This window comes from Canis lupus, chromosome 18 (assembly GCF_048164855.1).
Source record: "Canis lupus baileyi chromosome 18, mCanLup2.hap1, whole genome shotgun sequence".
NCBI classification, from domain to species: Eukaryota; Metazoa; Chordata; class Mammalia; order Carnivora; family Canidae; genus Canis; species Canis lupus.
Window position 1 is genome coordinate 45086577 of NC_132855.1, and position 144179 is coordinate 45230755.

General features: G+C 35.8%; 1 long non-coding RNA gene across 1 annotated transcript; it reads left to right on the forward strand.

Moving 5' to 3' along the window:
* The first annotated feature begins 34697 nt into the window (after positions 1-34697).
* LOC140609119 (uncharacterized) lies at positions 34698-89779 on the forward strand. Its single transcript, XR_012011075.1, has 3 exons — positions 34698-34822; positions 85383-85464; positions 87017-89779. It is a non-coding gene; the product is annotated as an uncharacterized lncRNA (long non-coding RNA).
* Positions 89780-144179: the final 54400 nt, after the last annotated feature.

The following is a 144179-nucleotide window of genomic DNA, read 5'->3' on the forward strand; positions in this document are numbered from 1 at the left end:
CTTCTCACTGTGTCCTCATGGGGGGCTTCTGTGGGTACATGTCTGTATCTATGATTTCTCATCTTATAAGGACACCAGGCAGGTTGGGTTAGGGCTAACTACATGCACATTTGAGCTTATTTCAACCCAATCACCTCTTTAGGCCTTATCTCTAAGTCACATTGTGAAGTTGTGGGGGTACCTCAGAACTTTAATATATGAATCTGGGGGGACACAATTCAGTCCAAAACAGGCAAGGAGTGGCATATATGCACATCCAGGATCTCTGTGGGAACTGGACAACAGATTTCCCCATATTTCCTCAGAGGCAACCTGCCTTTGCCCACACATGTGGACTGCAGTAGTTGTTTTAGATGGCGCATGTGAAGCTTTCATTTTGTTGGTACTTTCCTTGGTGCTCACCCAACAGAAGCAACCTCTGTCATTGCCTAAGACTTGGTTTTTATATAGTTTATCCCACGTATACATCTCCCCTTAGTCAACTTTAGGACCCGGGTAAGCCTATGAAAAGGAGACCTAATGGGAAGGGTAGAAGTCCTTTACACTTGTATTGAGGGGGGCTAATAAAACAGCTTGGTACCTGTGATATGGGACAATCATTAATGATACTCCAACTACAAGTATTCAGTATATTCCACTGATGAATATTTATACCAATAAGTATATAAATACTCTTGAAAAAAAAATACTCTTGGGCCTGCCTGTCCATGAAAATGTAAATATGTAGATTATGCCTAATTAAAGGAAGAAGAGAGTTAACTGTAGTCAACAAGGCACATAAGAGATTAGAAACACAATTAAGGATGTAGAAAGCAGGGAGTACTAACTCTTCCATTTATCAAAAGTGCAGTGTACAGGATATTGTCTATTCCCTGAAAAGATTACTTTGGTGTGTTTTTATAAGAGATGACTAGCAAAGCTTGCTTCTTAGGAGTTTTGGGGGTATAGAAATGGTTGCCTCATCCAGGCTTGAATGCAAAGCTAGGAACTATGGCCAAGGACAGTGCTGGGACTGCTTGGATGATGTCACTGTCAGACGGAAGTCAATAGTCAGGCTGTGTATATTGTGTTTGGCCAAGGCCTTCAAGTCTACATGTGGTAGGGATACGAGTATACATGGTCTGGACAGTGCTGCTGCTGTGAACTGTGGAGAAATCTCAGTAGTCACCAAAAGGGTGCTAAGTTGTCCCATTGGAGGAGTGGGGAGGGAAATACAATTGCAGGAACAGAAAGTATTCCTCATTCTGTATTCAATAAGTTGGCCACCTTTTCATATTGCTCCTGTGTTTCCTTGTTAGCCTAAAATAATTCCTAAAATTCTCATTGTTGGCTAGGAGATGGAAGCTTTTCAATTTATATTCAACTACTGACATTCACCGGTATGTTGTAGGGCCATTTGAAAAAGTTCAGATTCTCAACTAATAATATAGCCATGAAATTTGTTGACAAGGAAAAGACCGCATAGCTGTGTTGAGAGGCATCCACTTCTGGACTTACTCTTTATCACAGTATTTCTTAAAATATACAGAGTCACCTGGAGGCTTGTTAAGGATATAGCTTCCCTGACCCCACATCAGATTTACAGAATCAGAATCTTTGGATTTTGCATTTTTTTCAAACACTTGGAGTCATTCTTGGTACCCTACAATTTGAGAAGTGCTCTACACGTTATTCAAATTTACAACTGAGCAAAATTATGAGTTATGACAACTCATGAACCTTCTTGAGTTTGTTCTCAAGTAGATGCAGTTATGAATGTAGTATATGAAAATGCTGAGGTTCTAGTGATTATTATTTCTGAGAGCAAGAAAAGCAGCAGAGGAGACTTGGAGATGTCTTTTTTTGTTTGCCCATTTGCTCTCCATTCTCTTTCTCCTTCCTCTTATCAGTAAATAACAAACACGAACCATAGAAAGAATAGGAAAAAAGCAAAAGAATCTTAAAAACATTCATTTTTTAAAATAGAATGCCCTGAATATTGTGGGAACTTTATAGGACTTAAAAACATCTCAGGTGAACAGAGTTTTATTAATCATTACAATTTTTGGTTGGTGACACAGGATTATCACTAGTCTATGCCTACCCCACCTCTTGAAATTCACTACTAATGGAAGAACTAGAAACTTATCAATAGCTTACATTTACTTCTGTATTTCTCTCCTATTCCATGCCTGTAGATATGTATACCACCCTAAGTTTTATCTCCCTGGTTTTTTATTGAGAAGTATTTACCCCATATATTAGATGCCAAATAATATATCGTTAACCTTAAAACTCAGTGTTGTTTTCTGGGACATGTCATTTTCAACCTCCCTGTTATTCATTCATGTTGTTGCATGTAGACATAGTTTATTCTAATTCTTACTTTTTCAAAATAACACCTTATTATGATAAACATCTCTGTTTATTTATTTATTGATGGGTATTTTACAAATTTTACAGTATTTTCATGGTATGAGCACTGTGTCCATGCATATTAGTTCACATTTCTTTCCTAAAATTTGGTATAGCCTCAGAGAACCATTACTGAACTATAGCGTAGTATGGTTATACATACCTTTAAAAGGGAATGCCAAATTGTCCCTCAAAGTTGATATACCACTGGAAATGTAAAGAAATCACACTGACTTCCATCACCTCCAACATTTCATATTGCCAGATTTCTTTATTTTTTCAATCAAGTGGGTTAAAATGATATTTTATTATGTGTCTGATTTGCATTTTCTGAGTGACCAGTGTTGTTGAGGATTTCTTCTTATGCTTATTCTCAATAGGTGTTTCATTTTCTTTTTTTTTTTTTTTTTAAGATTTTATTTATTTATTCATGAGAGACGCACAGAGAGAGAGAGAGACAGAGACAGAGACAGAGACAGAGACACAGGCAGAGACACAGGCAGAGGGAGAAGCAGGCTCCATGCAGGGAGCCTGACGTGGGACTGGATCCCAGGTCTCCAGGATCATGCCCTGGGCCAAAGGCAGGCACCAAACCACTGCGCCACCCAGCCTGCCCAGGTGTTTCATTTTCTGTAAAACACCTGCTGGTATCTTGCCTGTTACATATTTCATATTCATTTTTCTTTATTGGTTTCTAGGGATTCTTTATATGTTTTAATACTAATCTTTTGTTACTTTTTACATGCTATTAATATTTTCTACATGTTTTAGATTGACTTTTCACTTATATTAAGGTATCTTTTTTCCCCTCTACGATTTGGGAATTTTCTCTCTTGTTGAAGCTCTTCTTCCATATCTCAAGGGCAGAAAGATGTAACTTATATATTTTTAAGTTTGAAAGTTTTGCTTTAAACACTGCTAGGAGCTGACTTTGATGTCTGGGGTGAGGTGAAGAGTTCTTTTTAGTTTTTTCATGTGGAGAACTAATTTTTTTTAGCTCCATTTCTTGCATTGTCCTTCCTTTCTCCTCTGGGTGACCATGTCACTTCTACCACCTGTCAAAGTTCCATATGTGGTATGGGCTTATTTCTGGATTCTGTTTTTTTCTCCTGGTCAGGTTTTCCTTCCTCATGTTAATATCATTTTGCCTCTCTAGTATAGCATTGTAATAAGTCTATATATCTGGTAGGACAAATCTCCTTTCTTCTCTTCTGAGGTGTAATTTTTGGCTCTTTGCTCTTCCATAGGCATTTTAGAACTATTTTGTTTTTCTAATTCTATAAAAGAATTCATTGGCATTTTGATTGGAGATGCATTACATTTATAAGTCAATTTGGGGAGAACTGATATTTTTGTGATATGAAGACTTCCTATCCATGAGCATAGAAGAGTTCTCCATTTATTTATGTCTACTTCAATGTTTTCCTTAATGTTTTATAACACATCATTTTAATTTATTTTATAATTTTTTTTTTGTTCTACCCTTTTAAAAAAGATTTTATTTGTTCATGAGAGACACAGAGAGAGATTGAGGCAGAGACATAGGCAGAGGGAGAAGCAGGCTTCCTGCAGGGAGCCCGATGTGGGACTTGATCTCGGGACTCCAGGATCACACCCTGAACTGAAGGCAGATGCTCAACTGCTGAGCCACCCAGGCATCCCATTGGTTCTACTTTAAATATTGTCTTAAACATTTTCTAATTCTTTGCTACATGAATCTGTTTCTCATAGGTGGTGATAATTTTGATTACTTGATTTATCCAGGCTGTAATTGTAATTTTCTATAGTTGCAAATAATAAACAATCTGTGAAGAGACATTAAGACCATGCACATATCCTACTCGTCATCAAGAGTTTGATATCAGACTCAAATTCAGCTTACTTTGTTCAAGGCTTGATGTGGAACTATATTATTGGGCCTGTGAAAACTTTGGGTAACTTTGCCCTTTCCAAATGTGCTGGCTCAATCTGGCTAGGTGCTACCCTGGCTCCCATCTACTCAGAATTCCAGCAGCTCTGGTATCAACTCTCCACCTTTACCAACTGCCCATAAGTATTTCATTCCATAGCCATGAGAAGTTCTTGTTAGGCTCTAGGCTTCTATATTTCACCATTCCTACTATTTGCTTTTTAAAGCTCAGGTCTGGATAGTCTGTCTATGTTTTGGTGGGGGAGAGTACCCATGCCTGAGGACCAGAGTGCCGTATAACTGAGGCTTGGTGGTAGCAGAACAGGAGGTTCAGTCTCTCAGAGCTTCTAGACTTTGGAAGCCAATGACTTCTGGTCTTATTAGAGTATAATTTCTCATATGATAGAAATATTTTTTCCCAGTATTAAGATAACTCAAACCTATGTGCTATCATATTTGAAGCACTCAGCATTTAAAAAAATAAAAAGCAAAATTTTAAGCTACTTACTTCTTCAGTTGACAGATCTAGTGTATTAGGGAAATCAAGATATTTCTAAAATATTAGAATGTTTTAAAACTGAGGTTAGCAATTACATTCCTTGAAAAGCCATGCAAGGCAGAAAATTGGGTTGTTAGATGATTTCTAGATTTAACCCAGGATGATAATACCAGATCCTTTTAAAAAGTTTTGAAATACCTGATATCATAACTTAAAATATGTTCTGAAGTGAATTGTTATTTTTTTCACAATTTTTCTTTACTTTTAGGAAAATTACTTTTTATGAGCACAATGAATAAAAGAAATAGAAAACAGTTTTAGAGGATTTTAAATTGTTGAACACATTAAGATAAATGCTAGAAATTTTCCCCTTTTCTTTTATTAAGGAGACAGCCATATTCCAATTTCTTTCACTTATTTTGTAATAGCACTCTCTGATTTGAAAGATTTCAAGTTGAAAATCTATAGGTAGTGAACAGAAAATACCATGGGGATGATTTGAATTGCTAGAGGTTGGCATTCTATCATGTGCAGAAACATATCATGGCAGTGAATGTCAATGCAGCTGCATGTTGTTTTCTTGGAGGGGGGATATTATTAAAAGGATTTGATTGGCTACATAAATTTAATGATGCACTAATTTTTAAAGTGCTTTTGATTCTTGAAACTCTTACATAACTTCAAGAGTTAAAAAACTCAACTTAATAGCAATAACTTTTGTACTTAAAAAAATTTTATTATTATTATTTTTTAAAGATTTTATTTATTTACATTTTTGAGAGAGAGAGAGTGAGCAGAGAGGCAGAGGAGGAGGGAGAAAATCCTAAGCAGACCCCCTGGTGAGCATGGAGCCAGACCTGGTCTTGGTCTCAGGACCCTGAGATCATGATCTGAGCCGAAGCCAAGTGACACATAATTGAATGAGCCACCCAGGCACCCCTAACTTTTGTACTTTAAAAACTATTTTGAGGGATCCCTGGGTGGCGCAGCGGTTTGGCGCCTGCCTTTGGCCCAGGGCGCGATCCTGGAGACCCGGGATCGAATCCCACGTCGGGCTCCCGGAGCATGGAGCCTGCTTCTCCCTCTGCCTATGTCTCTGCCTCTCTCTCTCTCTCTCTCTCTCTGTGACTATCATGAATAAATAAAAAAATTTAAAAAAAAATAAAAAATAAAAAAAAAATAAAAACTATTTTGAAATAGGACAAATGAGTCTGTACTCCACTTCCCCTCCTCCACATGGAGACAGAAGTAAAAATCCTATGGCTGCTAATCTTTTTTTCAAATCTGGATTTATTTTAACAATGTTGCCAGAACACATTTTGCAATTGTATTATTCGATTATCTTTTGGGAACTGTATTGTTTCCTAGGGACGCTGTGGCTAATTACTACAAACTTATGTCTTGAAATAACTTATGTCTTTCTCAGTTTTGGAGACCAGAAGTCTAAAACCAAGTTGTCCACAGGGCTGTTCTCCCTCTGAACACTCTAGAGGAGAATCTATTCCTTGATTCTTCCCACTTTTTGGTGATTCTTGCCTTGTGCTGGTATCACTTCAATCTCTGCCTCCATGATCGTGTTGGCTTTCTTTGTGGGGCTTCTTCTCTGTGTTTCTGAGTCAAAACTTCTGCCTTTCTCTTATAAGGATACATATCATTGCTTTTCAGAGACACCTGGAAATTCTGGAATAAGCTCCTTTTCTCCATATCATTAATTACAGCTTCTGCCATACAAGGAACTATTCACAGATTTTGGGGGCTAAGATGTAGACTTATCTTTTGGGGACCACAATTTTGCTGACTACATTTCATCCTCCTCAAATCATATTCATCCCATATGTAAAATACATTTTCTCTGTCCCAACATCTCCAAAAGTCTTAAAGCATTTCAGCATTAACTCTAAGTCCAAAAATCTCATCTAAACATGATTGCTTGGGCACCTGAGTGGCTCAGTCGGTTAAGCGTCTGACTCTTGATTTTTGGCTCAGGTCATGTTCTCAGGGTCGTGAGAAGACTCCTTGCATCAGACTCTGTGCTCAGTGGGGAGGGAGTCTGATAGTCTCTCTCACCCTCTGCCTCTCCCTCCACTCTCTCTCAAATAAATAAATCTTAAATAAACACAATTGCTAAAAATGTCCCAAATCTCATAATCTAAATCATCTGCTTAAGACATAGAGGAGACTCTAAGTATAAGCCACCTTGGAACAACATTTCCTTTCCAAATGTAGACCTGTGAAACAAGGTCTAGAAAACAAGTTATCTGCTTCCCAAATACAGTGGCGGGACAGACATAGCATATCAGCCACAGACATTCCCATTCCAAAAGAAAGACAATAAAAGAAATAAGAGTCACTGAGAGTTGACTAGGGTAGGCTAAATGTTGACCCCCCGAAGGTATGTTAATGCCCTAGTTTCCAGATCCTGTGATTATTGCCTTATTTAGTAATAGAACTGGTTTGACTAAGGACCTTGAAGAAAGGAACTGTCTGGATTACCTCAGTAGATTCTATCACATGTATTCCTATAAGAGAAAGGCGGAGCGACTTTCAGACAGGCAGGCACACAGAGGAGAAGACAAAGAGGAGAAGGCACTATGACCCCAGCAGTAGGGACTGAAGTGATGCAGATGCAAGACAAGAAATACCAAGGAATGTCTATAGCCTCCAGAAGCTTGGAGAGGCAAAGAACAATTCTCTCAGAAGAGGCATAATCCTGCTGGCATCTTGATTTGAGACCTCTGCACCATCCAGATCTGTGAGAGAATACATTTCTATTGTTTTAAGCTATCAAGTTGTAATTTATTACAGCAGCCCCAGGAAATGAATATAGGAGCATTTGAAGTTTTCTTGCTCAAGATTGAATTACTTCTCCTTTATGTAGTATAAATATTTTTGACCAATGAAATCTTCAGCATTAACATTCATTTCCAAATCATGCATCACTGACAGGCAATAATAAGTAAAATCACGATTGAAAAGGAAGCCATGACATCCGTGTGTTTTCTGCCCTTGTCAATGTGGGGGGAGAGGATGTTTGTTAGTTTGTTGAAAAAATTAAATAGTCACATACTATGGAAGTTCCACTAGGTGTCAAATTTTGCTTCCTTTGTTGTGTGTAGACAAATTTCAGGACAGAAAAAAAAATTAGCTCATATATTGTATCAGATAGGGCCTATAAGGAAAGCAGACAACAGCTATTTTCACAGAGGTAATTAATGTGAGGATGTAAACAAGTGGGCACTGGACAACCGAGGAGGGAAGGGGGAACAATGAGGCTGTGCAGAGGCAGTAAGTGAGGGGAGCAGCTGCCAGCCCTTGGGAACAGGGGGCAAAGGGGAGAGGCTATGGTGATTAGATCCGATAGGCTCAGAGGAGGGACTCTGTGGGTCCTGTCCTGGCATCTTTAAGGTGACACAGGTGGCTGGTCTTGGAGTGTGGAAAACGTAGAGACTGGAGTTGGCTGTTACTGCAGCCAGCTGCTGTAGCTGGGCTGACGTGGTAGCGTCTGTGACCCCGGCCCAAGAGGGAGGCGACACAGAGGGGCAGGCATCCTCCGCCTCCTCCAGCCCCGCATCCCTCGGCTCTGCTCCCGGGGCCTGGCAGGGGCTGAGAGGCGCAGCCGCGTGGGCAGCCGTGGGCAGCCGTGGGCAGACGTGTGCGGCCAGTGCCAGCCCCGGCCCGCGAGCTCGGGGGGGGGTGGGTAGGTTTGCAGGGAGCTGGGGAGCTTAAGAGCCGTCTCAGACGTGGGCACGTCATATAGAAATGGAGACTAATGAGGCGGCCTGTCATTTTAACTAAAAAAAAATAGTCTTGTTTTCTTTCCTAAGTTCTTAAGCATCATTTACTTCATTTGGAGCGAGTGAAAGGCAGGCTGCTGGCGCACGGGCGCTGCTTGTTAGTCCAGGGGAGGGTGGACGGTCTGGGACTGCTCCTGGGACTGGGTTGCGGGCCCCCCCGCGGAGGGAGAGCGGGAGCATTTCCAGAACTGAAGTGTCAGCTCTTCTGGGTCTCTCAGGGCCGATTGGTGGGGGCGGGGGTGTGTGAGGTGGATGGAGGGATGCTCTCGAGTTAGGGATGCGGTAGTGGCTGCATTAAAGGAAGATGCGTTTGCACAAAAGAAATAGCAGCTACGTTTAGTCTTGGGAACCATTTAGAACCGCTGCCAAGTGTTCCACTTAGTCTTAAAAATGGATGCAATTTGAGAAAATTATACTCCTGGCAAGCTATTTTACTGGAATCAGAGGGCAGTGTGATATTTTCCAGTTATGTTTCTCTTGAAAGGGGACTTCTTTTAGTAAGAAAAGGTTTGCCGTTGACATGTCTGAGGACCAATGCTGTCTTGCTGTCCCCCACCAGCCCTTACTGGTGCACAGAGGTCCAACATGCTATAGCTCCTCAGCATATGGTCTCAGAACATTCTTTTTGTGTGAATTGTGTTTCTTGACCTGGACGTTTGCCTCTTGCCCCAAGTACATTCAGTTAGGAAGGTGCAGGGCTGTGGCACCAACTCTTGAAAGGGGTGGAGGACTTACATGGAACCTCTGGCTCTTTTGTGACCTTTCAAGATACCTGGAGTGGCTTCCCAGTATCCACTGGGGTGCCCCAGAAGGTATGGATCTATGGCTATGTGTTAGCTACTCTTAGCATCATTTTCTCCAAAGGCTCTCTCTGCTGTTGTCTATTCGGCACTCTCCTGAGCATTGGTGCTTTCTGCCATAATTTTACCTTCTTCTCTCATATTTATGTTCTCACTATCTGAGAGAGTGAATTTTTTTTTTAAACATAAGTGTTCCAGAAGATGTATACTCATGATGCCCACATGAATACCCTGCTCCCCCTGCTTAGACTTTGCCACTCTTCTGTGGACCACCATGGCTATCCCTCCTGCAGACCTCTGGGGCAGGTGCCTACCTTGAAGTCTCAGAAAAGGAAGGGAGTGGCATGGAAGGGAAAGGAAGAATAGAAGGAGTAAGAAAAGTTGAATCAGGAAAATTTTAATACATATTCCCTGAAGCTTTTCTTTTAAAAAATGTAAAAGGCTGGGGCTAGAGTTGGGAGTAGGGAGACAGAGGAGAGCTCAGATGGAAAGAAAAAAAGTAGAGGAACAGGAGATAACAAAGGCCTCCAGTATATCGAGCAGAGAAAAGAAAGAATGAAAAGGATTCACTGCCAAGCCCCCCAGCCCCCACCCCCCCCCACGTCAACTGCACAACTGCAGACCATCCAGTGTGACATGTTCATCTATGGGCAAGTCCCTCTGAACAGACGGTTGAGGATTCAAATTTCAAATGGTTGCTCATGGTGCCAGGTGTTTCTCCCATGCTCCCCTGGTATGTTTGCTTTCTCTGTCTTCCTCCCTCATGCTCTGCTGATGCAATTGCCTCTGATACTCCCATAAGAAAACCGGAGTAATCACACTGGAACTTTTTAACAATCACATCACCAACTTGTCCACTCACCTGCATTATTTGTACCATGCTTTTGCTTTGCTGTTACACAGAGTGTCCACACTCCAACCAAAATCAAGCATACCAGCCCCTTTGTGCCCTGGATGACCCCATTTCTTTTTACCCTCTTAAATCCTTTGCTTCTATAGTTCTTCCACCTTCCTTTGATATTATCTATTCATTTTACTCAACTGGTTTATCCGCATCAGGATTCTAGCTTAAGAACAACACAAAACACTCCCTCCAAATGCCTCATAGAGGCAGTCTTATATTTCCACTTCTATCTAAGACATGCTCAGCTCAGGGATAAATAACACCGTGTCTTCTGCGACACAATGTGTTTGACGACATGCACGGTGTATTGCAAATAATGGTACTATTTATTGTGGAGATGTTGAAATTTGTGATTGATTTACTTCGACATTTGGAATGATTATTGGCCCTAGTAATGTTACTCATTCACTAGCATTCTGATACACTTTCTTTAGTGGGAAATAGATGAAATGAAAGCTTTTATGCTAAGAATAGGGAGTGTGCCCTGCGCAGGAGTAACTGTTATGATTGAAGAAAAATTCTCTCATGGCTTCCCTAAGCCAATTAATGGTATCTCCAGCTTTTCATTTGGCATAGAAAATTCTGTCTTGCACCCAGCAGATAGTTTCAGAATTTTCTTTTCTTTTAAGGTATTGATAAGCATTCCAAGAAGACTAATTCACTTTTTTAAAAAAGTGAGGTGACTGGGTGAATATTGCAAAAAGTTTGTTGGTTTTTTTTTTTTTTAATGAATCTTGCAACTTGCTTATTTAAAACAATATAGTGATCAAGAAAGACTTCGAGTCAGACTATGAACTGGAAAACAATAGTTGGAACTTAAACCAATTAAACTGTGATTTTCTTAGTTACAAATCATAGTAATTAAAAAGTAAGCAAACTAAGAGACAAAAATAAATCGGAAACCAGCTCTAAGTTTTCTTTTTTTTTTTTAAATTTTTATTTATTTATGATAGTCACAGAGAGAGAGAGAGAGAGAGAGAGGCAGAGGGAGAAGCAGGCTCCATGCACCGGGAGCCCGACGTGGGATTCGATCCCGGGTCTCCAGGATCGCGCCCTGGGCCAAAGGCAGGCGCCAAACCGCTGCGCCACCCAGGGATCCCAGCTCTAAGTTTTCTAAAGCAACTAGTGTAGACTATTGAAATATTCTATCCCGAACTAGGATTTCATTCAGTATGAGACCTAGGTTGGAGCCAGTGTCTTAATAGTGACACAAACTCATGGTGTTTAAAGTGCAAGATAAGCACAGGACAAGTTGAAGTTCCTGGATACATCACTTGTCTGTGAACTCCTTGAGAGCCAGGGATAAGACAGTGCTGGACAATTATTATATGCTCAATAAATACCTGTTAATTGACTCAAGAATCCAGTCTGTTATAGCTGGCTGAATTCACGATCACCTTTCAGCTATAAATAGTATGTGGAATTCATCAGGTAAGAATTAGGGTAACCTTCATGTACCTTTTAAATTTTTATTTCTTACTTAGCTTTAACCTCTCTTTATTCTGAACTCCACCCTTATTTATCCTTGAGGTAAAAACTTGGACATGTAATTCTCCTCACTGTATAGCATTATTATTTTATTTTATTTTATGTTTTTGAAATTTTTTTTCTCATTTTATTTTATTTTTTTAAAAGATTTTATTTATTTATTAATGAGAGACACAGAGGAAGAGAGAGAGAGGCAGAGACAGGCAGAGGGAGAAGCAGGCTCCATGCAGGGAGCTCGATGTGGGACTCGATCCCGGGTCTCCAGGATCAGGCCCTGGGCCGAAGGCAGGGGCTAAACCACTGAGCCACCCGGGCTGCCCTGTGTAGCATTATTATTAACAGGATTTACAACTTTAAATTTGAGCACCAATTTATAGATGAAGAAAGAATTGAGAGATGGCAATGCCAGAGTTATGAATGAGCCTCAATTGTCCTTATGTTCAGCAGCTTAGTTTGTTTGTTCAGCTTTTTAGAGAATCTTTATCTCATTCTGGGTTAAATGATCTGCTCTAAAGTGCTTCCATGGTCATTGACTTGCTGGGAACGATTTTTCAAGAAGAGAAGACTGAAGGTAAATGTTGATCACATGGAATTTGGTTCTCTCTTCTTGTTTTTAATTATCCTTGAGGTCACTGAGTACAGAGGAGCCTTGCCTTCTACTGATAAGACTTCTTATAACAGTTATGGATAAATTTTCTTCACAACAATTAATTCTCAGCTTCAGTACGAGTGCACATGCCAACAATATCTGTAAAGGAAGAGACTTCCCTACAGTGCTCAAGCTCTAAGCATTAACAAAGTATAAAAAGAAAAATTAAGTCACTTCACTGGCTAATACCCTTGATTTCTTCTTCCCCAAACTACTTGTATTTCTTCCCCAAACTACTTGTACTTGTACTATGAAGGCTATATCAGTAGGTTTGGAAATAGGCTGAGGTATTCTACTGAAGTGAGAAATGTACCTGTACCACACTGGCTTCTGGTCAAGGAATGAAATACACTGATGAAGAGTGTCACTCTGTAAACATGGACCATGGAGTTCTGGGGGTGGTTTATATCAGCTTGTCAGCATTGTTTATTAATAACAGTGAGTCTTGATGATTCCTGCCTGGTCTCAGTGAGACCCAGAAAGGTCTTCACTCTTGAGGCTAATTATGTCGTAGAATTATGCCTGTGTGAACAGCAAGGTTATACGGTATGTTGGCAAACTGAATTTAAATAAAGTATAAAAAATATAAAATAAAACCAAAAACAATCCAGCTGAAACTCTCTTTTAGGCTTTTTGATTCCAAAGTGTTTGTGCACATATTGGTGGTTCCTGATCTGAGGGAGAAAGTGCACCCTTACGAAGGAGCCCACCTCTCCTTTGGCTGAGATGCATATCCTTACTTAATACTATTGCTACATTGTGTCTTAAAAAAATCCCTGGCATTGTACATTTATTAAAAGAATATCACAATTTTGTAGACAATTAGACTGGCTCTACTTTATTTTTTAAATGTTTGACTCCTAATATCTCTTTTTAAGATAAATATTTTATGTTTTTAGAGCACTTTTAGATTCCCAGCAAAATTAAGAGGTAAGTACAGATATGTCTCATATACTGCAGTCCCCACCCACGCATAGCCTTTCCACTATCAACGATGATCACCAGAGTGGTACATTTGTTACAACTGGTGAACCTACAATTGACACATCAGGATCACCCAAAGTCCATGGTTTACCTTAGGGTTCGTTTTGGTGGTGTATATTCTGTGGGTTTGACAAATGCATAATGACATGTATCTACCATTATGGTATTATACAGGGTATTTTCACTGCCCTAACAGATCCTCTATGCTCTGCCTATTCATCTCTTCCTGGCAATATTTGATCTTTTTACTGTCTCCGCAGTTTTGCTTTTTCCAGAATGCCACCTAGTTGTAATTATACAGTATATAGCTTTTCCAGATTGGCTTTGTTCATGTAATAATAGGCATTTAAGTTTCCTCTGTGTCTTTTTATGGGCTGATAGTTCATTTCTTTTTGGTGCTGGGTAATACTCCATTTTCTTTGTGTACTGCAGTTTATCCATTCACCTACTGAAAGACATCTTGGTTGCTTCCAAGTTTTGGCAATTATGAACAAAGCTGCCATAAACATCTGTGTGCAAATTTTTATGTGGACATAAGTTAACTAATTTGGGTAACTACCATGAGCATGATAACTAGATTATATGGTAAAAATATGGTTAGTTTTGTAAGAAACTGCCAACCTGTCTTCCAAAGTTGCTATGCCATTTTGCATTCCCACCAGCAATGAATGAGAATTCTTATTGTTCTACATCCTTGTCAGCATTTGGTGTTGTCAGTGTTCCAGATTTTGGCCATTCTAATAGATGTATAATGGTATCTCATTGTTTTAATTTGCATTTCCCTGAAAACATGTGATGTGGAGCATCTATTAAATCCTTTTGCAAAAAAACCCCCGAAACAACATTACATTTTTAAGCATTGTCTTTTTTTTTTTTAGCGTTGTCATTTTGAATCCTGTGAGTCTTCTTTAGCCACGAAATCCTGTTTAATGGTCACTATGAAAGCAATACTGCTGGCAGGTTTGTTTTTTTTTTTTTTTTTTTGTATCCTGGCAGAACATATTTGTATATCATTAAAAATTTTTGACAAATTACAATTATACCGTCAATAATGTTTGATACTTTACTGTTTAAAAAATCATGTGAATATGCATATTTTTCATTTTAAACTAAACTAGAAGATGCAACAAAAATGCAGATATCTTTGGGTTAAATTTGTAAAAATCTTACAACTGTATGTAAAAAATATTTTTTTTTTACATGAGCTTTAAAGTTTGCAATGAAGCAAATTTTTTTTTTTCAAAAGTACATGTTCCTTTGAAATCCATTCTCCAAAGTTATATTTACCTTGATTTATTACCCAAGGCTTTGTTTAGGTCCTGAGCAATTGTTCAGATGAGGTCTTGAGCAATTGCTCGTTTGTTCTGTTTTTAACAGACCACATATATAGTTACATGGTTGGCTGCATTTCATGACTCCCTGTTAGACTAAACATTTTTTTTTTTAGATTTATTTATTTGAGAGAGAAAGAGAGAGAGCAGGGGGAAGGAGCAGAGGGAGAGGGAGAGAGAAACTTAAGCAGATTCCACACTCAGCGCAGAGCCCCACACTGGGCTTGGTGGGGGCCTCCACATGGGGCTCCATCTCCAGACCCCAAGACCATGATCTGGAGATCATGACCTGAGCCAAAAGCAAGAGTCAGATGCCTAACCAATGGCATCACCCAGCACCCCTAGACTAAACACCTTTAAATAGCTATTTTACTTTGTCAGGAACCAAGGTTATTTGCTCTGGGCAGTGAGGTCTGAGATTGGGATAGTACATCCTAGACCTGAAAGAATGTACAGTATTTGAATGATATGATGGATAAGTGGTGGGTCAGGAAACTGAAAATCAACTTCCATAGGGCCTCCATTACTATATAGTGTGGTGGCGGGCAATAGAAGTTCATATGGTTAAGGTCTTTCACTATTCGAGTGCAATCATATTTCACAATAAAGTATCAGATCTGCTTGCTCATATTTCCAAAAGACTCTTGCATAGTGTTGTTACTTTGGATTTAACAAACCTAGGATTTATTAATGAATAGCTTTTTAGAATCAAATCTGTAGAAAGTAGAGGAGCATGAGGGCAGTGTGTATGAGCACATGTGTGTTTATCCCCTAGAAGGTGTGATCTCACTCACACACCTGCTATTGTCTATGAAAGCAGGCTTACTCAATTTTTCTCATCAAATTTTCTCATTTTTAATGTTTTGTGTCAGATTAGCTTTTGAGCTTTGAATATTAGAATGTATTCATGGTTTAGTTGGCTTCCTACAGCACTTCCATCCTGTGGATCAATGAAATTCTTTCTTCTTATGTGTATAATAAGATCTCTTACCTTTAACAATCCTTTTAAAATGTCTCTCTGATATGTCATCTGGGCTATTTAATAGTGTCTATTGTACTGTCATATGCATGAACATGGATTCAGGAAGAGTGTCAGCCTCACAGAAGCATGAAGTCAAGACCCCCTGAAGAGCTTCACAATATCATTAGAAGCTGGAGGGGCAATGAGGGCCTTAGGGCAAATTTGGGAGTTGTCTAGCATTCATCAATAGTGTATAGGGGGGAATATCAAAGCCTGATAGAGGGAATGACGATTTTGTTCTGTTCAGTCTTTCTTCACTACGACTGCACTGAACTTCCACTTGAACATCTGCCATCATGGTTACTTCTCACTCTGCTGAGAAGACAGTTTGTGAAACACAAGTGAGGGTGTTTTCCTTCCTTCCTTCCTTCCTTCCTTCCTTCCTTCCTTCCTTCCTTCCTTCCTTCCCTCCCTCCCTCCTTCCTTCCTTTTTTAAAAAAAGATTTTATTTTTTAAAATATTTCTTTATTTCAGAGCGAGAGTGAGAGGAGAGTGAGAGAGAGAGAGTGAGAGAGAGAGAAGAGGAGAGGAGAGGAGGGGAGGGAGGGAGGGAGGGAGGGAGAGAACTGAGTGGGAAGCACAATGTGAGGACTCAATCTCCCGACTGGGAGATCATGACCTGAGCTGAAACTGAGTCAGGTGCTCCACCAACTGAGCCACCCAGGCACCCTTCCCTTCTGTCCTTTAGCTACTGTCAGCCGCAATTCTTTGAGGAAGCTGACACAGATAGGAAATGGAAGAATGCATTGAAAACAGAGAAGTAGAAATCAATCAGTAGAAAACAATCAGTAGAAATCATGCTTATTTAGGTAACCAGAAAATGTCCAGACCGTTCAGGAAAATCGTGCTTTTCCTTTAGGTCAACAGAACCCAGTTGGAAAGAAATTTAAGCAATTCTCTTACCATAATCATTAATATCTGGCTTTGAGTTAGCTGAAATTCTTCCAAAAGTTTAAGTGAGAATATCTAAAATCAAGAGAACTTTTAAGAGAAAGGATATGAAAAACTGATATGAAATATAACAGTCTGTCTGTGTTATAGCACATTGCATGGGGTAAGACAAATAGGAAAATAATCATTTGGAAATTTATTAAGAAGTCTATGGAGTGCATTTTTGTTTAGTGTTTGACTTTTTCTCTATCACAATACAGCACAGAATAGAGCTCATATAGCCTAGATCCCTGATATGAAGTACATGATATAAAATTTAAATTATCTCCATTTCTCACACACACACAGTCACTGTCACCAATGTTAAGGATACCAAAACAAAAACAAAATGAAATTAAGCAAAACCTCCAGAAATATGCAAAACATTTTATGTGTGAATGACTGATATTGAAGGCACTCTGTCTTCAATGTGTTTCAGGGTAATAAAAAGTAACTTCTTTTGTACCTATCATATGTTAGGGACTAGGCTATGTGTTTTACTTACATTTCTTATTATTTAATTCTTATAATTGACCATATCAATCGGTTATTTTATCCCTTGTTTTACTCTTGTGAAAAACCTGACATATTTAGAAATTTAGAGATAGGATCAGAAGCAACTACATTCTGTCATCCTACCTCATTTCCATCCTTCTCTCTCTTCTTAAAAAAAAAAAAAAAGGTTTATTTTTATCACATAACAAAAAGTCCTGAGGCAGGCAGTGGCAGATGTTGGTTCAGCTGCTCAGTGAGTGAGGGTAATGTCTTTGCAAACCTCTTGGCCTTTCCTTCATGGTCCTCAATCTGGTTACAGCAGTTTGAGTTCTCACTTCCTGTATTCAAGGGAGAATGGGAAGGAATGGGCCACAGAATGCAATGTACCTTCTTGTAAGGACGCATAAAGTTTTAACATAGCTACTACTATTGAATTCGTGCTTACTCAAAAAAAAAACTTAAAAAATTCATAAAGCATAGCATCATGCAAGAAGGTACATACCATGGTTGTACAACTCATAATTAGGACAAAATGAACACCTCAAACAAGAAAGAGAATACCATTAGCGTTCCAGAGCTCTCCACCCTGCATTCTCCTTGATCACTACCATTTCCACTTCCCCAGAAGGGACCATCCTGACTTTTATATAATCCATTTTAGTGCTTTTCTTTATTATTGTATCCCCTAAATATGCAGTAAATACTGTGGTTTTAATTTTGTGAACTTTTAAAATTTAAAATTTTAAAATTTTGTGAATTTTAAATTTTGTGAATTTTTAAAACCAAATGAAACAATTCTATATTTATTATTTTCAGTCTTTTTTCTTTCAATATTTTATTTTTTGTGTGCATTGATTTAGTCCCTGTAAATATTGTTTATTTTCATTCCTGTATAATAGTCCACTATATTAATATGCTTCAATTTATCTCCTATGTTGTTGATGAATATTTAAATTGCTTTATGTTTTTGACTAATGTTAACAATACTCTAGTGAACATTCTTATTGTTTCTTTTTGGACGTGACTACATTTCCAGTGGATATTTACAATCATATTGAAACTGACTCATTTCCATTGGCTCACAGGAGCTGACTGTGCTTACTTTTCCCAAAATTTCAGTTCAGGAGCATTTTGTTGGTAGCTTGGAATCAGCCATGGGAGGAGTGTTTCCTCCATAGAAATCGGCAAATACACAAATAAGAAAAATCCTACCTCCCCCCCCCCACCCACCAGAGAGCTAGATAGTAAACATTTCCTAGCACAGCCTCACTGGGTATTTATTTAGGAGTGGATTTTCCTTGTCAAAGGTTGTGCATATCCTTCACTTTCAGTTTATGAAGACAAACTATTTTCAAAGAAGTTGTACCAGTTTATATTCCCATCAGCAATACATATAAGAATGCATATTTTTCTATAACCTTGCAACCTTTTAATTTTACACATTCTAATGAGTGTATAGTTGCATTTCTCTGTGTTTTTAACTTGCATCTTTCTGGTGACTAGTAAGTTTAGAGGTCAGTTGATACATTCCTGTGAAGTGTTTGTTCAAATCTCTTTAGCCACTTTCATTTGGTTATCTGGCTTGAGAAATTGATGTATAGGAATTTTTTATATATTCTGGATATGAGTCCTCTCTTGGATTTACATGTTGCATATATTTTCTGCTCTGAGTTTGCCTTTTTACTCCAATAATGGTATCGTTTCACGGATGGAAGTTTTAAATTTTAAATTAGTCCAATTTATCATCCCTTTCCCTTACGGTTAATGCTCTTTTCTATTTTTTTAAAGAAGTCCTTCCCTACTTTGAGGTCACAATGATATTCTCTTATATTATTATTTAGGAGCTATATTGTTGCCTTTTACACTAGATATACAGTTTACTTGAAATTCCTTTTGTTTGTTTGCTTTGTATTTAAAGTGTCAAATTTTTCCATATGTATTTACAATTATATCAGCATCATTAATTGAAAAATTCTTCTTTTCTCACTTTTAAAAAAAAGATCAACCTTTGTTGTAAGTCAGTTATTTATATATGTATGTATGAGTTTTTGGACTATCCGTTTAATTGATGTTTTAATGATCTTTTTTTAAAAAAATATTTTATTTATTTAGTCATGAGAGACATAGAGAGAGAGAGAGAGAGGCAGAGACACAAACAGAGGGAGTAGGAGGCTCTCCTCACAGGGAGCCCAATGTGGGACTCGATCCTGGGACCAGGATCATGCCCTGAGCCAAAGGCAGACACTCAACTGCTGAGCCTCCCAGGCGTCCTTGATCTGTCTTTCCTTGAGGCAGTGCTAGAATGTCTTAATTAGTGTTACTAAATAATAAGTCTTAAAATCCAGTAAGCAAATCTTGTCATTATGTTCTTCCTCAAGAATGTTTTGGCTGCTCTTGGCCCTTTACATTGTGAAAAATTAATAAACGAAAACTTCATTAAAATGGAATTGGAAGGTCAGGAGGGGGAGTTTATAGAGGGAGCCATATCACTCAATGTCAATTACAGGAAGAATTATAAATTATGGATCCCAATGAAGAATAGTCAAAAGGAAAGAATCACCAATTACAGACCCCAACAGGAAAAGATGTCATTGCATCTCCTACAGAAAATAGACTATACTGGCAACTCAAGCAATCGGAAGCCATCATTACTCTGAACAGTTGTTTTTTTCCAATGACTTTTATTCAAAACAAACTTTCCAAACTTCTTTCTTCTTTTCCATAAGGTAATGTTCTTCTCCTTTGTTTTTTGGACTTGTCCACGGTTTTGTCATAGCTTGCATGTCCAGAATTGCAATTTCTCTGCTATTTCTGAATACACCCATTTTAACTGGAAAAATAACTTTTATTTTTCAGGTTAACAACATTTATACAGAAAAGTTTGGAATCCACTTGGACATTGTCAAATGTCAAGTTTTAACCTCTCTCTTCTTTCTCTCTGTATCTCACACACACTCACTCTTTCTCTCTCTCTCTCTCTCTCACACACACACACACACACACACACACATCCTTCCTTACACACCTCACACTTTTTAGTTTGGGATTGAGATTTTAGAGGATCTGTAGATTAGTTTTGGGAGGTCTGATATTTTCATATTTAGTCTTTCTGTCTATAAATCTAGCATATCTTCAATTTATGAGTATTTAATTTCTTTTCAATATGTGATATACATATCTATGTAGAGACATTTGTTTTACTTCCAGGAAATATGTACTTTTTTGATGCTATTGGAAATAGCATCTTTTAAAAATATATTATTTTCTAACAGTTGGTGAAATATTAAGATGCAAATTATTTTTTTCTTGCCTCATCACAATGTGCAATAACTCTTACTTACAGAACTTTTTAGCTTTTTCTATTTTCTCCTTGAGTTTATTATTTTAAGATAGTTGCATAATTTATTGATTTTTCTTCTTTTCTAATGTATGCATTTGCCAACATGGATTCTTTGTGAGCATTGATTTAGCTACATCCTACAGGTTTTATTTACAATGGCTTTATTATGATTTGGTAAAATATATTTTTGCTTTTCACTGTAATTTTTTCCTTGACCCAATAATTATTTGGATATACATTTCTTAATTTTCAAACATGTTGGTATTTTTCAGTTACCTTTTTGTTCTTGCTTTCTAGCTCAATGACATGTGGTCAGAGAACATATTTGTCATTTAAATACTTCTAAATTTGTTCAATTTTTGTAAATATTGCTGTGTGCTTGAAAAGAATATATATTCTTATTTGATGCAGTGTTTAATTTCTTGTAAGCTTATTCAACAAAGTTTTGGAAGAATCTTATTAAAATCTACTGTAGTTTTAAAGTATCTTTTCTTTAAAAGTTTAAATTTACATCTTTAAAGGCTCTGTTGAATTTTGTATCTTTCTGGTAAGTGAAACCTTTTATGGTTTGGGAACTGTTCTTCTTTATCTCTATGTTTTCCATTTCCTTTGGGGATTTCTTTTTGCCATAAAGTTTACTCTGTCTAATATAAATTTATCTCTAAAAGTTTTCTCTTGTCTAGTGATTGAAGGCATATAGTTTTAATTTTTTGACTATTAATGTTTTTGTATCCTTATATTTTAGATGTGTCTCTGTTACACTGCACAACTTTGAGTTTTGTTTCTATCTCATCTGCTCTGACAATTTATTATTTTTTAAATAGGAATAGTCATCCCATTGACAATGTAATTACTGACTTGATTTTTTTTTAAATCTATTGACCTCACTAAAAGTTTGATATTATCCATACTGTTCAAAATTCTTTTCCCTGTTCTTTCACTGTTTTGATTGGTTAAATATTTTTATTGCTTCATTTATTTCCCTCTATTGTTTTGGAAATTCAATTCTCTTTTGCTATTCTTTTAGTGGTTTTCTGAGAAATTACACTGGCACTGCTTCATTATTAACAATTGATATTAACTGGGATTTTTTTTTCTCTTCCTAGAAAATTCATTCAGCCTATAGAATATCTTTTAGGATTTCCTATGTCTGGCCAAAAAAGTCCTTAGTGGTTTTTTTCTCCCATCTGAAAATATCTGTTTTGTTTTCATTCTTATGAGATAGTTTTACTAGATACAGAACTCTGAGTTGGCAGGTTTTTAAAAAGCACTTTAAACATATTGTTCTGTTTCTGTGGCCATTATTTCTGATGATAATTTAGTAGGCATATGAATGATTGTTCCCATGTATACTATGTATCATTTTATCTGACTCTTTTAAAGATTTTTCTCTGCATTTTTGATTTAAAAAAATGTGACTATGTTTTGCCTAGGTGTGATTTTCTTTGCATTTTTCTTCTTCTTCTTTGCCACTGACTTTGGGAAATTTTTAGTCATTATATCTTTAAATGTTTTTTCTGCTTTATTCTCTTATACCTTTGTTTTTTCTTTTGGGTTTTCCGCTTCCTATGTTAGGATTTTTGTTAGTTTCCCACAGATTCCCCAAAGGGTTCTGTTTATTGTTAAAAAGACTTTTTTGTTTGTTTTGTTTTTGTTCTTCAGATTATAGAATCTCCATTGATCTATCTTTAAGTTAATTGACTCTTCCTTAGGTTATCTCCCACAGAATGTGTATTAAACCTATCAGTAAACTTTCAATTTAATATATCATATTTGGTGGGTCTATATTGTCTATTTGATTTCTTTTTCATACCTTTTGTTTTTCTGCTGAGATTTTTCAAAAAGATTCATTTATTTATTTTAGAGGAGAGAGAGAGCATGAGAGGGAGGGACAGGAGAGAGAGAGAAATCCAAGCAAACTGCACTGAGTGTGGAGCCCAATGTGGGGCTTGATCTCAGGACTGTGAGACCATGACCTGAGCTGAGACCAAGAGTCAGATGCTTAAGTGACTGAGGCACCCAGGCATCCCTCTGCTGAGATTTTAATGTCTTTTTATTCATTATGAGCATATTTTTCTTTACATTATTGGGCATAATATAATCTCTGATTTAAAATCATTTAAAAATAATTCCAACATTTCATCATCTCATGGCTTTTTTTTCTTGCCTTTTCCATTGCGAATAAGTCCCATATTTTCCCCATTTCCTTTTATTCTGGATGTTGTAATTGATTGTATTATATTGTATTATATTGATTGTATAGTAGTTTCTCTTTATTTTGTTGTTTCCCTAAAGATTATTGACTTTATTTAACAAGGCAGTTAAGTTGGAAAACTGGCTCCTTAGCTGTAGGCAGCAGTTTATAGAACAACTCATTTTCTTTATTCTTAGATGAACTTTTTGAAGTCTGCTCTGCATTGGTGTGGTGCAGGGGTCAACTAGAGACTTGATCAGTGTTTTTATATAAAAATTATGTCTAATTTTTTTCTTGCTTTCTTCTTTCTGGGATTTCTCTCCTCCCTTTAGAGTGGCTATAGTTACCCTAAATTCTTTCATTCAGTAATCCAGGAGGCTACAGGTTACACATAGACTGTTAGCTGTCCTCCAAGTCATAGTTAGAGCTCTGCCTTAGGACTAAAAGCTATAAAATAAGAAAACTCACCCATTGTTATTCCCTATTTCAGATGTCTTTCCTTACAGCTTCTGCCTATTTTTTTCCCTTTGTTGCTTTTAGATATCTCCTTTTTTGTTTTGTTCAGTGTTCATAATTGCTTTTGGCTGGCGGGTTGATCCAGTTCGAGCTAATCATCCAATACTAGAATTAGAACACAGCAGAGAGATATTTAAACTCTGTTTCTAATAATTCCAGTACCTTGATTACCTTGCCTATTTTTATTGTATTTTTAAGTAATTAAAAAAATCTCTGTGTCTTTTTGATCATTCTAATTTTTGATTATGTGCAAGATATTCTATTTGCAGCATTATTTATAAAAATGACTTAAGACCCAGAATAATCTGACTTCAGAATTTCTGTTAGGTATCACCTAAAATAGATTTTAAGAGATAACTTGAAGCTGAGTTTAATACCTTATGAATGCCTGTGTGCTTATGTGACATGTCTTTTTAAAAACTTACATAGCATATGGAGTGAATGACTGAATTTAAAAAGTGAGAAGATTATGTTACTTCTATATACCAATGAAAGGTAATGTATTGAACTTGCTTTAAGACCTTGATTTATCAAATGTTTGCCTATTTTTTATTAAGTGGAATGAAATATTTTTAAAAATAAGAACATAACAAATGGTACACCAACATACTTTATTTTACAGTTCTGTAACACTTGTGTCAGAACATTTGTCTTGGGCAGCCTGGGCAGCTCAGCAGTTTAGCGCTGCCTTCAGCCCAGGGCCTGATCCTGGAGACCCAAAATCGAGTCCTGCATTGGGCTCCCTGCATGGAGCCTGCTTCTCCCTCTGCCTGTGTCTCTGCCCCTCCCTGTTTCTCTCTCTCTGTGTCTCTCATGAATAAATAAATAAAATCTTAAAAAAAAAAAAGAACATTTGTCTTTTACAGGCAAGTATAGACACCCGTGAACGTCCTTTGGTATTGCTTCCTCATTCCATGGATTTTTCCTACCATATATAACTACATTTGCTACTTTGTTGTCTCAATTGTTCTCTCTGTGTTAAAATGTACATAAATACTACAATGTTATATATATATATATATATATATATATATATATATATATATATATAACTATGTTATATTTAAGAGTTGTAGCTTCCTCTGGCAATCACCATTATATATTTAAGATTATCAAAGATACATGTAGATCTAGTTTCTTCATTTTCCTGATGTATAACATTATACTGCATGGGTGAAGAAGTAGTCATGTGTTGATTTAATCCCTATTTACAACTTACAGTTTTTTATTCTTTAAAAATGATTTGCTTATTTTTATATTCTCTTCAAATACACTCATGTTAGGTTTTTTTAGGGACAACACTTTGAAGAGAAATAACTGAGTTAAAGGTCATGGATATTTTCAACTTTTGATAGACATTGCTAGATAATTGTCTAATTCCTCATAACATAATGGTTTGAATTTATCTCTCTACAGAACTTCTTTTAGCATATCCAGGCCAAGACATATATTGTCAAAATTTTGGCTTTCCCAATTTGATGAATATGAAATGTTATATAGGTATAATCTCACAGATTAGTAGGGCTGATGAGCATTTTTTCATGTGCTTACTGCTATTGTGGATTCTCCTTCTGTAAATTATCCCTTCATAACCTTAGCTTTTTTTCTACTTAAAAGAATATTGCTTTATAGTTGTTCATTTTATATCATGGATACTGAGCTTTTACATATTGCATAAATCTTCTCCCGTATCAGTCCATAGCTTATTACAGAAGTTTATTTATGGTATTATTTTGTTACTTTACTTATTTATTTATTTTAGCCTAAGAAGAGTATTTAACTTTGATATAGCAGAATTTTGTTTTAAACATTTATTTGTTTCTTTTAGAGCGAGAGAGCGAGCAAGCTGGGGGCAAGGGACAGAAGGAAAGGGAGAGAATCTCAAGCAGATTCCCTTCCAAGTGGGGAGCCTAGAGCAGGGCTCAATCTCACAAGCAAACTTGAGGTTCTTTTTTTTAAAGATTTTATTTATTTATTCATGAAAGACACAGAGAGAGGGAGGTAAGGGGAGAAGCAGGCTCCCTAGGGGAGCCTGGATGTAGGACTCAATCTCAGGACCTCGGGATCACCACCTGAGCCAAGGGCAGACTCTCAACCACTGAGCCAGCAGGTGCCCCAACCCTGTGATTCTGACCTGAGGTGAAATCAACCAACAGAGCCACCCAGGTGCCCCACATATAGCCAAATTTTATGACTTTTATTTCTTGGGTAGTATGTTTAACAAAATGTTATTCTTCCTATCGTACAAAAATCTTTTCCTAACACTCAAAGGAATGATATTTTTTTCTAGCATGCTAAAAAAGCATGCTAAACTTATTTTTAAAAAAATGCATTGAGATATTTATCCATTTGGAACTTATTGTATTTATGGTTCTTTGAATTTTTGAGTACTATTTGGAGTTTAATTTTTCATATGGAAAGCCAATTATTCCAGCACCATATATTAAATAGTTCATCTTTTCTTCTCTGATTCTGAATGCAAATTCTTCATCAGTAGTTTTCATATGTGCATGTGTACTTGTGTGCATGTGTTTATATATCTCTTGGCTCTCTGCTCTATTGTTTGTTCTATTTCTTTATAGTACATATAATCACAATATTATATAATGACTGTTAGTAACTGATAGGTTTGATCCATCTTCTTTCTCCTTCTAAAGGAAATTTTCTTTGCTATTCTTTTTTATTTACTTTTTAATCTGAGCATTTGAAAGATTTTCATTGTACAGGTAAAATAGAAATTCAGGAAACTACACAAAACAATTGTATATTTGATTGAGTCATTTAAAGGCCTGGTAATTACTATTAAGGTCAGGAAATAGGTTTTTCTAAAATCCAAGACACCTCAGTGTGTCCTTTCCTAATTATAGTCCTCCCTCTCTTCCCCAAAATATGAACTACTCTGATTTTCATAGTAGTCATGTTGGAGTATGTGTGTTCTTTTTGGTTTTATCACTCAATTGTGTCACTCAATTCCTAGATGCTATAATTTACTCTTGCTTAAATTTGAGATGTCTTTAAGTTTCCTATTTAATTACAGGTTTTCCCTGCATCCTTTCTTTAACTTATAATTTATCTGTTTAAGAAGCTAAATGTTGCACTTATAGAATTTTCCATGAATTAGCAGATGGATCCAGGGGCTGGATAAGACTTAAGTTTAATTCATTTGACACAACTCTTATCATTATATCCTTTTATCAGAAAGCATGTAATGTCTCACCGTATCTCTTTTTGAGATATAAGCAGCTGTTGATGCTCAAAGCCTAGACATATTAATTTATTGGGCTGTGCTAAATGATATTATTCTATGTCTATTCCTTCTTTTTAATGATTGTTGGAATACTCTTTATATTTATCCTCATCTACTATTTAGTTACCCAGATATATAGTTAGATAAGAAAGGCAGTATGTGTTTGATTCTTTCCCTTTATTTACTAGTTTTCAAGACAGTGAATTGCTTTCATATCATTCTCCAGAAGGATCAATTACTTTTATTTTTTAATATCATAATGAATCCATAGACTTAAACATATTTGATAGATTTTGATTTATCACAATTATTAGTTTTTTAAACATTCAAATTGTGCCAGTTTGGCCCATATGAATCTCCTAAAAGTGAACTTTTGATTGCTTTAATATGACCTTTATTAATTTCTGATAGCATTTTTACTATTTAATATGATAAAATTTTTACATATTCCTCTTTTACATTTTCTTATCTAAGAATTTCTGGTTTTCTTTAGTGGGAAATGGTATTTTAAGATCACAATCTGGATTCAAGGAATGTCGTTGCTCCTAGGCTGGTCATTCTTTCTAGGCCTCTTTAGTGCACAGAACTAGAAATATATTAATACATAATATTTTAGAGATAAAATATTTATGAGTTCTTCCTGATACTTGCAAGTCAGAATCAGAATTACAGAGCTATTTATTGACATTCTTCTGTATTAACATCTGTATCTACTTTCTTCTGCAGTGAGAATCCTGATTCCCAAGGACCAAGAAAAATAATATAATTAGAATATCCTATAATTACTCACTTTAATCCACAACATATATACAGCAGTCTCAAAATAGCAATGCTAATACTACAAATGAAATTACTGATTCATTTTTAATATGCTGTTCTCATTCTTTACCCACATTTGTACAAATTATACTCTACCTTCTCTGAGCATATAGCCTTTTCTTACTGTTCTCTCTCTTGTTTCGTACTTACTTAGGCTTACTTGTACGAGTCATTATGTATTTAATGCTCACTATCAGGTCTTATGTTGGTGCTTTTCTGGACCTTTTGGGTTTCTAAGGCTTTTCCCCTACTGGATTCCTCAGGGAATTTTCATAAGACTAATATATAGCTCTTACATCCTGATAAGAGGTATCTATAACCTTTATACTCCAAAGTCAATTTTGCAAGATGTAGACTATTTGGGCTTACTTTTCCTTTCCTTGAGTATCTTAAATATTATGCATTTTCACCCAGTGTAAGATATCATCGTGTTAAAATCTAATCTAATTTTATTTCCCTTATAAGCCATGTGCCAAATGATTTTTTTCTATTGCTTTAAAATCCAGTGATGTTACTAGATTATATCTTTGTGTTAGTCATTGTAGGTCAATATTTTCATATTTGCTGTATACTATGTCATATGTAATACATTTCAAATTTTTATTTATTTCAGCTAAGTTTTCTGGGGAACAGTTTTTAGTATTTGTTTTGCTTCTTTAATTTGGTTTTCTTCTTCAGAGACTCTTATTATCTATGTATAGGATTGTCTTTGTTGTCAATGTCACTTTTTCTTGAGTTGATTCTTTCCTTATTTCTTTTCATTATTCATTTCTGTAATTTAATTTTTAATTTTTTGGGGTTCTGTGACCCCATTTTTGAATTCTTCTAGTTCTAATTTATGTATTTGTGTGTTTTACCTAATTTATTAACTTTTTGATTCTGAAATATATTATAGTTTTTATCTGTTCTTTGGGCATCTTTTTCTGACCTCTTTTCATTTTTTATTGAGGTGTTATTCTGCTTTTTATTCCCTTTTGTCTTATATTGACTTTCTATAGAATTTAATCTTAATACTTATCTGTTGTTAATTGTTATATGAAATTCTTTTTCATATACTTTTAATAGGAGGCATGGTTCAGGATAGCTGTTCCTAACACAGATTCTTTGAGCTCTGGTTCTCTTTTGATAATGTTCATGTTTTTAACAACATGTTTATAGTCATATTTCTTGATGTTTTTTAACTTTTGGCATTATCTATACCACCACTTTCAGTACCCTAACCCCTACCACATACATACTTATTTTTTGTCATCCACCTCTCTGTGTAGTTATAATTTTGATTAGTATAGTATTCAATATTTACATTATGATTGCTACAAAAACTCTATTCAAAGCTGAGTCATAAGGTGGAATATGATTTCTTTCCCTATGATGCATACTCTTTGTTTTCACTGAATTGGTATTTGTCTTTTTTTCCTCCACTTGCTTTGCTCTTCTACCCCAAGTCCTCCCTAGTTGTCTACTTTTCTTCTCAAAACATTAAAAACATGTCAGATATTCTGTCAATTTTGTCTCCTTCTGCCTTTCCCCCAGAGCTCTCTTATCTGTCTCCATCTGCACTGTTTTCTAAACAGACTGCACACCTGTCTTCCTCAGATATCTCCCTACCACTTGCATTAGTTTCTTAGAGATGCTGTAATAAAGTACCACAAATTTGGTGCTTTAAAAAACAGAAATTTATCCTTCCACAGTTCTGCAGCCTAGAAGTACAAAATCAATATGTTAACAGTGTTGTTTTTTTTTTCTGGGGTCTCTGAGGGAGATTTGTTCCATGCCTCTCTCCTTATTTCTGGTGGAAGTGAGCAATCCTTAGCATATCCTTATACATATTCTGTGTATCTGCATGTGTTCAACTTTCCCTGTATTTATTATAAGGGCATTTGTCATATCAGGAAAGGTGCACACTTCCTAAAGCATGCTCTTTCAGAAGCTTATTGGGGCCCATCCTAATCTAATATAACTTCATGTTTACTTGATTACATCTGCAAAAGACTCTATTTCCAAATAAGGTCATATTTGCAGGTTTTGGTGGTTAGAACTGTTTTTAGGAGGCACAGTTTAACCCATAACATCATCTTAGGATGCCCTTTTTACTCTTTCTTGAAGTGAAGTCCCTGTTACAATGATTTCATTTCCTCTTAGCCGACCCTTAACATTTGTGGATTACATCCTTCACTAGCTGCCTGAGAAAGGAAGCAACAGAAGTTTTAATTTTTCAGTTTTTAAAAGATCTTCTATATCATAAAAAGTCTTTATTCTTCTGTTTGAATAGCTATTTATTTGTTATGGTATTCTAGGTTGAAAATAATTTTTCCTTAGAATTTTGGAAGCATGTCTTTATTGCCTTCCAGCTTTTAATATTGCCTTGAAAAATTCAAGGCCATTCTGACTCTTGATCTTTTGTATGGGAACTGTTCTATTTTTCCTCTGGATACATTTAGTATCTTCTCTTTATACATAGTGTTCAGAAAATTACATGGTGATATGTCCTAATTTGTGCATCTATTTTCATCTATTGTACTGGGAGGTTGATGGCCCTTTCAAAATAGAAAATTACTCATTTATTTTTCAATTCTCAGAAATTTTCCTGGATTATATCTTTAATTCTCCCCTTTTGTTTTTTTTCTATTTTTTTCTCTCTGGAACCCCTATTATTTTGATGTTAGCCTTCTGGGCCAAATCTTTAATATCCTTTCTGTGTTTTTCTGCTACTTTTTATCTCAGGAAACTGAATTAGAAAATAGAGCAAGGACTCTGAATCTCCTTGATTTTATATGGTGATCTTACCCTCAACCATTTTTGGTACTTCCAAATCCATGATATTCTTTTTGGCTCTCTCCAGAGACTAGAGATCCACTCTTCTGCTAGAGGATGGGAGTGCTGGTTACCCAGAGAAGGGCATCCTGGGACCTAATTACATCTTAAACTTTAAACTATTCCTTTGTTTTTATTGCCCCAATTTTACTTCTACTTCCACTCAGTGTTGAACTTTTTGAGGGTTGTGCCATACAAAATGGGATACATATCAACTTTCCATAATGTTCACTGAGGATTTTGTTTTCTCACTTGTACTAACTCACTTACCACTTATCCTCCTACTTACATTTTGTTGGTATAGTATCTTTCCCCATTCCCATTGTTTTAATGGTATAATTTCTTTAAATATATTTCTTATGTCATTATTTTCACTTAAGAGAGAATGGAGTTAAATGTGTATATTCAATCTGCCATATTTGCCCTGGTGTTTCTCCTTTACTTTTTTCAAGGTGTGTTGGCATATCCAATAATTCTGTGAGAGATCCTTATCATTTTTAGGCAGGTATCCTTATCATTCAACAGGGAAACAGAGGCAGAAATAATGTGACAATTCTGTTGGAGTTCTGGACTTTAAGAGATTGATTTTCCACTTCTCCACACTGGTTGCAAACCAGGTAGGAACTGGGCAAAGAAAGAACAAAGAACATATTTAGATTATCATTCTTTTGTTATATCATGCTGATATTAACTATATCACTTCCCAAACATCTGTCCATGTATCCACTGCATCAAAACAGCATGAGGTGTTTACTAAATCTATATGATCTCAGATACCACAATAGACTTAATGAGTCAGAATCTTAGGGGAGGGCCTAGAATATTGTTTTTATTTTATGGTTCCTAGGTGCTGACATGCAGGAAGATTTGGAACCCACAGAATTGGAAGTACAGAATTGTACTTCCCTAAAAAATGACTCTTAGGACTTTTTGTGAACTTGGATTTTTTTCTCTGTGATTCATTTCTCCTTTAATTCTATTGTCAAATGGAAAGCAGAAAATGTTTCTAGTGTGTGACTTTAGCTTATCTTCTATATCTACTTATTAAGTCCCACAATAGCAATGGGTATTCAGGTATAATATATATTTTTAAAATTTTAATTATTTTTTTAAGAGAAAGAGAGAAAGGGTTTGTGTATGTGAGCTGAGGAAAGAGATAGAAGGAGAAGAAGAAAGAGAATCCTAAGCCGGCTCCACACAGGGTGGAGCCCAATGTGGGGCTTGATCCTGACCTGAGCCAAAATCAAGAGTCAGATGCTTAACTGACTGAACCACCCAGGTGCCTCAGGTATAATACTCTTCTAATTAAAGTTTGGAAGATAAGAGCCAAAGATTTTCAGTCTCATATGTAGAGTTGCTGCTCAGCACATATAGGATTTCTCAAGTAGGTTCTACCAATTAGGATATAGTTCATGAAGACCATTTATGACTGATTATCCATAGAGGCTGATAGTATTATAAGGTAATGGCTTTTGATCATAAGTGATTTTAGAAAAATTTTAATCTCAATGTGTTAGATGTCAAGTAAGTTGTGATATTTATTTAACTAAGAAATATATATTTGGTCTTCATTCCCATTTCTGGCACATGGCTTCTAAAACTCTTGGCAGTGAGGAAAGTGATGAAAGTGTCTTTTGTTATATTAATGATATGACTTTCGGACTGCATCTAAGGATTGGGATGATTTTCCGATAGAACCGACCAAGTGATTGAGGGGTTGGAATTCTCAGTCCCACACCCTGACCTTCGGGGAGAGTGGGGTTGAAATTGCCAACATCTGGTGATGTAATCAACCATACCTATGCCATGAAACCTCCATCAAAGCACAGAAACTTAAAGATTTAGATTTAGAGAGCTTCTGGGTTGGTGAACACACAAAGATGTGGTGAGAATGACATGCCTGAAGAGGGCCATGGAAAATCCTTGCCCTTTCACTATACCTTGTCCTATGCATCTCTTCTACCTGGCTGTTCCTGAGTTACAAGTTTTTATCATAAACTGGCAATCTAAGAAGTAAAATATTTCTCTGGGGTCTGTGAGCTGCTTTAGCAAATTAATTAAATACAAGAAGGGGTTGTGGAAGCCTCTGATTTATAGCTAGTCAGTCAGAAGCACAGGTAGCAATCTGGGCTTGTGACTGATGTCTGAAGTGGGTGAGGGGCAGTGTTGTGAAAGTGAGCCCTCATCATGAGGGATATGTCATTGTCTCCAGGTAGAGATTATCAGAACTAAGTCAATTTGTAGTATACCCAGCTGACGTGGGGGATCCCCTGTTCACACATTAGAATTGGGCTCAGAACTCTTTTAATGTCCCAGACTTTGAAGGGATCAAGATTCATTAACTTTCCCCTTATTTGGTACTGATTACTATAAATTTTAGGAAATGCAGAATAATGTGAGTGAAAACAAGGGTAGATATGAGATACTGTCAGTGGAAAGGGTGCATATTTTAATAAAAATGGTAATAGTTGTGTGTATCATACCCGAGGGCTAAGAAGAGAGCACACAACCTACATCTAGGTTGAGTAAAGGAAAAAGTAAAACTCTTGAGTGTTGAGGTGGTTTAAAATTTTTTCCCCTTAATTTTAGTGCAGTTGATTCACTCTGGAGATCATCTTTAGTTCTGTTAAAAAACTTTTTTGTCTTTCTGGAAGAATACAACACAAAAACCATGATGCATTGGAGATGAGAGGTGATCTGAAACGTTTCATTTAGACCAGGAGTTTGACAAATTTTTCTTAAGGGCCAGATAGTAAATATTTTAAGTTTGAAGGCTATGAGTTCTCTGTGGCAGCTACTCAACTTTGCAATTATGTGAAATTTACTATGGACAAAAGAGTAAACAAATCGGCATGGCTATGTTCTGATAACACTCTATTTATAAAAACAGGCAGTTGTCCAGAGTCCTAGTTTGCCAACTTTGCTTAGAGTCTTCTGAATACAAGGATCCTTTTTTCATGTACATGTATTTTCTTTTAGTCAGATGTAATTAACTTAAATCTAAGAATAATGCATTTGACTGAAAGAAATGGCTGAAAGAAAGCACCAGTCTTTTATATCAGATAAGAGAGAAGGTAAAAAAATTTGTTTCTAACCAAGTTTGCCTTAAGTTGCTAACAGGTTCTGAGACTACTACAAAAGTCATAAATTTTGTGATGGAGTATAATGCAGGGAATTACAACTAGCTTTGCCTATCTCCTTGGCTTTGAGATGATGTCTTGAATTTTTATCTAAAAAAAAAACAAAAACAAAAACAAAAACAAAAAACAAAACAAAACAAAAAAACCAAAACAAAACCTGGGACGCTTGGATGGCTCAGCGGATGGGCGCCTGCCTTCGGCACAGGTCCTGATCCTGGTATCCGGATCGAGTCCTGTGTCGGGCTCCCTGCGGGGAGCCTGCTTCTCTCTCTGCCTGTGTCTCTGCCTCTCTTTCTCAGTCTGTCTCTCTCATGAATAGATAAATAAATCTTAAAAAAAAAAAACACCCCCCCAGAAAACGAAAACCCAAAGCTCAAAAACATTAATGATGAATTAATGTTCTTTAGTAATAGTAGTTTTATCTAATATGTTATTCAAATGATTTAAAGGGAAGATAGCTTTAAAATTTAGTAATGAAGTTGTATTTTCCATTCTTGAGTCTTAAGACTATTTCAGTCAGTTTTAAAATTTTGTGGCAAGAAAATATTTTCAGGAGGAATCTAATCATCAATTTGCTACAGCTGAAACCAGCACAGCTGGTGGATGAGTGTTTTAATGTATTTCTAGATTAAGCAAGGCAGTTTAAAGAAAACATCATGCAAAAATTCAATCTGCTATGGGTTTAAAATAAAGTCTTCATCTGTGTTGCTGCAGAAAGAATAGCTACCTTATGTTTTGTCATATTGTAGTGGATTATCTTTAATGAAGCGTATATCCCCCAAAGCATTATTGTGATATTTTGTGTTTGTCTTGGTCTACACTGATGCAATGGTTTAGGTTTAGTGAACAGAAGAATGGATTTTACTCTTAGTAATGCCCTGGCAGGTTTTCTTTCCTGAAGTTGTAAATGAAAGCAATTCACACAACATTTAGAAGGAGACCTTTGCTATTGATTTCAATGGGCTCTCACAGCAATGGTAAGGCTAATGTCTTGGTTTCTGAAAAATTACAAGTTCTCACAAGGAAAATCCTTCATAATATATTTCTGAAAACCAGAGTGCACTATGATTCAAGTTTGAAAAGGAGAGAGAATATCTATTTATCTATCATGTACCTACCTATATATCTATTTAGTGTCTGCCTGTCTCCACTTATTTCCATCAGTTCTTTCTTATAAGAGCAGTAGCATATTGTCCCATAGTTCTGTATCTCACTTTGTCATTTAGCAATTTGTATACTATGAAAAATCAGCTGTGATTCTTTTGTCTCTCTTTGATAAGTAATGAATATGTTTCTCCCGTCTGCTTTTTCTTCCCATTACTTTGGTTTTCATAATTTTTACTAATAATTTCCTATTCATATTTTCATCAAATTTGTAAATATTTGGCTATTGTCTCTTAAAATGTTTCTTTTCTTTTTTTTTTTAAAGATTTTATTTATTTATTCATGAGAGACACAGAAAATGAGAGAGGCAGAGAGAGAGAAGCAGGCTTCATGCAAGGAGCCTGACATGGGACTCATCCTGGGAGTCCAGAATCATGCCCCGGACTGAAGGTAGGCCCTAAACCACTGAGCCACCCAGGGATCCCTCTTAAAATGTTTCTTCAGCCACATTCTCGCTTTCCTTCCGGGATTTCAAGTATATGCAAATTACGTGCTTAGTATTGTCTCAGATCTCAGACACTTGTCATTTTTTTCACTTTTTTCTGTTCTGATTTGGATACTAATTATTCAACTTGATTATTTTTCTTCTGCCACGTCTAGTGCACTATTAAGTTTACTGAATGCATTTATTATTTTATATTTTTGGTGCTAATATCTAAATTTATTATTTTTTGTTGATAATTTCTTTTTCCCCATCTATTGATGCATGTTTTCATCTTTTCCAGTCTGTTTTGGGAAACATTTATTATGGTTATTTTACTGTCCATATCAGATAATTCTAATATTCGGATTATCTCCAGGTCTGCTTCTATTGACTATTATCCTTCATTTTCTTCTTTCTTCACATATCTTGTAATATTTTATTGTATGTTAAATAGTATACGTAAAACAATATTAGAAATAAACATAAATATTTGCTCCCAAAAGAGGTAACTCCCTTCTCCTATAATGAAGTGTTCCTGCAGGGCTAAAATCAATCTAATTTGTAGTTGAGATAAGTCAGGTTTTGTTGTAGCTTTATTTTGGTTCAGTTCCTTTGAAAATATTTTGAGGGTGAGTTTACGATTTAATTTGGCTGTTTTTTTTGTTTTGTTTTGTTGCTCTATACAGAATGATTTCTCTTTATCCCAGAGCTCTATTAGGAAGAAACAAAGCTGTGAATATCTCCTCTCCTAAGAGTTGCTCATCACTTTCTGGAATTTATTGTTTTAGATTTCTTTGTATCTCCAGTTCTCTGGTAGTTTTTTTTTTTTTTTTTAATTATAGTTTAAATGGCTTGTTCTCCTTGTGAGGGTCAGGAGCAATGGTCTGTGTATTAGTCGGTTAGGTCCACCATAACAAGACCCACTGACTGCCAAACAACAGAAATTTATTTTCTCACTATTCTGGGACACAGAAGTCTAAGATCAAAGTGTTGGCAGGATCGGTTTCTTCTGAGTCCTTTCCCCTTGGCTTGCATATGTGTCTTTTACATTTTCTTCCCTCTCCGTGTGTCTGTGCCCTAAATTCCTCTTCTTTCTAATTCTTTAAATTAATAATTTTGTTATTTTATTTTTACTTTTTTGACTTTAAGTTCAAGTTAGTTAACATATAGTGTATTATTAGTTTCAAAGACAGAATTTAGTGATTCATCGTTGCATATAACATTCAGTGTTCATTACATCACGTGCTCTTCTTAATGCCCGTCACCCAATTTTCCCATCCTGCCACCCCCTCCCCTTCCAGCGACCCTCAGTTTGTTCCCTGTAGTTAACAATCTCATATGACTTGCCTCCCTCTCTGTTTTTATCTTATTTTATTTTCCCTTCCCTTCCTCTTTGTTTTGTTTCTTAAATTCCACATAAGGGAAATCATATGGTATTTGTCTTTCTCTGACTATTTTACCTAACTTGATACCCTCTAGTTCCATCCACATCATTGCAAATAGCAAAATTTCATTCCTTTTGATGGCTGAACTATATATATATATATATATATATATATATATATATATATATATGGACAATGGACATCTGGGCTCTTTCCATAGTTTGGCTATTGTGGACATTGCTGTTATTGACATTGGGGTGCATCTTCTTTGAATCACAATTTTGTATCCTTTGAATAAATACCTAGTAGTGCAATTCCTGGGTCATAGGGTAGTTCTATTTTTAACATTTTGAGGAATTAGGTTCCTTTCTAACAAGAATACCAGTCATTTTAGATTACGGTGCCACCCTGACTTCATTTTAACTCCTTTGCTCATTTAAAGACACTGTTTCTACATATGATCATGTTCTAAGATACTAGGAATTAAGATTTCAATAAATAAACTTTGGGACAAACACAGTTTGGTCCTTACCAGTCTCTTTGCAATCATTTATCAATCTTTTAATTTTAATCTTTCTGAATCACTTTTTTCTAGGTGATTCTTTTATGCACATCATAATATTAAATTTTACCTTGAGTACAAAAAGACAATATTTTTCTTTATTAAATAAGTTTACCAAATCCATATTTGTTGATATGACTGATAAATTTGACCCTAGGTTTATGATATTATAAACATATCACACATATGTTTGTTAGTAAATATGTATATATATGTGAGAAGAGAGCTTTTAACAATCACAATGATACCTGCTTTTTTCTTTTCTTTGTTTTCTTTTCTTTCTTTCTATTATGGATTTTTGGAATGTTTTAGAAGGTTTGTATTTTTGTTATAGTGCTAACTTTTACATTAATTCTCTTAAATAATATGAATAGTGCCCTTTATTTACCCTGTGACTATGATAAACAATAAGTTTAGACTAGAAGTTTTTCTTTTGTCTTCTCTTTTTTTCTTTTCAAACATCAAATTTTAGTCAATGGTATTAGCTTATTTGATGTTGATATTTGTACTTTCAAATATACCAAAGCTTTGTCAGTTAAATAGTGTTTTATTCTAAGCCATAGCTTTATGACAAAGTGAAGAAATTTGTTTCCTTCCTCTTTTCACTAAAGTTTTATTTTGTCCTATATTCACAGACTTTTAAATTTTTACTTATTTTTTTACTTATATATTATACAGCCGTAAAAAGTATGTGACCTTGCTATTTGCAGCAACAGGGGTGGACCTAGAGAGTATTATGCTAAATGAAGTAAGTCACACTGAGAAAGATAAATACCATGTGATTCCATTAATATGTGGAATCTAAGAAACAAAACGGATGAATAAACAAACAAAAAGCAGAATTAAACCTATAAATACAGAGGACAAGCTGACAGTTGCTGGAGGGAAGGGGGTGGAGGTATGGCAAAATAGGTAAAGGGGAGTGGGAGATACAGGCTTTCAATTATGGAATGAATAAGTCATAGGAAAGAGAATATAGTCAATTATATTATAATGGCATTGCATGGTTACAGATGGTAGCTACACTCATGATAAGAATAGCAGAAGGAGTAGAGATGTTGAATTACTATGTCATACACCTGAAACTAGTGTTACACTGTGTGTCAACTACACTCAAGTAAAAAAATAAAAAAGATATTTTACAGTATTTGTCCATTGTGTCTGGCTTATTTAATTTAGCATAATGTCCACCAGGTTCATCCGTATTGCTACAAATGACAGGATTTCCTTCCATTTTAAGATGTCTGGTATTCCATTGTATATGCATACAACTTTTTAAAAATTCATCTCTCAATGGACATGTAGGTGCTTCTGTGTCTTGGCTATCGTTAGTAATGCTTCAGTGAAAATGAAAGGCCAAACATCTCTCTGAGATACTGATTTCAACTCCTTTGGATGTGTATATTCAGAAGTGGGAATACTGGATCATGTCATTGATATATTTTTAATTTTTTGAGGAAACTCCATATTGTTTTACATAGTGGCTGCATCAATTTACACTACCACTAACAATGTACAAGGGATCCCTTTCTTCACATTCTTGCCAATATTTGATACTTGGAATTATTTCAGGCTTCTTAAATTTGTTAAGACTTGTTTTGTAACCTAGCATGTGATCTATCCTGGAATAAGTTACATGTGTGCTTGAGAAGAATATATATCCTACTGCCATTAGGTGGAATGTTGTATATTTGTTGATCATTTTGATCTATAGTGTTCAAATGTGCTGTTTCTTTACTGATTTTCTTCCTTGATGATCTGTGCATTCCTCTGAATGGGGCATTGAAGTCTCCTACTGTTATTGCACTGCAATTTCTCCCTTTGTATCAATGTTTTCTTTATATACTTAGATGCTCTGATGTTGGGTTCATATATATTTATAATTATTCTGCCTTTCTGGTGGATTGCCCCTTTTATCATTATGTAATTACCTTCTTTACATAGAATCTATTTTATCTGTTATAAGTATAACCATCCTTGCTTTCTTTCAGTTACTGTTTGCATGGAGTATCTTTTTTCATCTTTTTGGTGTCAGCATAGTTGTGTCCTTAAATCTAAAGTGGGTCTCTTGGGGTGCCTGGTTGGCTCAGTTGGTTAAGTGTCTGACTCTTGATTTCAGCTCAGGTCATGATCTCAGTGTCATGAGATTGAGCCCTGTGTTGGGCTCTGCACTCAGTGTGGAGTTTGCTTGAGATTCCCTTTACCTCTCCCTCCCTTTCTGCCATTCTCCACCTCCGCCACTTCACTGTCTCTCTCTTGTTCTTTCTCTATGAATGAATGAATGAATGAATGAATAAATAAATAATAAATAAATAAATAAATAAATAAATAAATAAATAAATAAAGTAGGTCTCTTATAGACAGCATGTCTTTGGATCTTGTTTTATCAAATCCATTCAGCTACTCAATGTCTTTTAATTGATAAGTTTAATTCATTTATATTTAAAGTAATTATTGTAAGGACTTATTCTTGCCCTTTTGTTATTGTTTTGTCTATTTTGCAGTTCTTTTGTTCCCCACTTCCTTTTTTGATATCCTTCCTTGTGATTCAATGATTTCAATTTTTTCTCTAACTTGTTTGTATTATTATAGGTTTTCACTTTGTATTTACAATACGTTTTTTCGTCAATAGTATGAGACTTGCATTAAAATTCTTATCGTAAGTCTCACTTAAACTGATGAAAATTTAACTTCAATTGCTTACAAAATTCTACAAGTTCTCTCAGAGTGAAAATTCATTCCTGTGCAATGAGTAGCCTCTAGTCAGCTGATAATTTATATTCTAAAACAAATTTTTAAAATCCTATACCTTACTCTTGTACATAAAATAGAATTAAAGGTTAAAACTATAAAATCAAGCATGTGAAAGACATATGTCAATTTATATGTCATCTGATATATAAAATAAATATGAACTTTTATTTTTGTTTTATTCAAAGATACCCTATACACATTTACTCCTCCCTCCACTTTATGATTTTGATGTCAGAATTTGCTCTTTTTCCTACTGTGTATTCCTTAGGTTTTTTAGGTTTCATGAATTTAGTTGTCCATTTCTCTTTTTAGATTTGGGAAGTTTTTAGCTTTTATTTATTTAAGTAAGATTGTGCCCCTTTCTTGTTGTGTTGTCTATGCCATCAAGGACTTTGATAATATGCATGTTAATTATTTTGATGGTATCCTTCTTGCACTCTATTTCATAATTTTTCTTTTTGTTCCTCTGAATGTAATTTCAAATTATTTGTCTTTAACCTCACTCATTCATTCTTTTGCTTGCTCAAGTGTGTGGTTGAAGCTCTATATTGAATTTTTCAGTTTAGTCATTGTATTCTGTAGCTCCATAATTTCTGTTTGGTTTTTCTTTAAGGTTTCTATCTCTTTGTTGAATTTCTCATTTTACTTATATATTGTTTCCTTGATTTTATTTCACTAAATATCTGTGTTTATATGTAGCTCCCTGATCTTTAAGGAAATTATCTTTAATTCTTTTCAGGTATTTCACAGATCTCCATTTCTTTAGATTTTATTATTAGAGCTTTATTTTGTTCCTGTAATAGTTTCAGGGCTCTCTGATTTTTCATGATCTTTGTAGCCTTATTTTGATAACTATACACTTAAAAAAATAATTTTTTTTTCAACAATCTGTACCTACTGGCTTTGGCAGGGCAAAACCTTCACCAGTTCACCCAGTCAGAAATTCTTCCTAGGCCAGCTGGTAGAGTACATGTGTGGGCCTGCTGCTAGTGTCTGCAGGGTAAGCAGGTCTTGTGTTGGTGTCTGCCAATGGATGGCATGGTGCCGGGGTTCCCAAGAATGTCTGATGTTAGGGTCTGTGGGGGGACCAGGTGCTAATGTCTATTAATGGGTCTGTGGGGGTTGGCCTGGAGCTTAGGGCTTTGGTCAAACTGGATGCTCATTTTGCACACTTTTCCCAATCAGAGAACTCTCAGGCCAAGAGGATCTCTTTTGGCCCTGCACTATGCACTTTTGAAGAAATAATACAGATAAAATGAAACTAACTTTCTCAGTATCTTTTCAGTGCATCTCTTCTCATTTCTGTACTCTTGTTTGCTGGAATCTCTCACTTAATTCCAATGCTCTTATGAAAATATTTTTGTTTATGTCTGGTTGTCAAAAAGGTATTTCTCTGGAAGCATGAAGGATGGAACCTTCTATCCTTCCATCTTGCTGACATCACTCTATTTTTGCTATTTTTATATTGCCAGATCATATTTAACACTTGCATGTTATTCCTTCATGCTAACCCCAAATTTTAGTCTCAATTTTATTGTTGAATATAATTATTGTGCATCATAATTCCTTTTAGCAAAGTTTCTCCAATAATTTCATCATTGTATATAGATTATTCTATAATATTGTACTAATATTGTCCCAAGGAAGGACAATTGGTGAAATAGTCTCTTGGTTCCTTAATGTTCAGAAGACCATTGCCTGTATACTTTAAGGAAAGTTTAGGTGAAAATAAAACGTTCATCTCATATTTTCTTTTTTTTTGAGTAACTTGTAGGTGTTTCTCACTGTTTCTTGATACTGATGTTGCAGTGAGAAATTTGATGCCACTTTGATTTTCTATCATTTATCCATGTCTTGATTTGTTTGCTAAATTTCCAAGTAATATTTCTGCTTGATTTCTAATAATTTTACTGGGAAATAGCTTGGTGTTAGTTTGGATGTTTTCCCAAGTACATAGTGTACCATTTCAGATATATGTTCTTCATTCAATTCCTTATTATTATTGTTGTTATTATTATTAATGCACAGATAATTTTCTTAAAGTTTCAAATATTTCTTTATTCCATGATTTTTATTGATTTTTATTTTTAATTTTAGGGATTTAAATGCATGTTGGATCTCCTTTGCTTCTCTTTTATGTTTATCTACTACCCTTGAAAACTTTCTTCTCTTTTTCAATATATGTTTTATTTTATTCACATTTCTCTTTTTTATATTCTGTCAATTAGTGATTTTTTTCTGTGGTGTCTATTTTCTGTTGTGGTCTTTATAATTTTGTCTTTATTTCTAACTTTTTTCAGTTTCTTTTTTGAGTTCTGCATATCCTTCTCTTTTATGGTTCTTTCTTCTCTGAGTCCTTTATTTCTGTTTTGTATTCTTCTGTAACTGCTATTGCTTCCTGACTGGGTTATTTTTAAGTTTATTTGGGAATATTATATTAAAATTTTCATCTGCTTCAAAACAAAAATTTTTGAAGAGTTTTCATCAGTTGTAAAATTTAGTTGCTTATTTTCATCATCTGCTTATATGGAACCAGACCAAATTTATTTCATGTTATGCATTTTGAATTGGATAGATTTTCCTGAACTGGTGATGAGAGGTTATTTTAGGATAAATTTGAATTGGAAAGGGGCTTTATTTAAGGCTTCTCTCCTCTGTAGCTAGAGTTAGGTATTGAAAATATGACTCTCCTTCTGGGTCACTGGCCCTCAGAGCCTGATATGATTTAGCAAGGATCCTGCCTTTATTTTTGTTTTTCCCACATCTCCCCAAGCCTTTAACTGACAAGGTGAGGGACTTCCTATGTGAGTTATTTGGCAACATTAATCAAGATTTTCTATCTCTTTACTGTTCTTATGACCTTAGCAATTATATCCTGTTTATTTGGGGAGCTGCTATAGAAGTTTCTGTTTACTGTAAGGCCTTCTCCTTCTGAAAGTAGTTATTTGTGGGAAATTTCTGAGACCTTTCTGGCCCAAGACTGTTGGCCCACTTCCTATTTTGCCCCAAAGCCCCTTTCCTCTTCCTCTACTTCTGTCCTGGTTGGTTTTGTCTTAAGTAGTACTTATGCAGAATCTGGAGTTTATTGATATTTTGTTTCCTAGTTTGAAGCAGATGGCCATCTGCCCACCAGGAAGTGAACTCTCACTAGACATCAGATCTGTCAACATTTTGGTCTTGAACTTTCCAGGCTTCAGAACTTGAGAAATAAATATTTGCTATTTAAACCATCCAATCCAGTATTCTCCCCCTTTCTTTTTAAAAAGATTTTATTTATTTATTCATGAGAGACACAGAGACAGAGAAAGAGATATAGGAAGAGGGAGAAGCAGGCTCCCTGTGGGAAACCCAATGTGAGACTCAATCCTAGGACCCCGTGATTAGGACCTGAGCCGAAGGCAGATGCTCAACCACTGAGCCACCCAGGTACCTCCCACTTTTTTCCCAATCCAGTATTCTCTTATATCAGCCCAAATTAATTAAGATAGGGTTTAATAGCAAATGGTGAGTCAAACAATCTATTTGCAGTCTTCCTATACTTGCTGCTTGATTTGATATGGTGTTTGACCTTTAGCCCTTAAAAAAAATTTTTTTTTTCAAAGATTTTATTTATTTGTTCATGAGACAGAGAGATGGAGGCAGAGGAGAGCCAGGCTCCCTGTGGAGCAGGTAGCCTGATGCAGGACTTGATCCCAGGGACCTGGGATCATGATCTGAGCCAAAGGCAGAAACTTAACTGACTGAGCCACCCAGATGCCCCAGTTCTCTGAAAATTTTATTAAAAATTAAAACGTTGAGATACATTGCTTTATTGTGTCAAATGACTGACACTGATAAAACTATTCTGAAAATAAAAATGTATAATATTGTAATTTTAGAGACATGTATAGACATTAAAGTCAGATAGAACACCTGGGCTTCAATTCCAGCTCCATCATTTACTGCATGACCTTGGGCAAATTAATTAACCTCTCTGAGTTCAATTTCCTCATTTGTAAAATGAGGATAATAATGCCTATATCCTGTATTATTAAGATTAATGAGATCGCTGATATCACAGTGCATAGTAGCTCTTTTGGGCTTTGTGATTTAATCAGTGACAGAGATCTTGCTGAATTTTCTTTGCAGATTTTAACCATGGTGACATAGACACCATAAACACTGGGTGTATTATTTCAAATGTTTATTGAATGACTTTGCAATGCTAGGGTACCATTGTAGGTGATGATGATACAGCAGTGAATCAAAATATATAAAAATCTCTGCACTCATAGAGCTTACACCTCTAGGATTGTATTTATCAAAACTTTTCTTGTAAATATATATAGTTATTGGCCTACATAACTAAAAATATGCAATATGCAGACACAACTGGATCTATGCCCTCAAATTATATTATGTTTCTTCCATATTTTAGTTTTTCTCTCTACTAAATTGAGTTTATTTATAGGCTAACTCTCCTCACATCATTGAAAAGATTACTGTCAGCAGCTTTAAGTTTTAGGGTTCATATACTTAGTAGCCTCAGAGGAACCTCATATATGGCCTCTGATGGGCTCTCCTTGGGACATGTACCTTCTTTGAACCATTTTATGAGGCATGGAATACTTTGATTTGTTCTGGCTGTGGTTCCCTTCCTGCACCTGGAGCGCAAAAAGAAATAGAAGAGTTGAGGGTGTGTTTTCACTTCAACCTCATGAAATTAATTTCCAATAAGAAATCAGGTTTCATTTTGGAGAAACCTTGAGCAAGACTGTCAAATGGTTATAGTTTAGTTTAAGTACTAAACCATGTGTATCAAAGTTAGAGTGGATTAATAGAGTAATTTATTTACTTATTATTTTTTTAGGTTTTATTTTTCAACAGAGAAAGAACACAAGCAGGGGGGAGCAGCAGGCAGAGGGAGAGGGAGGAGCAGTTTCCTTGCCAAGCAAGTAGGGGGTCCTATGCAGGGCTTGAACCCGGGACCCTGGGATCATGACCTAAGCTGAAGGCAGACACTTAACCAACTGAGCCACCCAGGCACCTGACAGAGTAATTTGTATCAGGACTCTGAAACTCTTGATGCTAATTCTTTGGCAGATGTCAGTGGAGTTCTAATTATAACTTTCTTCTTAAAAACTTTAAGACTATTTTTTTAAAATGAAAGATTGAATAAGGTAAACTAACATTATTTTTATGAAGGAATAAAGATAGTGAGTGAATGATACTTTTAGATTAATTCATGAGTGTAATTGCTCTTTCTTGGGACAATTACTTTCATAAATCGACATAGTTTTCACACGTTTATTTGTATGTGTGGTTTATTGGAAGATATTTGAACATGGGTATCCACGATCTATTTCTGGTTAAATAAAATTGTATGACTTTAAGTAAGTCAGCTTTTCTGGGTCTTTTATTATATGCAAGATGGAAAGACTCTACTGGACTACAAATTAATTTATTTAGCACATCATGTGTTGGCTACCTATTATCAATCTGGACCTGTATGGTTGGGCATACAGAAAAAAAAAAAAAAAAAACCAAAACACCAAAAATGGTCCCAGCTTATGGGAAACAATATGATTGTTAGGGTATATTAACACATAAACTAGTAGATGTAAATTATAATACTGAGTTGTTATAAGTACTCTAAATAAGAGGAATGTAAAGTCCAAGGTGGCAAGTGTTGGAGATGGTCATCAAGACGTGTTGGCCAGTTGACCTGCACTGGGCCAGGTAATTTGAGGCTCTTTCCTTGCTCTCCTATCCTTGGACTGTATGTTCTGCCCACTGTTCTATACTGGTTGCTACTGCAAGGACGCAGCCTTGCGAGGTAGTGTGTTACTGAGACTATCTGAACAGTCTACGTGACTAAGCCCTTTTAAAGTCTCTATATAAACTCTTAAGATTCTGTCAGGTGGGTGCGGAGATTTATTCATTTTGTGTCCACTCAAGACAAGCTTTGTATGTAAGTTCCTTGCTTATTAGAACTGCAACCTTCCAATCTGGATTGGTCTGCCTTTTTCTTTGGTTTTTCCTTGCTGTCTATGTATGGGGACCAGTTCTGAATTTCACCCAGGGAACTCCTAATGTTGCAAACCCTCAAGGGCCTTGTCTGTCTTCTCCATTTCTGTATCTGTAGTTCCTAGAACAGTGCCAGGGCATATGAATGCTTAATAAATATTTGTTGACTAAATTAATAAATACACAAGTGAAATTATTTGCAAATCATCTATTGCTATTATCAAGGATGTCTATTGAAGAGATTCAGAGACTTTAGAACAACAAAATCAGTAAAAATTCTCACTAGGTTTAAAAACAACAACCAATTGTGATGGTTAAATTTTATGCGTCAGCTTAGGTAAGCTATATGCTCAGTTGTTTGGACAAACAGTAGTTATGATGTGAAGGATTTTGTCACTGTAATTAGCACCTAAAATCCGTTGACTTTAAGTAAAGAAGATTATTTTGGTAATATGAGGGTGGGGGGTGGGCCTCATCCAATCAGTTGAAGTCCTTAAGAATGAACACTGAGATTTTCTAACAAAGAAGGAATTATGCCTCAAGGCACTAACACAGAAATACTGTCTGAATTTCCAGCCAGCCAGCTCATCTGTTACAAGATTTGTCCACCCACAAAACCTTGTGGGCCAATCTCTTTCTTAAAATCTGTCTCTGTCTCTGTCTCTGTTTCTGTGTACGTTATATTGGTTCTGCTTTTCTGGAGAACTCTGATAAAATTGTTTTAACAACTCTTTAACTTCCTGTAATTAAATGCATTGCTAGTATATAGAGGTTTTGTTTTGTTTTTTGTTTTTGTTTTATTTTGTTTTGTTTTCTTTGAATTCTGAGACTTGCAGCACATTTGGTTAGTTTCCTCTGCTAATTTGAAGATAGTTGAAACAAATTGAAATTTTAATCTAAGATGTAACATGTTTAACCTTGAGGCTAGGTGTACTTGGCTATCTTCACACTATTTTCCTCTCTCCCTTTATTAATTTCTTTGATCTATATCAATATTACCAGCTTGTTACAAAAGAGGCAGACGGGTTTCTTTGATCCAAATATAAATGAGCTTTGGAGCCTGGAAGAAAGTAGAGCTATGGAGGTGGAGGAGTCACGCTTTGCTAGAACCTTCTTGGGTTCTTCCTGTGTTTAACACTCAGATAGATGCCAGAAAGGAATCATCAAAATGACAAAACTTTTAGAGGGATGTGGGAGAAAATTGGAATATAACAAAGTCCTAAAGTTCTTCTTTCAACACAGCTTTCTTAGGTGAAACAGGGAATCCAAAAAACAGTAAGATTTTCTGAAAGAGAAATAAATTTAAAACTGCTGAGTCTAGAGATTGCAGGGGACTTTGAAAATTTAGTGTCTTATTTACCTCTAACCAGGTTGTGTGTTTTAAGCCACATTTTTGAGCTAGTTTACAGGAAATAAGAGTTCACAATTCTCTTTACCTACCCATTTTAGTATTAAGTAATTACTACTATCAAAATTTTTTCTTTTTATGTAACATAATTTTTCTCTTGTTCTGGTCCAAATGGAAGTTAGAGAGAAGCTGGTGATTATTCCCTGTGTGAGAGCCCTTCATGTATTTATAGATTGTTATTAAATTGTCTCAAATCAACCTTTAATCTTTCTGCTGGATAATATCCCTTTTCTTGACCTCCTTTAATAGATCTTTTTTCAAACTCTTCAATCACCATTTGTAGCTTCTGTTAGACTAGCTTTCTCTTCCTCCCCCCTCCTCACTTCAACTCTTTTTGCTTATAGATCACAGAGGCAGGGAAGATATTTTTGGAAGAGTAGGAGTTTGATGAAAGGATTTATGTATATGTGCAGCTTTCTTTATACAATAGATATTTAAAAACATATTTTTGCAAATTAAATGATATTTTAAGACTCCTAGCAAATTTACCTTTTTAAGGTTACAGTGATTCTTTGAAAATGAATACTTTTGTCAGGTAAATGTATAAAGAGGGATGATTTTTAAAATTCAGATTTTTATGTTTACATAGAGCTTTCTTAGAGGCCATGTCTATTATTATTACATCCTTGTCTTTTTGTTCCATAGCAATTCTGTAACCAATTTCTGCTTATGAATTATGTTTCAAATCTGCTTTTGAGTGCTACATTTGCATAATAAGTTCAACATTTATTTGGTACCTATGTTGAAGATATTAGTAAAAATGTAAAAAATAAATCATACTCTGTTCTTAAAGAGATTGCAGTGTAGAGGGAGAGACAGAATGCATGCAAATAATTAAAATATAAATTTGGAAGAACATAAGTATTATAACTTGGAACCCTCCCCAAAAGGGAAAAATTGTCTGGAAACAAGGAAAATTTTTAAAACTGCATTTGAGGAGGAGTTTTGAAGATGGTATAGCTTTGGTATGGGTGGAAATAAAGAAGGTTGATTACCAGCAGAAAGAATACCTTAGAAGTGCAGTGGAATGGGTAATAGTGAAGAATGAATTTAAAAAAAGAGAGAAAGAAGGCTAGAAATCAAATTTAGGGGTAGAGTGATTATTGCCTTGATGCTGTATTTAGGAATGTGGATTCAAAGGTAAAGGTTTCCTGTTTAAAAAAAATTTTTAAATATAGTTGACATGTAATTAAAAAAAATTGAAATATAGTTGACATATATTGGTTGTTGTGGTCTCTTCAGTTCAGGATTTATTTATTTTGGTCCTTTCTCTTTTCTTTTTGATAAGTCTTGCTAGGAGTTTATCACTTTTATTAATTTTTTCAAAGACGCAGCTCCTGGTTTTGTTGATCTGTTCTACTGCTTTTTTTTTTCTATATCATTGATTTCTGCTTTAATCTTTATTAATTCTTTTTTTTTTTTTTAATTTTTATTTATTTATGATAGTCACAGAGAGACAGAGAGAGAGAGAGGCAGAGACACAGGCAGAGGGAGAAGCAGGCTCCATGCACCGGGAGCCTGATGTGGGACTCGATCCCGGGTCTCCAGGATCGCGCTCTCTTGCTGGGTTTAGGCTTTATTTGCTATTCTTTCTCTAGCTCCTTTAGATATAAAGTTAGGTTGTGTATTTAAGACCTTTCTTGTTTCTTGAGAAAGACCTGTATTGTGATATATTTCCCTCTTAGGACCACCTTTGCTGCATCCTAAAGGTTCCAAACAGTTATGTTTTCTTTTCATTTGTTTTCATGTATTTCTAAAATTCGTCTTTAATTTCCTGGTTGACCCGTTCATTCTTTAGTAGGATGATCTTTATCCTCTATGTATTTGTGTTCCTTCCAAATTTTCTCTTGTGATCATCTTCAAGTTTTAAAGCACTGTGGTCTGAAAATATGCATTGAATAATCTCAGTCTTTCTTTACCAGTTGAGATCTGATTTGTGACCCAGTATGTGATCTGTTCTGAAGAATACTCCATATGCACTTGAGAAGAATGTATATTCTATTGCTTAGGATGGAATGCACTGAATATATCTGTGAAGTCCATCTGGTCCAGTGTGCCATTCAAAGCCCTTGTGTTCTTCTTGATCTGCTTATATGATCTGTCCATTACTGTGAGTGGGTGTTAAAGTCCCCTACTATTAATGTTTTACTATCAATGTGTTTCTTTAAATTTGTTATTAATTGGTTTATATATTTGGCTGCTCCCAAGTTAGGGGCATAAAAATTTACCATTGTTAGATCTTCTTGTTGGATAGACTCTTTTATTATGATCTGATACTCTATGTCTTTTTTTTTTTATTTTTTATTTTTTTATTTTTATTTATTTTTTTTACTCTATGTCTTTTGATTGGAACATCTAGTTCATTTACATTCAGAATAATTACTGAAAGATAAGAATTTAGTGCCATTGTATTACTTGTAAAGTTGCTGTTTCTGTAGACTGTCTCTACCATTCTGGTCTTTGTTATTTTTGGGCTCTCTCTTTGCTCAAAGGATCCCCTTTAATATTTCTTCCAGGGCTGGTTTAGGGTTCAGAAATTCTTAGTTTTTGTTTGTTCTGGAAAATATATCTCTCCTTCTAATCTAAATGACAGTCTTGCTGGATAAAGTATTCTTGGCTGCATATTCTTCTCATTTAGCACATTGAATATACCCTGCCAGTCCTTTCTGCTGCCAGCCTTATGTTTCTATCCTTGTAGGTTAAAGACTCTTGTCCTGAGCTGCTTTCAGCATTTTCTCTTGATCTCTGAAGTTTGTAAGTTTCACTATTATATGTCAAGGTGTTGACCTATTTTTATTGATTTTGAGGGGGTTCTCTATGCCTCCTGGATTTGAATGCTTGTTTCCTTCCCCAGATTAGGGAAGTTCTCAGCTATAATTTGTTCAAATAAACCTTCTGTCTCTCTGTCTCTCTTCATCTCCTGGGACCCCTATTATGTGGATATTATTTCACTTTATGAGATTGCTGATTTCTCGAAGTCTCCCTTCATGACCTAGTAGTTGTCTTTCTCTCCTTTTTTCTGTTGCATCATTTTGTCTTCTATATCACTGACTCCCTCTCCTGCCTCATTTATCTTTGCTGTTAAGGCCTCCATTTTTGACTGCATCTCATTAATAGCATTTTTAATTTTGGCCTGATTAGATTTTTCTCTAGTGTCTTCTAAGGTTTTTTTCAAGCCCAGCTAATATCTTTATAATCATTGTTTTAATTTCTAATTCAGACATCTTACTTATTTTCATATTAATTAAATCCCTGGCAGTGAGTACTACCTCTTGTTCTTTCTTTTGTGGAGAATTTCTCTATCTCATCATTATGTCCAAAAGAGAATAGAATAAATAGAGAGAAAATACTATACTACCGACAGCAACAAAAGAAAAAAAATAACAAAACAAACCAGAAGAAAACAACAGCAAAACAGAGTAAGAAAAAATCAAACTAGAAATGAAACAAAACAAAATACTAGATCCTGGTGTATTTTGGTCTGCTTGTTAAAAGAAACTAGATCCCAAAGTAGAAAAGAAAGAAAAACTTATATTTATACAAAAATAAAGTAAATTAGGGCAGCCCTGGTGGCTCAGCGGTTTAGCACCACCTGCAGCCCAGGGTGTGATCCTGGAGACCCGGGATCGAGTCCCACGTCAGGCTCCCTGCATGGAGCCTGCTTCTACCTCTGCCTGTGTCTCTGCCTCTCTCTCTCCTCTCTGTATATTCTCAAAAAATTAAAAAAAAATAAAATAAATTAAAATAAAATACAATGAATGGAAACCACTATATATATATTTTTGTTGTTGTTGTGTTGTGTTATTGTTTCCTTGTTTCTGTTTTTTTCCCGAAGAGCTGAAGTTTTGCAGTTCTCTGTGATGGGTAAACCTGGTGCTAGCTAGTTGTCCCTGCTGGTCTTCTAGGGGAGGTTCCTGTTGCATTGATTCTCAGGTGCCCTTGCACTTGTGGAAATGTACCTCCCTTGCCAGGGGTCTGGCTCAGTGTAAGTGGCTCCAGATTGCCCTATGTAGTGCTGTTTTGCTCCCTAAAGGCTTCTAACACTGATGGGCGGGGGGAGGAGGATGAAAATGGTGGCCCTCTCTCTAGCCCTATTGCTGAAACTTTGTGCTCCCCACTCTTCGGTGAGCTCTCACAGAAGTAAATTCCTTTTGTCTCTATGATTTCCATTTGAACTCTATATTCACCCAGTCTGTGACTCAGTGTTTTTATCTCTGGCACACAATTGAGTTTCATGTAGCCAAAATTTTTGGACTCCTGCAGCTGAGACCCAAAGTGTTCCTCTCTGAGGAGTAAGGGGGCTTTTTCTGACTTCTGCCTTTTGCTGGGCCCCTTCCAGTAGAGTGGCCACGCGACCTTGCAGCAGTTTGCAGTTTATAGTAACACCTAGCAGGTAGTACTCACTGCCAGGGATTTAATCAATAGGGATATAAGATGTCCGAATTAGAATTTAAAACATGGATTATAGACTCGTTTTCAGCCAGCAGCTTCCCTGTTCCAATGCCTGGGAACTCAGCTGCACTCAGGCACCCCAGTCTTCTTGTCACTCTGGGGATCCTGAGACCATGCTGTCCTACCTGGGATTCTTCCCTACTTCGCCACCTGAGCACATCCCCCATTGTAGCAGACATCTAAAAGTTCTGAGTTTGTGCTTCGCTGCTTATAATACCTTGTGGTAGCCTCCTTAAGCAGCCTCCCTCCCCTCTGCCTTATCCTCCAATATATTTCAAGTTTCTGCATCTTCTATCTTCCAAAAAGTGGTCACTTTTCTATTTGTAGAATTGCGGCATTTCTTTTCTCAGATCTTTGATTTTGCAGGTGTAAAGAATGATTTGATAACTATCTAGCTGAATTCCAGAGACCAGATGAACTTAGGGTCCCCTACTCCTCTGCCATCTTAATCCCCTCCAACATAGAATGTTATTTAAAGTGTATAGCATAGTGATTTCACAAGTCTTTATGTTATGCTATGCTCACCACAAATGTTAGCCACTCTCTGTCTCCATACAAGGCTATTATAATACCCTTGACCATACTCTCTATGCTGTACCTCTCAGTTCCCTGACTTATTCATTGTATAACTGGAAGCCTCTATCTCCCACTACCCTTCACCCATTTTGGTGACTTACAATCTAAAACTGTGACTAAAACAAATACTTGTCAAGAATCTTTGCAGAGAATTGGAGGGGAGTGGTAGAGACAAGATGCCAGAATAGGTAATAGGTAAGAAGTGATGTCACTTGAATGAAGACAGTGATGGTCAGAATGGAGATGAATGGATGCATAAAGCACATATGATACTGGATTTGGATGTGAGGTTGAACATCCTGCATTATCTGTCACTATTTCAATACCTGATCTGGCTGGTTAAGTGAGATCTCATGGTTTTCTTTTTCTGCAGAACATGTACTTTCTTTCTGAAGCTTTGGGGTAAAAAGGATGCCTTTTTCAGATGAAAGGAAAATTTTCTTTTCTTTTAAAAAATATTTATTTATTTATTGTGGGGGGGAGAGAATGAACTGGAGGGGCAGAGAGAAAGAGAATCTCAAGTAGACTCCACATTGGATGTGGAGCCCTTTGTGGGGCTCAATCCTATACCCTGAGACCATAACTTGAGCCAAAATCAAGAATTTGATGCTTAACTGACTGTGCCTCCCAGATGCCCCAAGGATTTTTATTTTCAATCAAGGTTGGTATGTCAGGGCATTGCAGCTAATTAACATAGAGGAGAATGTAAAGTTGGGGAATGAAAAATAAAGATAAACTTAAGGTAAAGTGTTGGTTAAACAGTAATATTAACTGAAATGGATACATCAAAGTTGGAACTAATGGAGGGAAGATGAATGATTATTGGACATTATTCATCTAGTTTTGTTCTTGGTTCTAGTTCATTACAGGGTGTCAGCTGTCTATGTCTTTTATTTATTCATCCCTCCTTCCTCTCTCCCTTCTCTTTATAGAGTATTAATAAATTTCCATAGTAAAAAAAAATAAAATCCAGAGGATGTATCAATCAGATGTTGGGTGGATCTCTTGGGCCATCAAGAGCTCAACAAAATGATTTAAAACTCCAACCCATTCAAAAGTTTCACAGCTTTCAGTTAAGATTTCTCTGGATACCCAAGGTCTTATTATTGTATTATTGTTAATATTGTCACCTTTGTGTCTAGATCCTTCTTTACATATGACTGTTCAATGTTATATTCCCTAGAGGTTACATCAGTCCCTTCACTGTGTTTTTTTTCTTTCTTTTAAATTTTTAATACAATAACTTCATCCACATAGTGTATGCTTTTCAGATTTTGGATGAGTTCTATGTCACCAGGAAGAATCCCTTTGAGTAATGCTATAAACTCAATATCTCATTTTAGAAATTCTTCTCTAAAATACTTCATCTTGCCACTTTACCACTTATGTTTGTCACCCTCCCCTGTCTTCCTGGGGTTCTTTTTTCTCATCCTTCATTCTCTCTTATCTGTTTTTCCACCTCCTCCTCCTCTGGAATATTACTCTCCTGGATCAGGCACAGTGCTATTTCCTCATTTTTTGAAACTTTGCTGTAAAACAACATCTATCCTCTGGGTTTATTATTTATTTCAAGTGCTTATCAGATTTTTTTTAAAAAAAAAACAATTGTTTTCCCTCTAAAACAAATCCTGTTGCTAGCTATTATTTTTTCTCTGTGTGTCACATATACTGTAGAGAGATACTATCTATTCAAATTAACATGACAAAAACCAAGTCCACATATATAATATAATGCATATATTACATATGCTTTTAAATGTAAATTAGATCATAGCACATATATATATTGTAGTGTAAATATCTCCTAAAATCAATATTTTTTCTCACATTATAAATATACCACAAAATTTTAACTACTTACACATCAATAGACAAGGAGATTATTTAAGTTTTCACTATAATAAGCAATGCCTTAATGTTTTTGGACATATATCATTTTGCCTGTGTATATTTCTAAGGGCTTAGATGGCTAGATGAAACTACTGCTTCATAAAGTTCAACATTCTGATTGATTAGCATACTGCCCTTTAAAAGAGATGTACCAGTTTACACTCTCACTAACTTTTTCTTTTTTTTTTTTAATACAGATTTTATTTATTTATTTGTGAGAGACAGAGAATATGAGCAGGGGTGGGGAGGGTCAGAGGAAGAGTGAGAAGCAGCTTCCTCGCTGAGCAGAGAGCCTAACAGGCTTGATCCCAGGATCCCAAGATCAGAGTCAAAGGCAGACACTTAAGTGACTGAGCCACCCAGGCACCCCTCACCTTTAAAAAATTATTTTTAAAGAATTTCCATTTCCTCTATCCTGGCAAACAGAATCATTTTAACTTTCATCAATATGTTTGTCAAAATGGCATATTGCTTTTATTTATTTATTTTTATTATTAAAAAACATTTATTTATATATTTGAGAGAGAGAGAAAAAGAAAGCTTGATCAGTGGGGAAAGGCAGAAGGAGACCCTGATATCATGCCCTGAGCTGAAATTAAGAGTCCGATGCTCAGATGACTGAAAAATCCAGGTGCCCCTTTTGCTTCTTTTTAACTTTATTTTCTTAAATATTAGTGAGGCCAAATATCTTTTAAGATATTTGTATTTTTCTTTTGTAAATTGGGTGTTCATATTTATTATTATTATTTAATATTTTATTATTATTGTTTTTTAAAGAGAAAGAGAAAAAGCATGAGCAAAGAGGGAAGGGATGAGGGAGGAAGAGTCTTGAGCAGGCTCTGTGCTCAGTACAGAGCTGATGTGCGGCTCAATCCCACAGCCCTGGGATCACTACCTGACCTAAAATCAAGAGTTGGAGGCTTAAACAACTGAGTCACCCCTCACATCTTTCTTTTTTAAATTGAAGCTTTGTTTTTTAAAAATTATTTATAGGAGTCTTATTTTATAACGGTATAATGTGTTTGAAAATATTTTCACATAGTGTCCTATATCCTATACCTTTGTTTTAAGTAGTTTTTAGTCTTTTCCTTTTTGAATCAGGGGTTTTCACCTTGTTTAGGAGGACATTCCTTTCTTTAAGATTACAAAATTTAAAAATATATTTATTACAACACTTTAGCTCTTTGCACTTAGCTTTTGAACCCAGGTAAAATTTACTTTCACATGTATTATATCAGAGGAATATAATATATTTTTTTCCAAGTGTATGACTGGATATATACACACCATTTATTGAACATTGATATATCCACCACTTGCTACAGGGTGAATGTTTGTGTTCTTCCAAATTCATAGGTTGAGTTCCTAACCCCCAGTATGATGGTATTAGGGAGTGGGACCTTTGGGAAGTGATTATGGGCTCTGCCCTCATAAATGGGATTAGTGCCCTTATAAGAGAGACCTTAGAGAGCTCTCTGGCTTGCTTCCTATATGAGGTTACAGTGAGCTGCTAGCACCTCAGTTTTGGACTTCTAACCTCCAGAACTATGAGAAATAAATTTCTGTCATATTTAAGCAATCCCATTTATTGGGTGGTATTACAGCATCCCAAACAGATTAAGACACTACTGATTTGAAATGCCTTTTAAAAGTTTTCCTGAAATTCTTATTTTCTTTTATTGGTCTATATTTAATAATTTTGTGTGGATACCATTTAATTTTAATTGTGGTACATTAAAGTAATATATTCTAAGGATTAAAAACTATAATGTTTTTCATGCAATATACTAATTTTAACTAGTTTTAATTTTAAGAGTAATATTATTTAATTTTTTAGAAAAGATTTTGTTTATTTATTCATGAGAGACACAGAGAGAGAGGCAGAGATGCAGCCAGAGGGAAAAGCAGGCTCCATGCAGGGAGCCCGATGTGGGACTCGATCCAGGATCATGCCCTGGGCCGAAGGAGGTGCTAAACTGCTGAGGCACCCAGGCTGCCCATATTATTTAATTTTTTATGTAGGCTAAAAGAGATCAGTATAAAATAAAACAATCTAAATGAAAATCCTGTAATGTACAATGTATTTTGGAAATAGCCATATGAACTCATTTTTTTTCTAATAAAAAATTATATTTCCTAGTTCTTTTCATGAAAGGGAGAAAATGCTACCTCTAACAATGAGCCTATTTAGTACTCTGATTTTAGTCTCCAAATACAGTTAATCACAAATAACAAGTTTCCTTAGGACTATAGCAATTTCCAGGTGTGAAACAGAGAATGTAAAGGTTGAGCCAAAGAGACCATGTTGTGCCAGAAAACAAGGAAGCTTTCAAGGACTGATTGAATCTTGTCAAAATTGCAGAGGAACCAAGGACTCCTTGACCAAAGGTGAGATAATCTTACCATTTAAAGAAAAATGGCTATAATAGATTGAAACATATGGTTATACTCCATAATGATTTCAGAAAAGAGAAAATAAAATAAAAGCCTTATTTGTTATTGGGGGAGATGACTAATACACTAACTCCTTAACATATGCATTGTTAATTGAGGAGAAAGAATTAAGCATTTATTCTTCCATTCTAATTAGAAATGAATTTCAGGACAGCCAAATTGTCTCTGTTAAAAAGAGGTTCTTTTTTTGAATGGAAACTAATCAATATGGATTAAGTAATACAATTAAAAAATAATTTCTTTTTGCAATTCATACTGAAATAATTTATTCAGGCAAAGCTTACCAGTGCATGCTAAGCCATTAGGGAGAGGTGCTAGGGAGCTCAATATTTGCATGATGACAAAGTACTACCCTATGGATTACTTTATGATTGCAAGCAGTAAAAATCTAGCTTGACAATGGAGCAATCAAGCTCTAACTGCTCAAGCCCAAAGATCAACCATAGCAACACTAGCAGCAGACAACCAAATGTTTTATATCTTTGAATGTGATAAAAGTAGAACCAACATCACCTATTGAACATATCTGCCCACAAAATTAAATCTATGCTAAAAAAGCATTCACAACTAAATTTTAATTTTTAAAGAAATGCAGGGCATGAAAAAGAAAAATCCTAAGCAAGACCATGAAAAACGGTAAAAATCCTTAGCATTATTCATAACGTAGGACAAGTTAGATAACTGTCGTGATCTTTTCAACATGTCAGTGGACAAGAAAAGAAAAGTGTGTGTGTGTGTGTGTGGGGGGGGGAGCAGGAATGTAAGAATAAGTTCTACCCTATATTAAAAGAGACAAAAGATACAACAACCATAGGACACCTGGGTGGCTCTGCAGTTGGGCATCTGCCTTTGGCTCAGGGCATGAACCCAGAGTCATAGGATCGAGTCCGACATCAGGCTCCCTTCATGGAGCCTGCTTCTCCCTCTGCCTATTTCTCTGCCTCTTTCTCTCTCTGAGTCTCTTATGAATAAATAAATAAAATCTTAAAAAAAAAAAGATACAACAACCAAATGGTACATGTAGATCCTGGTATCATTCTTATTTGAACAAATGATCAATAAAGGCCATTTTTGGGAAAATTGAGGAAATTTGAACATGCAGTAGGTAATAGTATTATTATTTTTAGTTTTGTTAACGATTATACCCTTATTGTGTCTGTGTAAAAAATTATTCTTATTTTTAGAAATTTATCCTAAAATACTTTGGACAGGAATGCCTTTAGTCCTTATTTTAATGTATTACAGCAAGTAAATAAATGAATATGGTCAATATTCATTGTTAAGTTTTTGTTAAGCTGGGACACCTGGGTGTCTCAGCGATTGAGCCTCTGCCTTTGGCTCAGGACATGATCCCAGATTCCCAGGATCGAGTCCCACATCGGGCTCCTTGCATGGTGCCTACTTCTCCTCCCTCTGCCTGTGTCTCTGCCTCTCTTTCTGTGTCTCTCATGAATGAATAAATAAAATGTTTTTTAAAAAGTTTATGTTAAGCTAATGACTGCTTATTTAAGAATATGTATATATATTTACTCTTCTATGTGAAATATTTTATAATAAAAAGTTGAATAAGTAAAAACCAACATATATAACATATATAAATAAATATATATTTATCTTTGGGTTCAAATAGGTCCTAGGGTACTTACTTAAGTTTTATTTTATATATGTTTACTATATTATATTATTCTATCTAATAATACACTTTTCCATTGATTAGAATTTTAAGAAAATGTTCTTTAATACTTTTATGGTTTTCTTCCTCTAAGACTTGAATATTTTCTATTAGATGCTTCCCTAAGAGTCTTAAGTATTTAGTTACTCTTCTCTAGTACTAATTGCTATTGACTAGAAGAGCAATGGCCCATAATTCCTTATGGGCCTTGATCTTCTTTCTGGTTATCTTGCAGAATTCTTTTTAGTGTTAATAAATAGCTTTGCAATTTTATATTTTTCGTTTTAATCATCCATTTTTTTTAAAGATTTTATTTATTTATTCATGAGACAGAGAGAGAGAGAGAGAGAGAGGCAGAGACACAGGCAGAGGGAGAAGCAGGCTCCATGCAGGGAGCCCGACGTGGGACTCGATCCCAGGTCCTCAGGATCAGGCCCTGGGCTGAAGGCGGTGCTAAACCACTGAGCCACCCGGGCTGCTCTAATCATCCATTTTAATTGTGCAATGTAATGTGTGTATGAAGACATGTATAAAATATAAATATACAGGGCAACAAAATATTAATTAATTATGAATATAGCCACTTTTCAAATAAAAAAAAGGGAAATTTCCAGCCCTCAGTAGTTTCTCTCCCCTGGTGTTTGTTCGATGTCACATGTTTTGACTGATGTATTAGCCATCTCAAAGTATAATTTTCTAGACCGTAATTGTTTTATTATATATTCTGGATTTTGAGTTTTATTCATTAAATTGTAAATTACAAGAATAGCAAATGTTAAGTTGTTGTCGGCATGAAAGAGACTATAATATCTATAATATGTTTTATGTGAGTCTCATGGTAACCAAAAAACAAAAAGCTGCACTTATTCAAAAAAATAAAGAGAAGGGAATCAATGCATACCACTATGGAAAATCATCAATTCACAAAGGAAGACACAAAGAAAGGAAAAAGGAACAAGGGAACTACAAAACAGCCAGAAAACAAGATGATGGTATTAGTAAGTCCTTTCCTATGAAGTACTCTAAATATAAGTGGACTGAATTCTCTGATCAAAAAACAAAAATAGGTAGAGTGGCTGGAAGGAAAAAAAAAAGTAAGGTCCAACTATATACTGCCTTTAAGAGACTTACTTCACTGTTAAGGACACTTTTAGGCTCATTGTGAAGAAATTTCCTTGCAAATGGAAACCAAAGGAGGAGGCCAGGGGCAGCTATCCTTATATCAGACACAATAGACTTTAAGCCAAAAATGTTAACAAAAGACAGAAGGTCATTATATAATAATGGTCAGTTCATCAAAAAGATATCACAATTTTAAATATATATGCATTCAACATTGGAGCACCTAAATATACTAAGCAAATACCATCAGATCTGAAGGGAGAAATAGACAACAATACAATAATAGTAGGTGGTTTTAATACACCACATTTAGCAATGGATAGATCATTCAGGAAGAAAATCAACAAGGAAATATTAGACTCGAACCATAGTTTAGACCAAATGGACATAACAAGCATATGTAGAAAATTCCATTCCTACAGCAGCAGAATACACATTCTTATCAAGTGCACACGGAACATTCTCCAGGATAGATCATATGATAGGTCATAAAAAGGTCTTAGTAAATTTAAGAAGATTGAAATCATATCAAGTATCTTCTCTGACAAAAAAAAAAAAAAAGTATCTTCTCTGACAAACATGGTGTGAAATTAGAAATAAATAATAAAAGGAAAGCTGGAAACCCAACAAGTATGTAAAAATTAAACAATGTGCTCCTAAACAACCAGGGTCAAACAGAAATCAAAAAGAAAATGAAAAAAAAATATCTGTAGACAAAGAAAATACAACATTCCAAAATTTATGGGATGCAGCAAAAGCAGTTTTCTAAGAAGGGAGTTCATATCAATAAACAACTATGTTAATAAAAAAGTCTTAAATAAACAACCTAACTTTACACCTTAAGGAACTAGAAAAACAATAAACTAAACCCAAAGATAATATGAAGAAGGAAATAACAAAAAATCAGAGCAGAAATAAATGAAATAATACCAGAAAAACAATAGAAAATATGAGCAAAACTGAGAGCTAATTTTTCTGAAAAGAGAAACAAAATTGACAAATCTTTAGCTAAACTAAGAAAAAGAGAGAATCAAATAAATAAAATCAGAAATGAAAGAGTAGTCATTACAACTGAACTGATACCACAGATATAATTAAGATCATAAGAGATTACTATGAATGATTATACACCAACAAATTGGAGAACCTGGAAGAAATAAAGTCCTAGAAACACACACTCTACCAAGACTTAATCATCAATAAATACAAAATATGAATAGACCAGTAATGAGCAAGAAGATTAAATTGGTAATCAATAAATTCCCAACAAAATGAAGCCCAGGACCAGTCGGTTTCCCTAGTGAATTCTACCAAACTTTTAAAGTAGATTGAATCCCAATCTTTTTGAAACTCCTAAAAAAAAATTAAAGAGGAGGAAATACTCCAAATATTTTATGTGGTCAGCGTTACCCTGATACTGAAGTGAGACAAGGATATTACAAGGAAGGAAAACTACAGATGATTTATTTATGATAAATATAGACACAAAAGTTCTCAACAGAAATATTAGCAAACTGACATTAATTTAACAACAAATTAAAAGGATCATACAATATGATAAAGTATCGCTGGGATGCAAAGACAGTTCAGCATATGCAAGTCAATAAATGTGACACACCACCTTGATAGGATAAAAATAAAAATCATACAATTGTTTTAATAGATGTATAAAAAGCATCTGATAAATTACAGCATCCTCTCATAAAAATGCTCAAAAAGCCGAGGATAGAAAGAACATAACACAGGAAAAGCTCATAGCTAACATCATACTCAATGATGAAAAGTTGATATGTTTTTCTCTAAGATCATATACAAGACAAGGGTGCTCACTCTCAGCAGTCCTGTTCAACATAGGACTGGAAGTCCTAGCCAGAGCTAAGCAAGAAAAAGAAATAAAAGGCATCCAAGTAGGAAAGGAAGAAATAAAATTAGTTTTGTTTGCAAATGACGTGATCTTACATACAGAAAATCCTAAAGACCACACACTCTCTCACACACACACACACTGTTAAAATTAATCAATGGATTCAGAAAAATTGAAAGATACAAAATGAACATACAGAAAATCGGTTGCATTTCTTTATACTAACAATGAAACAACTGAAGCAGAAATAAAGAAAACAATGCAATTCACAATTGCATCAAAAGCAGTCAAATACATAGGGATAAGTTTAACTGAGGAGGTAAAAGATCTGTACACTGAAAACTGCAAGAAGTTAATGAAAAAAATTGAAGAAGACACAAACAAATAGAAAGATATCTTATCTTCATGAATTTGAAGAATGAATATTGTTAAGAAGCCAGGTTACCGAAGAATTATCTACAGATTTAATGCAATCCCTATCAAAATATCAATGGTATTTTTCACAGAAACAGAAAACAAAAATCTTAAAATTTAGATGGAACTACAAAAGACCCTAAGTGGCTGGAGCAATACTAAGAAATAATAACAAAGATGGAGGCAGCACGCTTCCTGATTTCAAAGTATGCTACAAAGCAATTATAAACAAAACTGTATGGTATTGACAAAAAAATAGACACATAGACAAGTAGAAGAGAATTGAGAGCCCAGAAATAACTTGCATACATGGCCAACTATTTGACAAAGAGCTAATACTCAAAGGGGAAAGGACAATCTTTTCAATAAATGGATATTGGAAAACTGAATAACCACATGCAGAAGAATGAAAGATCTCTATCTTATAAAACTCACAAAATTTCACTCAAAATTGATTAATGACTAACATAAGACCTGAATCTATAAAACTCCCAGATGAAAACATAGGGGAAAAAACAACTTGATATTAATCTTAGCAAAGATTTTTTGGATATGACCTCAAAAGCACAGGCAACAAAGCAAAAATTTATAAGTGGGTTTACATCAAACTAAAAAGCTACACACTTAAAAAAAAATCAACAAAGTGAAAAAGCAACCTATGGAATGGGTAAGATATTTGCAAATTATCCATCTGATAAGGGTAGTATCCAAAATGTATAAAGAATTCATAGAACTCCATAGCAAAGAAACCCCAAACAATTAAAGAATGGACAGAGGAACTGAATAGACCTTTCTTAAAAGAAGTTATTTAAATAGCCAACAGATATACAAAAAAGGTGCTTGACATTATTAATTATCAGGAAAATGCTAATTAAAATCTCAATGAGCTATCACTTTGCTTCTGTTAGAAGCAAAATTTGATGTTTGTCCTTCCAGTCCTATGTTGAATAGGAGTGCTGAGAGGAGTGTTTGATGATCTCTATCATCAAAAAGATAAGCAATAACAAATATTGGTGAGGGAAAAGGGAACACTTTCACACTGTTAGTGGGAGTGTAAATTGGTGCAGCCAGTATGGAAAACAGTATGGAAATTTTTCAAAACATTAAAAATAGAACTATCATTTGATACAACAATTCCACTTTGGAAATAAAAACAGGAAAAGCTATCTGCACCTCCATGTTCATTGCAGTATTATTCACAATAGCTAAGGTATGGAAATAGCTTGTGTCCATCATCAGATAAGGTGATAAAGAAGATGTGAGATATAAATGAGTATTATTCGGCTGTGAGAAAGAAGGAAATCCTACCATTTGCAACAACATGGATGGAACTTGGAACATCATGCTAAGTAAAAAAAGTCAGAAAAACAAATACTGTATGATATTGCTTATATGTGGAATCTAAAAAAGCCAAACTTCTAGAAACAGTGGAGTGGTAGTTACCAGGGATTAAAGGATACTTGCAATGTGTAGATGTTAGCCAAGTGGTATAAAGTCCAGTTATGACATCAATAAGTTCTGTGGATCTAATGTACATCATGGTGATTATAGTTACGGAATTATATATTTGAAAGTTGATAAGAGAGTAGATTAAAATGTTCTCAGCACAAAAAATAATTATGTGACATGATGAAGGTGTTAGCTAACACTACGGTAGTAATAATTTTGTAATATTTAAGTGGAATAAATCAACAAATTGTGCCCCTTAAACTTACACATTATGTGTCAATTACATCAAGAAAGCTGGAAAAAAGATCAATTTGAGTCAAGGATAAAGGTGGAAAATTGGAAAAGGCAATTATCCTCTGAATCTGAAAAATGTCAATAGTTACTAGGAAAGAACTGTGTTGCCTTTTTTTTTTTTTTTTTTTTTTTTTTAGAATTATTGGTAGAAGAGAGGATGTTAAAGGACAACGAAGTGAAAATAAAATCATACCTTATCAGCATATTTCCACACCAGAAAACATGTTAAGTGAAATAACACAAAAGTGTGTGCAGTCACAACTGGAATTATTGACAAGTATTAAAAGTACCCAGAACAGGTATGAAAACCCAAAACTCTAGCAGGGTTTCTATAAAATTAAAGAACGGAAAATCCTGTCTCCTTTCATAGTAGGTTGGCCTGCATGAAATAAAAAGCATATTTAAAGTAAATTTGACATTCGATCCTGAAACTGCCCAACTCAATGCCATCACATCTAAAGACAGAAAAATCGTGATTTATGGAAAAATCCAACTTCTCACAGTGCTAAGGGATTTACTTTTCACCCAGCTGTCTTGAGTTCTCAGGGTTTGAAGTTGGCAGGCCTTAATGGCAGGTAGAAGTGAGAGGCGCAGGTAACTGGCTGTTGGTGTGTGCAAGAAATCTTTCCCCAGTCGTTCCCGGTTCCCCCACATCATTATCCTCCCAGGAAGGCTGCTGGCATTCAGCACTGAACTAATAATCTATGTACTGGAGATGATTCAGGAAGATTCACATGGGATTGGCATTTTTCTGGATTATGAGTTGGGAGAAGTCTCATTCTATAATATGAAGAATAGATTGACATTCACTGGTACTTTTACAGAAAAACTTAGGCCTTATTTCTCTGCTGGATTTAAGTCACTTCCAACTCTCTTATAATCTGTAAAGTCATAAATGAATGGTGAAGGACCTGGAAGACTATTAACAACCTTTTTTTCTTTGCTTTCTTTCTTTTTCTTCTTTTTTTTATTTCTGTGTTCTTGAAAATATTTGAGGAGATCATTTAATGCTAAGCTAATTTTTGCAATAGTCTGCTTCTCACAGAGTGATTTTAGCCAAAGAAAGTAATATTTTTGGTATTTCTATTTCAATAATTATGGCGTAATGTTTGTAAGGATTATTTCACAGGGATGATGTAGGACTCAATTATAAAATGCTTTAGCAACCCCAAAAGGGAGTTATCATTTTTTATCAAATTATCATTTTTCCTTACCAATCTTGTTTTCTCACTGTCAATAAATGTATTTTATCATATTAAAAAAAAGAATAGCAAATACAGGGCATTTTCTCTCTTGCTTCAGCTTATTTATTAGTTTCTTCTGGTGGAAATATGCTAAATTATATTTTTTGGTAAAGTTTCACAACTTTTCATTATGCATATTTATATACATAGATATGTATGCATATATACATGTATACACATATATGTATATATAGAGAAAAATTACAAATATAAATAATTAAGTACATATTTAAAGTGTTTATAAGTTAATTTGAAAAATTATGTTTCTGTAATATACATTTTCAGGTTTTGGTCTTAATTAGATGTACTTATTTTTAAAGTCATTCAATTAGAGGTAGATATTCAGTAATTTTTCAATTCTGTGTAGAAAGCCATAAATACCACCATTGAGTATAATTCTCAAATATTTGGTCTTCATAAAAGTTACACTCTATTCTCCTACGATACAGATATTTTAAAGTTAAATTTTTCTTTTTCATTAGCAATTTCCAAAAATAAATCACAGTAAACCACCCACTGTTAGAACAAGGTCATCTGGATTAATCAGATTTAAATGGGAGGCAGAGCTGAGGAACATTTTGTGAATTGTGAAGAGGTTTTGTAATCAAGACATAAACACTAAATTCTATAGAACTTCTTAAGAACATGAGAAATCATTATTTTGATTTCCTCCTTTCCAATAGTCTCATCAAGATGCAAATATATGGTACTTAGTATTTCCTAATTATAACTTATTAATCAAATATTAAAAAATAGCTGCATTTTAGGAATTTGCAGGTAGGTATTTGTCTTGGTTTTGCAATGCTGAAAATAAAAGGGGAGCACTTCTAGACCGAAGGAGTAGCTCAGGTTTGTTTCCAGATGTCCAGGGTAGAAAGCCTTCCTGGTGAGGAGGCAGCAAGAAATAATGTTGGCCAATGAAAAGTTAGAGAAGAAAAAAAAAAGTTAGATAAAGTAAGGTGTTAAGAATTTACTCTTCATCTACCTGGAAAGTGAGAGCAGACATGTGTTGTTTGTTTATCTACAGGAACGAAGAAGTTGTTTCATAAAGCAGTGCTTGTCAAATATTTTTATTCCACCAAAATAACCTTCAGATGAAGAGATTTAACTGAGTCTGTGACTGTAGCTCAAAGCTCTCCAGGAATGGGAAAATTAAAAAAAAAAAAAACAGCTTAGTATTTAAAATATTCATTTGAATGTTGTATTCAAATGTATAGTGTATCAAAGTTCATATTTTACTTTAAAAATTTTGTTATTTGTTTTATGTGCTTCCGGGTAAAACTGATATTCTGAAAAAGATATTGATTTATCTCTTGAGCCTTGAGAACCTATCCTGGACTATCAATCCATGTGTGGGGCATATTTTTCAATTTATGATGCTACTGCTTTCTCATTGCCCAGAACAGCAATAGCCAAAATTTATTAAATATTTAATATGCTCCAGATACTGTTTTAAGTGCATTGCATATATTAATTTATTCCATCCTAGCAGTGATGGATAGGATTCTTAACTTTTAATTTAGGTCGTCAGTATTGAGAATTGCTGTTATAAAATGGAAATGTGTGCAAATAAACAGTAATGATGAGATGTCTTGATGACATTGGTAACTTTTCACAGTTTGTCAATTCTGGCCTTAGTGTACCCTATAAAAGAAGGTTTGTATTGCTTGTTTAAAGCAATTCAAATTGCTCAATACCAGGAACAATTCTGGAATAGATAGATGTACAAATTAAATCTTATGTGTCAACTTTTGAGTTAAGATTTCTTAACTTAATCAATTATTAATTCTGATCTTTACTAAACATTTAGTTTCTATTACTTACATATCAAATATTTGATTAGGCATCAATTTAGTAACTAAATGCTGACATTTGGTGAATTTCTGCTTTTGAATTGCTTTGTTTTGATGCTCTTTTATCTTTATTGTTTAGTTTGGGTCAAGTGGATTGGTTGGGGCAAAGTCGGAGAAAAGTTAAATTTAATGTGATGTTCCATGACTAAGGTCTTTCTGTAGCAAAAAGTGTAGATCTGGGATCCCTGGGTGGCGCAGCGGTTTAGCGCCTGCCTTTGGCCCAGGGCGCGATCCTGGAGACCTGGGATCAAGTCCCACGTCGGGCTCCCGGTGCATGGAGCCTGCTTCTCCCTCTGCCTATGTCTCTGCCTCTCTCTCTCTCTGTGTGACTATCATAAATAAATAAGAAATAAATAAAATCTTTTTTAAAAAAAAGTGTAGATCTAATGGATCCAAATGATTTAACCAAATGAATTGTACAATATATGGCAACAACTTTGCTACATAAAAGCACTAACTTGCTTATGTACTACAGGCTTAGTTCAGCTTGTACATAGTTCATTATTTTGGGTCAATGGCTCTGTATGCCCTGACAGTAGAAAAATGGCTTTCTTGCTAATTGAACTTTTTAAAAAGCATCCTCAAGAGATAGTAAATGAGTGAGTAGTTTGATTAAGGAGTTTTATATATGGGTAACTCTTTTGTAAGACTGGTTGAATATAGCAAAAATCTTAGCTGAGATTTTAGATTCCAGCAGAGAGAGTTTGCTAAAGAAAGAAATTGTAACCTAAACGAATACTTTGACCCCCTTAAAGTCATTAAAATACATTGTATAACTCCATTTTGATTTAAATACTTAAAAGCAACTATTTTTTTTTTCTGCCTCTATTTAAAAATCTCCTTGGAAGTCCCTAAAGATGTTGCGCTGGTATTCATGGCAAATTTTGTACTAGAGCAGAGTCCATAAATAGTTGTTGATTCAGTCATGCCACATTTGGTTATGTTTTCCCTTGATTGTAATGGATGACTTATAATGATACATTTTGAAGGGCCATTCAAAACATGGAGATGTTAAATTGGCATTGAGGATTCAGTAGTAGAATCTGGCACAACGTAAGTGGTCAAAACAAATTTACCAATTTCTACGTACTGTTTGAGGCATTGGAGGGTCTGTGGTGAACAAATGGGCACAATTTCCTGTCTCTTGAAGCTTATATTCTGGTGGAGAGAGACAGGTGATAAGCCACAAAATAAAACATATTCTATGTCAAATAGTTTAAGTATGGTGGAGCAAATGAACCAGGAAGGAGGATATAAAAGTTCTGAGGAGTATGAAATTTTATTTTATTTTATTATTTATTTATTTACTTAAAAAAAACTTTTATTTATTAATTTATGAGAGACACAGAGAGAGAGACAGAGCACTCGAGTGCACAGGAGCAGGGAGAAGGGACTGAGGGAGAGGAAGAAGCAGACTCCCACATGAACAGGGAGCCCCATGCAAGGCTGGATCCCAGGACCCAGAGATCATGATCTGAGCCAAAGGCAGATGCTTAACCAACTGAGCCACTCAGGCACCTCCAGTGGGTGAAATTTTAAACAGAGAGTTTAGAAATGGCCTCTGAGAAGTTGCCATTTTAGCCAAGACTGGAAGAAGGAGAGTGATCTTTGTGAATAGCTGTAGGAAGGCATTTCAGGCCTGAGGAAAGGCAAGTAAAAATGTCCTGAGGTGGGAACTTGTGCAGCATTTTCCAAGAATAGCCAACCAACCCTGTGGCAGGTGTGAGTGAGTGGAAGGAATAAACAATAGCAGGAGACGAGATCAGAGATATAGTAAGTGCGGATTTTTATGCTGTGTAGGAATTTTAGGCTGTGAGAATTTTGTTTTTGAGTAAAATAGAGGATATTAGAGGGTTCGGAGCGGAAGAGTAAATGATTTTACTTATATTTTTATAGAATCACTCCAACTTCTGTGTCAGAAAACACTGGTTTGTGTTTTCCTCTCCCTTCAATAGGAGAGAGATTCAGGTAGGGCAGATGAGAGATAATGGTGTTGCAGACCATTATAGAGAGAAATGTAGGATTTGGGACATGGTTTTCTTACTAGAAAGATTTGCTCATGGATTGTATGTGAAATGTGAGAGAAGGAATTAAACATGGATTATTTGGATTAAGTTGTTGAATGGTTGAGGCAGCCACTTATCAAGATGAGAAGATTATAGGAGAAGATTTGGGGACGAATACAATATGTGAGCAAGGACTCATGGTCCTGTAGGAATTCCCTAGGAGAGAACAAGGGTGTCAAATAAAGATGTTCTGGGCAAAGGGATCATTACATGCAACAGCAATGTACCTTGAAATAGTTTATCTGGGAAGTGGTGAGATATTCAGTGTGGTATAAACAGTGTACAGGAGGGCTGGCAGACTGGCTCACTGGCCAAATCTAGCCCACACTGCCCATTTTTGTCTGGATTGCTAGCTGTACAAAGTGGATGGAAAAATCAAAAGAATAATATTCTGTGACATGTGAAAATTAGATGAAATTCACATTTCAGTGTCCATAAGTAAAATTTGCTCAGCATGCCACTATATTCATTATTGCTTATGGCTGTTTTTTTTTTTTTTTTCCACCGAAGTGTCAGACTTACATAGTTAGGGACAAAGATCATATGGCCTGCAAAGGTGAAAATATTTACTCTCTGGCCCATAGAAAAAGCTTACCAGAGTCAAAAGGGAGCATTATTTGGAGGTAGATTGTGAAGTATCTTGTGTACTTTGCTAAGGAGTTGGGACTTGGTTCTGTAGGTAACAGAAAACCATCAAGAGTAAATATTTTCCAAACTATAGCATATAATGCAGGAAAAAGAATCCTAGTCCAACATAATTTCTAGGTGGAAAACAAACACGGAGACAGCAAGCGATTTCCTAGGGCTTCCGAGGACTTCAGGGCAAAGATGAGGACGGCAGGGTCTCGACTCCCAGAATCACAGTGTTATTCCTGTTACTCATCATCTACTGTGGAACCTCTTTATAAAAGGAAGTTCTTTCAAACATCTCATGAAATACATATGTCTGCTACAATGTCAAGAGAGATAATTAGAGTTTAATGTTTCATCCTGACTACCTGCATATTTATTTCATAATTAATAAAATTTATTTGAGAAAAGAAACTTTATAAACTTTCAATGAATTTAAAATGAAAATTGAGCCATAATTTTAATAAAGTGTGATCCTGGGCAAGGCTGAAATAGTTTGCAATTTGGCACTTGCGCTGCTGCTTGTTCTTATTGGAATTGTCTCATTTGACTCATTATTCCTTCTTCCCATCCTATTTGCCTTAAGCTATGAAAAGGAGACTGTTAACCTGTAATAGAGTCTCTAATTATAGTCATGGATGCTTAAAATTAATAGTCGGGGGCAAATCACTAAATCTAGATACTGCTGAATGGAGGAGATTTCATGGATTGACAAAGTATTTCAGGGATTTAGCCAAGGAGAAGCAATAAGAATAATTCTGTTATTGCCAGTGCTATGGTTACACAATATGTCCAAACTGGAAAACCCATCATGGGAAATAGGTTGGGGTCGCCAACAGGTAATAAATGGAAACAAGGGGAATGTTGCAGCAGATTGAGGTGGGGCACAATTCCAGGAAGGAACTCAGTAAAATCAAGAGAGTAATACACTTGGTAATCATTATCAGGTCTGGTGCTGACTAATAGTGGATACTGGGGGAAACTTCTTGATATGTTTTTTTCTAAAGAAAAGAAATTGGACTTCTTCATAATTTGAGAAAAGAAGTGATGGAACATCTTACTGTGAATCAACTTATTCCAGTTAATTTACAGCTCTCATTCAGTTCATTGTTTACTGGCTGTGTTTATCATTCTGGTTATTTCTCAGTTGACCTGAAAAAAAAAAAATACTACCAATGAATCTTATTGGGTAGAGATGCTAAACTTTAGCATTCTGCTTCGGCATAACTTATGGTGAAGCATTGCTGCAGCAGCTGCCTGGATATGATGGAAAGCAGACTGCTGACTTCTGCCAAGTATATTAGAGCTTGATTTGTCCCTTTGAGTATATTACATGTAATGTACACAGAATGCATTTAAAGAAAGCTGAAATGGAACCCAGTGAACCAATATTACCAGCGGGTCTCTTCTGGAAGTGCACAGAAGATGTTTATGGGAACCATTGTGGTGCACTCAGATGAAGCTGTATTTGAGGGTAGAATATATACAATTGACAGTCTCATGTGCCACACAATATTTTTCATTGTAGACTGTATTACCAAATTGAACACATCTCATACATGTTAAATGGCTGCAACATATGTATCAGATTAATATGGAATGGCTTTGCCACTCCAGATGTTCTGTAGAGTTTTTTGGAGATGGTTTTGGGTGTTGATTCAGTTTGAAATAATATTCCTTGATGATAATCTCAATGATGAAAAAGATTTAACCCAAACAGTGACACTAGAGGGAGCCCTCTTCCAGAAATCCCTGGGGAGAGGCTAATAAAGCTCTAAGTAAATAAGCTAATTAAATAATTATTCAATCAGAGCACCATAATCATTGACAGTACTAGGAGAGCTTTTGTGTCCCTACCAACGAGGGGCTGTCAGATATACTAGTCTCTACTGAATCTGATCTCTTTAAAGTCCAGTGGCCACCAGTACTCTTAGGGGTAGTTTGGGAGGATACATGTATGGGGAACAAAATGATAATTCCAAATTATGGCAGGTTATCTCTAGATAACCTCTAGAGAGGCTTTTATTATTGTTTTCTAATAGTCCGGATATCATAGATACAAAATGAATTTGTCTCCCCTTTGTAATTGGTTTGGTAGGACAAAGGATAAACACACTGTGTTTACCTATCAGAGATGGGAAGTGACATTAGAGAATGACACATGAAAATCTGTGTCTGTAAATACCTGTATGCTGGTATCTAGGAAATGGCTACTAAAGACCAAATGGAACCTAGAATGCCCCAAATAATACCTTCTTAGTACCATCCCAGTCATTGGGAATGTGTGGTACATGGGAAAATGTTGTTCCTGTTGTAAAGAGATGGAGAATGACACTATAATTTTAACTCATTTCATGGTGCATTAACTGTAACTTTAATCTTTCTACCAAAGCTGTATAGTGTAACAAATGACTAGTTAATTGACAGAATTATACTGCGGTTAGAAAATATTTTGGGAGGCCCACAGAAAATATGTATGGAAACTTTAGAAATAATCACACAATTAAATACCTTCATTAAAATATATAAATGATTCAAATAACCATAGGTGATAGAGGAAAAAGAATCATCAGAGTTGTAAGAGAATATGAAAAGACCTATAAAGAAATATGGCCACAATCACATGTTGGGGGAGGAAATTCCTATTTCTATTGGATGAGCTGGAATTATGGTAGTTGTCAGGATACTAGTAGGCTTATTCTTCTGTATAAAATACTGTAAGACAAATAATAAAAAGAGATACCTGAAAAATATATGTTAAAGGGGTTTTGACTGATGTCAGAGTGTGGACCAGAAAGGAAAATGTTAATCTCAGACCTGCAAGTCATTTTCTCCCTTTGCTGTGAGATGTCTCTGGAAGGAAAGATATATCAAAAGCCTTGTGAACATTATAAAGATAGAACGCCTGACAAACACAGTAATGTTATTTACCAACAGGAGAATTCCGATACATGAGTACTTTTGTACATGTCTGTAGTCTAGGATTGCTTATATCAAACCTGGAAATGTGTGAATTTATGGGGCATGGCTACCTGGAAAATATCACATAAGCTATGTGACCATCTGGATATAAAAGTGGAGATGTCTCATGACAAAAATACCTTTTCTTTTTAAATGTAAGCAATGCTTCTGCATGCAACATTTATAGCTCATGTATTAAGTCTAAACCAGAGTCAATACTCCTGCAACCACAAAGGGACCTGGGGAGTGGTTTTGGCTATTCCAGACTTCCCCATCCTTCGCTATTTTTGTGATGTCCTGTCTCCTTGAAATTATTTGTGTGGTTTAATTCTGGATAATACCTTTGATCCATGTGAATCTTATTTGACAATTCAACCTTTTGATATCATTTCAAACTACATCCTTCAGTGCTATATAATCCTTGCAATTGGCCAAACCTTTCCTCTTTACTTTAGAGCTTTAACAAAACTTGCTTGCCCCTTGGTCTGAGTACCCTAGACCTTGTTATCAACTGGTAAATTGATCATTGATATTCACTTTTTTTTTGATATTAATTTATTTATTTGAGAGAGAGAGAGAAAGTGCGAATGCGGGTGGGGCAGATGGAGAGAATCTAAGCAGACTCCCCACTGAGCACATAGCCTGGTGAAAGACTCAGTCACACAACCCATAACCCATGAGATCCTGACCTGAGCTGGAATTACAAGTTGGATGCTAACTGACTGCACCACCCAGGTGCCCCTGTAGTATTATATTTTTTTAAAAAAGATTTTATTTATTCATTCATGAGAGATACAGAGAGAGAGGCAGAGATATAGGCAGAGGAAGAGGCAGACTCCCTGCGGGGAGCCTAATGAGGAACTTGATCCTATTACCTTGGATCACACACTGAACCAAGGGCAGATGCTCAACCACTGAGCCATCAGGTGTCTCTATTTTTATTATTTTATTTTTTATTGTGAGTGTTCTATGGTTAAAGAAACTGATCTGGAATCCCTTGTGTTATCACAGAACCATAGTGACAGGGTGTGTTATTTTCTGCTTCTCTTCAAATGAAGGTGATTCCTTTTACCTTTTGAACCATTAATGTGGCTTTCCTAATGCCTCCCCTTGACACAATCAGCCTTGAAATAATTTTTTTTTTTGTTAACATGTCTTATTTCTACAATTAGGACAGGGGGTATGTCACTATTTTCCAAACCTCTCATACAGTGTCTAACAGAATATATTTCCTGTAGAGGCACTTGATGAATATTTGACAAATTAAATTGAATGGACAGATGAGCCTTTTGGTTTTTCTCAAATTAGGAGAAATTGTCATGATAACGTTATTAGCATAATAGGCGACCTCTACTCTGGTTTATCTTCTAAGATCCCACCCTTAGAAGACAAGATGAAATGTCTTTCCTCTTTTACATTTTCTTTATTGTGAAGGAAGAGACAAGCATTTATTTTCTTTTCAGCGGGGGTGGGGAACAGTTTCAAGGATTTAACTGAGTCTATCCAGCAGGTTCAGATAATTCCTGAATTTGCCAGTAATCAAAATTATGGGAGAAAGGAGAAATTAGTGAATTAGAGAAATTAAGAAGCCTATTATATATTACTGATTTGGTGAATCTGTTGCTGAGGTTTAATGAAAAGTCACTGAAACGGCAACAATGGGGAAAATTGGCATTTACAGAAACTTGTAATTTGTTACTTCTTAAGAAAGATTCACGTTGAGGTCCAATTAAGATCAAAATAGTTTTTATTGGCAGTTCATTAAACCCAACAGATGGTCAGTGATTTCTGTTGAGAGAGTTACAGTTTACAAATGAGGATTTTAATGAGTATTTAGATACTTGAGTACCTCCTCTTAACAACACCTCCTATTTTTCTCCATCCATTGATGTACAAAAAGTCCACTCTAGCAACTTGGCACTGTTTGAGGAGCAATGGATGTGAGATGTTCAGAGGTTGGAAACTTTGTAGGTTGGGATCGTTATATAAAATGCTTGGAGAAAACAATCAATTGTTAGTAATTTCTTGCTGTAGTCACTTTTTCTCTGGCAATTAGGCCTAGGTTGGGATCTTTTGGTGTTTGATCTGTTCATGAAAATAAATAGCCATGTGGGGAGAAAAAGGAAACATGTTAAGAGGGTTTTCTTTACTCTCTCTTTTGAAACTGTTAACAAAACTCAAGTATAAAACCCACTTTGTTAGGAAAATAATTTATCATAGGCAGCCTTAGGCTTTTGGAATTGAAAAAACTTCTTGTGGCACTTGGGTGGCTAAGTCAGTTAAGTGTCTGATTCTTGATTTCTGCTCAGGTCATGATCTCAGGGTCATGAGACAGGGCCCCATGTTGGGCTCTGTGCTTGGGACATGGAGCCTGTTTAAAATTCTCTCTCTCCCTCTCCATTTCCCCCCACTCCCCAATTCACATGCTCAGTCTCTCAAAATAAATACATAAATTAAAATAAAATGCTTCCTTTTTTTTCTAAGAATTTACAGTATCTTTGTGAAATAGATGTATATCACATACTGTACATCATTAAACAGGGATGTTGGTGTGGGCTGTTTTTTTTTTTTTAATGGGCTGTTTTTTTTTTTTAATTTATTTTTTATTGGTGTTCAATTTACTAACATACAGAATAACACCCAGTGCCCGTCACCCATTCACTCCCACCCCCCGCCCTCCTCCCCTTCTACCACCCCTAGTTCGTTTCCCAGAGTTAGCAGTCTTTACGTTCTGTCTCCCTTTCTGATATTTCCCACACATTTCTTCTCCCTTCCCTTATATTCCCTTTCACTATTATTTATATTCCCCAAATGAATGAGAACATATAATGTTTGTCCTTCTCCGACTGACTTACTTCACTCAGCATAATATAATGGGCTGTTTTTTAAATGAGTCACTCTCACCAGCTATTTTGCTGGCCACAGACAAAGGGAGTTGTCAGTATGTTTATTTTTTCTCTATATGGTTACAACATCAATACTAATTATTAAATTTTCTTTTCTTGATTTTCAGAAAAAAATTAATATAAAGACTTCTCTGTCAATATATCTCAGAGAAAGATATTTCCCTTTCTTTAGAAAATGATTTTATGTCAGGATCATTTCTGGGAGGCTCATCAAAGTTTCATGTGATATGTTCATTTTTATTCTAGAAGTTGGTATTTCAGTACTATTGTGTAATACTCAAAAGGCCCTAAAATTTAGTCTCAGAGTAGTATTATGATAAAGAAAAAACTACAACCAAAAACTAACTTCATGAAAACTCAAGTTTTTTTCCTTGAATACCCTGAAAAACAATGATTCTACTCATGCTAGTAATCATTCAAACTCTATTTTCTTTCTTAATAATTAACTTCTAGTTCTTCATTTAAGTTTCAGTGCTGTTTAGATAATAAAACTCTTTTCACAGGATCACTTCATGTATTGATACACATTTAAAGGAAAGAAGGAAAGATTATTTTCCAGTCATGTCCCAAGAACTTAATGGTTGGGTGACACCAAGAAACTTACGACTAGTTTCCTTGTTTCCAGTGTTATTAATTCAGTATCTTAGAAAAAAACAAATGATGACAAACAAACAAAAACAGGCTTGCTTAAATACTACTTTTATCAGATACACTTAGTGAATGACTCTATTTCATGTTCTGTTGGAACCAAATTTCTCTATGTGGCTTTTAAGTCTCTTTTTACTTTCTGACTACATTGGTAGCTCTCAAATTTATTTTCTCCAGACTGGTCTCTGTATGGTTTCATCAGCATGCCCTATTTATTAATTCTTTCACATCTTTAGTAGTGATGTTCCTTTGTTCTGGAAGGCTGTCTTCTCTCCTGCTTGTTTCCAACTAATAACTACCAACTTCTTGAAATCTTCCCTGACAACTCCAGCACTTTTTGAACTCTTTATTTAAATTCCTAGTACTTTCACATTGAATTACACAAAATGTTTTATTTAATTAATGCAACATTTCATTTAGCTATTATAGTTGCAAATGATGATTTTCACAAGACTGAGTTTTCCAGATGATGAAAGCACTGAAATGTCTTCATTTCTGTATAGTTTTCTATGAAATATTTCTGTGAAGTATTACAAACATCTCTGCCTAATTACATAAAGAAATATAGAGTATACTTAAAGTTATTGGTGATTCACGATCATTATTATTAATGTCAGTTATTACACTATGCTATAATATAGTATACACCAAGGTATATAGGGCTATTTACTCTAGGTAAACCTTCTTCTACATTCACATTTTCTTCAGTTTCTTTTCTTGATAATAGACTTTCAGGTGTCATCTTCTTTTCCCTGACCCATATTTTTGCCTTTATAATAAAACTATATTTTCCCATATATCTATTCTAATCCTTTTGGATGGAACAGATTCTTCTTATTGGTGGCAAAGGTACTGCAGAGTGGTCAAGACAGCACATCATCTTAATTTCTAGGGGCTTGAGCCAATTCATCTGAGCCCTCATCCACATAAGGAGAAAAATTTTTTACCTTTTCCAACCCTGGGGTGTCCCTTTATGTCATTCTGACAACCAAATAGAATGGGCATGTGGTTGTAGAAGCATTTATTTATTTCCATTAACAAACTTGTGTATCTTTGAGGTCTGTCTTGCTTGCCTGGTCTCCAGTTGCAACTGAGATGATTATAAATTTGCTATTTTTAAAAATAATATTTCATGTCTTTCTATCTTCAGTGTGATAAAAACATAAAAATATCTTTTGAACATTCACCATAAAATTGGTTCATTCTGAAAAATGATGATGAAAAATGATAATGGTTTCTGTTTGTATCTGCTTTATATTTGTAGATTCCTCATACATTACCAATTTAAATCTTATAGTCATAAGACATAGTTTTGATACGTTCATTCTATAGATGAATAAAGTGAAGGTTGAAGAGAGAAAGAAGCTAAACTGCTGGTAAGTGGGCTTCACACTGAAGTCTTTTGAGCCCTATTCCGGTGTATCCTCATCTACTACTTCACCCCCTGAGCAATGCATTGTGCTAGACTTCAAGAAGCCCTTTGCTTATTCAAAATGGATAGAATGAACATAGAGTAACTACATAACTAGAATGTGATGATAAGTGCTCTGTAGAGGTGTGGCAGTGCAGTGGAAATTCAAAGGGCATGGCGTGTTGTATATGTGTGTGTATGCACATGGGTTTGTGTGTCTAAGTGCTTGCCAAAGCAAAACATATAAGAAGGTCATAGACATTTATAAGGAAGATGTATCCTAATAAATAGGCATTGGTATGTGTATGAGATGGGATAAGATGACAGATAAAGCCTTGGTTGGAGAAACAAAGAATTATGCAGTTAAGACTCATTCAAAGTACACCTAGGGGAGTTATGGTGGATAAGTGGAGATTTGAGGTATTATATCATGGAAGGTTGTGATTTCCATGCTGAGGACGGTCCTTAAAACTGTTTCCATGAATGGGGTACTTGGTTTAGTTGTGAGGGATGGAATTAGATATAACATTATAATGAACTAATTTTCTTCTTTGGTTGAAGAAAAGGTAGGACTAGCATTTAAGTATTTTGAATAAGAGGCTAATATTGGTGAAATTGCTCTTGATTACAATGTTCCAGACAGTCTTTTGTTTATATGCTTGTGCAGGGGGAATTTGGAGATTTCTCGATATTTGTTTATTCAATGCTCTTGTTTCCACTCCAGATACAAATTCTTTAAAATAGTCACCGGAGAAGAGATCAGGAGTGCTATAAAGACCCCTCACTGGGATTTTAATTAAAGATAATGTATTTATGCTCAAGAAGAAGGTTATTAGAAATCATTAATAACACAATTTAACTTCATAAGAATTTTATATTTCTCAATAACTCATCCTCAATATGGTGATGTTTACACCATTTCCAGTTTCTTTTTTTATCTCAAGCTTTGGTAAGGCTCTTTTCTTTTTCCAAATAGTGGTTAATGACCAGCTACTTTTTTTTTTTTTTTTTTTTTTTTGGTTTAAAAAGTGACTCATTTTATTGCCAAATCAATTTCAATAGTAACAAATTTTCTTAAACATATCAGGTAGCTTCTGGAAGATGTGTTAAATGATGAAAAAATGGGCGACCATGAACACACTCTAATTTCACTTCCAAATTGGTCCTTCATTCTATAGATAATGAATGACCAGCTACTTACTTTAAAAAATTTAGCTCTTTAAGACAAATCATTAAAACTAGCTACTTGACTGACTGCTTGGCTGAGCAGTTAGCACACTTAAAATAAGTCTGTTAGTACATTATAGAAAACAATCTACAATATATAGAATATAATTAAGCCCTCTTTTTCTTTTCTTCATTTTAGTGGACACACTTTGTTTTGCCTTTGCCTTATCTTCCAGTAAGACTTTCAGTATTAATCAATTCCTAGCAAAGAAACAGAAGGGAAATCTACCCATTTCTCAAAGAATTCACCTGAAAACTAGTAATAAGGTAACGTATAAGCCAGGGATCCTGGGAAAGAACTAAACTGGGATTGCAAAAACCAGACCACATGATGGTAAATATTTTTGTGCTGTGTTGAGTTCAAGTTAGAAAGACACTTTGAAAATATTTCAATGCAGTTTTTTAAAGAAAAAGTCAGATACTGAGGCTTTTTAACTTTTATTCATTTATTGAATAAAAAAATTAAAAATACACATGTAGGCCATTTTGAACTAAAAATAAAATCTGAAACATTTTATTTTGTGGCACACTTTTATAATCAAGTTTCCAAGTTGGAATAAACTCTTTGAAGATCAAATAATCTTTTTGACTGTAATTGGGTTTAGTTCTATCTGTATTTAATCTTTTTATTTATTTAAAAAAATTTCTTTTAAAAGATTACTTATTTATTTGAGACAGAGAGAAGTAGAGAGAGAGCATGAGTGGGAGGGACAGAGGGAGAAGGAGAGAGAATCTTGAGTAGTCTCTGCCCTGAGATAGGAGCCTAATGTGGGGCTGCAACCCAAGATCCTTAGATCATGACCTGAGCCCAAACTGAGTCTAATGTTCAATCAACTGTGCCACCTAGGTGGCTTCAGTGCATAATATTTTTAGATTTCTGTGGACAATATGAAGAGACTTGATTTTCTATATGTTACTTAAAATTTTGAGCCATGGTTTTAGTTTTGCTAAGAGCTAAAATCAGAAAATACATCATATATTTATATGCTGACATCTATCCATTTTAAAGAAGAGTTATAGAAGCTGTTATGTCTTATTATTGCATTATTTGCAAACAAGAAATTATATCCCTATCCTAATGTCAATTCATAATATGACTCTATTAATTTGCCACTTTCCAAAACATGGTTTTCTTTAAAAATAAAGAGTTTGTATCTAATTTTTTGTGTCTTTTGTAAATATTCACTACATGATATGTGTGTAGGGGCACCTGGTTGGCTTAGTCAGGTAAGCATCTGACTCATGATTTTGGATTGGGTCATGATCTCAGGGTCATGAGCTAGAATCCCATCTTAGGCTCTGTGCTCAGCACAAGGTGTGCTTTAGATTCTCTCTCCTCCCTTTAACCAACTCCCACTCTAGCTCTCAAATAAATAAAAAAAAATCTTTTTGAAAAAGCCATATGTGTTTAAATATTATGTTTCTAGTTCCTTGCCAAGCATCAGAAAAATGACATTTCTGAATTTTGTATTCCATTTATTCACTGATGATCTCAAATTTCTATCACCAAACTGAGTTACTTTCCCAAGCTCCACATTCACATATCCAGCTTCTTATTTGATATCTTCATTTGGAGATCTAATAGGTATTTCAAACTTAATGTTTCCGAGTAGAGATACAGATTCTCTAGTTTCTCTACCTCAATTCCAAATCTAATTTTCTCCAAGCCATTATACCTCAATTATACCAATTGTTCAATCAAAAGAAGAAAAAGAAATCAAGAAGTCATTCTTGACTTTTTCTTTTATTCTTGCATGCAGCATGTCAATGAGCTCCACCCCCTCTTCTAAAATAACTGTATTTCAAATCTGACTACTTCTCTTTATTTACCTTGCCAAAACTATTCCAAACAACCCTAATGTCTTTTCCTGATTTCTATAATAGCTTCCTGTTGCTGTCTGGTTTAAGAACTTCCGAAGGTTTCACATTGTACATGAAAATTCATTTTTAAAACTATGTATACAAGTAGGTACACAGTGTACACAGTGCCAAAGACTGCTGGCATCCTGGTTTCTTCTTTTCTTCTTGGGCATAGAGCTAAACTACACTTCCATCTCCCTTGTGGAGGCAAGCTGTGTTTGGGTAGTGGAATGTAGGCAGAAGTGATTGTCACTCTGAGACTTGCCCCCCTGCCCAAATATCTCATGTGGGTTCCTCAAGTTTCTTTTCCTATTGTGTGGCCAAGTTGGAGGCCCCGTGTTAAAGATGGTATTCCCACAATATAAAAGAAAGATGGCTTTTTCCACCTCCATTTACCCTGGGCAACTCTTATTAGAATGTGACATGTGTAAGAAATAAAGCTTTACTTTATGAAGCCACAGTGTCAGACCCTACCTAATTTGGCATCTGTTTATCTCTTCAAACTCATTTTTTTTTTTTTTTTGTCTCAACTCTCTCTCCTTTCTCATGAGGCACCAGTTTCTCTGGATTTCTTTCTTACCCATGGATGCAGACAAGTCAGAGTCTTTGCATTTGCTATCTTTTTTGGTTGGATTTATCTCCCCTTCAGATCAAAATATGACTATTTCCCTCTCTTCAATGAAACTATTAACTCAAATGTCATTTTTTTCAGAGGTCTTCCCTGACCACCATCTGAAACAGGCTTCCATATCAGTCCACTTTCTATTATATTACACTAACACATCTTTGTCTTAGCAATGATCAGTACCTGAAATTATTGTATTGTGTTTGTTTTATGCTCCTTTTTTCCTAGAATGTCAGCCAAGAGGAGGGATTCTTCATATTCACTGTTATGGCACTAAAAAAGTGATTGGCATGCAGTAGGCACTCAGTAAATATTTGTTAGCTCATTGACTACAATACATAGGTATGTCATTTGAAGATAGGAGTTGTATCCTATATCTGAAATGTATATAAAGCATAAATCTTACATAATATTTCTAATATAATATCTCATTTAATTACATGTAAATAAGGTAACAATAGAAAGGTATAGGATTTGGAGGCAAAAATATCCAATTCAAGTTTTGAACCTATTCTGTGATCCCAAGAACTCATTCTTTCTCAGGCTCTATTTCTACTATTTACACAATGGAAATACTATGATATATACTTTATTCTGAGAGCAATCACATGAGATAAAGTGTTTATGAATAAGCAGTACAAACTGTATAGAGTTCATATAATATATATATATAGTAAGGCCACGAAAGTGTTTTTAAACACATATAAAATACTTTGTGTGTAGATACTTCATGTGTCTAAATACTTTGTAAGTAGGCAATGCTGACAAGTGATACATATGTTAATTAGAAATATTATTACATATTATTAAAATACGAAGTTCTCTTGGTGTATAACATTTTTAGTCATCAGCTCCTTGAGACTTCAAAATAAAAAGGTGTTTGGTTTTTTCTTTTTCCTATGTAGTTCTATAGCTCAAATTTTTCTTTAGCATGCTGTTATTTCAGTGTGGTGAGGGTGAATTGAGTGTCAATATATGGGTGGAAACCCTAATTTTTGTTCTCAAAGAAATGTAAAATTTCTCTTCAGTGATTCTATATAGCATTATTTGGAGAGGCATATGCTCAGATTGCCCTTTGTTGGCCTAAAATCTTCCCAAACTCTCCAAACTGGAAATAAACAGTATCTTGGCAATAAATATTTATTATTTATAAGCAAGTCTTACAATCAGGCTATTATCTGTGCCTACTTTTCCCAGAAAACAATATATATTACCACAATTAGAACATGTAATGCTTGTACAATTCATCTGAGAAACGTTCTTTGAGAAATTAGGGCTGGATGCTGTTTGATATTGTCATTAGAAAAAAAGGAACACATGTTCCCTGAAGTTGCCCCAGTGAGGAAGCAAATTAAAATTGGTTATCACTCCTGTTCCTAATTCTGCTCCAGTGTATATAGTAAAATGATCAGAATATTTCTTGCCTTTGAAGTCCCTGTTACCTCCAAGTGAAGTTGTAGGTCACAGGCAGTCTCCTCTGTGTCTGCCTCCAAGACCAAGGGGCTATGCTAGCTCAGAATTGAGACTGGAGAAGACCCTTGATTGCTCAGGCTTTTCCTTTTTCGGCAAAAAGCTGACATGCGATGTGAAATATATCATAATTGATTTTTTTAAAGCATTGCTTCAGGAGATGAAGTAAAGGGAAAAATAGAGTGTTCCTTTGACTGGTTTTTGTCTCCTGGTGTGCTGAAACATCCATCTTATTGCTTATTAAAAATAATCAAAATAGGCTTAGTCCTGAGAAGAAAGCATTTCTGATTTTGACAAAGCTCCTAAATAAAGTTGTTTTTAAATGCCATTATGCAAGTTTTCACAAAGCCAGTGTTAGCAGCTTTGTCCTATTCTGTAATCCTGGCAAAAGAAAATTTTCTTGATTTTGTTAATGAAATCTACAAATCAAGAACATTTGAATAGAGACCTAGGAGAGCACTCTATTAATGTTTTATGGTACTTATTTAAAAGAACATAAAGGAACCTGAGAGATTTTGTATCAGGATGGAATTGAAATGCATTATTGCTTACCAATGAGAATATACGCGAGTTTTTTCATAAATTGGATTCCAGCTAACCTAATACTCTGCTATAAAAGGGCTTTTACCTTATGGATGTGTATTATTAGCAAACTTTATAGTGCTAAGTATATTGCCTTTATATGTCTAGTGGGGCCTGATCCAGCTTTTGAAAATTGTGCTTAATTAAACACTTGTGCCTCACTGAACATGCTTACTCTGGAGTGAGGAAGAGAGTGTGATCATACGAGCCAGTACAGTGGGTGTGATATGGGTTTAGGTATGAGTATTTGTTTATGCTTCATTTGCACAAAGAAAGTCTACCATGACTAACTTTTTCCTTTTCTTCCATACTTGACAGTTCTTGTTGCATTAAAAAAAAACCCCTAAGTTTTGTCAGGATAGCAAAACGAAATTCAAAGTGGTCCCAAACCACAGCTCTTAGGATAAATTCCACAGACATTTTACAAAATATCATAAATGCACATAGGCAGCAAATTTAGATGGTATAGTAAGTGTAAAAAGAAACAGAAAACTTACCCTCCCATTCGCATTCCCATCCAGAACTTAAAGTTTGTCACTCTTGAAACGGTGTTGGTGTATGCTTCCACAAAAACATTGTGTGCCTGAATACATGTATATATGAATACATTCTTATATATCAATAGGAAAATGTGCTTTAGAAATTATTTGTGGGGGCACGTGAGTGGGTCAGTCGGTTAAGTGTCTGTCTTCGCCTCAGGTCATGATCCCAGGGTCCTCTGCTGGGAGCCTGCTTCTCCCTCTCCCTTTCCCTCTCCTTCTGCCTGCCATTCCCTTTGCTTGTGCTCTCTCTCTCTGTCAAATAAATAAATAAATAAATAAATACATAAATACATAAATACAATCTTTTAAAAAATGTTCTTGAAAGGAAGGATGCTATCACAGTGTGATAAACCTGACTTTTTAAATTTAGTTCATCATGGAGAGCTTTTCTTAGCAATGAATATAGCTCTACTTCAGTCTTTTCAGTGAATGTATTAATCCCATGGTGTGGATGGACAATAATATATTCAACCACTCACTTATTAATGAATACTCAGATTTTTTTTTTTTTTTTTTGCCAGGGCAAATAATGCTGCTTGATACTCATGCATAGATCTTTCAGTGCGTATTACACAGAATAAATTCTCAGAAGTTGAATTGCTGGGTTAAAGGGCAGCTGTATTTTATTTTATTGTTTAAAGATTTTATTTATTTATTCATGAGAGATACAGAGAGAGAGGCAGAGACATAGGCAGAGGGAGAAGCAGGGTGTCCGTGGGGAGAGCCCAAGACCCCGGGATCACAACCTGAGCTAAAGGCAGATGCTCAGCCTCTGAGCCACCCAGGTGCCCCAGGGCAGCTGCATTTTAAATTTTAGTGATTTTGCCCAATTCCATTCTAAAAGGTTATAGGTAGTTTACAGTTTTAGCAGTCATATGCCAAAGGGACTCTTCCCATACTTCTCTCAGAACTGGCTTTTACTAGACTTTTAGTTTCTGGCATAGTATGGTAAACTAAGATGTTTGGACAAGTGTATACTTCTTGGTGAAATATTTGCAAAGTAAATTAATAGAAAGTTAAGCAATAGTCTTCCCTTCATATAACTGTAGAGGATTTGAAAGCTGAACTAAAGAGTGTCTCTTGGTTATTCAAAACCAGTAGATGCATACCAACCTGAAGCAGGCAGTCTGACGCTGTAGGCTGCTTATTTTCTTGGGAACATCGAGAGAGACTAGCCAATTCGTTTTTGATCATCAATGAATTTCTAGCCAATTCATATTTGTTTATCTATTATTACTCTTAAACTTTTGCTGCAAATGAAGTTGGTTATGGTAGGTATTAATGCTTGATATATTTTCCAGTCTTTTTTTTTTAAGATTTTATTTTATTTATTTATTCATGAGAGACAGAGAGAGAGAGAGGCAGAGACACAGGCAAAGGGAGAAGCAGGCTCCCTGCAGGGAGCCCGACATGGGACTAGATCCCAGGACTCCAGGATCACCACCTGAGCTAAAGGCGGAGTTAACCACTGAGCCACCCAGGCTGCCCCTCCGGTCTTTTCTTAATAAAAGTTTTAGCAAAATTACAATGATCTTTACACCAACAGCTACAAAATAAAGAGATTTGCGAAAATTTATTTTACTTCACAGCTCTATTTTATTATTTCAAACTAGGCATAAAATTTTTCCTTCAAAATTGTATGGTCTTTGAAATGCTCTGTTATCCACACCTGCTTCCATGGAGGAATCTGGTTCTGGATGATTTTTTGGTCATAATATGGTTCCTCATCTCAGGTAGGTTTTTCTTGTTTATTATTATTATTATTATTTGTTTCTATTTGTTTATTGTTGTTTAATTTTTGGAAAAAGATCAGCAACTACAATTGGGACTTTTTTCTTTTCAAGGATTTTCACTAAATCCAGGGAACCAGCAAAGTATTAAGCAATTTCTCTTTAAGCCAAAATGAGTTTCAGGATTCCTTTTATCTCTAAAAATGGTGATATTATGAAAAGTTTCATTTTGGATTTTATGTCTACTTGGGGAGGACTTCTTTCATGTAAAGCATTTGCATTTCAATCATTTGGAGGGTTGGTCTGTGAGGACAACCTTTTGTCCATATTTAATTTTAGTGAGTTCTTTCATTTTCTGTTATCTACACAGGCATTTCCACTTGGCTAGTTTCTATCTCTTCTCTCATCTGGTTTTTCATTAGGCCTGGTTGACCTGAATTGGCTGTATTCCCTGTCTTTTATTTTATAGGTGCTCCTGTGACTCTCTCAGTCAGGTGGTCCTGGCGGTGGGCATTCATTTCATTCTTGGCAGTTTCCCATGTGGAGTTGTGGTACGTGCTCCTGTCTTGCGATGACAATGCCAGATCTCCTCCTGTATCTCATCAGCTACCCTTCATCCAACCTTCATTGCAATCCAATCTTTTATTTAGTAGTAACTGGGTCACTTTATAGCAGGAACTGCCTTTTCAAAATGTAATTTTGAAAGTCAGCTCTAGCATTGAAATAGATAAAAGAAAGCCTCCACTGGCTAAATTTCCATATTTTCTGATGTCTTTTGCGTACATCGAATTTACTGTTAGACTTAGTCTTTGACAAAATAAAATGAAGCTAGAAAATAACTTTATTCTATCCAACGGATAATATTTCTTCTAAATACCAGATATCTGTTTTTTCCCCTCCACTTTTAGTGATGTATAATTAACAAATAAGAATTGTATATACTTAAAGTGTACAACTTGATGTTTTGATATATGTATACATTGTGAGAGGGTCACTAGAATCAAGCTAATTAACATGTCCTTCATCTCCCAAAGAATTAACATTTCTTCTTTCTCTCTTTTTCTCTTTCTTTCTTCTTTCTTTCTCTCTTTCTTTCTTTCTTTCCTTAGCAAATTTCAGGTATACAATACAGTGTCGTTAACTGTAGCCCTTATCTCCAGGACTTTTTCACCCTGGATAACTACAATTTTTTACCCTTGACCAACATCTATTTCTCCTTCTTTCTGTCCCTGGCAATTTATTCTACTCTCTGCTTTTATGAGTTAGACCATTTTAGATTCTACATATAAGTGAGATCATGCAGTGTCTGTCTTTTTGTGTCTGGCTTATTTCACTTGATTTACTCCAGGTTCACCCATGTTGTTCCAAATGTCAGAATTTCCCTCTTTTTGTGACTGAATGATATTCCACTGTGTGCATGTAGGTGTATATCACATTTTTAAATGCATTTATACACTAATGAATATTCAGTTTGTTTCTATATCTTGGCTATTGTGAATAATGCTGCAAATGGGAGTGCAGATATTTCTTAGAGATCTTGGTTTCATTTTTTTTTTAAAGATATGTACTCAGAAGTGAAATTGCTGGATTCTATAGCAGTTCTATTTTTAATTTTTCAGAATCCTCCATGCTATTTTCCATAATTGTTATGCCTATTTACATTCCCACCAACAATACACAGGGTTTTCCTTTTTTCCATATCCTGATCAACTCTTGTTAACTTTTGTCTTTTTAATAATAGCCATTCTAACATGTGTGAAGTGTTATTGTGGTTTTGACTTTCTGATGATTAAATATTAAGTACCTTTTCATATACCTGTTGGCTATTAGTATGTCTTCTTGGGAGAGATGTCAATTCAGGTCTTTTGTCCATTTTAATATGTATTGCTATTGAGTTGTATTATTTCCTTGTATATTTTGGATATTACCCCTTATTAGCTATATGGTTTGCCAATATTTCCTCCCATTCCATAGATTGGCTTTTGACTGTATTGATTGTTTTCTTTACTGTGCAGAAGTTATTTAGTTAAATTAAGTACAATTCCACTTTATTATTATTATTATTTTAAGATTTATTTTTATTTTTTTATTTATTTATGATAGACATAGAGAGAGAGAGAGAGGCAGAGACACAGGCAAAGGGAGAAGCAGGCTCCATGCCGGGAGCCCGACGCGGGACTCGATTCCGGGACTCCAGGATCACGCCCTGGGCCAAAGGCAGGCGCCAAACCGCTGAGCCACCCAGGGATCCCCTACTTTATTATTTTTGTTGTTGCTTGTGCTTTTGGTGTTATATCCAAGAAATTATTGACAAGACAAATGTTAAGAAGTTTTTTCTCTATATTTTCTTCTAGAAGTTTTATAGTTTCAGGCCTTATGTTTAAGTACATAATCCATTTTAAGTTGATTTTTAAAATATGGTGTGATGCAAGAGTCTCATTTCGTTTTGTTTTGCATGTAGATATTCGGTTATTCCAAAATAATTTACTGAGGAGACTAAACTTTCCCTATTGTGTTTTCTTGGCACCCTAGTCAAAACTAAGTTGATCTTTTTTGTTTTTTTAAAGATTTTATTTATTCATGAGAGACACAGAGACAGAGGCAGAGACATAGGCAGAGGGAGAAGCAGGCTTCATGCAAGAGCCAGATGTGGGACTCCTTCCGGGGACTCCGGGATCATGCCCTGAGCCAAAGGCAGATGTTCAATCACTGAGCCACCCCAGAGTCCCAAAGATAAGTTGACCTTAATTGTGTAGATTGATTTCTGAGCTCTCTACTTTGTTCTGTTGGTCTATAAGTCTTTCTTTATGCCAGTATCCTACTGTTTGATTTCTATAGCTTTGTGATGTATTTTGAAACTAGGAAATGTGATACCTTCAGCTTTTTTCTTGCTCAAGATTGCTTTAGCTATAAGGAGTCTTTTGTGTTTTCATATGAATTTTAGTGTTGTTTTTCTTTTTCTGTAAAGGATGCTATTGGGATTTTGATCGAGATTGCTCTATATCTGTAGATCATTTTGGACAGTACACACAATTTAGCAATATTAATTTTTCTGTTCACAAATATAGGATGTTTATCCCTTTATCTGTGTCTTCCTTAATTTCTTTCATCAGTGTTTTATAATTTTCGTTATGAACATCTTTTACCTCTTTGGTTTTTTTTCTAAATACTTTGTTCTTTTTGTTGTTATTATAAATGGGATTTTTAAAAATTCTATTTTGGATAGTTTATTGAAAGACCACTGATTTTTGTTTGTTGATTTTATATCTGTAACTTTACTGAATGAGTTTATTAGTTCAAACAGTTTCTTTTTTTTTTAATTGTTATTGTGTAATCCTTTGGGTTTTCTACATAGATAATCATGTCATCTGTGAACAGAAATAATTTTACTTTTCTTTTCTGACTTGAATGGCTTTTTTTTTTTTTTGAATGGCTTTTATTTCTTTTTCTTCTCTAAATGCTCTGAGGAGGATTTCCAATACTTAGTTGAATAGAAATGGTGAGAGTGGGTACTTGTACCAGAGACTTGTACCAGATCATAGAGGAAAAGCTTTCAGTTTTCCATATTGATTATGATGTTAGCTGTAGATTTTTCATATATGGCTTTTATTGTGTTGAGATAAGCTTCTTCTATACCTTTTTTGTTGAAAGGTTTTTTTTTTTTTTTTTTTTTTTTCATGAATGGGTGTTAGATGCTCCTTTCTTAGGAGTCCCCAGAAAAAGAAAGAAGTCCCTTTAGGCCGCTAGCTGTTTCCTGTTTTCTGTGATCTGTGCATTACCGTCTCTACTTCCTAACTGTACTTCTTGTGGAACTTCCTAGGAGGTGTCAGAATTACAAAGAAATACAAAAACTTCAATAGTTAAGGATTTTAAGGGAACAAAGGGAATGCAAAAGCTAACAGTCTCTAAGACCAGGGAGTAGCCTAGCAATACATCAGTGGTAAAATTTCCAATGCTATTTCGAAAGTAAGCAACATTTGCCTGAGATAAGGAGCCCAAGACCGCATCCAGTTTACACTAGCTGGCTCTCAGTGCCTGTCTTTAGCCCCTTACTCTTGTCTAACAGTTACCTCTGACTCATTATAACTTAAAATCTCTGCCCAAGGAGGAGCACAAACTTCATTAACATAACATAGGATGCCTGTATGGGCATATTTTCTATGTATTTTGTGTAACCTTATATCTGCCCTTACATTGGATGACAAAACTCCCCTTTCTGAATATTCATCCTAACCCTAATAAAAGGAACCACCCCCCCCCCCCCCCCCCGCTGGACTCCAGGAGTCAAGGGTTTGGAAATTATTCCCCATGATTTGCTGCAAATAAAATTTCCTTTGTGTGATGACTCCACCTGGTGTAGCCTCTGTAACTCATTCTGTTAATGTGTGTGACATTGATTTGCATGTATGTCTTGAATCATCCTTTCATCCCAGAGGTAAATCCCACTTGGCAAGGGTTTACAATTCTTTCAAAGTACTATTGATCCGATTTCTGTTTTTAAACATTTATTTTAATTCTACACTGATATCTCTTCATAAACTTTATCTATCATATCTATCATCTATCTATCTATCTATCTATCTATCTATCTATCATTTATTTATCCTCTATCTCGGTTTAACCTAAGATAATTCTGGTTTCAATCTTATTCTAAACACTTTGTTTACTGAAACACCAAAAGGATGCATTAAATCAGTCTCTTTTATAAGTAATTTAGTTTGAGTTTTAGTCTCAAGAGTGTCACTTATAGATAATTGACCTTGAGTAAGCCACTTAACTTAGGATTCTCCATTTCCTTATTCATAAAATGGAGACAAAAATCCTTACCTCAAACACTTTTGAAAATAACAAATGAAATAATATATATGGAAGTGCTTTATAAATAGGAGTGTGATATAATGTTAAGCATTATTATTATTGGGACATGTTATAGGATTTGGAGTTTTATATCTTTAAATATCTCCTAAAAATCACTTGGAAGTTTGCAATAGGGAAAGCATTCATCTGTGTAAATTCTTCAGTTCTTCTAAGCTTTTCTTTCTTTCTTTTTTTTTTTAGTCTAAGCTTTTCTACTGCATTAGACTTTTATCCGGGGAAAGATAATTAGCTGTTGAGAGATTTTAAACAAGAGAGTGAGGTAATTAGACCTGTGCTTTTGAAAGGTCAGGCTGCAGCCTGAGAAAGATATGGGTGGTAGTCGAAGTGGTGGCAGACAGAGTGAAGAGATCATGTAGGAGGCTGTTTGACGGGTCACACAAGTAGATCATAACATTCTGGATTTGCTAGCAAAGACCAATGGAAGTGCCAGCTTTGCAAAGTTTTAAGGAAATGGAATCAAGCGGATAGGAAGAAGAAGAGTTATAAAAAACATACGGTTTTTGGCTTGATTAAGCTAGTGGGAATTTTATAGCTTTTCCTGTCTATAGCAGTTTTCATTAGCAGGATTTTTCTGCTTTGCATGAGGCTAGGAAACACAGAATGAGGAACACATTTGTGGGGAAGTTATTGGTTTATTTTTTGAAAAAGAAGAGATTGGGACATTGAAGTGGATACATGTGATTGCAATTGCATAGCTTTTCTGAAACTTAGGAGGGACACTGAACTACTGGTGACAGTTGTGGCCGTAAGACTAAATGAGATTGTTTAGAAAGAGGGCTTGTAGACCAAAAGAGGATAAGGTCCAAGACTATCAACATTTAATTGATGAACAGAAAAGGTCCATCCGTTGTGCATCCCATCTGAGAAAAAGTACCTAAGATCATCTGGCAAACGTAGCACTGCTTCCATCAAGAAATGATGGAGTTTCATGTAAGATAGCAGAAATACTAGCATGTTTAAATTTTCTTTGATTGAATGACAGGACAAGAGAAAAAATATAATAGGAAAAAGAGAGAGGATAAACATAAAGAAGCCCCCAAAGCGATAGCTGTGGCTGGATCCAGATCTCTGTGGGAGGGAGGCATTAGTCCTAGGAAGTTGATACCTCTTTATGAGAAGGAACTGGGGGTGGGGTGGGGGTGAGTGGGTGATGGGCACTGAGGGGGACCCTTGATGGGATGAGCACTGGGTGTTATTTTGTATGTTGGTAGATTGAACACCAATAAAAAATTAATAAAAAAAAGAAGCAAAAAAAATAAATTAAAAGCAAAAAAAAAAAGAATAGTATATATATATATATATATATATATAAAAAGGAATTGGAAGAAGAGCAGGCACAGTTGCAGAGAATTGAAGTAGTTTCCCTCAGCTTGCTTCTGTCGTTCTCTATAGAGGAGGAAAGAAGGCCATTTACTGAATGATGAGGGATTTGGCAGAGTTCATGGGTAACAGAAATATTTGAAATATGTACTTTGCAGAGTGAATGAAAAAGCTAAAGAAGAAAGCATGAAGACTCTTGGCAGCAAGTAGCACTTTGTCCACTTGGAGACCTCCAGTGTGTCATGAGACCAGTGTGTCTGTTTGTGTAATTTGGTTGAAAATCCTACCAGTGTGTGTATAGGCACAGAGAAGATGAGAATTTGGCTTGATCATGTATTGGCATTTAGTTCAGAAAGACTGCTGGAAGGAAAACAGAAAACAAGCAGGACAGATGATGGCAAGAGAGTTATTCACATGATAGAATGTGACATCCAAGGCTAATAGAGAAGGAAGTAAAGGCTGAAGATATGAGGCCTCCATTGAAAGGATCAAAGACCAGTGGTCTCAATAAGTCAAAAGAACAGATGCTGTGGAAGTAAACGATGTGAGAGATCTTGGAGGAAAGAAGGTTGTGGTCAAGTTAATATTTGAGCTTTGGAGGTTTGGGGTGGATCAGTGCCTCATAAGTAAACCTGGACCAAGAAGGAGGTCCAGTATGTGGCTGTTGGAGTGAGGATGAAGTGGATGTCACTGGAACTGAGGATGGTAAAAACAGATGGGATTAATGTGATGCATCAGAATTCTTTTCTTGTGGAAGCCACCGAGACTGATGGCAATGATTGGGATATATAGAAAGACTGTGATCTGAACCCTAAAGTTTTATTATAGACGAGTTACCAGGCAGTTAAAAGATGCACAGAATTGGAGAGAGAAATGATAATCCAAAGTGGGGAAAGTGGCAGTCTGGGGTCAAATTTGGACCATAAATTTGTTTTATTTGGCTCACATTTTAAAAATTTGATTAATTTGCTGTCATTTATATTTGTGAATTTTTGTATACATGTACATAAAATGAATTTCCAGCTCTGCTTATAAATTAGAACAATCTGGAAACAATAGTACAAATTTTCCTAAGCAAGAACTGTATGAGATAGGTGCTTAGTAAAAATTTGAATAAAGAGCAATTTGGCGTTTTAAGACTATATTCCCCTTGCTCTTCCTTTGTCAATAGGATATATAGTAAACTTAAGATATACAGAAATTACATTGATTTGCAACAAGATATGAGGGGAGGGGGACGCCTGGGTGGCTCAGTCGTTTAGTGCCTGCCTTCAGCCCAGGGCGTGATCCTGGAGTCCCGGGATCGAGTCCCACATCAGGGTCCCTGCATGGAGCCTGTTTCTCCTTCTGCCTATGTCTCTGCCTCCCTCTTTCTGTGTCTCTCATGAATAAATAAATAAAATCTTTAAAAAAAAAAAAAAAAGATATGAGGGGAGGTCTGCTAAAATATAGCGAAAAATTTTAAGGTATGACATTTTGCTTAAATATTATTATAGTCTATATATTATAATTTCATGACTTTTAAACAGATCATATGGGGCTTATATCAAAGGACTTGCTCCTTCTATTAGCTTTTGAAATATTGTTCCAAAAGTGATTTTGTGCTTTTAGCTAGGGTATTTACTGTTCTATTTTTTTAAGTTTTTATTTTAATTCCTGTTAGTTAACTTCAGTGTCATATTAGTTTCAGGTGTATGATATAGTGATTCAGCACTTCCATACATCACCCAGTGCTCATTACTATTCTATGTTTGAAAGGTCAGAGACTGCTTAGCTCCTCCTGGCCTTGTTTCCTCCTGGACAAAGAACTGCAAGAGAGTTGTTTGTTTTGTTCCTTCAAGATATCTCTTCCACCAAGAACTTTACTATAAAAAGAAATTTAATAAGATTTAAAGATTCTACTTCTGTTCTTCTGACTTGTTTTCTTAGAAACATATGTTTCTCTTCTCTCTGAATTCCAAATTTAACCATTTTCTCTGCCTTTCCAACACCTGAAAAATCTTGTTCATAACTTTCCACAAGGGAAACATTAATTTATACATAAAATTTAAAAGTCACATATATTTATTTGAAAAGATGTTATGATGGTTAATTTTATGGGTTGACTTGACTAGGCCACAGGGTGCCCAGACATTTGGTCAAAATCTATTCTGGGTATGTCTGTGAGGGTGTTTCATGAGGAGACTAACCCTTGAATTGGTAGGCAGAGTAATGCAGGTTGCCCACCCTATTGTGGGAGAATCTCATCCTACCATTTGAAGGCCTGCATTGAACAAAAGGGCTGACCCCTCTTTGAATAAGGGGGTGCTCCTCCTGCCTGATTATGGAGCAGAGATATTTTTTTTTTTTTTTCCTGCTTGCACGGTTGAACTGAAAAATTGACTTGGATCTGCAACCTGCTGACGTTAAGACTAGAACTCACACCATTGGCTGTCTGGATTCCCAGGTCTCTGGACTTGAACTAAAACTACACCATTGGTTCTCCTGGCTCTCCAGCTTGCTGACTACAGATGTTGGGACTTCTCAGCCTCACTATTATGGAAGCCAATTCCTTATAATAAATCCCTCCCTGTGTAAACATATTTATTTCATTTCTCTGGACAATCCTGACTAAGATAGATATCAAATGGAGATAAGACACTCTTCTAAAATTTGATGTTTTCATTTTTTGGAATGGAGATCAGGGGAAGTCAAGTATCTATGGAAAGAGAGCCTGAACATAGATGCTATTTTATGTTTTACAGAATCAGTTCTCAGCAGATGCCTTGAGCAGTCAATATTAAATGGGACTATATAATAAATACATTTTAAATTTGAACTTTGACTTGTTCATTTGAGGATGTAAAGATAACTATCTTTTATGTTCTAAAGATTTACCATCCTACTGATCTATTCAGTGTGCTTCCTTACAAATGACTGCTTCAGGTAAATGGTAAGAAAATTATTCTGATAAAAAGCACATTTTATTTTTTTCTAATCTATCAAATACTTATGTTTCTTTATAGGATCATGACAAACATGAAATTCAATATTCAGATTAAAGTTCTTCATTTCTTTTTGGATCAAATGTCCATGAGGCTATAATGTCTTCCTTAAAAGTTTTATTTTTTTTTTATCTTTTATGATCTGATATTATTCTCAATACTTTCAATAAAGGCCTTGCAATATAACTTTTTTATTGGGAAGTAAAGATATTTATTTAGTAAATAAATAGTCTGACATATGGGAGACCTGATAATAAGATCAGAGATCTAAGGGTCTATCCTAAATATATGCCTTTTTAGACTATAGTGGCATCAATTTTTCAACTAGTTAAAATCTTCTTGTTCTTGAACTACTTTGCAAGTTTCAAGTTGTATGAATTCTATCAGAATTTACTAGTATACTAAAGAGGTAAATTAGCTAATGATATCCCTACCACAAATTTAAAGGGAATCTGGTACTTTTGAGAACTTTAATTTTATTTTCTTTTTATTTTTGGCCCTGCAGAAAGATATATTCATTTGTTATTTGTTTTAAAAAAAATGGTATAGGGATGCAGAAAATATATGTTCAAAGAATTTTAAACAAATTCACAAAGATTTCACATTTGTTCTGTTGCTTTTTTCTGTAACTGTACTTTTTTTTTTAAATTTCAGCTCCAACCATGAGCACTGAGTTTTACATTCGATCCTAAAGTTTTACTTTAGCATGTATATGTTTGAGTGGGCTCAAATTTTGTGATGCTAGTTGCTGAATTGCTGGTGGAGACTGATTTTAGCTTTCTAAATCAGGAAGGGCTTGCTGTTCTGATGCCCTTTTAAATTAGACAATACATATATTTTTTTAAATTCCCAGAAACACTCTGAAAATATTTCTATGGCTGGCAAATTATAATTATTAGGTGGCAATAAGATTTTTTGATTTGATATAAAAGGAGGATTTTTAGAAAGACTGTTGCTAGACTGTGCAGAGCCCTAGGTGTTTTGGACTGAATTGTGTTCCCCCAAATTCATATGTTAACCCCTAACCACTGATGTGGCTGTATTTGGAGATAGGGTTTTTAAAGAGGTAATTAAGTTTAAATGAAATCATAATGTGGGACCGTATTCCAATTTGGTGTACTCAGAAGAGAAAGAGACTTTAGGAGTATACACTCACTGAGAAAAGGCCATGTGGAGACACATTGAGAATGTGGCCATCTGCAAGCCAGGGAAAGAGGCCTCACCAGAAATTAACCTTGGGACCTTGGTCTTGGACTTAACAGTCTCCAGAACTGTGAAAAAAAAATAAATTTCTGTTGTTTAAGCCACCAGTCGATGGTATTTTGTTATGGCAGCCCCAGCAAATCAATACGCTAGGCAAATATTTTTTGTGAACCATCTTTTCAGGTGGAATGTTCCTGGTTAATTTCATATTTTACAAAGAGAAGAATGTAGCAAAACTGTGGTTATTCATGATGTCAAGGTTTTGTTTGTATTAAAATTATATAGATCTTGCTTCTGCAGTTTCCCAATGCCATTTATTTAATGCTGGTTACATTGTTATTCATGATGCAGCATCATTCATTGTGCCACCTATGAACACTGGTGTCCTGTAAATCTTCCAAAAGTTGTTACTTTGTTTCCTTGCTAATGACTACAAATGCAAGACATACCCAGAGTGTGCAGGAAGATGTGAAGTGTACCTAATTCATTTTCTGGAAATACTAAATTTATCTTTCAAAAGCTTTAAAATAAACATAGAACAACATCTTCCAACCAGGTCCTCACCTGAACTCTTTAGGCTGCAATGATTGCATGCCTAGAAAGTGACTTCTTTTGATGGTGACCTCACCCCTGACTTCTGGGCACTCCTGTCTCCCTACATTACTATCCATGGGAGGATAGCTGAGGTGTGGGAAGAGCAGTCCTGGTTGTAAAGAATGTTCATCCCTCATCTGGAATAATTTAGGACTTGTAGGGGAAATCATGATGTCCCTGTGATGGGAGGCAAGAAAGGACATTAATGGAAGCACTTTGTTGGTGTTAGCAAACACATCTCAAAAAGCTTTCATTCTTTCATTGGAGAGGGGCATAGCTATCTGTGATCAGGCCAAGGAGAGGTGAAGTTTACATCCTGCCCCTATGGCAGGTATGTGTGGGTACAGGATAAATAATGCCTACTACTGCTCCCACCACTCTTGGGTGTTATAGACTAAAGTAGTGTTGTTGGAATACCAACCAGCAAGAACAATGCTTGGGCAGTATGTATGGCTCAGCCCCAAAGGTTGTATGGATTGCAAGTCGCCTACATCCCCAGATTTATCCGTGGTAAGACCTGAGTGAGCCATCCCAAATTGTGTACAACAGTCAGTGGAAAGGATCCTGGAACTGAGCTCTCTATGGGGACTGATATCACCCCAAACATCTTCTGTGCCTCTGGTTGGCTCCATGCTGTAGAGGGGGTCAGAGTCTCAAGAAGACAGAAGCAGAGTTGGGGTCTCCACAGATCCCCATCCTGTTCAGCTCAGGCATCTTGCTTTGAAGGCACTCCCTAGCCAAGACACCCCCTGATACTGAAAGAGAACTTAGAAAATTTAAAGAAAGATACTCAAAGCTTTGGAGCCCCTGAGACAATGACTTGTTTGGATAGAAGAGGGTATTGGTCTTTAGTACCAGGCCAGTGATGGTCTATGTTTGACAGTTAGTCAACCAGTTGTCTCTTCTTTTCATTCGCTTCTATTCATTTCTCTCTTCTTGGATATTTTATCAGCACTGTCAACTTCTCCTTAAATTAGGTAGGTTTTGGGCTAGGGTCTATATAACATTAAAACTCCCACAACTCCCACCTGAAAAAAAAGCAAGCAATTAATGTTTGACTTGTAATAGCATTTTCTTCTATTGCAAATATGTCATGTCATCTTTCTTCTGAGTACTCTAATGTATATTGTAATATCGTATTAAAAAGCAGTTGTATAATGTAGTTTTCTATTGCTATTATAACAAATTACTAGAAATTTGGTGGTTTTACCAGAACAGATTTATTATTTTATAGTTTTCTAGGTCAGAAGTCTGACACAGGTCTCAGTGGGCTAAAAGGAACGTGGTGTGGGGCCTATTTCTTTGGAGGGCCCTGGGTTAGAATCCAATTCTTTCCTTTTTTTTTTTTTTTTTTTTTTTTTTTTACTGTCTAGAGGCTACCTATATTCCTTGGATGGTGGTGCCTTTCTCCATCTTCAAAGATGACTACATTGCATCTCACTAACTTCTTTTCCCTAGCCACAACTCTTCCTAATTACAGTGTGGAAAGGTTCTTTGCTCTCCATGTGAGGAGATTGAGCCTTCTTAGATAATCCAGGACAATCTCTTCACCTCAAGATCCTCAAACTTAATTATACTTGCACAGTTTCTTTTGCCATATTTGGTAACATATTTTCATAGGTTTCAGAAAATTATGATATGGACATCTTTGGGTGTCTACTACTATTTTGTCTACCACAACAGTTTTAACAACAAAATAGTATGGCAGGATCTTTATGCTATTTAGAGTACTGTGCCTCTACTGACATAAAAAAAAATCATGCTTAAATCCTTGATCATTCACAGGTAAAGAAATTTTTAAAAACACCCATGCTATATGTTTATGATTTTTTAAAGTTTTTTTTTATTATTTTAAAGTAATTTCTGCATCCAGTGTGGGGCTTGAACTTACACACGCTCTTTCATCCAGGTGTCCTACAATTTTTTTTATTAAAAGATGTGAATATATCACAAATGGATCATTCAGTTTCCTTTTTAGTGCCTTGCAGTACGATTTAAATGATATAATATCAATAATCATTACTGACAGTTTACTTTTTATTCTGTGAACTGGAAAATGCCAGTGTTGACATTTATTTAATATTTAGTTATATGTACAGAAAGATTAGAGTCCTAAATTTACTACAACCCTCAAGCCGAAAGGAAAATTTCAGCCTCTGACAAGAAACTATTCATCTAAGGCATGTTGTTAATTTGAATTTGGGATCAAAGAAGAGAGCAATGATGGCCTCAAGTGCCTCAAACCAGGGCTGCCTGGGGCTGGTTGATTGGAAATGTAGCCCAAAGAATGTGGGAAATTTTTGCTAAGAAATAAAAAAATGTCTCTCAGTGTCTTGAACCCATGCAGAGAAAATGATCTGATGTCATGAATGTTGGTTCTATGATGCAATAGAATTAATAAAATACCCTCAGCACTGGAGTAGAAGTCAAGAGGTTTTTGTCTTGAACCATCACTAACTTGTGTAAATAACGTGCCTTACCTGAGCCCGTTTCTTCTCATGGATAAATGAGAAACTTGAGATTGACTAAATTTTTAAATTTTATAATTCCCCATGGTAAAAAATAAGTTGCCTTGGAATATACTTTACATTGATTACCATTTTCAAAAAATTAGTCTCAACTCAAAATTTATGCTCCTTCAAATCTAATAGATAAATGTTTGATATTCCCATTTTTGCCTTTCCATGTCAACTTGCCCATATGTCTAGAATAACAGTCATATCACGTAGTAGTACAATTTATGGGTATCACTGTCTTCTATTAGTTACTTTGTTTCTCTAGAGCAGCTACTCTACTCATTATTGCTTATATCTCTGGAATTCAGAATATGGATTGTAATGTGCTAGGTCCTAAATAAATATTTTTGGAATAAATGCATTAATACACTATCTCAATGTATGTTCTGTGTACATAATAGTCTGCTGAGATACTCTGCAAAAGGAGTTCCATATTATTATAATGCTTGTTAAATTGTGACTTTTCTTTCTCCATATGAATATTTACAATTAACTAAGGGTTTGGGAAGCTCTGCAGAAGGAAAATAATTTTGTGGAAGTTGGAGTTTTGCACACATTGGATTATGAAATCATTTAAAATAAAATCCACACAAGATGTTTTGCAAAGCAGTGTATTGATTTATTAAACATACAACGCTGATAAAATACGATCTTTGGTGATTCTGATAAAATTCCATATTCTTAAGAAATGTATTAAATCAGTTAAATATGATCAGAGCCTTTGCCTCAGCCTTCCCATATTCTCAGGCTGCAAAAATTTGTTGTTCTTTCTTATAGAAACTTGTTAGTTTCTTTCATGGAATTTGTCACTATTAGTGGCTTTTTTTAAATGTTTGTCTTCTTCATTAGACTCTATGACAACATTGGTCATATATATTTTATTCACATTTTTTTTTACCCAGCTTAGTCCATAATGTGAGCATAATAATACTTTTTGAATGGAAGAGAATAATCTAGTTGTTTATTCTACCAATTTGAAAAAACTAAGCTGAATTATGAGCTTTTTTTCCTTGCTTTACCAGGCATAACTAACAATAAAATTGTAAGATATTTAATGTGTACAAGGTGATAATTTGATATATGTATGCATTGTGAGGATTCCTTCTAATCAGTTAACACATCCATCACCTCACATATGCATATTTCCTTTTTTTTCCTAGTGGAAACACTTAAGTTCTAATCTCTTAGCAAATTTCAATTATACAATACAGTGTTAACAATGATAGTCACCTGTTATGCATTTAGATCCTTAGATCTTATTTGTCTTATAACAGCAAATTTGTACCGTTTTTCAACCTTTCTTTCGTCCCTAGACCTGTATAATTTTTTTTTTTTTTAAGATTCCTCCTAAGTGGAGGAATCATGTGGTATTTGTCTTTCTTTGGCTTATTTCACTTGTGCCCTGTGGGTTTGTCCACGTTGATATCATCTATCTATCTATCATCTATCTATCTATCATCTATCCCCCATTTCCTTTATCCATTCATCTGTTAATGGACGTTTAATTTGTTTCCCACGTTGGCTATTGTGTGAGTAATGCTGCTATTGACATGGGATTACAAATATCTCTTTAAGATATTGGTTTCATTTCCTTTGAATGTATACCCAGCAGTGAGATGTTTGGATCACATGATAGTTCTATTTTTAATTTCTTGAGGACCTCCATACTGTCTTCCGTAGTGGCTGCACCAGTTTGCATTCCCACCAACAGTGCAAGAGGGTTCCCCTTTCTCCATACCCTCTGCAGCATTTGTTATCTCTAACGATGAAATTTAAATGATGAACTTCTGGTTATTTTTAATCCTTTAAAGTATTTATTCATGAAAATATTCTAACTGATAGAATACTACAAAATAGGATTTTCTTGGGAGCATGAGAAGAGAAAAATGAAGAAAAATGAATTGTTTGGATAACTTAGCAGAATGGGATTTCATCCTTAAAACAGAATATAAGAAGGAACCCAAATTTTAGAGGCTTCCTTTTATGCAATTTCTATAATCAGAAATTCCTACATGAAGTTGAATGTGCAGGAAGTAGAAAAGAATTCAGAACTTTGATAGCTTTATTATTTTATCAAATATTTATTGAGACAACCAGGAATTTTGCTGAATGTTCAGAAAGATTGAAGATCAGTGTGGGTATCAGAACTATAAGCATCACAGTTTATTTTGTGTGATTAACAGTGATAACAATAAAAATACCAAAATATCAAGAGACTGTAATAATTTTTTCAAATATAAGCTTTAGCAATTCATTGTCTCTGAGGCAGGTGGAAATGAACAATGGATTAGCTCCTTTGAGCAAGAGGAAAGCAGGGCTCAGTGGAATTGTGACTTAGTTCTTGTCAGTAGTGTTTACAGGTACAACTGGAAACGGCCCTGTTTTTGCTGATCTGTTCTTTTGCTGAACTGATGAGTTTCTCTCTCCATCTCTTTCTTTCTCATCAGTTTGATATTTTGGAAAACATTTTAGCCTAATATTTTAGGCAGAGTAGAAAGCTCAGGAGCTCTTATTTCAAGATCTATCTCTTGGGGAAAAAAAATAAATGTAATCAGGGATAAATTTCTCTAGAAAAGTCCTCTTGAGGCAGCTGAGAGTTGGTGGGTGGAGTGGATACCATGCAATGTACTTTAAAGCAATCATTACAAATGAGTGCACTTCTATAATAATATGTTAAGCAGTTTCTAATATCCAAGATGAGTGAATTACAAGGAAAATATAAAAAATATATATGCAAGAGAAAGATTAATTCTAATCTGGAAGCTTTTACATGTCTGGCAGTCCCAAAAGCTCTGTAGAAGAAGATATGATCTTTCTCTAGAGGTTTCTTTTGTCTGAAGAATGAAGTGCAGAGAGCATATCATTGCTTTGTGGCAAATTACACCTTCTTAACTGGGTTGTTTTCATTTAACCAGCTTTGGTTTAGAATGTACTTAATGCTTATGATCACAACTAGTGTCCCATTATTGGCTGTTAAATGCTGATTCAAAGCTCTCTAACAGGGTTTCCATTACTTAAAAACAATATTTATTTAATAAACATTTCTTGAGCTGTATCTGTGTACTAGGTACTCACTGTCCTATGAGTTAGGACATTGCACAGAACAAGCAGGCAGATAGCTCTGTTCTTTCAGAGCAAGAGAAAGAAAGAAAGTATATTGTGGGTTGGACAGTGATCACTGATGAGAATATAAATTGTGGAAAGGAGGTATAAGATATTAGGGGCAGCCAGTGAAGGGGTCACAGAAAAGTAGAATTTTATGTAAAGACCTAAAACAAGTGAAGGAGCTAGTTATCTCTGGAAGGGCGACTGAAGAAGATGGAGGGGCAAGTGTACTGCCCTGAGGTATGAGCTTGCCTATTGTCTGGGATCATGTGAATGAGGAACTATAGTAAGAGATAAAATTAGAGAGGGAATGTGGGCCTCATGATTGGGCTTTGAGATCAGAGTAAGGTCTGGATAGTAGAATCTTGTGGGAAGCTCAGGACACTCCCTGGACCAATGAAACTAAAATCTCTGGTGGTAAACCTAGGCAATGATAGTTTTAAATCCCACAGTGTGCAGCCAAGATTGAGAAACATCATTATTAATAGTAGAATGCTACAATCTGAATGAACTGATGAGATGTCTATTTACAAATATTCGCTTTAGCTGGTACTTTGAGAATATTCTGAAGGGTGATAAAAGAGCAGGGATTATTAGTTGGGAGATCTTTGTAAAATTCTAGGCGAGAGATGGTAGTGATGTGTGATGGCAAGAAGTGGTAGCATTTTGGATATATTTTGATGTATGTTACATCTTCTAAAAGTTCTATATGCTAGTCTGAAATAAGTAGCTTATATAGCTCAAGTATGTGAAGTATCCTGGCACTGACTCCTTTGTAGCCAGCTTTACTATAATGGTTCAGAATAAGGGTGGTGCTAACATTGGAGGTGCTGGTAGTGTTCTGTTTCTTGATCTACATAATGATCACTGGTGTATTCAGTCATACATTCATGATTTCAGCACTTTGTTGTATATATTTTATTCTTCTACATAACAAGGTGGAAGAGCCTATTTTAGAACAGAAAAGACTAAAAAGACTTGAAAATGTATTGATAATACCTCTCTCTTATTGATAGCTGCAGGATGGTAAGGTGATTATGAACATTTGAACATCCTTGCCTTCTAACCCCCTGATGAGCTACATCTTTCACATGTGCCAGTTCTCTATAGAGGCCTTTGTTGACCTTTGCCATAATAATGAACTTGTAAGGTGTCTGTTCTGTTGTGATGAGGTTATCTAGATGAAGCTCTTCCTCTTCGTTAGTATCAGACCTGGTGGGATTGAGGCCCTTGTGGAAGTGAGATAGATCTTTGACTTGGTAGGGGGGAGTAAAAGGGGCATGTCTAAGGTCACCAAAGAGCAGAGAAATCAGTTAATTTGAGAATCTTTGCTCTCTTTAATACTGACTTTGCAATGTGACCTTGCACTTTACCAATCCTGCTGTCTTAAAATGTGACTCTGTACTTAGAGGGAGTTCAGCGAAAGTTAATATTTGAAAGGGTTGAATGGACCCAAAAGACAAACTAGTATAATTGGATCATATTCTGAAATGCACTAAGGTGTTTTTTTTTTTTTTTTTTGAATAGACAAAGTTTGCATTTATAAACAAAAGTGAATAGAATAAAAAGATTCTTATCTCAGGAAGGAATTGACCTACCAGACATAATTCACTGGGACATGCATTTATTGGCAAATACAACGCATTTAAAGAGAGCATTTGCAAGGAGCCAATCACAGTGAATACACTGGCACTATTTCATGTATCTATACCTAGAAAGAGTAAGCTTAGAAGGACCTGCCAGCATTTGCTTGACATTGTGAGTAGGGCACTTGAAGGGACAAGTTGGATGCGAGTGCTTTGTGTGATATTAAGGAATGCATCGTTAGGATAACCACATTCAATTCTGTTCTCTATTCAAGTAGTTTGAGTTGGTTTTGAAGGTAGAGTTTCTCAGGACCTGAAAGGGATATAATGTCTAATGACTTTCAGGGCAATATCTGATAATCCTTATATGTCAGCTAATCAACTTAAAAGCAGTCTCAAAGAGGATTTTTATGGCTTTTTTTTTTTTTAAACTCTGCCTTTAAAAGCTTGTGAGAAGGAGAGATGAGATCTTTTCTGTACCAAAAGAGATGCAAATATACCAATCATTGGCTTTTGCTGGACTGATGGTTCACTTAACTTCTGCTGTAAATGCATTTTATTGTAAGAGGATGATGTGAAAAAGGATGTTTTGCCACATATATACAGGCAAATATTGCACCACAGGGTCTGTATTAATTGCCATCTACACCATATGCTCTGCTTAATCAAATGTATTGCCTTGTGAAAATCGCTTTTCCTAATAAGCATGGTGGTGTAGCCATCTTTCATTTATTTTCTAGGCATTCAAGCTAGTCATTAATACTAACAATATATTGAAAATATTGCCATTTCTTTTCTTTATTTTCTCAAAAAATCTTTTCTAGACTTGAAACATACAATAATGAAAACATTGGAGATTCTGAATATTCTTTATATTTTTGCTTAATTAAATTTCATGGGTTTTAAGAATATGTTCAGTATCTATAACTTTGAAATTTAATGTTTTCTCTTTTTTTAGCCTTCACCTGCTGAGAAGATCATTCAGAACAAAATTCAAAATAGAAGCAGGCTTTTCCCCTTTACTTCTCACAGAATGGTGCCAAGTGTGGCCTGTGTTTTTTGAGCTGCCATAGGAACAGAACCTTGAGAATAGTATCTCTATTCATTCTGGGTTATCTGGAAGTATTTTTCTGATCTGATAAAGGTTAGCAGCACTAATGGCACTGTTGTCAACAAGAGAGGGGATACTCTAGTCCATGACATGCTATGGGAAAATGCTGATGTTCCGTGCTAGGAAAGACAAGTTGGCGCATCTTTCAACCCCTCATTTAGTCTCATAAGAATGGGCTTTGGGCCTTGGACAATTCCTTACCAGGAGATAATGAGCTCACACAGCTTGTGCCAGGCTTATGATCTCATGGGGGATCTCTATCTCATTGTAAGCCCAAAGTATTCTCTTCTGTTCTGCTTAAGAGTCAGCATCATATGGACCCTGGCCAACCTCACTGTATATTTGTCCTCTGAGAGAGGGGGGTGAGATCCTTCCACTGAAGTACAAGAGGGGCATATGTGAACAAATTGCCCTGTGTTGGCTGCCAAGAATGACCCATGAAGGAAGGACCACCTACTACGGAGGCTGACCTTGCTCTCTCTCTCTTCTCTATATGAGTAAATCATTGTTCTATCCAGTGCTTGATTGCATTGTGTTTCCCCTGGTGATTCTGATACCAAGTTGTAATGGGCAGAAGTATTTAGAGTCCTTCACTGGAACTGGTGACTGTGCACAGTGTCTTGCTAGATACTTGGCTGTTTCTAAGTGTACAGCACTTTAAGAAAGAAAGTGGTGGGGCAACCCCAGGTGGCTCAGCGATTTAGCGCTGCCTTCAGTCCAGGGTGCGATCCTGGAGACCCGGGATTGAGTCCCATGTCGGGCTCCCTGCATGGAGCCTGCTTCTCCCTCTGCCTGTGTCTCTGCCTCTCTCTCTCTCTCTCTCTGTGTGTGTCTATCATGAATAAATAAATAAAATCTTAAAAAAAAGAAAGAAAATCGTGGTCTCAAGTCTCCAGATGCTTAGAATGCATCTGACGTCACCTAAGTAAACTTTCATTTAACATAAACAGAGGGCTGAGAGTTCTGAAGACCAAACCTGCAGTCTAGTCCTGAAGTCACCTGAATTTCAATGCAAATTAAATTCACCACCTTGCCAAGTTTTTTATGTTGGTTACATGGATTTGGAAGAAGTGGAAACTAAAAAATTGAGATGAGAACATACATACAGAACCTGATAAAACTGAAAACATTAGATTTCTTATTCTGTTGAACCTCTTTGCCAAAAGAAGAGACTCTTCATCCATTATGTGTGAAGGTTGGTTTCCACTTCTCTGAAGGACAAGAAGTCTCCTTCAAGATAAAAGCCTTGCTAAGCACCACTAATCCTTCTCAAGACCGACCTACATTCAATATCTTCTAGATCAATTACCAGACTAAAATACTGGGGCCAGTCTGGGGGTTAGATACAAAATGTGACATATGAAATCATGCCATGCACTTGAAGATAATGGCAAGATTTTACCATTTATTTTTAAAAAGATTTATTTATGAGAGAGGGAGAGAGAGAACAAGGGGAGAGGCAGAGGGAGAGAATCTCAAGCAGACTCCCTGCTGAGTGCAGAGTTGGACAGGGGGTTGGATCCCATGACCCTGAGATCATGACTTGAGCTGAATCAAGAGTCAGATGCTCAACTAAATGAGCTACCCAGGCACCCTGATTTTACCAATTTTTATTGACAGAATCCTGGGGCATACATATGGGAATGAATCCTAAGGTAGAAGAGTGTGAGAGGGTAGCCCCAGTGGCTTAGCAGTTTAACGTTGCCTTTGGCCAGGGGCATGATCCTGGAGACCCGGGATCAAGTCCTGTGTCAGGGTCTCTGCATGGAGCCTGCTTCTCTCTCTGCCTATCTCTCTCTCCCTGTCTCTCTCTCTCTCTCTCTCTCTCTCTCTGTGTGTGTCTCTAGTAAATAAATAAATAAAAAATATATTAAAGAAGAGTGTGAGAGAATAGAATCATGGAATGGTCTGAATTTGTCAATATGGATGAACTAAGCAGAGATTCTGGGTTTCATGTTTTAGCTTATGCAGCTAGTATGACTCTAAGAGTACTTGGCTAGTTTATTGAAACGTAGGCCCAAATATGACCTACACTAATTGAAGTTGAAATTTCAGGAGTTTCTTACTGTACTGCAGGCCCAGGAAAGGCTTAGGAAATTGTAATGTAAGAGGTGGTAAGTTATGTAAGACTTATGCAACCAACCCTGAACTACTTTAGTAGGAGGTTCCAAAGAACACTCTCTGCATTTATTTTTTTTAAAGGTTTATTTATTGTTTTGAGGGAGAGAGAGAGAGCAGAGGATGGGTAAGGGCAGAGGGAGAGAAAGAATCTTAAGCAGACTCCCCACTAAGCATGGACCTCAATGTGGGACTCAATATCACAATCCTGAGATCATGACCTGAAGTCAAGAGCTGGATGCTTGACTGAGCCACCTGGGTGCCCCTACTCTGTGCATTTAAAGTATAAGACATAATTTGTAAAGTAGCCCGGTATCCTTGAAGACCTCTGTGGTACCTATTCTTTATAGGTCAGGACTGACAGTAGGTATGCTGTCATCAAAATGGGCTGTTAGAATTCAAAGAAAATGATGAAATCCTGGATGTCAGGGACTAAAAATGTGGTCCTTAATTGTCAATAACAAGGTGGGCATGGTTATCATATTAAACAGCAGAGCTGAATCAAGTTCAGTAATCAGAATTTGATCTGCAGAGAGAGAGAGATAGATCTTTTATAATCATGGTGTTGTCTGTCAAACGGAAATATCCTTATAGCTTCTTATAGTCTTACTGGAATTGTTTAAGTGGCAAATTTTACCACCATTTAGAATTCTACCATTCTAAATTTTGTTGGGAACAAAAGTCTGACTTGAATAACAACAATAGAGCCATATCTTTTTGATTAATTCCGAGACATGAGCCAGTTTCCATATCCAGAGGTCCTTGAATGAAGGGGAAGCAAGGTTCCCTTGAGGAGTGATCCTTTGACATAGCCAACATCTTATACTGGAAATGTCAATGTTCCTTAAAGGATCTATTGTTACTTACCAGGATAGAAAATCGAAGAAGGGGAAATAACAAGTATTTTTGGCAATTCCTGGATACTGGTCTCATGACTGATACTTATTTCTAGAAACTCCAAATGCATTGTGGTCCATAGTCAGAGAAGGGGCTTATGGATGCAAGGTAATGAATGGAATTTTGATTTGGATATAAGAGGACCAGTAGGTCCTTGACTCCATCCTATGGTTATTTCCCCAGTTTGAGAATGCGTAGAACAGGCATCCTTGCCAACTGGCAGAGTCCCTACATTAGTTCCCCAACCAGTGGAATGGTGGCTGTTTTAATAAGAAAGGCCATGTGGTAGCTCATAGAACTTTTTCTGTCTACCAAAAGAGTAAGTCAAAGACAATAGTACACATTTGAAGCAATTGTAGAGAATATGGCAACCATTGGGCTCTTGCAAATTGGTGACTCGTATCTTCACACAAGTTGCATATTGGCTTGTACAGCAGACAGATGGATCTTGGAGAATGTCAGTGGATTAGCATACACTTAATTGGATGTTAACTCCAATTCTAGCTGCTGTTCCAGATGTGACTTTTGGAGGAAACTTACATACTCTCATAACTTGGTAGGTAGCTATTTACCTGGAAAATGCTTTTTTTTTAACCCTCTATAATAGCTAGTAGAGACCAGATAGAGTGGTGAAATGATCTTTTGAAGATGTTATTATAGCACCAGCTCTATGACAGCGCACAGCAGTATTGGGACAACATTCTTCAGGGTATGGTGGTATATGCTTTAAAGATTTGTTCATTTTACAGAGAGAGAGAGAGTGGGCAAGCAAGTGAGGGGTGAAGGCAGAGAGGGAGAGAAAGTCTTAAGCAGACTCTTTGTTGAGCATGGAGCTGATGAGGGGCTTGATTTCATGACCCTGAAATCATTCCCTGAGCTGAAACCAAGAGTCAGGCACTTAATTGACTGCACGATTCAGGTGCCCCAGTGGTAGTATATGCTTTATGTCAGTGTCCAATATATGGTCTTGTTTTCCCCAAATCTAGGATTCATAGGTCCTGGAATCAAGGAGTGAAGATGAGAGTGGATCCTTTCATTGTTCCCCTAGCAATCCACTATCAAAATATTGGCTCCTTGTCCCAGTGACTTTAGACTCTGCTGATTTAGAAGTCCGAGTTCCCAAGGGAGTAATACTTCCACTAGGGACACAGCACTGGTTCCCTTAATTTAGAAATTGAGACTGATACTTAGGATTTCTCACACTAGTGAATCAGCAGGCACATAAAGAGGTGCCATGGTGACTGGGTTGTTTATCTCAATCATCCCTTAATTGTGTTGCTACTATGGTGTGTGGGGCTCGGAAGAGTTTGTCTGGAATACAGATGTCCTTGGGGTGCCTCTTAGAAACTTTTGTCACTGTGGTAGGAGTTAATAAAAAAAAAAAACCCCACAATAATCTAGTAAGATGGCCCAAATACTTTAAGAGTGAAGAGTTGAGTCACCTCACCAGGTGAGGAAGCTTAAGTTGCCAAATTGCTTCTGAGGCAAAGAGAATGTGTGATAAGTAGTGGAAGAAGGAAGGTACACATAACAACTGCAACTATATGAACAATCAGAAATAAGAACTGTAATAGTTATGCTGATTTCTTATGTACTTTGATATGAATTTGCATATATAATAGCAATTGTAATATATATTTAAGATTAATTTATTTTAGACAGAGAGAGTGCATGAGCATGGGTGGAGGGATGGGCAGAGGCAGAGGAAGAGAGAGAATCTCAAGAAGACTCCCCACTGAGTGTGGAGACCAACACTGGGCTCAATCTCATGACCCTGAGATCACAACCCGAGCCTAATCCAAGAGTCGGACACTTAACTGACTGTGCCACTCAGTTTATTTTATATATATGTATATACGCACTCACATATATAAATCAGTTCCTTTCCATTCCCCCCTCTTCTATTCCTGTACTATCTAACATAGGATGTACTCTTAGTGGCTAATCTCTACTACAAAACAGCAAACAGAGAGTTCGATACTAGTCTGCTGGCTCATCTTGTTGGATGGAGGGGGCATCATCTGTGCTTGCAGCTTCTCCAGATCACCCTTTTAGCTTCTCTGAGATGTAGGCCAGGAGCGTGTGTAGCTCTGTGATGACAAGTATTGGTGTCATGTGTAGGTTGCCAGTGTGGTGGAGGTAATAAGTGTTGAGAGACAGACACACATTCCAGTAGTTTCATTGATTTAGCTTCATCTTTGCAGAATTGGTCTCTCTTGTTCTACTCCTTTTTTGTATCCAGCTTTTCTTCCTTACTGTAGGCCCTGCTGACCTATAGCAACTTTGAGTTCGCCAACAAATGCAGAGTCAAAGGTCATCCATAGACTTCTTCATCAGGTCCCTTTCCCATCCAGTGGAGCTGATCCTCCAACCCTTGCCTTCTGGACTTATACTTTATATCCTCTCCCACCACTGAGTAAAGTGTAAGATCTGTAATAAATCCCTTAATTTGCAAGACGCAGATTGCTGGAACCTTAAGACAGCAGTCATCCTAATCATTGATACTAACATTTACTGTAATGCCAATATTGTTATAGTTTAATATTTTAGATCTGAAATTAAACTATAAAAATTGATATTTTGAGTATTATTATTAAGATTTTAATAAAATATTGTTGGCTTTAAGAAAACGTTTAACATTTGTTACTATGAGGCTCAAATTGGATTTTTACTGTTTTTTCATCCCTTACCTGCTGAACCAAAACTACCATTCTAAGCAAAATTCAAAATACAAACAGGATTTTTCTATTTAATTCTCATTCTCTGGAGCCAAATGTAGGTTGTGATTTTCTTTTTTAGTTACATTGTTGACTTTGGGGTGAACCTATTACTCCTGTGCCTGTATTTTTTGAAGGTTGACATTAAGAGTCCAACATTACAGGATCACGAGGAGAAAGTATCAGTTTTGCTGTGGTGGCTTTTTGCGACTAAATTGTTATAACATATTTAAATATTAGTAGTGCTCCTAAGCATGTGCATTGCATTGTGCCCGGAGCATAGTATTTTTGCTAGGTCATGGACACCTTAGAAAAAGAAATGAAGAGAATTTCTCTATGCTTTTATCCACTGTAGATTTGATATTTTACATTGCATGCTTCTTAAATTTAACAGAGAGTAATGTTCCCCCTCACTGTATCTCTCATCTAAGAAGAAATCTAATAAATAAAACTATTTGGGTCCTGGAGAGAGAAGTCCAGGTAGATTCATCACAGCAGAATGCACTTTTGACTTAAGACTAGTGTATCAACATTACATTGCAATGAAAAAAACAGGCTACATAAAAAACTAAATAAATGTTATAATGCAGGAATCCTAATGGTGATCAAAATTATATTAAAGAAGCTTATAATAATATATTTGCATAATACTCAATGTTTTATGTTCTCTGATTTTCATTGCGAATCATCCTTGTTCACATGAAGTTTTTTAAAAATTGTGTTCTATTGCATTATTCCCTGTACTACAGAAAAAGGATAAAAAATTTCTTACTTCTTAAAAGGTAAAAATTGAAACATTTTTTAAGAGGTCAGAAAATGCTTTATTTTTGCTATATATATATTTTTATATATATAAAAATATATATTATATATAGCAAAAATTATATATATATATATATATATATATATATAGGAAAGGAAAATGTCTCCTTTTTACGTTTGGATTGGAAGTCATTCAAAAGTCAGAAGTAAAGAGGAAAACCATTTCTTGAGCTTTGGCCTGATGAGATGCAACTATGATTTGGTGTGGCATTCAACTATTCACCAGGTGAACTCGGCTGAGATGTAACTCAGCTAAAAGACAATAAAAGCTAAAAAACCCCCCACATAATAATAGTTGTCTATAATGTTTATTAAATTGGTCAAGGACTTGAAAGTAATATCTTTGATAGGTCAGGTCATAAATTCTCTAAATTTGACAGTCCTCTCAAAAGGAAAATGCAGGCTTTCAGACAGCTGCCAACTGTTAAAGAATTTTTATCACTGACTAATCTTACCTTGTGATTTAGGAGATGCTAGGGATTACATGAGGCTTAAGTTAGGCCAGCTTCCATTACTTTATCTCCTGTATCCTCTTTTCAGTATTTTGCTGTCATCAAGAAGTTACATAAATATTCCCGGGGTATAATCACTCAGGCAGCCCATCTTGTCCTTTCAGCTGGCTGTCAGGTCATTCTGGGGAAAATGAAAGCTTTAGAGGACAGGATAAGGTTATGCATTGCAGGAAGCATAAAAAAGGTATCTGCTCATGTACTAAAATAGACTTTATTAAAATGATAAAAATCATTTCTCAAATTGCAGATGTTGGACTTTATCCTATTTGGGCTTACTAAGATTTTGAAAACTTAGATGCATTTCTAGACAAATTCTTGCTTCCTATTCATCTTTTCAAACTCCAAAAGGATGAGAGGAAAATGAAATTCTTGTTACATTTTCTTTCCATTTCAATTTTAAAGTATATGAATCAGTTTCATTTAACTATATTGGTTTCAAATAGCCTTTCTTTTTTCTTTTAAAACAGGCCAACTGAGGGGTGCCTGGGTGGCTTAGTCGGTTAAGCATCTAACTCTTGATTTCGGCTTAGGTTGTGATCTCAGGGTCATGAGATCGAGCCCCACATCAGCTCAGCTTAGCATGGAGTCTGCTTAAGATTCTTTTTCACCCTCTGGCTTGTCCCACACTGCTCATGTTGCTGCTCTAAAATCAATCAATCAATCAATCAATCAATAAATAAATAAATAAAAATTTCTGTAACAGACCAATTTATATTATAACAACCATTTACACCTGAATTTTCTTTGTTTTACACACAGACACACAGACACACATAGAGACATACTTGGTTTTCACACTGGGAATCTTCACATTGCTACATTCTTGAATATAAGATCAAGTACACATGGATTGAAAGAGAGTACTAGTGTTGATTGCATTCTCTTTAAGAGGCAGATCACTCACAGGTGGAAAGAAGTATTAATGTAAACATTAGGAATCTATCCTTATTTCCTAAAGAAAGGGAGAAAAACACAGAAGAGGGCACTGACAGGAAGTGTGTTGAGAAAGGAAAGGTAGAGTTTTGGAGTTGGAAAGTCCTGTATTAGCATGAGTCACTGAAGTAAATACAATTGGGGGTTAGTGTACAATTTTTGGTATTTGTTACACTAATAGATTATATTAGATATTGTGTTTTGATAATACTATAACTGGAACTTAGAGATTTATCTATAGGGCCCTTTAAAATTTGACATCTCACATAATATTTTCTAGAAATTTAGACGATTCGTAAATAGACATATGACCAGCCATGTAGGTGATACACTAATAGATCCACAAAGATAGGACATGTGTTTATTAGAATCACAGTACTTACCAGAAGTATGGCAGGTGCTCAGTAATTATTCATTGGTTTACAGATTTTTTTGGGTAAGGAGCCTTTATTTATACTCAGGGTCACTATCATTTGCTGTTTAAGTCTTATGAAGCCTTAAGAGTTGTGACCAACTCAGGGTCACCTAGAAGAGTCAGCATTAGAATCCAAGTTTTCTGAACCTGGAATCCAAATTTCTGGAATCCAAATTTCTGAAACAAATTTGTAAATACTCACTTAAGTCTTCTTTCTACTATAATTCCTGTCTTGCAATAGCAAATATATGGCTGAGAAGTACATTCAACCATGTTACAAAACTGCATTTGAATTTCTTTAATTTACAACATAAGAAGTGAATACTGCGATATTTGTTATTGGCCATCAGGAGAAAAAAAAAGTAATGGTATTAGTATTAGTTCCTGTGTTGTATATACTTGTATGCGTGAGCAGGTCAAGCTGATGTTGTATTCTACTTTCCAAGTCCCATTTTTCTCTTAGTCTTAGAGTTCCCTTGGATTTTGTTTCAGTGACAGTATCATTAAGTAATTTTCTTAGATTAAAAATTGTGGTGTATCTTTCACTGCAGGTAAGCCAAAATAAGAATCAATAATCTGAACCATCATAAAAAGAAAGTGTCATTAAAGGTAATCTTTCTTTTTACTTTTTGAGACCTATGATTTTGGCCAAAATTGTAGCGATAGTAAAGGTGTGGCCTCAAGTGGCTGTCGGTTTCTGCATCCTGCAGATTGGATTTTGTCAGGGCCAGAGCACACGGAGCGCAAAGTTTTTTATTTAGCCCACAGGGAAACCAATCACTAGTCCCTAGACATGTATGCAATTTTGAATTTATCTATATTTCATCTTTTGCTAAGTAGCAATAATATAAAGTAGCAAGATGCACTGAATTAACAAGAGTAAAAAACATGAGTCATAGTAAAAATAAAGGAAGGAAAGTAAAGTGATTATAGGTAAGTTAGTTCATGAAACATATCCTCTTAAATCCTGCATGTAATGTTACCAATGCTGAGCTAGACTCAGCTTTAAGATTTCTAGCAATGAGTGAAAAAATATGGCAGTAGGGCCAGTCTTAGTTTCTGTGTCATAAATGTTGACCAAGAGAGACACAATCGTATATTGTTTTGAGAAAAGAGACACTGTACACCAAAGTGAACAATGTCCTTGATAAAAACAATGAGTTTCATTGAACTCTTTCTTATAACCTTCCTCAAAGTAGGTCTTTAATGGCAATTCAATCACATCAATTCATAGAGGCCACTGTGATGTTGTGCAGGTAGGCTGCCCTCTTGCATGGTCTAATTTAATTCAGGGATAAATTTTAATGAATCCAGAGGAGAGAATGCTTTAAGCAATCCTCCATAAAAAGTATTGTTTTGCACTGAAGCTTTTGCTAGGTATTGGGGAGCAGTGAATTTGGCATATGTCACAGACAGGAACTGGCACGATGTTCTTTGGTGTTGCTGTTCCTGTGCATGTATGCATACTCTAGCACTCAGTCATACTGGGGGTATCTTCAGATCCTTACTGAATCATATCTGCAAAGATCTTATATCCAATTAAGGTCATATTCTGAACTGAGTGAACAAAGATTTTGGGGAATATTTTTCAACCTACTACAATCATACAAAATTAAATGCATTTATGTACATACTAACAAAAACACTTGGAGAATAAAATTTAGAAAACCATTTTTTAATCACAATTAAGGATAAATTCAGTAGCAGATATGCAAGTTCTGCATACAAACCTTCCACACATTGCTGGGAGAAATAAAACCTAAATAAATGAAGAAATGCACCATATTCTTTGATTGAAAAACTCATTAAGATGGCAACTTTCCTCACATTGATCTATAGATTTAATGCAATTTCAGTGGAAATTTTGGCAGGCTTTCAGGCAGAAATTAACAAGGTGATTTTTCAGCTTCTATAAAATGAGCAAAGTGAACAGATACTTAACTAAAGAAAATACAAATGGTAAATTTGTACATGCTTAACGTCTCTAAATATCATGGAAATGCAAATTAAAACCAAAATGAAGTGCTGAAAGACACCAGGTAGAATGGCTGAAATAAAAAATATTATGATAGTAAGTGTTAGGATGTGAAGCAATTGGAACTTTCATGTATTGTTGGTGGGGCTATAAAGTGGTACATCTTTAAAAAGCCACTTAAGCAGTTTTTAAAAGTATAAACATACACTCGTCATGTGATACAGAAATTTCACTCTTAGGTATTAATGAAAGAAAAATTAAAATGCATGTCCATATAAGAATTTGTACATAAGAGGGACACTTGGGTGGCTCAGTGGTTGAGCGTTTGCCTTAGATTCAGGGCATGATCCAAGGGTCCTGGGATTGAGTCTTACCTCAGGCTCCCTGCAGAAAGCCTGCTTCTCCCTCTGCCTTTGTCCCTCTCTGTGTCTGTCATGAATAAATAAATAAAATCTTTAAAAATTTTTTTACATAAGAATGTCAGAGCAGTTTTATTAATAAACTCCAAAAGTGGAAAACAAACCACGTCCTATGTCATGTAAATTGGTAAAGAATCTATAGTACACTCATATAATGCAAAACTACTCAGCAATGAAAATAAATGAAATATTGATAATAGATAACAAATTATTCACAAAAGCATTATGTTAAATTAAAGAAGTCAGACATACAGCAACTCCTACTGCATGATTTCCTTTTATATGATAGTCTAAAAGTGGTAAAATTAATCTATAGGGATAGAAGTCATGTCAGTGGTTGCTTGAGGTGATCACTCAACAGTTGGTGGGGGCATGAAGGAATTTTTGGGGGCGATGGTAACAACCCATAGTCTGTAGTTTGATAAAAATGGTAGTTACTTATATATAATAACCATTTTTATTGTTCTGTGTTCTTTAAATGAGTACATTTTAATTTATGTAAATAAGTTTATTTACAAAAAATCCAAACAACCGGAGAATAATTTCCACCCTGTGTTGAGAATGAATTCCATATTGCATGTTCTTCACAAAAGCATGGGACCTGAGAAAGTGGAGAAAGAGATATTTTTAACTCCTGATAAGGGGAGTGTGACTTGAGGTAGACAAGACCCCAGCCTGGGTGATGCCTGTTTGAATTCAGTGACAGTAAGAAACAAGCTAATAGGCAAGGTATAGCTCCCAACTCTTTCCTCTTCTGTCTTAAGTTTAAATTTGCTTGAAAAAATTTAAGCAGTTGAGCCTTGGTCCACTGTGCCTGGACCTGGAGCTTCCTACCCTTCAGAACAATCTGACTGGCTCTCTGCCTGGGATAGGGAGTGGAACAAGAGGAAAAAAAGACAAATGTCTGAAGAATCATGCCAGCCACTTCACATTTGTCATCTCATTTAATTCTTAAAACCTCCTTGGTATGTGGTAATATCACATTTTGCTGAGTTTTAGAGAGAGAAAGCAATGCATACACTGTCGTATAGCATATAAGTGGCCCAGCCTGTATCTGAACCACCTTCTGTCTGCCTCCAAAGCCCATCTTGAGTAGATAGCATTGCGTGTTATGCTCCCTCTTTTCCAGATTGTTTCCTTCTTGCACATCACCTTATAATTGTTCACATCTGTGTCCCTAATAGGCTGTGAAGAACTTTTTCATTTATCTCTTATTTGGGGCACCTGAAATGGTTGGCCCTAGGTCAATGCCTGTGAATGAATTAGTTCACTGTACAGAAAGATCAGAACTGTGCTTAGAATTTCAGATTTACAACTGCAGGAGCGACTGGATATAATACCACTTTGTTCTCATAATGGGGTTTGTAGCAGAGTATTCAAGTCGAGTTGAAAAAAAAATTAGTAAAAAGGGTAGAGTAAATTGTTTAAATCTCAAGCGGAGTTATTTCTGATTCAGTTTCGAGTTCTAGGGAATGATGTGTATTAGTTCCTTGATATAATCTAAACTGGCCATTCCATTTTGGGGAACAATTGGTATTTAACTTGTCAGCACGGAAATTCTTTGCCACAGCTCGCCTCACCTTTGATACCTCTTGATCAGATTATGGCAACGGGTTGCACTTAAGCTGGAAAACTGCTCAGAAGTAGAAGTGGTAATATGCATTTGTTCTGGTTAGTTGTATTTTCCACTCTAACTCTGTGTTCTAAAGTCTGCAGTAATTGCTTAACCCCACTGGGTGTGTGAGGTGGGGTGTTTAGCGTGCTGACTTGAATCTGTGGAGTCTCATGCGAGGGGGGATCTAAACACCTCAGAAGCACACCAGCATCTATCTCCTGGTGCTTTATTATGCCAGCGTGGAGGTCAGCAGGGAGCTGGATTGTAAAGCTGAAACTCTGCCTCTCTTTGAAAAAAAAAGAGAAATTACTTTTCTTGAAACGTCCAGTTGAGCCAAATGTTTTGACCTCCAGTTTAAAAAGCACGGTCCTGACACTTGTTTGTTGGCTACCAACACTCTGCCTGATTCTACTCAGACTGCAACTAAACCAGCCCCAGGGGAAGCCAGTTCGCCTAAGCCAATATGGCAATCTGGTTCCCCTAGGCATCACTGGCCTAAGTGTGAGCATGTGGTTTACTTCTAACCAGTGAGAAGTCGCAGGGAATCTGCTGGGGGAGATTTAAGGAGCGTGCTTTTGCTCTCAGATGAGTGAGTTTTGTAAACTAGGCTTTTCTGCCTCTCTCTTGTTTTGGGTGCTGTTAACTGAAGCATGTTCCCTGGCTCGTGCTCCTGTAGGGAGCCCCTCTACTCTCATCTCAACTCTCCATGGATATGCTGCTTGGAGCTGCCAGGCAGCCCCTGAGGCTGTGAGAAGGATAAGCCAGTTAGTCTCCCTCTCACCCAGGGATCTGACATTTTTGTGCCATTGAGCCGATCCTAGAAATGCTATTTCAAACTTCTTGTTACATGAAGAAATGGAATAACTCCATCCCTGAAGTTTCCAACGATTTTGTCACTTGCTGTGGAAGCAATGTTCTGACACATTTGTCACATTCTGACCATTGATACATTGATTAATACAGTTAATTTGTTTCCTTTTCTCCCTGCCTTCCACCTCTAAAACAGAACATCAGTGTCACTGTACTGTTCTCTTAAAACTGGGGTTCAATTAAGCGTTAAAATTGCCGCATTTTTGCTCTTTTAAAGTTTTTAGTATTCTCGAGAGTCTTTAAAAGATGGAGTCAATCAGTGCAAAGTAATTCTCTAATTATGCATTTATTTTGGTGTCTGTTATCACTCAGTGAAGATATGTTGATGATGAGGCCTTAAGCCATTGTCTATTTTCAACACTTACATTTAAACATTGCTATTCACCGTCCTTAGTCTAAAGTGACAAGACGGAACTGACTAATTAGAATCAGATGTTTCATTTGGTGTTGGCAAGATTGCACTCCCACGTGCATGTGTGTCTGTTTTCCAATCAAGGAAACCTATACTACTTAGAATATATATATTTTTACTAAGCTCCTATTTCATGTAATATTTGTTTCAGGATTTCTTTTTTTTTTCTTTTATTGTTAAGAAAATGCAGTAACTTTTCAGAGCATTTGGAGATCACTATAAATAATTTACACCTGGCAAATGCCTGCCCAGAACAGAGAGCAGTGCATGTGTGGGGTCAGGCCACTCATTACTCTGACTTGCTGGCAGCCCAACTGCACCTGAAGGTCCAGGGGAAAATTTTTCCTCTCCCACTATGTATTCTTAACACAGGACATGTACCTTTTGAATATTCTGAAGATTTATTTTTCTGGCAGGTGTAGATAGCCTCCACTGATATCTTAAGCCCTAGCTGGAAAGCTACATGGCCCTTGGTATTGCCATTAAGGCAGAGTTATTTATATAGAAAGGCATTCTGTTTTATTTTTCTCCTCTTTGGTATGCATGCTATTTCTCTAGGTCACTGGAGTATTTCTGCAAGGTGTAGTATATTTATAAATACTCCATTACTGCAAACAAAAATACCCAGGGCTCTTTTTTTATTTTTTGTGGGTCAGGTTACCAGTGCCTTTGTATGGATTCCCCAAACCTCCCAAGGATCATTGGTATATGAGGGAGTCCAAGTAGAGGTCACAGTGATACTGCTTTGATGCTTCTTCACTCAGGTTTTATTTGGGGAGAGCACCCCTAAGATCATTTAATATGTCCTTTAGTCCTAGTCCCTGACCACATATATTTCTATATTAATTATGACTTGAAGGCATGTGCATATAGATCTCACATAGATGAAAAATGCATCATATTTTTTCTTGAGATTTTTTTTTTTATTATTCAGTAAAAAACTCAGAGTAATGTCCCACACACACTTTGGTTACATTTTATTTTTAGTCCCTTATCTTTAAAGAGTAACTTTATTATATTGAGTGTTTCCAGTTTGAATATCAGTCTTGTAAAGACTGCCTTTATATCTTTCATTGCCTTTGTATCTGAATATTACTTCTTGAGGGTAAAATAGATTGGTAGTCTTTATTTCTGATGTCTAAGGATCTGTAATCACTTTTTCTTAAGGAAGGGCCATCGGTTTCAAAGTGAAGCGGCAGTAGAGACTGAGGTTATGGGGAAAGAATCCCAGGGCCTAAACATGATGATAGTGGCATTTCTAATGAAGTTGGAGGGGTTGTGCCTGAGAGTTTTGAAAGGCAAACAGAGAATTAAGTTATACCACTAAGCGCTAAAGGATGTAGTAAAATAAGAAAGAAGTTTAAAGAGCTGAGATAATGAGAATTTAAGAATTTGTACAAGTAGCTTTATTCTTGTAATTAATTTCACGCTTTTTGGAGGGGTTGGAATAGAGGCTATTTACTAAGTAGTAAAGAAATATGTCAGTAGTTCAGAACTGGATATGATCATTCCAGTGAATGCTAGCTAAATAGTTGCTTTGCCTTCTTGTAGTAAGTTTCCTTCAATGCTGAGAGCTCACAACTTGATGCCTGATAGAAAGGGTGTTGATGCCTCTGCTCTGCCTTTGTGTCTTTTGATTCCTGAGCCAATTAATATTTTGCCCCATTATTATTATAGGTTTCTGTTGACCTGGTCTACGCAAAAATGTATCTTTGGTCATATGTTTTTGGTCATAGTTGTAATTAATTTTTTAAAAAAGCTATTAAGGCAGTGTTGGGAAAGTACATTAAAAAATGCTAAATGAAATGGTATTGACTATATCTTTCTATTAGAAAAAACAATGCTTTTTCTATCAGTGCTATGTGTTTGGGGCATACAGTTTTCCAGCCTGGTGTCAGCTTAGCCTGAAGTCTCATTCTCTCCTCAGACAATTCCTATTTTGCTTCAATTCTCACCACTCCCTCAATATAGCAGATCACTCAAGACTGTCTCCAGACCCAGCGGACAATTTGAAATCCTCTTCCTTGTACTCCCGGCAGTATCTGGTCAGTTGATCTTCCGCACATCTTCCAAATGCTCTTTGGCTTATTTATGGATACCATGTTGACACTTTTCTGCCTACCTCTCTAATCATTCCTTCTAGCATTCATCGTTTCTCCTTGACTTTTAAATTTTGGAAGACCTCATGACAGCCTTTTACTGCTCACTCTATTTTTTCACTAGGTGATTCTAACTACTTTCTCAGCTTTACTATATTCTGATATTTGCTGAATTCATAGAGAAGTCTTAGCTTCCTACTTTTATACCTAACTCTGTCTGAGACATCTTTGTTTAGATAATTCCTAGTAATTTTGATCTTAACATATCTGAAATTGAACTTGTAATCTTTTTAGTTTTGGATTTACTCTTCTTCCAGTCTTCTGCATCTCAGTGAATTCCACCAATATCCTTGAATTTGTTCTTGCTAGAAATTAAGGAATCAACCTCAATGCCAATTTTCCCAAATCTTCACATAAATCTACCACCAAGTTCCATTAAGTTTTGCTGCCAAAGTATATCTGTAATCTGACCACTCTATCCCCTGCTACTGCTAGGATACTGCAAACCATAAACCTGGCTATTTAATTGTTTTATTTTTTTATTTATTTTTTAATTTTTTTTTATTTATTTATGATAGTCACAGAGAGAGAGAGAGAGAGAGAGAGGCAGAGACACAGGCAGAGGGAGAAGCAGGCTCCATGCACCGGGAGCCCGATGTGGGATTCGATCCCGGGTCCCCAGGATCGTGCCCTGGGCCAAAGGCAGGCACCAAACCACTGCGCCACCCAGGGATCCCTGTTTTAAAAGATTTTATTTATTCATGAGAGACACAGAGAGAACAAGAGACATAAGTAGAGGGAGAAGCAGACTCCCTGTGGGGAGCTTGATGTGGGACTCGGTCCCAGGACCCTGGGATCATGACCTGAGCTAAAGGAAGATGCTCAACCATTGAAACACCCAGGTGCCCCAAGCCTGGCTTCCTTAGTCACTGTATGGGCTTCGTATTTGCTCTTTCATCTTAAAATCTTGCCAAATTAGAATCTATTCTCCACAAACGGGGCAAAGAAATCTAAGTATCTATTAAGTAATATAGAAATCAGATTTTGTAATTCCCTTCTGGGTTACTCTGAGTTTTGCAAGGGGTAGACACCAAGATAAAATTAAATGTGTGAGAATATTATTAGGAGAAGTCTAATGAAAAAAAAATTGAGAAGTTAGCTGGGGAACGTTGGTGAGTCCTGAGACCAGGATACAAGACTGATTCTAAGAGAAGGAGAGAGGGAAAGAAGGTTGGGTATCAGTGTCCCAGATTGGTTAGTCTAAGGACATGTGGCACGGCTGTGGAAGAGTAATTGAGACAAAGTTTCCTATCAAAAGAGTGTGTGTCTCCTAGGAATTGCTCTACTTTGCATGTAAGTCACTGGCTTGGAGCAGCCTGTGAGAAGTGTGGCCTTGGGGCAAATGCTGCGTGGCTATCAGAATGAAGTAGCTGAAATATTGGAACAATTATGTTACCTGTAGTTGAAGTGTGAGGCATATTCTCATGGACATCTGTATTAGTTTCTAGAGCTGCCATAACAAACTGCCACATACTGGGTGTGTTAAAACTACAAAAATTTATTCTCTCATGGTTCAGGAGTCTAGAAGTCCAAGATCCAGATGTTGGCAAGGTTGGTTCCTTCCGGAGTCTCCAATGGGAAAATCCTTCTATACTTCCCTCCTAGCTTCTCATGGTTACTGTCAATATTTCGCATTCTTTGGCGTGTAGATGCATGATTCTAATCACACTGCCTCTCCCTGTGTCTCTGTGTGCCAAAAGGACAAAAGTCAATGGATTTACACCTCACTCTGATAGAGTATGACCTCAACTAATGACATCTGCCAAGATCCTATTTCCAAACAGGTCTTATTCTGAGGTTCAAGGTAGACATGAATTTCTGGGGGAACCTGTCTAATGCACTTCATTGCCATACCTCCTTAAGTCTTCAACAAATAGAACACAAACAGGTTAAAATGAATGAGGTTTAATGAAAATGAATAGTGTATAAAAATGCAGTTGGGATGGTGTTAGGAAGGAAAAAGAATGCCTCAGCTCAGCAGAAACATCAGATAAGAGGGTCTGGGAGTCTGAGAGATGGTGTGTGATATTATAAATGGAGTGGAAGCGGAAATGGAAGAGATGTTTCAAAGCGAAAATATGCAGAACCTGACGACTGACTATATAGAAGAAGTGAAGGAAAGAAGATATAAATGGTCAAATTGGCTGGCAGACAATAGTGGAAGAAGGTAGGCTATCATGAAAGACCACTGCTCTTGGTCAACTTTTAATTCATCTGTTTGCTGTTACGAATTTGTGGAGGTGGAAAGATAGAGGGAAATACATAAGAATAGACGAGGGAGCTCCACAAGTAGGAAAGGATGGGAGAATGCCATGCATCATAGATCTTATCAGTCTTGGATTAGATAACCATGCCCCTCCTTACTAGACATAGAGATGCATCTTTTGAAGAGTTTTAAAGTCCTTTGCCCTTCTATTTGTAGCACAAAGCTATAAAACAAGGCAAAGCAGCAAATGTGAATCAGTCACTTGACTGGTGATGAGAGTTCCTATAAAATTACCAAATGATGTTCCCATTCTTGAAGAACATGATCTCTGGGCATGGATCAGAGAAAGTAGAAACAAAGGCATTATAATTCCGTAAATTTCTGCATTACAGAATATGCAGGCTCTGTATAATACAGGATCCTAAAATAGATCTGGTTAGTGGATTTCAAGTGAAGAAAAGCTCTTTTGCCCTTCATATGTGTATTTTGCACAAAGCTGAGCTGTTTTCCAGCATTTTCTTCTACAGTGCTTCTATATTCTCCACCAGAGCAAGATCTAAATCAGAGTTTCTCCATCTTGACACTGTAAATATTTTGTTGTGTGTTTGGTAGTGGTAGTGGGGAGCTGTCCTGTGCATTGTAGGATGGTTGGCATTCCTGGCCTCTACCCACTAGGTGGGATTAGCACAGTCCCCTCCGTTCCAGTTGTGATAGTCAGCATTATCTTCAGACCTTGTCAAATGTCCCAGGAGGATGAAATAACCCCTGGTTGAGAACCACTAGTATAAATCATGTCCATCACATGCAAGGTATACTTGGTCTGTGGAGTAAGAACTCTTTAACACGATAACATAATGAAGGAAATGTGTTAAAAAGAATTACATATCAGGTAAAGAGGATTTGATTGAAAAGCTCTGAGCATTGCCAGCTTTGCTGATGATGGTTGTATTGCAGCCAGAGTGCTGAATGTACACTTGGGAGGTTTCTCAGTCAGCCCCCCAAGTTTTGGAAGAAGGATATAATAAATACCCAAATATTTCCTCATCTGCTAGCCCTTGGATCCCACTGTAAAACTTTGAGTAGAGAGATTACCTGAGTACTACTGATGACTACAAATGAATGCCTAAGAATTGTCAAATTAGCCTATTTCACACACCATCTTGTTTATAGTTGGCTAAATGTCTTGGAGAAAATCTCTGAAGGTTGAAAAAGCCCAGAAAGACATTTTGATTTACTCAGCTTCTAATGCTTAGTCTCATTAATGTAAATGTAATCGATGTTTTCTACTTGTTATCTGTACAGAAGGTCGAGTTTTGAAAGCTTTTCTGAGTTGCGGTTGGGATTTCTTGGTGAGATTTGTTGATCCTTCTTTTCTCGAACTAAGAGTCTCAGCCCAGCAGGTCTTCTGTCCCTCCATTGTGAGTTCAGTGGAGTTTGCACACTGCCAAAGCAGGCTTTCTCCTTCCTAATTCTCTTCAGCTTTTATTTGTAGCTTTGTTCTGTGGGGATCCTGAACCTACAGTGAATAAAATGTGGCAGATATCAAAACTGCTGACACTCTTTCAAAGCAGACTGAGAGAGCAGCCAAATATCAGAGTTGTGCTTAATTTGAAAAATTGGTTAGGAAGTCTTGCATGCAGGGAAGCATCTGGGATGTTTGAAAAATGGCATTGGTGTTCCTAGCTGGAGAGAAGAGGCTGTTGACCGGTGTGAAATGAAGCAAGCATGCTGTTCTACATTCCAGCACTTACAAAAATTGTTCTTCCTTTAAAAAAATATGCATCTTAGCTCTCTCTCTCTCTCTCTCTCTCTCTTTTTTTTTTTTTTTTTTATCATGGAGAGGCTTTAAACCCACTGCGTACCTTCCTATCTCTCTGGACTCGATGGAAGGAGAATAGCTAGGGTGGATCAGATCTGAAGGAACCTGGCACAAGGTGCCCATCGTCCATCACACTTACTCCCCACTGCTGTTACAAATGCTAAATGACAGCCTCAGAAGAATTCTCCCTGTGGTGTCTCCAGCAGGCGTTTTCTTGACTGTAGAATAATCAGATCTGACCAGATGGTGATGAGTCTGGGAATGCTTTCTGAATGGATGCCTTTTAATCATTCCTGCTAGGTTTCTTAATTCTGAGTGGACCAATCAGCTTCAGGCTGTGTAAATTATAAAAAGTCTCACAATTTGGACTAAAAGATTGTTACCAATTGTGATTTCCCATAGTTCAATGGGAGGGCAATTTTCCCCGTCTGCAGTAATTTTATTTTAAGTGACTGAAGTGATCAATTGTGACAGATTGACAGTTGCCATGTAGAGATCAGATGACATAGGTTTGGATCCTATCAGTGCCTATTTATATATTTAGTCTATAGGAAAGATCACTGCTGGGGTCTCAGGTCTGTGCTTTTGAGTGTCTGAACTTCATGATCTTGGCTGTTGGAGTGGGTGCCATGGGACATCACCCAGATCCCTCTTCAGAGTCATCTACTCAGCAAAATTTTTGGCTACTAGTGGCTTGAAGCTGGGTCTCTTTCTAAAAGGGAGCTGCTTCCACCAAGATTTCTTCGTTCTCCTTCTCTCCCTGAAGAATCCACATCCAACAATCAGGCTGGGGCACAAGGATCCTCTGCTTCAATCCTGGGCACATGGAAAGGACCATTCTCCACTTTAGAGCTCTGTATGGGGATAGCCAAGTCCTCTTCTCCCTCTCCCCAATCCTGCTGCCCTTCCTCTTTCACAGTTAATGCTCCCCAGATGCCTGCATGTAGATCTGCTTTTTTAATATATATTTTTTAAATTTATGATAGTCACAGAGAGAGAGAGAGAGAGGCAGAGATACAGGCAGAGGGAGAAGCAGGTTCCATGCACCGGGAGCCCGATGTGGGATTCGATCCCGGGTCTCCAGGATCACGCCCCGGGCCAAAGGCAGGCGCCAAACCGCTGCGCCACCCAGGGATCCCTGTAGATCTGCTTCTGAATCTGAATCTGCTTCTCCAACCCAACTCAGGTAGCCATTGAGGGGAAGAACAACAACAACAATAAAAAACACACAGCAGTAAATGTCCTGTCCTCTATTCAAGGACTTTTTTTCTAGTAGCAACCTAAGAATTATTTATCAGAACATGATAATCTCTCTTTTAATAGTGAAAGTAATATTTTTTTCCCTATCAAAAAAAAAAAAAAAAGCAACGGTAATCATGCAACAGACATGAATAGAGAATCTTATCCATGCTAGGTATTGGGCTGGTTGTAGGTGAGAAAAATGATAGGGTTTCTGTTGCTGAGGAGCTTGCAGTCTAGGAAAAAGATTGCATAACCCCGTCTCCCCTCCAAAACCTAGAATGGACTGTGATAAAAGGTAGTGGTAAAGTGGGGAGACAGTGCAGAAATATACGTGTAGGATGTACGTGTATACCAGCACAGATGACCACAAGTCCCAGCTTACAACATGCCTTCTGCTTCCCACTGACAACTCTGCCTCCCTTTCTTCTCTCTCTCAGAGCTGTTCAGGATAGTGATGCTTCCCATATTCTTACAGTTCTTTTATTACTTACAAATACACTAACTTTGGACTTGTTGGTCATAATTTACTTTAGATTAAAAAAAACACCAAAAGATGTTCTACATCTTGTTAGAAATTTTGCTGTATGGTGGAATGTGCATTGCATTCCACTTTAAGTACAAATGTTTCCTGTACTCATGTACTTTTATTGTAGTCTGGTAGAACAGAAATTCTTATTTCTTGTTGCCGATGCACATGGTTCAAATCTTTATGAAAATAGTTGCCTAAATTTGTGTTTAAGTTTTAAATTGAATTTGGACATTTGGAAGATGTAATCTTTCGCAAAATTCTGGTTGTGTTCACATCTGTTTATCATCTATTTTCTATCATTAACATGAGTATGTTTTCAGTGGGAGTGTGGCTTAAAAATACTAAAGGCTGTTTAGGATGGAAACTGTTTATTCTAAGAAGTTAAAACTCCTCACAGATTGACACAAGTCTATTCCTAGTTTTATAAGTACATTTGAAAGGAAATTGTGTATTTAGGACATTTAATGTAGGTGACACATACGGTCTAATGGATTTGGAAATAAATAAAAGTGGAAAAATATCATTTTGTCAGGGATTAGCAAGAAAAGAAATGCAAATGAAGTCCTTTAGATTTGCTAAAGTATTTTTTTTTTTTGCCAAATGTTTTATTGATCATATATTAGAATAAAAGTCATTTTGACCCCTTGTTAGAAGGGTGGGTATGGAAAACTGATGGGGTGGAAGATGATCAATCTCCTTTGGAATAGTAAAGGAAACTAAATTTTTTTTTTTTTTTTTTTTGCAAATGAATACTCCTACCAGAGTCTTCATAATAATCTAAGGCACTCAGTTTTTATCTGAAAGTAAGCAGAGCTGTGTGGAGTCATAGTAAGTTAAAGTATGTATGAGCCTGTTATTTTCTCCCCTGTATTTACACTGACTGCCACATTCCTGCCATCTGGCTTCTGGCTTCTTACAAGTAGGAACTGGCTTGGGCATGTAGCCTTTTATTGCAGGAGACACTCCAGTGATTGGGTGATTGGGAGAATCTGGTTATTTGCAAATAGTCCCCGAAGGTAAGGGCTCTGACCCCACACACTCATGATGCATTCCTTTACTAGAGCATTAAGCATAGCAAGAGGTTGGTGGGCTTGGAGTGGGAGACAGGGAAGAGAGGATTTAAAGTTGGAGAAGGAATGCTAGGTCCAGACTCCAATTAGTCACTGCTGCGCAGCAACAACTCTGAGATCTTTAACCTTCACTCAGTTCCTTTAGCTATAAGTCAGGAACAAGCGACTTTTCTTCCTTGGATAAGCTCTATGCTTTAGGACCATCCTAAATGTGAATGTATAAAACCGGATACTGGGGATCCCTGTGTGGCTCAGCGGTTTAGCGCCGCCTTCAGCCTGGGGCGTGATCCTGGAGTCCCGGGATCGAGTCCCATGTCGGGCTCCCTGCATGAAGCCTGCTTCTCCCTCTCCCTGTGTCTCTGCCTCTCTCTCTCTCATGAATAAATAAATAAATCTTAAAAAAAAAAACCCAAAACCTCCCCCCCCCAAAAAAAAACCCCAAAACCCGAAACTAACCCTTTCTAAACTATTTGATCCTTTCCTGTGTAATCTGACATTGTTAATTCTGTGTCCACTAATTCTGTTCTTCTCCTTTATAGCAGTTCACCTGGGAACAGGTGTCTGGATCACTTCCTTTGTCTTTCCTATAAAGAAAATTTTCCCCAAATTATGGGCCCAAGGGAGGGCATGAGATGACATTAAATAATTCAAAGGACACTAAGTAATAACCTATCACACTGCGAAGGTTCGTTTCTCTCTCCTTTTAAGTTACTTTTAATTGGTATTATTTTAGATTGTGGCAAGTTTGTCTTTACAAATTTGGAAAAAAATATATTTACAAATAAAGAATGGCTCTCAGGAGATGAAGCACATGTTGAAGTATCATAGTACAGGATTAAATATGAACATTGAAAGTATTTATTTTAAAAACTATTTTTTTAGAGAAGTTTTAGATGCATAGCCAAATTGAGAGACTATCTCCTGCTCCCTGCTCCCTGATATGCACAGCCTCCCCCACTGTCAATATCCCTCACCAGAGTGGTCCATTTGTTACAATTACTGAACTTAACACATCTTCATTAAAATGTATCTTTATGGTAATTTTCCATTTATTATGCCATATAATACTAGGTTTCTTGTAGTAGAGCTATAATATTTAAATATGCCAATTGGGACACATGGGTGGTTCAGTGGTTGAGCCTCTGCCTTTGGCTCAGGGTGTGATCCCCGGATCCGGGATGGAGTCCCGCATCAGGCTCTCTGTGGGGAACCTGCTTCTCCCTCTGCCTGTGTCTCTGTCTCTTTCTGTCTCTGTCTCTCTCTCTGTGTGTCTTATGAATAAATAAATACATCTTTAAAAAATATGGCAATTCAAAGAAAAGTATTACACAGTAGTACAGGTGATACCTGAACATGGGAAAAATTCTGGAGGTGGTTCTCTAAAAACTGAAGTTTGGAAAACACTGACCTTTTGTTTTCTTTTGCTTTTCTTTGTTTTTCCATAGGGTTCTTGAGTGAGTCTCATTTGTTTCAGTGGCTTTAAATGGTGCTGATATATTGAAATCTCCCAAATATACGTCCATCTTCTGAGATTCAGGGTCACTATAAGGCTGTTAGAATGTCCATAGGCTAACCTGGTTAAATGTGAACTCAGGGATCCCTGGGTGGTGCAGCGGTTTGGCGCTTGCCTTGGGCCCAGGGCGCGGTCCTGGAGACCCAGGATCGAATCCCACATCGGGCTCCCGGTGCATGGAGCCTGCTTCTCCCTCTGCCTGTGTCTCTACCTCTCTCTCTCTCTCTCTCTGTGTGACTATCATAAATTAAAAAAAAAAAAAATGTGAACTCATTTTTTAAATTATAAAATCATGCCTCTTCGGGTGTTCCCAGTCATGATTAAGGGCATCCTGGGAGGAGGGCGGGGGGTGGGGGTGACTGGGTGGTGGGCACTGAGGGGGGCACTTGACGGAATGAGCACTGGGTGTTATTCTGTATGTTGGCAAATTGAACACCAATAAAAAATAAATTTATTATTAAAAAAAATAAGGGCATCCCTCCCCCATCTCCCCCAAGGTAGCAACCCAAGAGATTTCCTTATCTCCCCTTCTCCCATCCCATTTCTTCCCATATAGAATCCTCCTCCAAATTCTGTGGCTTCTTTTTCTCCTATCTCCTTTGAGTCTGTCCTCTTTTATCTGTATCTATCAATAGTGCTGAAACTTCAGCCCTAGCAATTGGTCTCGTGGACCAGTATATTTGATTCTTAACTGAATTCTCTGCCTACTTTATTGATTTCCCCCTCTGTCCATTCTGCTCACCACTGCCTAACTTATTTTTGTGCTGTATATAAATCAATACATGCCATTCCATTGTTTAAAGCCCTTTGGTGGATTGTACTTGCTTACTTGAAATGATAGAAACTCCTTTACTTGATGTGTGAAGCCTTCCTGATCTGCCTTTTGACTACTCATCCATTTTTTATTTCCTGACATACCCTTTGGATTTCCACCTTACACCATATATTATGGCAACATTTACAGTTTCCTAGTGTAGTGATTGTGTTAGACCTCTGCCTTTGTACACATGACTCCGTCTACTTAAGAGGAAGTCTGGATGGTGTTTAAGAGTGAAGTCTTTGGGTTTGATGCCTGACTTTGTTACTTATAAGTATGTGATTTTGGTCAGATTACTTAACCTTTTTGTGCCTCAATTGCTTTATGTAAAATGGGGATGTGAACTAAGAATACACATCTCACAGATTTGTTTTGAGAGACAATGATTTAAATATGTGAGGTGCCTAGAACAGTTCTGGAAACACAGGAAGTGCTGTATCAGTTATTACTGTCACTCTGAATGCTTTTTCTTCCATGTCCACTGAGTCAACTCCTAGAAATTCTTTTTTTTTTCATTTCTGAAATTGTTCATTTTATTAATTTTATATAGTGTAATGTATAAAAATGTCAAATACAATGTTGAGTAAAGGACTGATAAAAAATTATAAGCAGATATTCATGTTTATGAAGCAAACATAAACACAACAAATGAGAGGAAATTAAAATATATTAAATTCTTGATAAATGATAATTAAATATCATTAATTTTTTTAGAAAGTATTTCTCTTGATTGTCTTTTTAAATTAAAAATTAACAAATATTTTGGAGTTATTACTAGAATTAGACAGATTTCATCATACATGTGATTTTCTATAGATATACATCATAAAATTACATAAAAGGATGAATAGATTAAATCAATTTATAAGTGGATAACTTAGAATGAATAAAACTTTTTTTTTTCAATTCTCCAGGCTCTATTAATCAACTTTAAGTATATATTTTAAAATTATCTGATCATTTAATCTTCTTTTATTCTTTACTTCAAATATATTTGTTTAGATGACTTTCAGATATTCCTTTCATTTTGAATTATCTACTTTTACAAACTTTATACTTTTACTTTATTAAGCCATATTTTGATATATTATTGTCAAAAATAGTTCTGTTTAAGTGATTAAAAATCTATCATTTCATAGTTACAATCTTAGTAATTCCCAGCTGGTCTCACTTTTCTTTACAAATAAAATATGGCATGATTTATTCTTTTAAAATTTCATTTAATATGCAGTGTAATATTAGTTTCAGGTATTATTTAGTGTTTCATCACTTAATACAACACCCAGTTCTCATCCCAACAAGTGCCCTCTTTCATCTCCATCACCCATTTTATCCACCCCCATCCACCTCTGGTCCAGCAACCTTCAGTTTGTTCTATAAAGAACAAATAAATTAGTTGAGAGTTTGTTTTATGGTTTGCTTCTCTTCTTTCTGCCCCTATGTTCATTTGTTTTGTTTCTTAAATTCCACATATGAGTGAAAACATATGGTATTTGTCTTTCTCTGACTTATTTTTCTTAGCCTTATAACTCCATCCATAATGTTGGAAATAGCAAGATTTCATTCTTTTTTAAGGCTGAGTAATACTCCATTGTATATATGTGTATGTATATATACATACATATATATAAAATATATGTAATTATACATATATATATACACATACATACAAACTGCATCTCCTTTTCCATTCATCAGTCAGTGGACATTTTGGCTCTATCTGTAGTTTGGCTATTATGGATAATGCCTCTATAAACATCAGGTGCATGCATGTACCTCTTTGAGTCAGTATTTTTTATCCATTGAGTAAACTTGTAGTAATAAAATTACTGGATCATGGGGTAGTTGTATTTTTAACTTCTTGAGGAACCTGCATACTGTTTTCCAGAGTAGCTGCACCAGTTCTCATTCCCCCCAACAGTGTAGGAGGGTTTCCCTTTTTGCACATCCTTACCAACATCTGTTGTTTCCTTTTGTTAATTTTAGCCATTCTGATTGGTATGAGGCAATATCTCATTGTAGTTATGTGTATTTCCCTGACAGTGAGTGATATTGAGCACCTTTTCATGGGTCTGTTAGCCATCTGGATGTGTCCTTTGGAAAGGTGTCTATTCATATCTTCTGCCCATTTTTTGACTGGAATATTTGTTTTTTGATTATTTGGGTGTTGAATTTTATAAGTTCTTTATATATTTTGGGTATTAAGCCTTTATTATGTATGTCATTTGTGAATGTCTTCTCCCATTCTGAAGGTTGTCTTATAGTTTTGTTGTTTCCTTTACTGTGCAGAAGGTTTTTATCTTAAAGTCTCTATAGTTCATTTTTGCTTTTGCTTCCTTGCTTCAGGAGACTTGTCTAGTAAGAAGTTGATATGGCCAATGTCAGAACGGTTACTATCTGTCTTCTCCTCTAGAATTTTGATGGTTTCCGGTCTCACATTTTGGTTTTCAATCCACTTTGAATTATTTTTTTTGTGTATGGTATAAGAAAGTGGTCCAGTTTCATTCTGTTACATGCTGCTGTCCAGTTTCCTCAAAAACCATTTGTTGAAGAGAGTGTCTTTTTTCCCATTGGATATTTTTTCCTACTTTGTCAAAGACTAATTGACCATATAGTTGTGGGTTCATTTCTGGGTTTTCTATTCTGTTCCATTGATCTATGTGCTTGTTTGGTGCCAGTACCATACTGTCTTGATCACTACAGCTTTATATATAAACTTGAGGTCCAGAATTGTGATATCTCTGGTTTTGCTTTTCTTTTTCAAGATTGCTTTGGTTGATCAGGGTCTTTTGTCATTCTATACAAATTTGAGGATTGTTTGTTCTAGCTCTTGAAAAACACTGGCAGTATTTAGGGATAATATGTATAGATTGCTTTGGGTAGTACAGATGTTTTAACAATGATTGTTCTTCTAATCTGTGAAACATGGAATGTTTTTCCATTTCTATGTGTCATCTTCAATTTCTTTCATAAGTGCTTTATAGTTTTAGGAGGACAGATCTTTTATGGCTTTGGTTAGGTTTATTCTTATAAACTGAAAAGGTTAGGTTTATATCTTGGGGTTTTGGTGTAATTGTAAACGGGATTGATTCTTTGATTTCTTTTTCTACTGATTCATTATCAGTGTACAGAAATGCAACACATTTCTGTGTGTTGAATTTTGTATTCTGTGACTTAACTGCGTTTGTGTATTTTAACAATATTTTGGTGGAGTCTTTTGGGTTTTCTACATAGTATCATGCTGTCTGTGAGTAGTGAAAGTTTGACTTCTTCCTTGCTGATTTGCATGCCTTTTACTTCTTTTTGTCTGCTTGCTGAGGCTGAACACCTATAAATTCTTAAAGACAGATGCAGTATCATCTGTTCTGTGAAATCTCTACTCATGCCTCCAGGGGCATATTGTTTCCCTTCCAGTGTGCCTCCACTGAAACTAGTGTACTTATTTGAGCAGATCCCATATTTCATCATACTTCTTTTGTTCTGTTTTTCCTACTACTAGATTGTGAGCTTCTTGAAAGAAAGGATTGTATTTTGTTTATTTTAGTCTGCAAAGAGCATATACTCAGTTTGTCAAATGAGTGAATAAATAAAGAAAACTACATGATTTTAAAAAATGTTTTTATATCCTAGGAAACTTGAAAAACACAAAAAAGTACAGAAGCTCATACAATGAACCATTGTACACCCTAAACGTAGCTTCAATCATCAACATAGTGCCATTTTTGTTTTATCTATTTTTTTTTGATAGAATATCTTAAAGCAAATATCATTCATATTTTTATCCATAAATTTGTAGATGCCATTAATAGGTAAGGACTTAAACAAAACCACAATAAACAAACTGATTAGAACTCCTTTATTATCTAATACCCATTTTGTATTTAGTTTTCCCCAATTGTTTCCAAAATATCTTTGAATTTATTTGGTTGCATTAGGATCCTTCCCTCCAAAGTCTATATAGAGCATTTAGTTAATGTGATTCTCAACTCTTAATGTCAAAGAACATTCCCTCTTAAACCATTTAATTTTTAAATAAACGAGATCATTTGTCCCTGAGCACTTCCCACATTTTGAATTTGGCTGACTGTATTGCTATATTATTTAACATGTTCCTCTATTCCTATTTCCTGTAGAATTACATCTAGAGAATTGATTAAATTCAGGTTCAATTTTTGTGATAGAATATTTCATAGATCCTAGTATGTATCTTCTGTTACATAGTATCAATAGTAACATGATGTCAGATTGTTCAATATTAGTGATGTTAAGATTTCTCAGTACGGTTTGGGTAGTATCAACTTCATCTGTCCATTTAAAAAATCTCCTCATCAACTTTTAGCTTAATATTTTAGTAGTCCATGAATGACCATTGCCTTGACCCATTATTTCATTAGGAGCTGTAAATGGTGATTTTTCTAATTCTATTGTGTGTTATGCATTTCTTAGCTGTGATTCCTATATAAAGACAATTGTCCTTCATTGGTTTTTCAGTTACCTCAAGATATAGTTCAGTTCATAAAGGAAAGTAAAGATAAATGCACCAACTTTCCTTTTGTAAATTTTTACAATGATGGAATGTATGCTAGTAATGTCTAAAGGTGATCAGTACAATTTTTTCAACCATGATTTTGACCTCATGGGATTTTACATATTCATGATGTTTCCTTAAGTTGCAATCAGTATTCTTTATGATACTCAGGTTGCTCTAGCTTTGGACTATGGGAGCTATTCAAAGTACTCCTGAATCCTTTTGATATGTCTTCAGAAGTCTTCCCAAGTATCCTGGATTTTAAGTACGGCATGATAACCTCTTGTACATTTTGTTGACCCAGACCTGGGATCATTCAATTGTCCTATTGAACATACTTCCCTCATGCATGAAATTATTTTTAGAGATGGTAGTCTGAGTCCTACAGTGAGATAACATTGCTCCCAGGTCCTTTCAATGGACAGAACTAGGAAATGCATATTTAATTGAAATAGGAAAAATAAATCATGAGATCAGATTTATATTTCTTATTTATTTATTTATTTAATATTTCTAATTTAAATGAAATATTACACTGTTTTTATTTAATCATTTTACTTTTGTTAACTCTTGTTATGAAAATTGTGGTGCCAAACTATATTAATGCAATTATATATCTACTTTAATCTTTTATAGTGGTTTCACTTATTAAAATGCCTATAATACTGCTAATAACAAAACAAATTCTGTTTACCTTTCTTTTTTTTTTTTTCTGTTTACCTTTCTTTGTGTGTGCATCTGTGTACTTGGTCTTCAGGATTTTCAACCAAAATTCTGTGTTTTAAAGCCATTTTCAGTTATTCATCTATTTCTGGTTATGACATAAATGTCATAGCTATATTTTTTTCAAGTGATTTTTTTTTCACTTTTGATGACCATTATTTTTCTAAACTTCCTTTAAAAAATTAGGATAGCTTCATGGTTTGAAACTTGAATTTATAAAGGAAGGAACATTTAATGATGTCTAGTTCTATCCTTTTTCCTCCCCCTACTTTTTTCTTTATTAGTAGTAATTTTGAAAATACGGGCAAATCTGTCTACCCTTTCACAAAAGTAACATGCATAGAATTTTTCAAAAAGTAATTGCTTTTTAATCTTTTTTTCCTTTTTAAATTTAAAGTTGGTTACTTAACATATAATGTATTATTAGTTTCAGAGGTAGAGTTCAGTGATTGATCAATCTTGTGTAACACTCAGTACTCATTACATCAAGTGCCTTCCTTAACGCCTAGCACCCAGCAACCGCTTTCCTTCATTTCCCTCCCCTCTAGCAACCTTCAGTTTGTTTCCTATGATTAAGCATCTCTTATGGTTTGTCTCCCTCTGTGATCTCATCTTGTTTTATTTTGTTCTTTCTTCCCTTATGCTTTATTTCTTAAATTCCACATATAAGTGAGACCATATGATAATTGTCTTTCTTTGACTGACTTATTTTGCTTAGCATAATACCCTTCAGTTCTATCCATGTCATTGCAAATGACAAGATTTCATCCTTTCTGATGGCTGAGTAATAATTCCGTTTTACACACACATACACACACACACACACACACACCACATTTTCTTTATCTATTCATCTGTCAATGGGTATCTGGGCTCTTTCTATATTTTGGCTGTTGTGGACATAGCTGCTATAAACATTGGGGGGGAGGTGCCCTTTTGGATCACTATATTTGTATCTTTGGGTTAAATACTTAGTAGTGCAATTGTTGAGTTGTAGGTTAGCTCTATATTAAACTTTTGAGGAACCTCCAGAGTGGATGTACCAGCTTGCATTCTCACCAAGTGTACAAAGGTTCCCCCTTTCCCACATCCTCACCAGTATTTGTTGTCTCCTGACTTGTTAACTTTAGCGATTCTGATGGGTATGAGGTAGAATCTCATTGTGGTTTTGATTTGTATTTCTCTGATGCCGAGTGAAGTTGAGAATTTTTTCATGTGTCTGTTGGCCATTTGTATGTCTTCTTGGAGAAATGCCTATTCATTCATGTCTTCTGCCCATTTCTTGATTGGTTCTTTTGCTTTTTGGATGTTGGGTTTGATGATTAAGCTCTTCATTGATTTTTGGATACTAGCCCTTTATCTGATAAGATATTTGCAACTATCTTCTCCCGTTCTGTTGCTTGTCTTTTGGTTTCCTCAGTTGTTTCCTTTGCTATGCAAAAGCTTTTTATCTTGATAATGTCCTAGTAGTTCATTTTTGCCTTTGTTTCCTTTGCTTTTGGAGATGTGTCTAGCTAGAGGTTGCTGCAGCTGAGATCAAAAAGGTTGCTGTTTGTGTTCTCCTCTAGGAATCCTGTCTCACGGTTAGGTCTTTAATCCATTTTGAGTCTACTTTTGTGTATGTGAGGAAATGGTCCAGTTTCATTCTTCTGCTGTGGCTATCCAATTTTCCAAACACTTATTTGTTGAAGAGACTGTTTTTTTCCTGTGGGATATTCTTTCCTGCTTTGTCGAAGATTAGTTGAGCACAGAGTTGAAGGTCCATTTCTGGGTTCTCAATTCTGTTCCATAGATGTGTGGGTCTGTTTTTGTGCCAGTACCGTACTGTATTGATTACAGCTTTGTAATATAGGTTGAAGTCCAGAATTGTGATGCCACTACATTTTTTATTTTAAGATAATTGTTGATTCAAATAAATTTGTAAGAAAGTATACAGAGAGATCTCATGTATCCTTTATTTAGTTTCTACCAATTGGAGCATCTAGTAAAACTATGGGACAAAATGACAACGAGGGTACTGACATTAATACAGAATGTTCACATCGTTTCCAAAATTCTTTGAGTTGCCATTCTATAGGCACACTCACTTCCTTCCTGCCCCTAACTTCTCCTTACCCTCTGACAGTCATTTATCTATTCTCTATTTCTATAATTTTGCCATTTAAAAATGTTATCTAAGTGAAATCCTACAGTATGTCAACTTTTGGGATTGACACTTTTCCACTCAGCTTAATTCTCTGGAGATTCACCCTAGTTCTTGAATGTATCAATTATTCATTCCTTTTTATTGGTAAGTAGCAATCCATGATATGGATGTATCTGTAGTTTGGTTAACCATTTACTCATTGGAGGACATCTATGTTGTTTCTAGTTTTGGCTATTATAAATAAAGCTTCTATAAACATTTATGTACAGGTTTTTATGTGAACCTAAATCTTCATTTCTCTAGGATAAATTATCACGAGTGCAATTTCTGGGTCAAACTGTAGTTGCATATTTAGTTTTTATCTATTTATTTATTTTTTATTTTTATTTTTTGCATATTTAGTTTTTAAAGAAACAAAATGTTTTCCAGGATAGTTGTACCATTGTATATTCCCACCAGCAATAGAGGAGTAATCCAGTTTATCAGCAGTCTCATTAGCATTTGGTCTTATCACTATTTTTTGTTGAAGCCATTTTGTAACCTCTCATTGTGGTATTAACTTGATTTCCCGAATGGCTAATTAATGTTGCATATCTTTTCATGTGTGTACTTGGTGTGTTAGTTTATTCGGGCTGCTGTAAGAAATGCCACAGACTAGGTAGCTTATAAACAAAAAAAAATTACTTCTCATAATTCCAGAAGCTGGAAGACCTAGGTCAAGGTGCTAGCAATGTCACATCCTGATAACAGTCCTCTTCCTGGTTCATAGTTAGCACCTTATCACTGTGTACTCAGATGGTAGAAGTGAGTGCTCTGTGGGGTCTCTTTGATAATAACACTAGTTCTGTTCCTGTGGTCTCTACCTTCATGATCTAAGCACACCCAAAGTATTCACTTTAAAATACTATCACATTGGGCATTAGGACTCCAGTTTTTGGGCTGGAGGTGGGTGGGTGGCGGGAGACACAAAGTTTCAGATCATAGTACTTGCCATCTCTTTCTATAACGATCAGTTCAGGTTTTTTTGCCTATTTTATAATTATTGATTTTTTACTCTTCAGTTTTAAGTGTTCTTTGTATATTGCAGATACTGGTCCTCTTATTTTACAAATATTTTATTCCATTCTGTAGCTTTTCTTTTCATCCTCCTTTATTCTGCAAAATATTCTGTTAACTTTGAAGCCTAATTTATTAGCTTTTTCTTTTATGGATTGTACTTTTACCGCCTCATCAAAGAACCCCTTGTCTAACCCTAGATCCCCTCAATTTTCTCCTCTTTCTAAACATTTTTATAGTTTTATAATTTAGATTTAAGTCTATTATCCCTTTTGAGTTTTTGTTTGTTTAAGGTGTGAGACTTAGGTAAAGGATTCTTTGTTTTTCTATAGATGTTTAATTGTTCCAGAACCATTTGTGGAAAAGGCTTTCTTCTCCTGAATCTCTTTAGCACTTTTCTCAAAATCAGTTGTTGATATTTGTATGCATCTATTTCTGTATTCTTTTGTTCTATCGGTCTAAGTGTTTATCCTTTGGCTAATACCACATCATCTTGGTTCCTGTAACCATATACTAAGTCTTGAAAACAGGTAGACCTACTCCTACCACTTTATTTTTTCTCAAAATTGTGTTAGTTCTTTGTCTTCCCATATAAAATTCAAAACTAATCTTGGCTATATTTGCAAAAAATATTAGAGATTTTCATGCAAATTGCATTAAAGCATATATAAATTTGAAGAAGAATTCCCATCTATGCTAGGTTGAATCTTCCAATCCATAAACACATATGCTTCTCCATTTTATTTAGCTCTTCTTGTTTTGCAGTTTTCAGCATAGCCCCATATATCTTTGGTTATAATTAAATGTATTGTATCTAAATCTTCTTTAGAGAGCACATAGGAGACAAGAGAGAGAATGAGTGGGTGGTGGGGTGCAGAGGGAGAGGAAGAAAGACCATCTTAAGCAGTCTCCATGCCCAGATGGAGCCCTAGACCAGGATCAATCTCACAGCCTCAAGATCATGACCTGAGCCAAAATGAAGTTGGATGTTTAACCGACTGAAACACCCAGGCATCCCTGGGTGGTTTTTGGAAAGAGGGTGATTTTTTTCGAAGAGGGTGATTATAAATGCTGTATTATTTTTATTTCAGTGCCCATGTGTTTATTATTTCTAGAACTACAATTGATTTTTGTACTTTGATCTGTATCATTTGACTTTACTGAAGTCACTCATTAGTTCTAGAAGTTTTTGTTGTTGATCTTTTGGGATTTTCTACATAGATAATCATGCCATTGCCAGGAGGGATAGTCCCCCGCCCCACTTTCTGATATGTTATTTTATTTTCTTGACTTTCTTGGACTGACTAGAATTTCCAGTACAATGTTAAGATTGGTGAGAGCATACATCCTGGCACTGTTTGCAGTGGGAACAAGGGAGAAAATATTCAGTCTATCACTATTGAGTGTACTGTCAGCAATAGAATTTTGTATATATTCTTTTTCAAAATGAAGGAGTTCCTCTCTGTACTCTTCAGAGCACTTTTGTCATGAACAGAAGTTGAAAATTTTTAAAAGATTTTATTTATTTATTTATGAGAGACACACAGACAGAGGCAGAGAGATAGACAGGGGAGAAGCAGACTCTTCGCAGGGAGCCTCTTGCAGAACTCAATCCCTGGACCAGGATCACGCTCTGAGCCGAAGGCAGCCACTCAACCGCTGAGCCACCCAAGTGTCCCAGAAGTTGAAATTTGAAAAATGCCTTTTCTGCATTGACATATTTTTCTTTTCTTCCTGTATTTTGGTGAATTTTTTTGTTTATTTGTGGAGAATCTATGCATTTCATAACAATGCTTAACTGAGTAAAGAAAGTAATGAAATTGTTGAGTTTAGATTTTCACTAAGGTATGTAATGGACTTGTGGTGGATCTCTGTTGAAAATAAAAGACTATAAATTCTCGGGTTAGAGTCAGACCTTATTCTTCTTACAGTTAGTATAGAAGTAGATAGTATGGTATGTAGGAGTTTGTCTGTTTCTGTGTTTATTTTTTTATGTAACCAAAACATAGAAACATGTAGTAACAAACTTTTAATGCCAGTCTCTCCCTCTTTTTATTCTTATCTTTCTTAACCAATTATTCATTTAATGAGTAAATGGTATCTGCTATAAAACCATTCCAGACCCTCACCCTAACTGCACTGTTGCCATTTCCTCCTCTAGGACATAAACTTTATTCCACCTTCCCACTTAAGCTACTTCACTGAAGGTGCTGAAAAGTAATCCTCATTCTTACTGAATAGATGTTCTGAAAGAACATCACTGTTGTATTGAGATGTAATAGCTTAGGATTTGGTATATAATAAGTGTTTAATTAATGCTTACTCGATGGGGATGTCTGGGTGGCTCAGTGGTTGAGTGTTTGCCTGCAGCTCAGGGTGTGATCCTGCAATCCTAGAGTTGAGTCCCATATTGAAATCCCTGCATGGAGCCTGCTTCTCCCTCTCTGCCTCTCTCTCTATGTCTCTCATGAATAAATAAATAAAATCTTTAAAAAAATACTTACTCTATAAATGGATGAATTAATCCAGTGGTGGCTAGATATGAAGCACTCTGCTAGGCCCTAAAAGATTCTTATTAGAAATAGTTTTTATTTTCTAGAAGCTTATGATATTGTGATAAAGTGCATTTTCTTAAATAGTGAAATAGATTATAAAAAACAAAATGGTTTCTATAATTAGTGGGCTGGAATTAAAAGATGGGCCAGAGTCTCTGGCTTGTTCCACTAGAGTATGATACAGTAGAATTTGAATGGAAAAAAAAAAAAAGGAAAAATGTGGTAGAACAGTAGTTGTGTCCCCTTCAGCTCAGTAGGTTTATGCCCCCAAAATGGTGATAAGATAATTTGGATTAAAAGGTTGACTCCTACACTTCTACCCCAAATATTGAATCAGACTTGTATACCTGGAATAAACCCTACTTGGTCATGGTATATAATAATTTTGATATTTTGCTGAATCCTATATATAAAGTTTTTGTATGTATATTCTTGAGCTACATTGGTCTATAGTTTTCTAAGTACTGTCTTTCTCCGGTTTTGGTTTTAGAGTAATGCTAACTTAATAAGATTAAGTTTTCTGGAAGAGATTATGTAGAACTGGTGCTAATTCTTTTCTCTTGTCTTTAATTCTGAAAAAAATCATATGGACCATAGTAGCTTCTTTGGGGAAGTTTTTAAATTATAAGTTCAATTTCCTCTATCAATTCTTTTAGGGTTCGTATGCTGATAATATGTTCTTTTAGTTTTCCTTCATCTGAAAATATTTTGATTTCCCCTTAATTGCTGAGAGCTATTTACATTCAATGTAGGATTCTGGGCTGATGATTCATTTCTTTCAGCATTTGAAAAAAAAATGTTGTGCCACTTGCTTCTGGACTACATATTTTCTCATAAGATATATCGTCATGTATATGTCTTTCTCTTACAAGTAGGTGTCCTTTCTTTCATGCAGCTTTCCAGATCTCTCTCTCCTTTTTGCAGAAGTTTCACTATGATGCATTTTGGTTGGATTTCTTTGAGTCTGTTCAATTTTTAGACCACTTAGCTTCTTAAATATATAGGTTTATGTTTTTTTGCCAGCTTAAGAAAATTTTCAGCCATTAGTTTTTTAAAAAATGGTAATATTTTCTTTTTTCCCCTTTTAAAAACTTAAATACAATTAATAGTCTATTATTAGTTTCAGAGGTAGATGTCAGGGATTCATTGGTTGGTCAGCCATTATTAGAGTACTTTTGTAGCTTTAATCCTTCTCCTCTGATTTTAGGACTAGACATCTTTTTCTTCTTCTTCTTCTTTAAAAGATTTTATTTATTAACCTGAGAGAGGAGTGAGAGAGAGCTGGAGGTGGGGCAGGGCAGAGGGAGAGGGAGAAACAGGCTCCCCACTAAGCAGAGAGCCTGATGCATGATTCCATCCCAGGACCCTGGGATCATGAACAGAGCCAAATGCAAACTCGAAGCTTAACAAATTGAGCTACCCAGGCACCTCTGGGACTAGACTTCTTGAATGTTAAATATTTTGTTATAGTCCCACAGCATCCTGAATATAACTTTTTAAATTTCTTTATTGATCAGAGTTGGTAGTTGCGGACAATAGAATCTATTTGAGTTTCTGAAAGATAATTTTCTTTTTTCTTCTTTGTCTCACAGAATTATTGGGAGGACTTAGAAATAGGATCTCCAGGGTAAGCTTCTAGAACCACTTCCAGATCCTCACTGCAGATTTGTCCCATTCATGAAATTGTGGTTGTCCCTGACATGAGAAACCATACAGCCTTTGCTGCCCCTGGACTAGCAAAATGGGTGCCCTGTATCTAGTGTATGTCCCTACATATCTTACTGTGAACCAAAGTCTCAAAGCTAGTGTATTGGACTAGTATACCCAGGCATCTATCTGCCCCCGGTCCCCCCTCCCCCCACCAAGCAGAGAGTCCCTAAGCAGCAAGGCAGGTCTGAGAAATGTAGAATATTCGCCCCTCCTCCACCCCCCACCTTTATTGAGATATGATTGACATATAACAATTTAAGTGTAAGTACAAAGTGTTGATTTCATAGACTTAAATATTGTGAAATGATTATCATAGTAAGCTCAGTTAACATCTCCATAACCTCGTATAATTACCATTTCATTTTTGTAGTGAAAATGTTGAAGATTTACCATTAACTACAATTGCTATGAGTAAGTTGCCAACTTACTCAACCTTTAACTGAGAGTTTGTACTATTTGACCAACATCTCCCTATCTCCCTCACCTCTATCTCACCCTAGCCTCTGGCAACCATCTTTCTACTGAGTTCAGCTTTTTTAGATTTAACATATAAGTAATAGCATACAATATTTGCTTGTCTTTTTTCTGAATTATTTCACTTAGGATCATGCCCTGAAGTTCCATCGGTGTTGTTGCAAATTTCCTTCTTTCTTATGGCTAAATAATCTACCATTGTTCTATGTTATACTACATCCTTTTTAACCACTCATCCATAGACCAATGCTTAGATTACTTCCTTATCATGGCTATATTATACATATAGAATAGTGCTGCAGTGAGCTAAAGAGTACAGATATCTCTTGAAGGTCCTCTCAAGATTTCCTTTGGATCTATACCCCAAAGTGGGATTGTTAGATCATATGGTAATTCTATTTTTAAGTTTTTGAGGAACTTTCATACTGTTTCCATAGTGACTGTTATCAACTTAAATTGCAACCAACAATGCACAAGTATTCTCTTTTCTCCACATCCTTGCCAATACTTATCTTTTTTTCTTTTCAATAGCCATTCTAACAGGTATGGGGTTATTTCTCCTATCGTTGTGGTTTTAATTTGAATTTAACTAATGATTAGTGATGTTGAGAATCTTTTCACATGCTTATTGGCCATTGTTATCTTTGGAAAAAATATTTAGTTCCTCCTCTCATTTATTAATGTTTTTTGCTTGTTCTAAGCTGTAGCAGTTCCCTTATGTATTATGAATATTAACTCTTGATCAGATACATAATTTGTAAATATATCCTCTCATTCCTTTAGTGGTTTTTCCACTTAGTTAATTTTTTTCTGTGCAGAACTTTTAAATTTGATATAGTCCAACTTATTAAATTTTTACTTTTATTGGCTTTGCTGTGGAGTCCTATCCAAAAAAATCATTTCTAAGACCAATTTTAAGGCATGCGAATTGGAAAGAAGGAAGTAAAATTGTCTCTTTGCAGGTGATCTTCTATAAAAATCCTAAGGATTCCAACAAAAAAACTGTTAACTAATCAATAAATTAGTAAAGTTGCATGATTCAACCTCAATATACAGAAATCCATTATATTCTTACATGCTAGCAATGAAATATCTGAAAGAAAGAAAACAATCCCATTCACAAATAGCATCAAAACCAATGAAATATTTAGGTATAAACTTGACCATGGAGGTAAAAGACCTGTACACTGAAAACCACAAGAAATTGAAGACACAAAAAGTGGAAAGGTCTCTCCTGTTCATGGATTTGAAGAATGAATATTGTAAAATTGTCCATACTACCAAAAGTTGTTTATAGATTCAGTGCAATCCCTATAAAAATTCTAAAGGCATTTTTCAGAGAAGGAGCAAAAAAAAATCCTAATATTGTATAGAACCACGAAAACTGAATAGCCAAATCAATCCTAACAAAGAAAAACAAAGCCTAGAGGTACCACGCTTCCTGATCTCAAACTATACAAGGGTATAGTAATCAAATCAGTATGACACTGGCCTAAAATAGACCCATAGACAAGTGGAACAGAATCAAGAGTCCTGAAATAAGTTCTTGCATTTATGGCCAACTAATATTTGACTAAAGATACAGGAATATTTAATTGGAAAAGGATAAATAAATGTGTTAGGAAAACTGGATACTTAAATGCAGAATAATGAAATAGGGCCCTTTTTTGACACCACCCACACCAATTAATTTGGAATAAAGACTTCAACACAAATA